General features: G+C 37.8%; 2 protein-coding genes across 3 annotated transcripts; one reads left to right on the plus strand and one right to left on the minus strand.

The window, feature by feature from the left end:
- Window positions 1-11,770: 11,770 nt before the first annotated feature.
- Window positions 11,771-88,050, plus strand: GCFC2 (GC-rich sequence DNA-binding factor 2). Of its 2 annotated transcripts, XM_079941435.1 has the most exons (17): window positions 11,772-12,532; window positions 16,887-17,012; window positions 33,326-33,547; window positions 34,678-34,778; window positions 48,466-48,581; window positions 58,550-58,736; window positions 61,172-61,295; window positions 62,292-62,373; window positions 62,847-62,959; window positions 63,718-63,917; window positions 65,607-65,757; window positions 71,554-71,678; window positions 77,707-77,783; window positions 79,256-79,322; window positions 81,277-81,423; window positions 84,499-84,623; window positions 85,454-88,050. In XM_079941435.1, exons 1-17 carry the CDS (start codon window positions 12,244-12,246, stop codon window positions 85,569-85,571), a joined length of 2,370 nt encoding a protein of 789 aa, XP_079797561.1. In that variant the 5' UTR covers window positions 11,772-12,243; the 3' UTR covers window positions 85,572-88,050. The 2 variants fall into 2 exon arrangements, with proteins under 2 accessions (XP_079797562.1, XP_079797561.1); XM_079941436.1 differs by lacking the exons at window positions 77,707-77,783; window positions 79,256-79,322 and having other exon boundaries at window positions 11,771-12,532.
- A 16,329-nt stretch (window positions 88,051-104,379) lies between these two features.
- On the minus strand, window positions 104,380-115,653 carry MRPL19 (mitochondrial ribosomal protein L19). Its single transcript, XM_079940058.1, has 6 exons — window positions 115,530-115,653; window positions 115,220-115,337; window positions 112,476-112,594; window positions 112,127-112,261; window positions 108,862-109,043; window positions 104,380-108,734 (listed from the first exon to the last, which is right to left on the minus strand). The coding sequence occupies exons 1-6, from the start codon at window positions 115,630-115,632 to the stop codon at window positions 108,513-108,515; spliced, it is 879 nt and encodes a 292-aa protein (XP_079796184.1). The 5' UTR covers window positions 115,633-115,653; the 3' UTR covers window positions 104,380-108,512.
- Between the last annotated feature and the right edge of the window lie 28,526 nt (window positions 115,654-144,179).

The following is a 144,179-nucleotide window of genomic DNA, read 5'->3' on the forward strand; positions in this document are numbered from 1 at the left end:
CTGAACAAAGATATTTGTTACCAGAAGCACCTGCTCCTGGAAGTTAAGACTGTAAGCCAACTAAAAATCTTACTTGTCAAGATTAACAGCTGGCTCAAGAAGATTGAAATCATATAAAGTATCTTTTCTGGCCACAGTGGTATGAAACTAGAAACCAACAAGAGGAAAGCTGGAAAATTTATAAGTGGAAACTAAACAATACACTCCTAAACAACCAATAGTTCAAATAAGAAATAAAAATTTTAAAAAATCTCAAAACAAATGGAAATGGAAATACAACACACCAAAACCTACAGCATGCTGCAAAAGCAGTTAATAGAGGAAATTTTATTGTTATAAACGAATATATTAAGAAAATAGAGAGATCCCAAATAAACTACATATCAAGGAACTAAAAAAAAAGAACAAACTAAACCCCAAAATAAGCAGAAGGAAGGAAATAACAAAAATCAGAGTAAATGAAATAGAGACAGGAAAAAATAGAAAATACTAACAAAACTAAGAGTTGTTTTTTTGAAAAGATAAACAAAATTGACAAACTTTTAGCTAGACTAACCACAGGGTGGGGGAAAGAAGACTCAAATAAATAAAATCAGAAATGAAAGAGGAGACATTACAAAAGGTACCACAAAAATACATAAGATCATAAAAGACTACTATGAACAATTATACACCAGCAAATTGGATAACCTAGAATAAATGGATAAATTCCTAGAAACATATACCTTACCAAGACTGAATCATGAAGAAATAGAAAATATGAACAGACCAATAATAAGTGAGGAGATTGAATCAGTAATCAAAAACCTTCCAACACAGAAGTGTCCAGGATGAGATGGTTTCATTAATGAATTTTATCAAACACTTAGAGACGAATTAAAGCCAATCCTTCTCAAACTATTTCAAAAAAAATGAAGAAGAGGGAACCATACCAAACTCATTTTAAGAGGCCCTAATACCAAATCCAGCGAAGGTCACTACAAGAAAACTATAGACCAATATCCCTGATGGATATAGATACAAAAATTCTCAACAAAATATTAGCAAACTGAATTCAACAACATATTAAAGAGATCATGCACCATGATCAAGTGGGATTTATCCCCAGGATGCAAGGATGAGTCAACATATGCAAATCAAAAATGTGATACAACACATTAAATAGAATAAAAGGTGAAAACAATATGATCCTCTCAGTAGATGCAGAAAAAGCATTTGAAAATACAACATCCTTTCATGATAAAAAAAGTCCTCAACAAATTAGGTATAGAAGGAACATACTTCAACATAATAAAGGCCATGTACAACAAACCCACAGCTAACATCATACTCAATGGTGAAAGAGTGAAAGCTTTTTCTCTAAGATCACAAACAAGACAGATGCCCACTCTCACCTCTTATTCAACACAGTAGTGAAATTCCTAGTTAGAGCAATTAGACAAGATAAAGAAATAAAAGGTATCCAAATCAGAAAGGAAGAAGTAAAATTGTCATTATTTGACCTTATATATAGGAAACCCTAAAAACTATACATGCACACACATACAAACACACACAAATTATTAGAAAGAATACATAAACTCAACAAAATTGCAGAATACAAAATCAACACACAAAAATCAGCTGCATTTATACACGCTAACAATGAACGATCAAAAATGGAAATTTGGAGAACAATCCCATTTACAATAGCATCAAACAGGAAAAAATACTTTGGAATAAATTCAACCAAGGAGGTAAAGACTTCTGCACTGAAAACTACAAAACATTGATGAAAGAAATTAAAGAAAATACCATAAAGGGAAAGACATCCTGTGTTTATGAATTGGAAGACAATATTGTTACAAGGTCCATACTACCTCCAAAGAGTCTACATATTCAAAGCAATCCCTATTAAAATCTCAATTTTTACAGAAATAGGAAAAAAATCCTAAAATTCATCTGGAAGCACAAAACACCCTGAATAGCCAAAACAACTCTATGAAAGAAAACAAAGTTGAAGGCATCACATCTCCTGATTTTTAAACCTATTGCAAAACTACAACGATCAAAAGACTATGGTACTGGACGAGGGGAAGATGGCGGAAGAGTAAGACGCAGAGATCACCTTCCTCCCCACAGATACACCAGAAATACATCTACACGTGGAACAACTCCTACAGAACACCTACTGAACACTGGCAGAAGACCTCAGACCTCCCAAAAGGCAAGAAACTCCCCACGTACCTGGGTAGGGCAAAAGAAAAAAAGAAAAAACAGAGACAAAAGAATGGAGATGGCACCTGCACCAGTGGGAGGGAGCTGTGAAGGAGGAAAGGTTTCCACACACTGGGAAGCCCCTGCGCGGGCGGAGACTGCAGGTGGCGGAGGGGGGGAGCTTCGGAGCCGCAGAGGAGAGTGCAGCCACAGGGATGCGGAGGGCAAAGTGGGAGATTCCCGCACAGAGAATCGGTGTCGACTGGCACCCACCAGCGCAAGAGGCTTGTCTGCTCACCCGCTGGGGCAGGCGGGGCTGCGAGCTGAGGCTCGGGCTTTGGTCGGAGTGCAGGGAGAGGACTGAGGCTGGCAGCGTGAACACAGCCTGAAGGGGGTTAGTGCGCCACGGCTAGACGGGAGGGAGTCCGGGGAAAAGTCTGCACCTGCCGAAGAGGCAAGAGACTTTTTCTTCCCTCTTTGTTTCCTGGTGCGTGAGGAGAGAGGATTAAGAGCGCTGCTTGGAGGAGCTCCAGAGACGGGCATGAGCCGTGGCTAAAAGCGCGGACCCAAGAGACAGGCAGGAGATGATAAGGCTGCTGCTGCCGCCACCAAGAAGCCTGTGTGCAAGCACAGGTCACTATCCACACCTCCCTTCCGGGGAGCCTATGCAGCCCGCCACTGCCAGGTTCCCGGGATCCAGGGACAACTTCCCCGGGAGAACGCATGGTGAGCCTCAGGCTGGTGCAACGTCACGCCGGCTTCTGCCGCCGTAGGCTCATCCCGCAATCCATGCCCCTGGCTCCCCCCGGCCTGAGTGAGCCAGAGCCCCCGAATCAGCGGCTCCTTTAATCCCATCCTGTCTGAGTGAAAAACAGACGCCCTCTGGCGACCTACACTCAGAGGCGGGGCCAAATCCAAAGCTGAGCCCCTGGGAGCTGTGAGAGCAAAGAAGAGAAAGGGAAATCTCTCCCAGCAGCCTAAGAAGCAGCGGATTAAAATTCCACAATCAACTTGATGTACCCTGCCTCTGTGGAATACATGAATAGACAACGAATCATCGCAAATTGAGGAGGTGGACTTTGAGAGCAAGATTTATGATTTTTTCCCCTTTTCCTCTTTTTGTGAGTGTGTATGTGTATGCTTCTGTGTGAGATTTTGTCTGTATAGCTTTGTTTCCACCATTTGGCCTAAGGTTCTATCCATCCATTGTTTTTTTAATTAATTTTTTTCTTAATAATTATTTTTTTAATTTAATAACTTTATTATATTTTACTTTATTTTATTTTACTTTATCTTCTTTCTTTCTTTTTTTCCTTCCTTCCCTACTTCCTTCCTTCCTTCCTTCCTTCCTCCCTCCTTCCCTCCCTCCCTCTCTCCTTTCTTTCTTTCTTTCCTTCTTTTCTCCTTCCTTCCTTCCTTCCTTCCTTCCTTCTTTCTTTCTTTCTTTCTTTCTTTCTTCCTAATTCTACTAATTCTCTCTCTCTACTTTTGCTCCCTTTTTTTCTGAGCCGTGTGGATGAAAGGCACTTGGAACTGCAGGCAGGAGTCAGTGCTGTGCCTCTGAGGTGGGAGAGCCAACTTCAGGACACTGGTCAACAAGACCCAGCTCCACATAATACCAAACGGCAAAAATCTCCCAGAGATATCCATCTCAACGCAAGCACCCAGCTTCACTCAACAACCAGCAAGCTACAGTGCTGGACACCCTATGCCAAAGAACTAGCAAAACAGGAACACAACCCCACCCATTAGCAGAGAGGCTGCCTAAAATCATAATAAGTCCACAGACACCCCAAAACACACAACCATACGTGGACCTGCCCACCAGAAAGACAAGATCCAGCCTCATCCACCAGAACACAGGCACTAATCCCCTCCACCATAAGCCTACACAACCCACTGAACCAACCTTAGCCACTGGGGACAGACACCAAAAACAATGGGAACTATGAACTTGCAGCCTTCAAAGAGGAGACCCCAAACACAGTAAGATAAGCAAAATGAGAAGTCAGAAAAACACACAGCAGATGAAGGAGCAAGACAAAAACCCACCAGGCCTAACAAGTTAAGAGGAAATAGGCAGTCTACCTGAAAAAGAATTCAGAATAATGATAGTAAAGATGATCCAAAATCTTGGAAATAGAATAGACAAAATGCAAGAAATGTTTAACAAGGACCTAGAAGAACTAAAGATGAAACAAACAACGATGAACAACACAATAAATGAAATTAAGAATACTCTAGATGGGATCAATAGCAGAATAACTGAGGCAGAAGAACGGATAAGTGACCTGGAAGATAAAATAGTGGAAATAACTACTGCAGAACAGAATAAAGAAAAAAGAATGAAAAGAACTGAGGACAGTCTCAGAGACCTCTGGGACAACATTTAACACACCAACATTAGAATTATAGGGGTTCCAGAAAAAGAAGAGAAAAAGAAAGGGACTGAGAAAATATTTGAAAAGATTATAGTTGAAAACTTCCCTAATATGGGAAAGGAAATAGTTATTCAAGTCCAGGAAGCACAGAGAGTCCCATACAGGATAAATCCAAGGAGAAATATGACAAGACACATATAAATCAAACTGTCAAAAATTAGATACAAAGAAAGCATATTAAAAGCAGCAAGGGAAAAACAACAAATAACACACAAGGAAATCCCCACAAGGTTAACAGCTGAACTTTCAGCAGAAACTCTGCAAGCCAGAAGGGAGTGGCAGGACATATTTAAAGTGATGAAGAAGAAAAACCTGCAACCAAGATTACTCTACCCAGCAAGGATCTCATTGAGATTTGATGGAGAAATTAAAATCTTTACAGACAAGCAAAAGCTGAGAGAGTTCAGCACCACCAAACGAGCTTTACCACAAATGCTAAAGGAAATTCTCTAGGCAAGAAACACAAGAGAAGGAAAAGACCTACAATAGCGAACCCAAAACAATTTAGAAAATGGGAATAGGAACATACATATGGATAATTATCTTAAATATAAATGGACTAAATGCTCCCACCAAAAGACACAGATTGGCTGAATGGATACAAAAACAAGACCCATATATATGCTGTCTACAAGAGACCCACTTCAGACCTAGAGACACATACAGACTGAAAGTAAGGGGATGGAAAAGATATTTCATGCAAATGAAAACCAAAAGAAAGCTGGAGTAGCAATTCTCATATCAGACAAAATAGACATTAAAATAAAGACTATTCAAAGGGATAAAGAAGGACACTACATAATGATCAAGCGATCGATCCAAGAAGAAGATATAACAATTGTAAATATTTATGCACCCAACATAGGAGCACCTCAATACATAAGGCAAATTCTAACAGCCATAAAAGGGGAAATCGACAGTAACACATTCATAGTAGGGGACGTTAACACCCCTCTTTCACCAATGGACAGATCATCCAAAATGAAAATAAATAAGGAAACACAAGCTTTAAACGATACATTAAACAAGATGGACTTAATTGATATTTATAGGACACTCCACCCAAAAACAACAGAATACACATTTTTCTCAAGTGCTCATGGAACATTCTCCAGGATAGATTATATTTTGGGTCACAAATCAAGCCTTGGTAAATTTAAGAAAATTGAAATTGTATTAAGTATCTTTTCCAACCACAACGCCATGAGACTAGATATCAATTACAGGGAAAGATCTGTAAAAAATACAAACACATCGAGGCTAAATAATACACTACTTAATAACAAAGTGATCACTGAAGAAATCAAAGAGGAAATTAAAAAATACCTTGAAACAAATGACAATGGAGACACGACGACCCAAAACCTATGGGATGCAGCAAAACCGTTCTAAGAGGGAAGTGTATAACAATACAAGCCCACCTTAAGAAACAGGAAACATCTCGAATAAACAACCTAACCTTGCACCTAAAGCAATTAGAGAAAGAAGAACAAAAAAAACCCAAAGTTAGCAGAAGGAAAGAAATCATAAAAATCAGATCAGAAATAAATGAAAAAGAAATGAAGGAAACGATAGCAATGATCAATAAAACTAAAAGCTGGCTCTTTGAGAAGATAAACAAAATTGATAAACCATTAGCCAGACTCATCAATAAAATAAGGTAGAAGACTCAAATCAATAGAATTAGAAACGAAAAAGGAGAAGTAACAACTGACACTGCAGAAATACTAAAGATCATGGGAGATTACTACAAGCAACTCTATGCCAATAAAATGAACAACCTGGAAGAAATGGACAAATTCTTAGAAATACACACCCTGCCAAGACTGAATCCTGAAGAAATAGAAAATATGAAGAGAACAATCACAAGCACTGAAATTGAAACTGTGATTAAAAATCTTCCAACAAACAAAAGCCCGGGACCAGATGGCTTCACAGGCGAATTCTATCAAACATTTAGAGAAGAGCTAACACCTATCCTTCTCAAACTCTTCCAAAATATAGCAGAGGGAGGAACACTCCCAAATTCATTCTATGAGGCCAGCATCACCTTGACACCAAAGCCAGACAAGGATGTCACAAACAAAGAAAACTACAGGCCAATATCACTGATGAACATAGATGCAAAAATCCTAAACAAAATACTAGCAAACAGAATCCAACAGCACATTAAAAGGATCATACACCATGATCAAGTGGGGTTTATTCCAGGAATGCAAGGATTCTTCAATATACGCAAATCAATCAATGTGTTACACCATATTAACAAATTGAAGGAGAAAAACCATATGATCATCTCAATAGATGCAGAGAAAGCTTTTGACAAAATTCAACACCCATTTATGATAAAAACACTACAGAAAGTAGGCATAGAGGGAAGTTTCCTCAACATAATAAAGGCCATCTATGAAAAACCCACAGCCAACATCATCCTCAATGGTGAAAAACTGAAAGCACTTCCACTAAGATCAGGAACAAGACAAGGTTGCCCACTCTCACCACTCTTATTTAACATAGTTTTGGAAGTTTTAGCCACAGGAATCAGAGAAGCAAAGGAAATAAAAGGAATCCAAATCGGAAAAGAAGAAGTAAAGCTGTCACTGTTTGCAGATGACATGATACTATACATAGAGAATTCTAAAGATGCTACCAGAAAACTACTAGAGCTAATCAATGAATTTGGTAAAGTAGCAGGATACAAAATTAACGCACAGAAATCTCTGTCATTCCTATACACTAATGTTGAAAAATCTGAAAGTGAAATCAAGGAAACACTCCCATTTACCATTGCAACACAAAGAATAAAATATCTAGGAATAAACCTACCTAAGGAGACAAAAGACCTATATGCAGAAAATTATAAGACACTGATGAAAGAAATTAAAGATGATACAAATAGATGGAGAGATATACCATGTTCTTGGATTGGAAGAATCAACATTGTGAAAATGACTCTACTACCCAAAGCAATCTACAGATTCAATGCAATCCCTATCAAACTACCACTGGCATTTTTCACAGAACTAGAACAAAAAATTTCACAATTTGTATGGAGACACAAAAGACTCCGAATAGCCAAAGCAATCTTGAGAACGAAAAACGGAGATGGAGGAATCAGGCTCCCTGACTTCAGACTATACTACAAAGCTACAGTAATCAAGACAGTATGGTACTGGCACAAAAACAGAAAGATAGATCAATAGAACAGGTAGAAAGCCTAGAGATAAACCCACGCACATATGGTCATCTTATCTTTGATAAAGGAGGCAGGAATGTACAGTGGAGAAAGGAGAGCCTCTTCAATAAATGGTGCTGGGAAAACTGGTCAGGTACATGTAAAAGTATGGGATTAGATCACTCCCTAACACCATACACCAAAATAAGCTCAAAATGGATTAAAGACCTAAATGTAAGGGCAGAAACTATCAAACTCTTAGAGGAAAACATAGGCAGGACACTCTATGACATAAATCACAGCAAGATCCTTTTTGACCCACCTCCTAGAGAAATGGAAATAAAAACAAAAATAAACAAATGGGACCTAATGAAACTTCACAGCTTTTGCAGAGCAAAGGAAACCATAAACAAGACCAAAAGACAACCCTCAGAATGCGAGAAAATATTTGCAAATGAAACAACTGACAAAGCATTACTCTCCAAAAGTTATAAGCAGCTCATGCAGCTCAATAACAAAAAAACAAACAACCCAATCCAAAAATGGGCAGAAGACCTAAATAGACATTTCTCCAAAGAAGATATACAGACTGCCAACAAACACATGAAAGAATGCTCAACATCACTAATCATTAGAGAAATGCAAATCAAAAGTACAGTGAGATATCATCCCACACCAGTCAGATTGGCCGTCATCAAAAAATCTAGAAACAATAAATGCTGGAGAGGGTGTGGAGAAAAGGGAACCGTCTTGCACTGCTGGTGGGAATGTGAATTGGTACAGCCACTATGGAGAACAGTATGGAGGTTCCTTAAAAAACTACAAATAGAACTACTATATGACCCAGCAATCCCACTACTGGGCATATACCCTGAGAAAACCATAATTCAAAAAGTGTCAGGTACCGAAATGTTCATTGCAGCTCTGTTTACAATAGCCCAGAGATGGAAACAACCTAAGTGTCCATCATCGGATGAATGCATAAAGATGATGTGGCACATATATACAATGGAATATTACTCAGCCATAAAAAGAAACGAAATTGAGCTCTTTGTAATGAGGTGGATAGACCTAGAGTCTGTCATACAGAGTGAAGTACGTCAGAAAGAGAAAGACAATTACCGTTTGCTAACACATATATATGGAATTTAAGAAAAAAAATGTCATGAGGAACCTAGGGGTAAGACAGGAATAAAGACACAGACCTACTATCGAACGGACTTGAGGATATGGGGAGGGGGAAGGGTGAGCTGTGACAAAGCGAGAGAGAGGCATGGACATATATACACTACCAAACGTAAGGTAGATAGCTAGTGGGAAGCAGCCGCATAGCACAGGGAGATCAGCTCAGTGCTTTGTGACCACCTGGAGGGGTGGGATAGGGAGGGTGGGAGGGAGGGAGACGCAAGAGGGAAGAGATATGGGAACATATGTATATGTATAACTGATTCACTTTGTTATAAAGCAGAAACTAACACACCATGTAAAGCAATTATACCCCAATAAAGATGTTAAAAAAAATAAAAGAACACACAGAAGTTTCAAGTAAGATAAAAAAAAAAAAAAGAGTATGGTACTGCCATAAAGACAGACATGTAGAACAATGATACAGAATAGAGAACCCAGAAATAAACACACAATATATGGTCAACTAATCTTTGACAGAAATACCAAGAACACACAATGGGGAAGAATAGTCTCTTCAACAGATGGTGTTGGGGAAACTGGATATCCACATGCAAAAGAACAAAATTGTATGCTTATCTTACACCATATACAAAAATCATTTCAAAATATATTAAACACTTAAACATAAAATCTTAAACTGTAAAATTCTTAAAAGAAAATTTAAGGGAAAATCTTCATGACATTGGTCTTGGCAATGATTTATTGGATATGATGCCAAAAGCACTGGCAACAGAATCAAAAATAGACAAGTAGGATTACATCAAACTAAAAAGCTTCTGCCCAGCAAAGGAAATGATCAACAGACTGAAAAGGCAAACTATGGAAAGGGAGAAAAATATTGACAAACCATATATATGATAAGAGATTAATATCCAAAATATATAAGGTAGTACTACAACTCAATGACAAAACAAAACCAACAACAACAACAAAACCAAATAACCCAATTTTAAAATGGGCAAAGGATTTGAACAGACTTTCTCCAAAGAAGCCAACAGCTATGTGAAAGATGCTGAACATCACTAATCAGGGAAATGCCTATCAAAACCACAATGAGATATCACTTCACATCTGCTAGGATGGCCGGTATCAATCAGTCAATCAATCAATAGTCAACAAGTGTTGGCAAGGTTGTGGAGAAACTGGAATGTTTGCACACAGTTGGTGGGAATGTGAAATGTGCAGTTGTTATGGAAAACAGTAGGGAAGTTCCTCAAAAAATTAAAAATAAAACTACCATATGATCCAGCCATCCCACTTCTGGGTATTTATCCACAAGAATTGAAATCAGGATCTTGAAGACATATTTGCACTCCCACGTTTATTGCAACATTCTTCACAATAGCCAAGGTATGGAAACCACCTAAATGTCTATTGTCCAATGAATGGATAAAGAAAATGTGGTATATAGAGACAATGGAATATCATTCATCATTAAAAAGGAAGGAAATCCCACTATATGTGACAAAATGGATGAGCTTTGAGGACATTATGCTAAGTCACAGAAGGGTAAATACTGCATGATTCCACTTACATGAGGTACCTAAAATAGCCAAACTGATAGAAGCAAAAAGGAGAATGGTGATTGCCAGGGGCAGGGAGGAGGAGGAATGGGGAGTTAAAGTACAACAGGTAAAAAGCTTTGGTTAAAAGGAAAAAGTTCTAGAGATCTGCTGTACAACATTGTGTTTATAATTAACAATACTGTACTGTACACTTAAAAATTTGTTGAGAGTGTAGATCTTACATTAAGTATTTTGAGCATCATTTTTTTTTAAGTAATTTCCAACAAGCCAAACTGTAGGGATAATTTGGCTAATAGCACCTGACCACCGGGAGCATGACCCCCATGTATATCATGACCCTTTGGGCCCAGGACAAGAGACCCTCATAGTAAGTGCTCAAAAATAGATACTGAAAAAATGAAAACAAAGTTAGGTCCATACTTTTGTGGATCTATTTCCACAATAAGTGTTTTTAATTCCCGAAGGAGAGAGTGATAACTTATTAATAAGACTTCTCAATATTTGTTCTCTGAGAAAATCTGATGTAGGTTTGGCTTAAAAATGAAAATATATCTATTACTTATAACAACAGAGAATGAAAAGTAGCTCTATTATGAGAAAGGAGGTAATTTCCAAGATTGACACAATCCTTCTGTAAGTAGCACATTTCTCACTAGAGGGAGCTCAGAACCCACTGATCAATGGCTAGAGAAGCAGAATAAAATGTCACTTCACTAGGGGATAAACGATTTCCAAAAGCTGGAAATATTTCATATGCCAATTTTCTTTCAATTATTAACCTCTGCAATTTTAAATTATATAAAATATGAATAATGCAAAGTTTCCTAATAACCAGTTGATTAATTTAATAAGCTAGTATTGTAAATTAGTATAGTGGGGGCAAATAAGATATATGGCATTATTCATGTCATCTTGGGGGAAGAAATTCCTCGTATTCATAAGAAAGAGCAAATAATATAAAGTAGTGATGATTATGGGTACCTAAAAAGGCTTCTTGCTCTCTTGTTGCTCTTTACCTGTTTCTAAAGGTAATTCTGTGGGGCTGTCCTTGTTATCTCTGTGCATCTTTTTAAATAACATCCCCATTTTTCAAATACATTTTTTTTTCTTATGGACCAACGTATTTAACCAGGTTCTACTGAAGCCTTGATACTTGGAAGCAATCATTTGATTTTTGCTTATTTGTGCACCTATCATTTATGTGCAGATTTTACTGTGTAGATTTTACTGTTTAGCTTTCAGAGACAATCTCAAACACACACACACCTGCGGTTTTTTTGCTTGGTTTTTTTTTTTTTTTTTTTTTTTTTCTGTTTTAATTCTTGGTTGGAGAGAACTTCACTCTCTCCAGAAAGTAGAAGAGCAGATCCAGTCCCAGTCCAGGATGTGGGCATAACGCCTGATTCCCAGATAGGGTTTGCACAAGAGCCTGTGAGTGCAGCTTTCCGTGGAACTCACCTCCGGAAGTCAGCGAGATTCTCTGCGACCATCTGCACAATCTGGCCTTGCAAAGTAAAAACGCTCTACATGCCTCAGCCCTGGGAACCGAACTCGGTCGAACAGATCGAAGGGAACAAAGCACGCATGCGCATGGCGAAGCTGGAGTCGAAGACGCGCCGGTAGGGCGCACGCATGCGGCGGAAAGGCGGGAGGCGGGAGCGCGCGCCTGGGTGACTGTTGTAGGCCTGGGTTAGCCAGAGCAGGAAGTGAACCTGCTATGGCTCACAGGCCGAAAAGGACTTTCCGGCAGCGCCGAGCGGACTCTAGTGACAGCGACAGCACCCAGGAGCCGTTTGCTGAACCCGGCGCGCCGGGGGAGCAGGCAGACCTGGGCCCTGCGGAGGAAGGGCTGCAGTCTGGAGGAGGCCGCGCGGAAGCGGCGGAACTACCCCGCCGGGCCCGGGGTCGGGGCCGGGGCCGGGGCCGGGGCCGCGGCCGGGTCTGGGCCAGTTCCCGGCACGCCGCGAGAGCGGCTTCGCGTTTGGACGGAGGCTCGGACGTCCCAGGTGACGCGGGGCAGCAGGATGGGTGCCTGGGGCAGCAGGGTGGATGCCCGGGGCGGGGTGTGGGGAGGATGGGGAAAGAGGCCACGGGATTCTCTAGAGGTTTCTACAACCCTTTGCCAACCACGAACAACGATGATACCTGCCTGCGATCACTGGCCTGCTGCCTGTATCTCCGTATTGGGCCCCTTGGGGGAGTAGAAAGAATACTGCAAGGTTTGGGCTTGTCCGTATTTGCACTGTCAGATAAACCCTCAATAATTATATATAGCTTTAGTGCTGCACTTTATGCTTATGAAGAACCTAAATCGTCACAGAAGAGTTTAAAAATTCCTAATACTCCTAGGTAGGTGAAGGTACTTTCTGTCCCCAATTCTTTTCCTCGAAAACAAGCAAAACGTTACACTAGAAAAATTTAGGTGACAGGCTTTGGGACATTTTCTTTTGCGTTTTGTTTTTTAAGCGGTTATTTAAAGAAAAGATAAAAATAGCAATATATGCCACTAACAACAGATTGGTGACCCTGTAGAGTACCAATAATGGTGTTAAATACAGTGTAGTAATTTTGAAGTACCTTTGCGTTCTTAAAAATAGAATTCAAGCAGCATAAACTTGTTTACATAAGATGTGTTCTAGTTTGAATTGGAGTTTAATAATAATATAGTTAAAAATAAAACTATATAGTTAGGAAAAGTTAGAAATAAAAACACAGGAACAAGGACTTGGAAGGAACTTGTATAAATAGGGTCTTGAAGTTTAAATACATTAACTTCTGACTCAGACACACATAAAAATATTTAAGATTATGTTTCATTCTAAAAGGAACTTCTAAAAAAATTCAGTAGTGAAGCTCGTAGTAAAGGCCCTAAAAGCAACTAGCTTCTCCAGATAAATGGCACTTTTTACCTACTTTTGTCTGCAAACCATGTTTCTCCAGGATACCTAACACTCAGGTTTAATGAACTGAGGTAATCCCTGGCCTGTTGACATGAGTAGAATCTCCAGTTTGTCACCTGTGGATGATGCCACCAATAGAGTGATGATTCAGTATTTCTGGCTTGTCACAGGATGAAATAACCATGTAGAAAACAAACCTATGTTGCTAATGATATGTTACGTAATTTATTGTTATTTTCAAGACAGTATACATGGTATAATTTCAATAAATAAAAAAGTATCTGTAAAAAAATATATAGTTTTTGGTTAGTCTTGAGGTAAAAAAATTTTCTCCCACTTTTAGTCCAAGTGATTTTGGTGATTTCTTAGTCATTGTTATAATCACCTGTTTATCTGAAGTTCTGATGACTTTTAAAATATTTTTTGCTTTATGTAAGAGTAATCTGGTTAAACTTTAATGGGAGGGGGGGTCCCAGGAGTTGCCTCTTCTCTTGCCTTCTAAAACAGTGAAACAGTGGTTCTCAAACTTCTTGGTCTTAAGAGTACCCTTTTGGTCTTAAAGGTATACATACCCATTATACTCTTAAGAATAATTAAGGATCCCAAAGAGCTTTTGTTTCTGTGGATTATATCTATAATAATTCTGTGGATTATATCTATAATATTTACCATCTTAGGAATTAAGATAAACTTTTATTAATTCTTTTTTAAAATTAACTCATTATATGTACAGATAAACCTTTTTAATGAAAAATAACTGTTTTCTGAAAAATAGAGTGACGTTTTCAATTTGCAAATCTCTTTAATGTCTGGCTTAATGGAAGACAGCTGAATTCTCACAGATATTTCTGCATTCAGTCTATTGAAATATGTTGTTTTGTTTGAATGTATGAAGAAAACCACAGATAGATGATTAGGAGTACTTAAGAGCCTTTTTAGTTCATTGAAGGTGTTCTGCTTTAATGTTACAATGAAGCTCAAAAAGTAATAGGTTCTTAAAGGTTAGTTTGCAATGTGTGTCGACTGAAGAAAATGCACAATGTGAAAGTTTGTGAGTTAAGTTTTATTTGGGGCAAAATGAGAACTATAGCCCAGGAGACAGCGTTTCAGGTAGCTTTGAGAAACTGCTCCACAGAGGTAGGGGAGAGGTCAGTATTACATATGATATTAGTGAAGAGGGGTTTGTGCGGTCAAACACACATTTTGGCAGGCTTGCTGCTAGTCATGAGGAGCAGACATCACCATTAATGATTTTAGTGCTTTTCCAGATATGAGGAGATGTAAGGATTGAGCTCATAAAATCTTCTGAAAATATCTGTCTGAAGGCCTGTTCTGCCAGTTTTTCCCAAAGCACAGAGTACCTCATTCCTCATCTCTGCCCTGAACTCCTTTCAGGGTGTATTGAAAATCAGCAGCTACAGTAGTTTGTGACTTAATCCTTGTAGATGCAGAAGGCAAGTGCCAATTTTTAGTTGGCACGAGGAAGCTGAAACCATATCAGTCAATTTTTTTGTACTCCACTAGATTAAAATCTGTCGGTGTGTTTTGCACTTTGAATGGCTCTTTTACCCATGCATGACTGGTAACATCATGCATTGACTCTTTGGAAAGTAGTAGTTCACCGAGTTGCAGTTCTTGCAAGTGTTGGTACAATTTATTACAATGTCAAAAGAAAAACTCTCTTAATGCTACTACTGACATCATCAGTCTTTAAGTATTGGAAAGCTATCAAGTTCACAGTAGAGGAAAGCTTATCAAGTTCACAGTAGTATAATTCCCAAAATTATAGACTTCACTTGAAACTTCTAATTCTTGAAGTGATAGGCACAACTTTGCTCGTTTTTAAGAAAATGTTTGTCAGATACCCATGTCTGAATAACTAGAGTTTGTCTGTCATTCTTTCAAGTAGAAAGGTTTTCCTCCTCAAAGACAGTGGTTAAGTTCAACTTGCAGCTCATCACACAAGTGCTTTTCCTTGAGGCAACCATTGCATTTCATTATGAGCCAGAAGTGCTTTATGCATGCTTCTATTTTGATCCACAGAATATTAAAAAGATGTGTACTCAGGGCCAAAATTTAATCAAATTATTTTTTTATTGTTTCATTAAGGACAATAAGTGAAACTGACTATTTTTCTTGCTAGTACAAGGTGGAAAAGAATACAGTGGATGCTTCTGCAGATTGGTATCACTGTTATGATTCATACTAAAAGATTTGCAGTTTTACCCACCAACGGAGTAGAAAGGGCAAGTAACAAGTTAATGTTGTGATGAAAGTAGTTTGGCTTTTCCCTCAGACCCGCTGAAAGGGTCTGAGGGACCTCCAAGCGTTGATGGATCATACTCTGAGAACCACTGCTCTGGTGTAACTTTACTTCACTTTAAGAAGATGTAGGAGTTGTTATAAATAGCAGTAGCTAAGGAAGATGTAAGCTACAGCTATATTCCTTGTCTTTTACACTTGATCTTAGCCAAATGGCCAAGAAGCGATATATTACTTTGTCTTTTAATTCTTGATTTTACTCCAGCGTTTTTGAAATTTATATAGGTTTTCTAATTAAGGAACGTTCTTAATATAAGAGTACTTATTTATGTAATCTTAAATCTTAAGGTTATTCACAACTATTACAAAATATTTGTGAACTAACAAGTCCTTTTTTGTCAATAATACCATAAATTCCTTTACACTTTGCTCATTCGATTCTCACAATACCTCTGTGGGTGTTCTCTCTTAATGCTGTCTTTGTTTAATAGATTAATTGACTATGTCCTTTCCAGAATCACACAATGGAAATAGATCCATGATTTGGTTTGAGGCTACAGTACTCATTATAGTACTTCTTACCACCAGCCATTGAAATGTAACTTAGTATTTATATTACAAGAGCCTAAATTCCAGAATTGGATGAAATTTGACTGAAAGCCCAGCTTCTTCATTTAGTAACTTTGTGACATTGGACATGTTATTTAGCCTTTCCAGTCCTTAATATTCTCATCAGTAATAGCATTTACTTTATAGCGTTGTGAATGTTAAATGAAATAAATCTCGTAAACCAGACTTCAGTATGTCTAGCATATAGGAAATGTACGTTAAGTATTCTTTTCTTTTTCTACTTATTCACTATCACTGTTTTTCTTTTTTCATTTAAATATCCTTTCACTTTTTGTCATTTTCTTTTTTCTCTTATGTTCCCTTTCCTCTTTTCGTTTCATTCTTTAATGAAGAGAGTATTTTACTAGTTAAGTAGATAACACAAATAGGATACGTCCTTGTACATTTATTAGACTATCCATTGATTTCAGAAAGAATGGAAATTAGGAAAGATCTGCATATCTACTTTAAATATGTGGAGTAAAATTAAAACACCATATTTTACATATGCCATGTGTTGTTCATAATTTCAATTATTGATTCCAACATCTTGACTCTTTCTTGTTATATTCAAAAAACGTCCTGTTAGAATCCAGAGCGGTTGATCTTTCAACAGATGAAGAGGATGGAACACATCGTTCTTCAGAAAGTAAAGATGATCAGAGTTCATCTTCCAATAGCTCTAGCTCTCTGGAAGAAGAGTTTACATCACTAGGTTGGTAACTTTTGAATTTTGTTTAAGAACTTTATTTCTAATATTAGTATTTTTCTATAGCAGTGATTTTTTTTAATATTTATTTTTTTTATACTGCAGGTTCTTATTAGTTATCTGTTTTATACATATTAGTGTATATATGTCAATCCCAATCTCCCAATTCATCCCACCCACCCCACTTTTCCCCCTTGCGTTTGTTCTCTACATCTGTGTCACTGTTTTCCTTGCAAACCGGTTCATCTGTACCATTTTTCTAGATTCCACATATATGCGTTAATATACGATATTTGTTTTTCTCTTTCTGACTTACGTCGTTCTGTATGACAGTCTCTAGGTCCATCCACGTCTCTACAAATGACACAGTTTCGTTCCTTTTTATAGCTAATGTTCCATTGTATATATGTACCACATCTTCTTTATCCATTCATCTGTCGATGGGCATTTAGGTTGCTTCCATGACCTGACTATTGTAAATAGTGCTGCAGTGAACACTGGGGTGCATGTGCCTTTTTGAATTATGGTTTTCTCTGGGTATATGCCCAGTAGTGGGATTGCTGGGTCATATGGTAATTCTATATTTAGTTTTTGAAGGAACCTCCATATTGTTCTCCATAGTGGCTGCATCAGTTTACATTCCCACCAACAGTACAAGAGCGTTCCCTTTCTCCACACCCTCTCCAGCATGTGTTGTTTGTAGATTTTCTGATGATGCCCATTGTAACTGGCATGAGGTGGTACCTCATTGTAGTTTTGATTTGCATTTCTCTAATAATTAGTGATGTTGAGCAGCTTTTCATGTGCCTCTTGGCCATCTGTATGTCTTCTTTGGAGAAATGTCTGTTTACGTCTTCTACCATTTTTTGATTGGGTTCTTTGTTTTTTTTTAATATTGAGCTGCATGAGCTGTTTATATATTTTGAAGATTAATCCTTTGTCCATTGATTCATCTGCAAATATTTTCTCCCATTCTGAGGGCTGTCTTTTCATCTTGTTTACAGTTTCCTTTGCTATGCAAAAGCTTTTAAGTTTCATTGGGTCCCCTTTGTTTATTTTTGTTTTTATTTCCATTACTCTAGGAGGTGGATCAAAAAAGAACTTGCCGTGATTTATGTCAAAGAGTGTTCTTCCTATGTTTTCCTCTAAGAGTTTCCCGTCTTACATTAGGGCTTTAATCCGTTTTGAGTTTTTTTGTGTGTGTGATGTTAGGGAGTGTTCTAATTTCATTCTTCTACATGTAGCTGTCCAGTTTTCCCAGCACCACTCATTAAAGAGACTGTCTTTTCTCCATTGCATATCCTTGCCTCCTTTGTCATAGATTAGTTGACCATAGGTGCGTGGGTTTATGTCTGGGCTTTCTATCCTGTTCCATTATTCTGTATTTCTGTTTTTGTGCCAGAACCATATTGTCTTAATTAGTGTAGCTTTGTAGTATAATATGAAGTCAGGGAGTCTGAGTCCTCCAGCTCCGTTTTTTTCCCTCAAGATTGCTTTGGCTATTTGGGGTCTTTTGTGTCTCCATACAAATTTTCAGATTTTTTGTTCTAGTTCTATAAAAAATGCTCTTGGTAATTTGATAGGGATTGCATTGAATCTGTAGATTGCTTTGGGTAGTATAGTCATTTTCACAGTATTGGTTCTTCCAATTCAAGAACATGGTATATCTCTCCATCTGTTTGTGTCATCTTTGATTTCTTTCATCAGTGTCTTATGGTCTTCTGAGTACAGACCTTTTACCTCCTTAGGTAGGTTTATTCCTAAGGTATTCTATTCTTTTTGTTGCAATCGTGAATGGGATTATTTCCTTAATTTCTCTTTCTGATCTTTTGTTGTTAGTTTATAGAATGCAAGCGATTTCTCTGCATTCATTTTGTATCCTGCAACTTCACCAAATTCATTGATTAGCTCTAGTAGTTTTCTGGTGGCATCTTTAGGATCCTTTATGTATAGTATCATGTCATCTGCAAACAGTGACAGTTTTACTACTTCTTTTCCAATTTGGATTCCTTTTATTTCTTTTTCTTTTCTGATTGCCGTGGCTAGGATTTACAAAACTATGTTGAATAATAGTGGTGAGAGTGGACATCCTTGTCTTGTTCCTGATCTTAGAGGAAATGCTTTCAGTTTTTCACCATTGAGAATGATGATTGCTGTGGGTTTTTCGTATATGGCCTTTATTATGTTGAGGTAGGTTCCCTCTATGCCCACTTTCTGGAGAGTTTTTATCATAAATGGGTGTTGAATTTTGTCAGAAGCTTTTTCTGCAGCTATTAAGATGATCATATGGTTTTCGTTCTTCAGTTTGTTAATGTGGTGTATCACATTGGTTGATTTGCATGTATTGAAGGATCCTTGCATCCCTGGGATAAATCCCACTTGGTCATGGTGTATGATCCTTTTAATGTGTTTTTGGATTCTGTTTGCTAGTATTTCGTTGAGGAGATTTGCATCTGTATTCATCAGTGATACTGGTCTGTAATTTTCTTTGTTTGTAGTAACTTTGTCTGGTTTTCGTATCAGGGTGATTGTGGCCTCGTAGAATGAGCTTGGGAGTATTCATTCCTCTACAATTTTTTGAAAGAGTTTGAGGAGGATGGGTGTCAGCTCTTGTCTAAATGTTTGATAGAATTCACCTGTAAAGCCTTCTGGTCCTGGACTTTTGTTTGTTGGAAGATTTTTAGTCACAGTTTCCATTTCATTACTTGTGATTGGTGTGTTCATATTTTCTATTTCTTCCTGGTTCAGTCTTGGAACGTTATACCTTTCTAAGAATTTGTCCATTTCTTTCAGGTTGTCCATTTTATTGGCATACTGTGTATTTCTGTGGTGTCCATTGTAACTTCTCCTTTTTCATTTCTATTTTTGATTTGAGTCCTCTCCCTCTTTTTCTTGATGAGTCTAGCTAAAGGTTTATCAATTTTATCTTCTCAAAGAACCACCTTTTACTTTTATTGATCTTTGCTATTGTTTTTTTGTTTCTATTTAATTAATTTTGCTCTGATCTTTATGATTTCTTTCCTTCTGCTAACTTTGGGTTTTGTTTGTTCTTTTCTAGTTCTTTTAAGTGTAAAGTTAGATTGCTTGGGATTTTTTTTTTTCTTGAGGTAGGATTATATTGCTATAAACTTCCCTCCTACAACTGCTTTTGCTGCATTCCAGAGGTTTTGGATCGTCATGTTTTCATTGTCATTCATCTCTAGGTATTTTTGATTTCCCTTTGATTCCTTCAGTGATCCCTTGGTTATTTAATAACGTATTGTTTAGCCTCCATGTGTTTGTGTTTTTTATGTTTTTTTTCCTGTAATTTATTTCTTATCTCATAGCGTTGAGGTCAGAAAAGATGCTTGATATGATTTGTTTTCTTAAATTTACCAAGGCTTGATTTGTGACAAAAGGTGTGATCTATACTGGATAATGTTCAGTGTGCACTTGAGAAGAAAGTGTAATCTGCTGTTTTTGAATGGAATGTCCTATAAATATCAATTAAATCTATCTGGTCTATTGTGTCATTTAAAGCTTGTGTTTCCTCATTAATTTTCTGTCTGGATGATCTGTCCATTGGTGTACATGAGGTGTTAAAAGTCCCCCACTATTATTGTGTTGCTGTCGATCTCCTCTTTTATAGCTGTTAGCTTTTGCATTATGTATTGAGGTGCTCCCATGTGGGTGCATATATGTTTATAATTCTTATGTCTTCTTCTTGGATTGATCCCTTGATCATTATGTAGTGTCCTTCCTTGTGTCTCGTAACATTCTTTATTTTAAAGTCTATTTTATTTGAAATGAGTATTGCTACTCCAGCTTCTTTTGATTTCCATTCACATGGAATATCTTTTTCCATCCCTTCACTTTCAGTCTGTATGTGTCCCAAGGACTGAAGGAGGTCTCTTGTGGACAGCATATATTTGGATCTTGTTTTTGTATCCATGCAGCAAGCCTGTGTCTTTTGGTAGGAGCATTTAATCCATTCACATTTAAGGTAATTATCGATATGTATGTTACTATTACCATTTTCTTATTTGTTTTGGGTTTGTTTTCATAGGTCTTTTTCTTCTCTTGTGTTTCCCACTTAGAGAAGTTCCTTTAGCATTTGTTGTAGAGCTGGTTTGGTGGTGCTGAATTCTTTTAGCTTTTGCTTGTCTGTAAAGCTTTTGATTTCTCCGTTGAATCTGAATGAGATCTTTGCAGGTAGAGTAGTCTTGGTTGTAGGTTCTTCCCTTTCATCACTTTTAAATATATCGTGCCCCTCCCTTCTGGGAGGGTTGTCCATTTTATTGGCATACTTTGTATTTCAGGTTGTCCATTGTCACTGCTCCTTCCCCCTGGATGAGGCTATCTACAGTTTCTGCTGAGAAATCAGCTGTTAACCTTACGGGAGCTCCCTTGTATGTTATTTGTCATTTTTGCCTTGTTGCTTTTAATAATTTTTCTTTGTCTTTAATTTTTTTCAATTTGATTACTATGTGTCTTGGCATGTTTCTCCTTGGGTTTATCCTGCCTGGGACTCTGCACTTCCTGGACTTGGGTGGCTGTTTCCTTTCCCATGTTAGGGAAGTTTTCTACTACTATCTCTTCAAATATTTTCTCAGGTCCTTTCTCTCTCTCTTCTCCTTCTGGGACCTCTATAAGGCAAATGTTGGTGCGTTTAATGTTGTCCCAGAGATCTCTTAGGTTGTCTTCATTTCTTTTCATTCATTTTTCTTTAGTCTGTTCCATGGCAGTGAATTCCACCATTCTGTCTTCCAGGTAACTTACCCATTCTTCTGCCTCAGTTATTCTGCTATTGATTCCTTCTAGTGTATTTTTCATTTCAGTTAGTGTATTGTTCATGTCTGTTTTTTCTTTAATTCTTCTAGGTGTTTGTTCTTTCAGTTCTTCTAGGTCTTTGTTAAACATTTTTTGCATTTTCTTGATCTTTGTCTTCATTCTTTTTCCGAGGCCCTGGATCATCTTCACTATCATTATTCTGAATTCTTTTTCTGGAAGGTTGCCTATCTCCACTTCATTTAGTTGTTTTTCTGGGGTTTTATCTTGATCCTTCATCTGGTACATAGTCCTCTTCCTTTTCATTTTGTCTCTCTGTGAATGTGGTTTTCGTTCCACAGGCAGGATTGTAGTTCTTCTTGCTTCTGCTGTCTGTCCTCTGGTGGATGAGGCTATCTAAGAGGCTTGTGCAAGCTTCCTGATGGGAGGGACTGGTGGTGGGTAGAGCTGGATGTTGCTCTGGTGGGCAGAGCTCAGTAAAACTTTAATCCGCTTGTCTGCTGATGGGTGGGGCTGAGTTCCCTCCCTGTTAGTTGTTTGACCTGAGGTGACCCAGCACTGGAGGCTACAGTCTCTTTGGTGGGGCTAATGGCAGACTCCGGAAGGGCTCATGCCAAGGAGTACTTCCTAGAACTTCTGCTGCCAGTGTCCTTGTCCCCATGGTGAGCCACAGCCACCCTCCACCTCTGCAGGAGACCCTCCAACACTAGCAGGTAGGTCTGGTTCAGTCTCCTATGGGGTCACTGCTCCTTCCCCCTGGGTCCTGATGTGCCTACTACTTTGTGTGTGCCCTCCAAGAGTGGGGTCTCTGTTTCACCCAGTCCTGTTGAAGTCCTACAGTCAAATCCCACTAGCCTTCAAAGTCTGATTCCCTGGGAATTCCTCCTCCCGTTGCCGGGCCCCCAGGTTGGGAAGCCTGACGTGGGGCTCAGAACCTTCACTCCAGTGGGTAGACTTCTGTGGTATAATTGTTCTCCAGTTTGTGAATCACCCACCCAGTGGTTATGGGATTTGATTTTATTGTGATTGCGCCCCACCTCCCGTCTCATTGTGGCTTTTCCTTTGTCTTTTGATGTAGTTTATCATTTTTGGTGAGTTCCAGTGTCTTCCTGCCAATGATTGTTCAGCAGTTAGTTGTGATTCCAGTGCTCTCATAAGAGGGAGTGAGCGCACGTCCTTGTACTCCACCATCTTGAACCAATCTCCTATACCAGTGATACTTATTATTAATAAACTCTAGCGAAGTGTGGGGCAAATAAGTCATTACTAATGATTGTCAGGGGACCAAAATTGGCTGCTCAGTTCCATTACATAACATGCCCACGGTCAGATGGCTTATAAGAGGCAGAGCTAGGATTCCAACCCAGGGAATCTGCTCCAGAGCCTAGGTTCTTAACCACTGTGCTATAATGGGTGATTCATGACAGTATCTAAACATGGTAAGAATTTGTCTGTGAGGATGTTTCAGGTATAGGATGTAGCATATATAAAACTCTAGGGAAGGGCTTCCCTGGTGGCGCAGTGGTTGAGGGTCCGCCTGCCGATGCAGGGGACACGGGTTCGTGCCCCGGTCCGGGAGGACCCCACGTGCCACGGAGCAGCTGGGCCCGTGGGCCATGGCCGCTGAGCCTGCGCGTCCGGAGCCTGTGCATCCGGAGCCTGTGCTCTGAACAAGAGAGGCCACAGCAGTGAGAGGCCCGCGTACCGCAAAAAAAAAAAAAACTCTAGGAAAGATAACATGTGCAGAGAACTAAAAAGTAGTTGTTGGACTGAAAATACTTGGTTTAAGTTTAATAAAGAAGAACAAAAAGAAAGCAGAGGGACTGACTGGAGTCAAATAATACAGGGTTTTAAGGGAACTACTGAAAATTTTATGCAAATAGATGACATGACCATTTTTTTGTTTTAGAAAGATAAATCCAGTTCAGGGGTTGGCAGATTACCACCTGTGGGCCAAATGTGGCCCAGTATCTGCTTTTGTGAATGAAATTTTATTAAAGCCATGCTCATTCAATTATGTATTGTCTTTGGCTGCTTTTGCACTACAATGGCAGAGCTGAGAAGTTGTAACAGAGACTTTATGGCCCAGAAAGCCAGAAATATTTATTGGCCTTCTACCTAGCTCAAGGGTTCTTAACTTGTCTTGTGCTGTGGACTCTTTTCAGTCTCATGAAGCCTAAGACCCCTTCTGAAGAAAACAAAGTAAAATGTATAGCTTTATAAAGGAAACATTAATTTGAAATATAATTGTTAAAATATTTTTTTAAAGATTTGTAGTATAGTAGTAAGTGCTTTATTAACATGTGAAATAACAGGAACCAGAAGCTCTTCTAATTTTTTTCTAAAACAAGTTCATAAGCTACAGAAGTAATTAGTGATGAAGCCAGTATTAAGAATTGAAGCCTAGTAGACAAGTGAAGCTTTGTCTAGACTCTAGGTACAGTGCTGTCCAATAAAACTTTCTGTGAAGGTTCTGTATCTTCACAGTCCAGTACATTAGCCACTAGCCATATGTGTCTATAGAGTTCTTGAAATGTGGCTAGTGTGACTAAGGAACTGGACTTTTAATTTACTTAAATTTAAATAGTCACATATGGCTGGTGGTTACAGTACTGAACAGTGATGCTGTAGAAGATGGCAGATTAGACAGTGTTGGTAGCATTGGGAACCTAAGGAGAAAATGCAGTGTTTGGAAATATGTAGGATAGTTTTAAATTATCATAGTGCCTGAGGTGTTGCTGGCATGTAGTGCCCTGAAGGCAAGAGATGATAAAGATAAAGAATGTGGGACAGTTTACCAAGGTGAAGAATTGTCCCTCCTCTGATGCCCCTTTGAGAAACACTGATTGAAAGATGAAAACTTTTCCTGTAAGGAACACTTCGTGTTTTGTTTTTGTTTTTTTTTCTTTTTTTCTGGAGAGGAAAAGAGGAAGAAGGAATGAGATAAGTGTAAGGACTGGTATGTAGAAGATGGAGTGCATTTATTTTTTTGTTCAGATGATAGAACTATTAGAATGATCCAGTACTGGAATATCGGCCTTGAGATGTGCACTGTTGCAGAGACTGCTTACCAATTGGGCATGATATTAACCTTTATTCTTTTTTTTTAATTGAAGTATAGTTGATTTACAATATTGTATTAGTTTCAGGTGTATAGCAAACTGATTCAGTTATATATATACTTTTCAGATTATTTTCCATTATAGGTTATTATAAGATATTGAATATAGTTCCCTGTGCTCTACAGTAGGTCCTTGTTGTTTATCTATTTTATGTATAGTAGTTTGTATCTATCAATCCCATACTCCTAATTTATCCCTCCCCCACACCCTTTCCCCTCTGGTAAACATAAGTTTTTTCCTATGTCTGTGAGTCTTTTTTTGTTCTGTTCTTGCCTCCTTTGTCATAGATTAATTGACAGTAGTTGTGTGTATTTATTTCTAGGCCCTCTGTTGTTTTCCATTGATCTATATATCTTCTTTTGTGCCAGTACCATGCTGTTTTGATTACTGTAGCTCTATAGGACTGTCTGAAGTCTGGGAGAGTTATGCTTCCAGCTTTCTTCTTTCTCCTCAGGATTGCTTTGGCAATTCTGGGTATTTTGTGGTTCCTTATAAATTTTAGGATTATTTGTTCTAGTTCTGTGAAAAATGTCATGGGCAATTTGATAGGGATTGCATTAAATCTGTAGATTGCCTTGTATGGCCATTTTAACAATATTAATTATTCCAATCCAAGAGCAGGTGATATCTTTCCATTTCTTTGAATCATCATCAATTTCCTGTATCACTGTTTTATATACAGTTCTTACCATATAGGTCTTTCACCTCCTTAGGTTTCTTCCTAGGATATTTTTTTTTTTGGAATTTTTTTTTTGATGTGATTTTAAATGGGTTTGTTTTTTTACTTTCTCATTCTTATATTTCATTGTTAAAGAAGATTTCTGTATATTAATCTTGTATCCTAGCTATCTTGCTGAATTTATTTATTCTAATAGTTTTTATGTGGAAGCTTTATGGTTTTCTGTATAGAGTATCATGTCATCTATGTATAATGATAGTTTTATCTCTTATGTTCGAGTTTGGATACATTTTATTTCTTGTCCAATTGCTGTGGCTAGGACAGCCAAAACTATGTTGAATAGAAGTGGTATGATATTTGTCTTTCTCTGTGTGACTGATTTCACTTAGTATGACAATCTCCAGGTCCATCCATGTTGCTGCAAATGGCATTATTTCATTCTTTTCAATAAGTGTCACAAATATCATATGATATCACTTATATGCAGAATCGAAAAAAATGATACAAATGAACTTATTTACAAAACAGAGTCACAGACTTAGAGAATGAACTTATGGTTACCAGGGGGGAAAGGTGAGAGGGAGGGATAGATTGGGAGTTTGGGATTGACATGTACACACTGCTATATTTAAAATAGATAACCAACAAAGACCTACTGAATAGCACAGGGAACTCTGCTCAATGCTCTGTAATAACCTAAATGGGAAAAAAATTTGAAAAAGAATAGATACATGTATATGTATAACTGAATTATTTTGTTGTATACCTGAAATTAACACAACATTGTTAATCAACTCTACTCCAGTATAAAATAATAAATAAATAGAGACACAATTCTTATTTGCATTCCTTGTAGAAAAATCAAGTACACGTAGCACTGCTGCCTAGAATCATTACATTTCTTTAAAATGTAAGCAGAATTAAATCTTTCATGATTATTTTATGAGATGGTAATATATTTTTCTCCTTTGACCCATGTACTTGGTAATGTATTGGAATAAATTCTGGAATGTATACTGACTAAGAAAAAAAAATGGTAAGAGTGACATCCTTGTTCAGAATTTAGTGGGAAGGCATTCAGCTTTTCACCATTGAGTATTATATAGGCTGTGGGTTTGTCATAAATAGCTTTTATTATGTTGAGATATGTTCCCTCTATACCCACTTTGGTGAGAGTTTTTATAATGAATGGATGTTGAGGTTTGTCAGATGCTTTTTTATGCATCTATTGAGATAGTCATGTGATTTTGGGCTTTCCTTTTGTCAATGTGGTGTATCACATTGATTGATTTGTGTATGTTGAACCATCCTTGTGACCCTGGGATGAATCCAGCCTGATCATGGTATATAATCTTTTTTATGTATTGTTGGATTTGATTTGCTAATATTTTGTTGAGGATTTTTGCATCGATGTTTATCAAAGATATTGGCCTATAATTTTCTTTTTTTTTTGTAGTGTCTTTCTCTGATTTTGGTAGCAGGGTGATGGTGGCTTCATAGAATGAATTTGGGAGTGTTCCCTCGTCTTCAGTCTTTTGGAAGAGTTTGAGAAGAATAAGAATAAGTTCCTCATCGCATGTTTGGTAGAATTCCTCTGTGAAGCCGTCAGGTTCTGGGCTTTTGTTTGTAGGGAGTTTTTTTATTACCAGTTCTATTTCACTTCTAGTGATCAGTCTGTTCAAAGTATCTGTATCTTCTTGATTCAGTTTCGGCAGACTGTATGTTTCTAGAAACTTGTTCATTCCTTCTTGGTTGTCCAATTTGTTGGCATATAATTAATTGTTCATAATATTCTCTTATGATTTTTTGTATTTCTGCGGTATCAGTGTTATTTCTCCTCTTCCATTTCTTATTTTATTTATTTGGTTCCTCTCTCTTTTCTTCTTGGTGAGCCTGGATAGAGGTTTGTCAATTTTGTTTATCTTTTCAAAAAACCGGCTCTTGGTTTTATTGATCTTTTCTATTGTTTTTTTGATCTCTATTTTATTTATGTCCTCTCCGATCTTTATTATTTCCTTCCTTCTGCTGACTTTGGGTTTTGTTTGTTCTTTTTCAGATTCTTTTAAGTGGTAGGTTAGGTTGTTTATTTGAGAAATTTCTTGTTTCTTGAGGAAGGACTGTACCACTATCAACTTCCGTCCTAGAACTGCTTTGCTGTATCCCATAGATTTTATATGGTTGTGTTTTCATTGTCATTTGTCTTGAGGTATTTTCTGACTTCTTTTATTTCATTGTAGATGCATTGGTTTTTTATTAGTGTGTTGTTTAGTCTCCACGTGTTTGTTCTTTTCCCATTTTTCTGTCTGTGGTTGATTTCTACTTTCATAGCAGTATGGTCAGAAATGCTTAAAATACTTTCTATACTATATTTTTTGAGGCTTGTTTTGTGCCCCAGTATGTGGTTAACCCTACTGAATATTCCATGTTCACTTGAAAAGAATGTGTATTCTGCTTTGTTTGGCTGTAGTATCCTGTAGAAATCAATTAAGTCCAACTGGTCTGTTGTGTCATTTAGGTCCTCTGTTGCCTTATTGATTTGCCGTCTGGAACGTCTGTCCATTGATGTCAGTGGGGTATTAAAGTCTCCCACTATTATTGTATTCCTGTCAATTTCTCCCTTTGTGCCTGTTAGTATTTGCTTTATATACTTAGGTGCTCCTATATTGGGTACATATATGTTAATGGGTGTAATACCCTCTTCTTGTATTGATCCCTTTATCATTATATAATGTCCTTCTTTGTCTTTATGGCCTTTGTTTTAAAGTCTGTTTTGTCTGATATGAGTATTGCTACTGCCACTTTCTCGTTGTTTCCATTTGCATGGAATATCTTTTTCCATCCCCTCATTTTCTATCTGTGTGTCTTCCACCCTGATGTGAGTCTCTGGTAGGCATCATATTATGGGTTCTTGTTTTCTTATGCAACCTGCCCCTCTGTGTCTTTTAATCAGAGCATTTAGTCCATTGACATTGAAAGTAATTATTGATAGGTATGTATTTGTTGCCATCTTAAACCTTGTTTCCCGGTTATTTTTGTAGTTCTTTTCTGGTTCTTCTTTTTGTTTTTCCTTTTGTAGTTTGATGGTTTTCTTTTATATTATGCTTGAGTTCCTTTCTTTTTGGTTTTTGTGAATCGACTGTATGTTTTAAATTTGTGATTACCATGGGGTTCAAGTATGTTGACCCATAACTATACTTGCTTTAAAGTGATAGTCATACAAGTTCAAACACATTGTAAAAAAAATCTACATCTTTAGAGTCCCCCCCTCACATTTTTTAATTTTGATGTCATATTTTACATCTTCATGCTTATTCTTTTGCTGTTCATTGTAGTTATAATTGCTTTTACAAAAATATTTGTAATTATTTTTTAATCTATGTACTAGCTTATTTAAGTGGTCTTCAATCCTTTTATATATTGGCTTTCCCATTGTGATTTTCCCTTACCTATAGATTCTTGTTTCTCTTTTATTTAGAGGAGACCTTTCAATATTTCTTCTAGGGTAGGTTTAGTAATACTGAATTTTTTTAGTTTTTGCTTGTCTGAGAAATTCTTTCTCTCTCCTTCTATTCTAAATGATAATCTTGCTGGGTAGAATATCCTAGGTTGCAGGGTTTTCCCTTTCAGGACTTTGAATATATCATGCCACTCCCTTCTGGCCTGCAGAGTTTCTGCAGAGAAATCAATTGATAGCCTTATGGTGGTTCCCTTGTAATTAACTCTTTGTTTTTCTCTTGCTACCTTTAGAATCCTCTCTTTAACTTTTGCCATTTTAATTATGATGTATCTTGGTGTGGGTCGCTTTGGGTTCATCTTGTTTGGGACCCTCTCTGCTTCCTGTGCCTGGATATCTGTTTCCTTCTTCAAGGTTTGGGATGTTTTCAGCCATAATTTCTTCAAATATATTTTAAATCCCCTTTTCTCTCTCTTCTCCTTATGGAACCTCTATTATGCATAGTTTGGCATGCTTTATATTATCGCATAGTTCTTACATGTTATCTTCATATTCTGTTCATTTGTCTTTCTGTCTGCTGTTCTGATTGAGTGATTTCCATTATTCTGTCTTCCAGATCAGTTCCACGTTCTGTGTTATTTAGTCTGCTATTCATTGCTTCTAGATTGGTTTTTATTTCAGCAGTTGAGTTGTCTAATTTTGATTTGGTTCATCTTCATAGTTTCTAGTTCCTTGTTACAGTGCTCTGCATTTCTATTGATAATCTTTCTTAATTCCTTTAGCATTTTTATTACCTTCTTTTTGGACTCAAGGTCTAGTAGACTGGTGAGGTTTGTTTCAGAAATTATTTGTTCTTTCAGGGGATTTCTCTTGTTCTTTTAATTAAGAGTAGTTCCTCTGCTTTTTCATTTTACTTAACTTTCTCTCTCTCTGTGAATTTAGGAGAAACATTTATCTACTGTGGTCTTGAAGGGGTGTTTTTATGTGGGAGCATCCCTGTGTAGACTCCGTGAGTCAAATATTTTTGGTGTGTGGGCTGGTTTTGGTGTGGGTGCCAGCCATGTCTTTCCTTAGCATTTGCTGGCCATTAACCCCTTGATAGGGGGTGTGATTGGTGTTGAAGCGTCTAGAACCTGGGCTCTGTGGTGGGCAGGACCTCCTCTTTGCTCTGTGGCTATCACAGCTCTGTTGGGAGTGGGGTCTGCTCCACAACTGTTGGAGTAGAAGCCCTGAAGTTTGTGTTTGATGAGATTTCATTGCCGTTGAGTGCATGCCCTGCCCCAAAGGAGGCGACTGTTGGTGCAAGTGGGGCCTGTATGGTCACATTGAGCCCATGCACCGTCTAGGCAGGCATCTGCAGTTCCTCTCAGACTCAGTGCAATGTTGTGTCCCTTTCTCTGTTGTGTTTCACTCCAGACCTAGTGGTAGGCTCTTTTGTGGAGTGGGCTGTGGCTGGAGGCTGGGGCGCTGTGGCTGCAGGATCAAGGTTGTTGTGCTGCTGCCTGGGACCTGGGCTGCCTCTGTGGCACACCTCTCCCAGGACCTGTCCACCCCAATTCCAGCTCCAGGCTGAGGTGTGGAGTGGGCAGGGCTGGAGCATTCTCACCGGGAAATGAACCACTGCATGCTGCTGCCCAGGGCCTTTCCACCGAACCTCAATGCCCAGCCACTGTGCATTTCTGTGATACCACCTGGTGTGCTCACTGACAAAGTGTGCCACAGCTGGACTCACCCTTCCCTGTGTACATTGACAGTGGGCTCCATGTTTCAGCCTGGACCACACCCCAGGCCATCAGGGCTGTCTCCACTGTCTCCACACAGGTAAATGGAGTCCTCTCCCACATCCTGTCTGCCCAAAATTCAGCACTTAACGTGTTTGTGGTCCCACTTGGCACATGGTTCGGATTGGTAAGTGAGGTGAGGCTTGGGAAGTGCAGCAAGGCATCAGCCACCAGCACTGGTCCCTTTCCATCCTGATTGTTAGGAAGCCAGCATGCCTGCACTCCTCACAAGTATAGTCTAGGCTTCCGCAGCCCCTCTGTCTGTCCCAGCAGATTTCCCAGCTGGCAGGGGGCTCCCAGGCAAGGGTCTGACCGTGTGGACCTTCTCTCCTTTACAGATCTCTCCCAGGGGCACAGGTCCTGTAGCTTTTTTTTTTTTTTTTCCTGTCCTACCCAGTTACATGGAGATCTTTCTTGCGGCTTTGGTTATGTGGGAGATCTGCCTGTTTCCAGTTGGTTTTCTATGAGAATTGTTCCACATGTAGATGTATTTTTTATGTGTTCGTGGGGAGAGGTGAGCTCCTACTCTGCCATCTTGAGCCCCCTCATAACCTCTACTCCTCAGATAGGATGATCTATGTGAAAATTATTTTTGAGTTATAAATCTACAAAAACATGATGTTTTTATTATTATAAAGCAATGTGCTAACATTAATTCATCTCATGTCTGACCAACATCTGCTATGTGGGAACCCTTGAGCTAGGTGTTAGATATAGACAGGACAGGATAGAATACTCTTCTCTTCCTTGAACTTATATTTCTTTATTGTAGTTTGAGAGAGGATTAGCTTTATGTAACACTAGTATCTCACTAGTGAGCCCATTGCTTGTGATTTATTAATTAAACCCCACCAAATCACTTGCTGGTGAATTGCTTCAAGTATTTCTGTTTCTGTATTTATACACTTGAATATTTGAACCTAAGTGTATCATCTTAACTGGTGACCCATTAAAATCCCCTAGGGGGCTTCCCTGGTGGCGCAGTGGTTGAGAGTCCGCCTGCCGATGCAGGGGACACGGGTTCGTGCCCCGGTCCGGGAGGATCCCACATGTCGCGGAGCGGCTGGGCCCGTGAGCCATGGCCGCTGAGCCTGCGCGTCCGGAGCCTGTGCTCCGCAATGGGAGAGGCCACAGCAGTGAGAGTCCCGCGTACTGCAAAAAAAAAAAAAAAAAAAATCCCCTAGGGGGCTATAAAAACATACTGCTGCTCAACTCCACCTCAGATCAACTGCATTTAGATCCTGTGTTTTGGATGGGAGACTAGTTATCAGATTATCAACCTTCCCAGGTGATTCTAATGCATATAGCCAGGGTCAAGAAATGCTGCCATTATCCTGAGTGTTTTGGGAGGATGAAGAGACACCTTACCTGCATCATTTTCCTGGTACTATTCTACAAGAAATTCTAGTCTATAAAAAGTAAATCACTTATTTAATATTCCTTGTTTTTAATGAGCTTATGTTGCTTTCTAGTGTTCATCACTTACTGCTTCATAATTAATTCAAGTACTACTTGTTTTCCTTAGCTCTGGTGTCAAGTATGTTGATCTATAATTTCTGAAATCTCTCTCTATCTCTTTCAAAAATCAGAGTATTTGTGTATCTCCTGGCATATGGCATCTTTTCTATTTATTTCTCAAAGGATTTGGACCAATTTGTGGGAAAGGATAGAAAATTTTACTCAGTGGCTTGGTATTCCTAATTAATATCTTGAAGTGCTTGAAACAATGATTTCTCTTGCTATTTTGTTTACCTTAGTATTTTGCTTAAGAAACCATTTGTTTCCAGAGTGTAAAGATAAATTGCAGCTTAGATCATGCATGAAGAAACTTGTTTTGAGTTAGAAGAGCGTATATTAATGAAGTTTGTACTGAATAAAATGAAGAAAAAATAAAACAATCCTCTATTAAAAGATGTTGTCCTTAAGTATTTTAAACCTGGTAAATTACCTGATTATTTCTTTTATACTTTTTAACTTATGTTTATTCATGTGAGAATCGCCACAGGACCTTGGAGGCTGATTTGAATGTGTGCTGGGTTTTAGTCTGTTTCTCACTCCCTGTGTGCCTGGATGCCCAAAGGCGAGGGGCAGGTCATAGTAGAATGTCCCTGTTACTTTATAAGGCAGACTGCTCTACCACTTATCATTCTACCCTCCATGCTCCAAGAGTAACTCCATGCTCAGCCCTCTCCACATCCCTACCCTGATAATTTCAGAGCTTCTGGAAATGAGAAGTAGCCCTCAACAAAAAGTCAGCAAAAACACCTGATGAAGAAGGTAGAAAAAAGATAAATTGGAGTCGTTTCAATATTTTCTGATACTTCTAGATTTGTTTCATTTCTTTAATTTATATTTAATCTCTATCAAAATAATTATCTTCTATTGAAACAGATTTTGAGTCATTATATCAAAATAGTGAAAAAATTGGAAAAACGGTGCTCTTTTCCTTTAAATTTGAGGAATATTTCTCTCTGTTAGTATTTTGTTTTCAATGTCCTCCTCTTTGTTTCTTTCAGTAAATATCCCTGATGCAGCTTTTATTCAGGCAGCCTACCGAAAACGTGAATTGGCCAGGGCCCAAGAGGACTATATTTCTTTGGATGTAAAACATGCCTTCACCATCTCTGGTGTGAAGAAAAACACTGAATATCCTGAGAGTGAGCCTGATGATCATGAAAATATAATACCATTTACCCCAAAGCCTCAAACACTTAGACAAAAGATGGCTGAAACAACAGGTACATATTTAATTTATTTATAATAAATGAACATTAAGGCATTTTTCATTAGAATATAATTTATGATAAAAATATCCGTAAAAACATAATGTAGTATCTCCTTTTCTAAAGGTTGTTTATTTTTTAAATACCAATTTACTGACATCATGTCTTCTAAAATACATGTCTGTATCAAAATGTTATCAAAGGGTACATGCAATAATAATGTTTACTGTTATCTGATCTCCACTTGATCTTTCTTGACAGGTTAAAAAATTTGTAGAGTTTCCTATTTTTTTTTTTTTTTTTTTTTTTTTTTTTTTTTTGCGTTATGTGGGCCTCTCACTGTTGTGGCCTCTCCCATTGCGGAGCACAGGCTCTGGACGCGCAGGCTCAGCGGCCATGGCTCACGGGCCCAGCCACTACGCGGCATGTGGGATCTTCCCGGACCAGGGCACGAACCCATGTCCCCTGCATCGGCAGGCGGACTCTCAACCACTGCGCCACCAGGGAAGCCCTCCTATTTTTGATATTGAAAACTTTTATTGTCACCTTTATAAGATTTTTTTTTAACATGGAAACATCGGTAGGATTTTGGTGTCATGTGTTAAAATCTTCCCTGCTCTAGTAAAAAGTTTTCCTCAACCAATAATCCTTAGGTATCAAAGAACTATTTTCACATTTCTCATTTATAAACAATAAGGTTTTACCAAGTTTTTGTCATTTCAAATAATACTATTTCAGAATGAGACTTTTAGTTCCTATTAACCCAGAAATTATTTTTGCATGTTTAGATTCTCAGGTAGAATTGAGAATCTCTGATAAAACCAAATGTTGCATTCCAAGCTTTTTCATATGTGACACCATCATGTTTTGAGTGAGACAGTTTGGTGATAAATGCAGATTCTGAAGTCAGATTGCTAGATTCAGGTCCTAGGTTCAACACAGTCCTTAGATAGAGGACTGTGTTATGTAACATCCTGTTATCTTAGTTTCTTTATTTATAAAGAGAGTGTGAATTATGAATTGTGAAGAAAAGGTTAACACATATAAAGAGCTGCTAAGCCATTTATAAGCTCCCCAATTGCTAATTGCTGCTGCTATTAGAATGGAAAAATATGGAATATTTGTACATGAACTTTTTTTTCAAGCAACCAGAAATGAAGAAACAAGTGAAGATAGTGAAGAAGATAAAAAATATCAAGATATTTGGGAACAGCAGCAGATGAGAAGAGCAGTTAAAATCACAAAGGTAATAATCTTTTATGCCATATGTATTAGTTTCCTGTGGCTACTGTAACAAATTACCACAAACTTGATGGCTAAAACAACAGACATTTATTCTCTCACAGTTGTTGAGGCTAGAAGTCTCAATTCAAGGTGTTGACAGGGCTGTGCTCCTTTTGAAGGCCCTAGGAAAGAATTCTTTTTTTTTTTTTCCTTTTTTTCCCCCCTTTTTCTTTTTTTAATTGAAGTAGAGTTGACATAACAGTATTATGTTAGTTTCAGGTATACAAGATAGTGATTGACTTTTAAATACATTATGAAATAAATCACCATGATAAGTCTAGTAACAGTCTTTCACCATGCAAAATTATTACAGTGTAATTGACTATGTTCTTTATGCTGTATATCATATCCCTGTGACTTATTTTTTTTTTTTTTTAAACATCTTTATTGGAGTATAATTGCTTTACAATGGTATGTTAGTTTCAGCTTCACAACAAAATGAATCAGTTATATATACACATATGTTCCCATATCTCTTCCCGCTTGCGTCTCCCTCCCTCCCACCCTCCCTATCCCACCCCTCCAGGCGGTCACAAAGCACCGAGCTGATCTCCCTGTGCTATGCGGCTGCTTCCCACTAGCTATCTACCTTACGTTTAGTAGTGTATATATGTCCATGCCTCTTTATCGCTTTGTCACCGTTTACCCTTCCCCCTCCCCATAGCCTCAAGTCCATTCTCTAGTAAGTCTGTGTCTTTATTCCATAAAAAGAGATGAAATTGAGCTATTTGTAATGAGGTGGATAGACCTAGAGTCTGTCATACAGAGTGAAGTAAGTCAGAAAGAGAGAGACAAATACCGTATGCTAACACATATATATGGAATTTAAGAAAAAAAAAATGTCATGAAAAACCTAGGGGTGAAACAGGAATAAAGACACAGACCTGTGACTTATTTTATAACTGGAAGTTTGTACCTCTTAATCCCCTTCACTTACTTCACCCTACCCCCATCCGCCTCCCCTCAGGCAACCACCAGTTTCCTCTTTGTGTCGATATTGTCTGTTTCTGTTTTGTTTGTTTCATTTTTTAGATTCCACATATAAGTGAGATCAAAGAGATTGTCCTTCTCTGTCTTGTTAGACTTAGCATAATACCCTCTATGTCCATCCATGTTGTTGCAAATGGCATGATTTCATTCATTTTTATGGCTGAATAATATTCAGTTGTGTATATATACCACATATTCTTTATCTATTTGTATATCAATGGACACTTAAGTTGCTTCCATATCTTGGCAGTTGTGAATAATGCTGCAATGAGCATAGGGTTGCATATAACTTTTCAAATTAACATTTTTGTTTTCTTCAGGTAATTACCCAGAGTGGAATTGCAGGATCATATGGTAGTTCTATTTTTAATATTTTGAGGAATCTCCATGCTGTTTTCTGTGGTGGCTGCACCAATTTACATTCCCACCAACAATGCACGAGGGTTCCCTTTTCTCCACATCCTTGCCAACCCTTGTTGTTTGTTGTCTTTTTGATAATAACCATTCTAATAGGTATGAGGTATCTTATTTTGGTGTTGATTTGCATTTCCCTGATGTTTAGTGATGTTGAGCATCTTTCCATGTTTCTGTTGGCCATTTGTAAATCTTCTTTGAAGAAATGTCTTTTCAGATCCTCTGTGTATTTTTTGATCAGATTGTTTTTTTGATATTGAGGTGTATGAGTTCTTTATATAATTTGAATATTAACAATTTATCAGATATATCATTTGCAGATACCTCCTCCCATTCAGCAGAGTGCCTTTTTGTTTTATTGATGGTTTCCTTTGCTTGTGCAGAAGGTTTTCAATTTGTAGTCTGATGTGATTATCTTTGCTTTTATTGCCCTTGTCTGAGAAGACATATCCAAAAAATATTGCTGAGACTCATGTTGAAGAGCATACTACCTATGTTTTCTTCTAGTTTTATGGTTTCAAAAATGAGTTTTGTATATGGTATAAGAAAGTGGTCCAGTTTCATTCTTTTGCATGTAGCTGTCCAGTTTTCCCAGCACCATTTATTGAAGGGACTATCTTGTCCCGCATCGTATATCCTTGTCACCTTTGTTGTAGATTAATGGACCATATAAGTATGGGTTTATATCTGGGCTCTCTATTCTGTTCCATTGATTTATGTGTCTGTTTTTGTGACAGTAACATACTGTTTTGATTACAATATAGTTTGAAATATATAATGTGAAACCAGGGAGCTTGAAATCTCTAGCTTTGTTCTTTCTTAAGATTGCTTTGGCTGTTTCAGGGTCTTTTATAGTTGCATATAAATGTCAAAATTACTTGTTCTAGTTCCATGAAATATTTCATTGGTATTTTGGTAGGGATTGCATTGAATCTCCCAGCAGAGAATTCTTTCTTGCTTTTTGTAAGTTCTGGTAGCTCCAGGTATTTCTTGCTTTGTGACTACATAACTTCTGTCTCTACCTCCTTCCCCACATGGCCTTCTCTATGCCTCTAATTTGTGTGTCTCTTATGAGGATACTTGTCATTGGATTTAGGGTCTACTTGGATAATCCAGGATGATCTCATCTTGAGATTCTTCACTTAGTTATAACCACAAAGACCCTTTTTCCAAATGAGGTCATATTCAGAGGTTCCAGGGGTTAGGATATAGACCTATCTAGGGAGGCCATCATTCAACCCACTATACCATGTACATTATGTTCTTTTCCCACTAGATTATAAATACTTTCTACATATTGCAAGTCCCTTGAGGCAACCATCTTTTTTACTTTTAATTTTACAGTTATATGGTAGATGCCTAAATGTGAAGTTCAAACAAATAAATAGTGAGGGTTAAAACAAAACTAACAAACAAAAAAAAGTATTATACTTGGGGTAGAAAGTCCTAGATTTGGGTTGTGGCTCTACCACTAAAATACACTCTCCCTGAAGTCAAGAATTATTAACTACGTTTTTCAGTGTTATATCCCATAGTGCCTAATATTGTGAGAGCTCAATAATTATTTGTATGACTTTGAGAAAATAATTTCATTTTTCTAAATCTCAGTTTTCTCATCAATAAATTGGGAATAATAAAGTGGGAATGATAATGTTACCTACCTGAGTAGGTGGCTGTAAGGCTCAAAGTTATAATGGTCTAATCTAAGTCAAAGTGCTTATAAATTGTATAACAAATGCAAGTTTTATTTTTAATCTTTTTAATAGGAGTGCTTTGAAAGATTTTTTGTTCTTTTAAGCAAGAAAGTATTGTACGATCTTCATGTTATTAAAACTAAAAAGCTAAGTAAAAGTAAGCCTTCAGTTACAATTTAGAAGTCTCTGAGCCATTTTTTTTTTTTAGTTATTTGCAATCTGAATTTTTTTGCTATTAGTAAGAACTGGTAAATATTTGCTTGGTTTTTTTCCTTCCTTTTTTTTTTCCTTTCTTTTGTTCCGATGTGTGTTTTTTGAACTTTTCTCTTAGGGTAATGGCCAAGCATGGTATTACTAATAAAGAAGATGAACATTTTTATGGCACTTACTACATTTTTCTCTGTTGTCTTCTAGAGAAAATTTAGATCACTCTGTAATGCCACTGTTATTATGGGAATGTTTTACCATAATCTTGCCAGCTTTAGGTATAAGTTCACTTGGTGAAAATGGAATCTCAAGTTTATTTGATTTGCATTTTTATTACTGTTGTGGGTGCATTTACTGATTTCTTTATTAAAGACTTACTGCATGGCACTGTACTCGTTTCCTGTGACTGCTCTAACAAATTACTACAAACTGAATGACTTGAAACAACCAAATTCTATTTTCTCACACTTTTGGAGGCCAGAAGTCCAAAATCAAGGTGTTGATATGGCTACACTCCTTTCAAAAAGCTCTAGAGGATAATCTGTTCCTTGACTATTTTAGCTTCTGTTGGCTGTTGGCGTTCCTTGGCATATAGCTGTATCTCTCTACTCCATCTTCACATCACCTCCTCTTTTTGCATCCCAAACTCTCTCTCCTTCTTTTCTATGAGGCTACATGTAATTACAGTTAGGACTCATTTAGATAATCCAGGATAAGCTCCTATTCTCCAGAACCTGAACTTAATCACATCTTTTGCCATATAAGGTAATACTCATTCACAGGTTTGGGATTTTAGAACCTGGGCATATCTTTTGGGGATCACCGTGTAGCCTCTATAACTACTTAACAGTGGTAGACAAAAGCATGTACAATCTTTGCAGGGGAGAGACAGCTAAACAAAATAATTATAGTAAAATCTTACAAGGTTCTGTGACAGAATTCTGTACAGGGTTCTGAAATAGCACAAAGGAACAAGTGAGTGGTCAGTTTTGTAGGCGAGAGGGTGGATGGGAAGGTTTGGAAAAGCCTGTAAGTAAATGGTCAAATTTGAATGAGTCTTTGAAAGATGTTTATGATGTAAGGGATTTGAAGCAAAAGAGGATATCAGGGGTGAAGACATGAAGTTTGAAAAGGTCTGGTTAATCTGGGAATTTGTAGGTATGATTCGAACTGGATAGGAGACTTGGTAAGAATTGATATGAGAAATGATGGAGTCTCGTGGAAAATATAAAAAGTATAGTTTAGCCATTGAGTTGACTAATTATCTGGTCCACTTCTTCACATATCCTTTTCTAAAACAGGTTCTTCAGAACCTTTTCAACATTCTAAGCATGATGGTGATGAGTGAGTTACGATGAGCCAGAGGACAGTAATATGAAATGTACTGAGTTACAACATGTATTAGCTAGGAATACATTCCTCTACAATTAACAGAAAACCCAAATAATAGTGGCTTAAAGAAAATTAAAAGCTTTACCTAGAAACCCACCAGCAGACTTCCATTTGCTTTCCTTTCATTAGACTGGAGTTAGGTGGCAACATCTATCATGAAAAACCAGTATTTGGTTTGTTGTTTTAATTTATTTTACTGAAGTATAATTTATTTACAATATTGTGTTAATTTCTACTGTACAGGAAAGTGATTCAGTTATACATATATATACATTCTTTTTCATATTCTTTTCCATTATGATTTATCACAGGATATTGAATAGAGTTCCCTGGGCTATAGAGTAGGACCTTGTTGATTATCCATTCTGTATATAATAGTTTCCATCTGCTAATCCCAAACTCCCAATGTACCTCTCCCCCACTCCCCCTTGGCAACCACAAGTCTGTTCTCTATGTCTGTGAGTGTGTTTCTGTTTTGTAGATACGTTCATTTCTGTCATATTTTAGACTCCACATATAAGTGATATCATATGGTATTTGTCTTTCTCTTTCTGACTTACTTCACTTAGTATGATAATATCTAGGGCCATCCATGTTGCTGCAAATGGCATTATTTCATTCCTTTTTATGGCTGAGCAGTATTCCATTGTATATATGTACCACATCATCTTTATCCATTCATCTTCAGTGGACATTTAGGTTGTTTCCATGTCTTGGCTATTGTAAATAGTGTTGCAATGAACATTGGGGTGCATGTATCTTTTTGAATTACAGTTTTCTCTGGATATATGCCCAGGAGTGGGATTGCAAGATCATATGGCAACTCCATTTTTAGTTTTTTGAGGAACCTCCATACTGTTTTCCACAGTGGCTGCACCAATTAGCCTTCCCAACAACAGTGTAGGAGGGTTCCCTTTTCTCCATACCCTCTCCAGCATTTGTTATTTGTATACTTTTTAATGATGGCCATTCTGACTGGTGTGAGGTGATACCTCATTGTAATTTTGTTTTGCATTTTTCTAATAATTATCAGTATTCAGCATCTTTTCATGTGCCTGTTGGACATCTGTATGTCTTTTTAGAGAAATTTTTATTTAGGTCTTCTGCCCATTTTTCTATTGGGTTGGTTTTTTTTGTTACTGAGTTGTGTGAGCTGTTTGTAGATTTTGGAAATTAAGCCCCTGTCGGTTACATCATTTGCAGATATTTTCTTCCAGTCTGTAGGTTGTCTTTTCATTTTGTTTATGGTTTCCTTTGCTGTGCAAAAGCTTATACGTTTGATTAGGTCCAACTTGTTTATTTTTGCTTCTATTTCTGTTGCCTTGGGAGACTGACCTAAGAAAACATTGGTATGATTTATTTCAGAGAATGTTTTGTCTATGTTCTCTTCTAAGAGTTTTATGGTGTCATGTCTTATATTTAAGTCTGTAAGCCATTTTGAGTTTATTTTTTTGTGTATGGAGTAAGGGTATGTTCTAACTTCATTGATTTACATGTGGCTGTCCAACTTTCCCAACACCACTTCCTGAAGAGACTGTCTTTTCTCCATTGTATATTCTTGCCTCCTTTGTTGAAGATTAATTGACCATAGGTGTGTGAATTTATTTCTGGTCTCTCTTTTCTTTTCCATTGATCCATATGTCTGTTTTTGTGCCGGTACCATGCTGTTTTTATTACTGTGGCTTTCTAGGATTGTCTGAAGTTTGGGAGGGTTATACCTCCAGCTTTGTTCATTTTCTTCAGGATTGCTTTGGCAATTCTGGGTATTTTATGGTTCTATATAAATTTTATGATTATTTGTTGTAGTTCGGTGAAAAATGGTATGGGTAATTTGATAGGGATCAGATTAAATCTGTAGATTGCTTTGGGTAGCATGGCCTTTTTAACAATATTAATTATTCCAGTCCAAGAGCATGGGATATCTCCCATTTCTTTAAATCATTTTCAGTTTCCTTTATTCATGTTTTATATTTATCAGCATATATCTTTCACCTCCTTGGTGAGGTTTATTCCTAAGTATTTTCGTTTTTGATACAATTTTAAAAGGGATTTTTTTTTTCTTTCCCTTTCTGGTATTTCATTATTAGTGTAAAGAAATGCAACCAATTTCCGTGTGTTAATCTTGTATCCTGGCTACCTTGTGAATTCGTTTATCAGTTCTGATAGTTTTTCTGTAGGTCATTAGGGTTTTCTACATATGTCATATAATGACAATTTTACCTCTTCCCTTCCAATTTGGATCCCTTTTATTTCTTTTTCTTGTCTGATTGCTGTGGCTAGGACTTCCAGTACTAGGTTGAATAGAAGAGGTGAGAGTGAGCATCCTTGTGTTGATCTAGATTTTAGCGTGAAGGCTTTCAGTTTTTCACTACTGAGTATTATATTGGCTGTAGGTTTGTCATAGTTTTTATTATGTTGAAATATGTTCTCTCTATACCCAGTTTGGTATGAGTTTTTATCATAAATGAATGTTGAATTTTGTCTGTATCTGTTGAGATGATCATGTAGTTTTTGTCTTTTCTGTGTCAGTGTGGTGTATCACATTGATTGATTTGCACATTTTGAACCATCCTTGTGACCCTGGGATGAATCCAACTTGGTCATAGTGTATGATCTTTCTTATGTGTTGTTGGATTCAGTTTGCTAGTATTTTATTGAGAATTTTTGCATCTGTAATCATCAAAGATACTGGCCTGTAATTTTCTTCTTTTGTAGTGTCTTTGTCTGGTTTTGGTATCAGGGTGATGACGGCTTCATAGAATGTCTTTGGGAGTTTTCCCTCCTCTTCACTCTTTGGGAAGAATTTGAGAAGGATCAATAAATATGAGTCCTTTTTTGTGTGCTTGGTAGGATTCGCCTGTGAAGCCGTCAGGCCCTGGACTTTTGTTTGTACAGAGTTTTTTTATTACAGATTCTGTTTCACTTCCAATGATTGGTCTGTCCAAAGTATCTATTTCTTCTTGATTCAATTTTGATGGGATGTTTCTAGAAACATTCCTAGAAACATTTCCATTTCTTCTGGGTTGTTCAATTTGTTGGCATATGATTGTTCATAGTATTCGCTTATGGGTTTTTGTATTTCTGCAGTATCAGTTGTGATTTCTCCTCTTTCATTTCTCATTTTGTTTATTTGATTCCCCTCTTTTCTTCTTGGTGAGCCTGTCTAGAGGTTTGTCTTGTTTATCCTTTCAAAGAACCAGCTCTTGGTTTTATTGATTTCTTTCTATTGTTTTTTTAATCCCTATTTCATTTATTTCCTCTCTGGTCCTTATTATTTCCTTCCTTCTGCTTACTTTGGGTTTTGTTTGTTCTTTTTCTAATTCTTTTAGGTGTTAGGGTAGGTTTTTATTTGAGATTTTTCTTGTTCTTTGAGGGAGGCCTGTATCACAATGAACTGCCCTCTAAGAACTGCTCTTCTGTAGCCCATGGATTTTTGTATGATTGTATTTTCATTGTCATTTGTCTCAAGGTATTTTTTAATTTCCTCTTTGATTTCATCATTGACCCATTGGGTTTTTTGGTAGCATGTTGTTTAGTCTCCAGGTAATCTTTTTTTTTCTCGTTTCTTTTTTTGTGGTTGATTTCAGTTTCATGCTGCTGTGGTTAGAAAACCTTCTTGAAAAAATTTCTATGCTCTTAAATTTGTTGAGGCTTGTTTTGTGCCTCAGTATGTGGTCAACCCTAGAGAATGTTCCATGTGTACTTGAAAAGACTGTGTATTGGGTTTTTTGGATATAATGTCCTGAAAATATCAATTAAGTCTAAATGCTCTAGTGTATCATTTAGGATCTCTGCTGCGTTATTGATTTTCTGTCTAGAAGATTTGTCCATTGATATGAGTAGGGTGTTTAAGTCTCCTACTATTATTGTACTCCCATCCCTTTTTCCCTTTATGTCTGTTAGTATTTGTTTTATGTTTTTGGGTGCTCCTATATTGGGTGCATATATGTTGACGAATGTAATATCCTTCTCTTGTATTGATCCTTTCATCATTATATAGTGTTCTTTTTCTTTATGGCCTTTGTTTTAAAGTCCATTTTGCCTGATATGAGTAGTGCTACCCCTGCTTTCTTGTCATTTCTGTTTGCATGGTTATCTTTTTCCATCCCCTCACTTTCAGTCTGTGTCCTTCACTCTTAAGTGGGTCTCTTGTAGACAGCATATGGTAGGCTCTTGTTTTTTAATCCAATCTGCCACTCTGTATTTTTTGATTGCAGCATTTAGTCCATTGACATTTAAGGTAATTATTGATAGATATGTATTTATTGCCATTTTTAACCTTGTTTTCCAGTTGATTTTGTATTTTTTCTTTGTTCCTTTCTTTTTCCTTTTGTGGTTTGGTGATTTTCTTTTGTATTATGCTTGTTCTCTTCTTTTTGGTTTTTGTGAATCTGTTGTATGTTTTTTGATTTGTGGTAACCCATATGGTTTTCAAATATGTTAAACCATTACTATATCTACTTGCTTTAGACTGATAGTCATATAGGCTCGAACACATTCTAAAATTTAAAAATCTACATTTTTTTACTCTCCTACCTGGCATTTTATGATTTTGATACCCTCTTTTACATCTTCATGTTCATCCTTTTTCTGTTCATTTTGCTTATCATCCCTTTCACAAAAATGTTTGTTTTTTACTTTAATCTGTATACTGGCTTAAGTGATTTACTTTCCATTTTTGATTTTCTCTTTTATGCAGATTACTTCTTCTTTTCTATTTAGAGAAGGCCTTTAATTATTTCTTTTAGTATAGGTTTAGTATTGCTGTTATTCTTTTAGTTTTTGCTCTTCTGAGAAATTCTGTCTCTCTTCTTCTATTCCAAATGATAATCTTGCTGAGTAGAGTATCCTAGGTTGCATATTTTTTTCTTTCAGAACTTTGACTATATCTTGCCACTCCCTTCTGTCCTGCAATGTTTTCTATAGGAAAATCAGGTAATAGCCTTATGGTGGTTCCCTTGTAATTAACTCTTTTTACTCTCTTCTGGCCTGCAATGTTTTCTATAGGGAAATCAGGTAATAGCCTTATGGTGGTTCCCTTGTAATTAACCCTTTTTCTCTTGGTGCCTTTAGAATCCTCTCTTTATCTTTAACTTTTGCCACTTTAATCATAATATGTCTTGGTGTAGGTCTGCTTGGGTTCATCTTGTTTGGGACCCTCTGTGCTTCCTGTGCCTAGATATCTGTTTCCTTCTTTAGGTTTGGGAAGTTTTCGGCCATAATTTCTTCAAATACATTTTCAATCCCCTTGTCTCTTTCTTCCCCTTCTGAAATTCCTATTATGCATAGATTGGCACGCTTTATATTTAAGAGTTTTAAAACTTTTATTGTGGACATATAATAATATAATGAATCCCCCTCTGTGGACCATGATTCAGCTTCAAAAATTGCCAACTATTGGCTAATTTTGTTTCATCAATGCCCTCATATACTCACCCTGCCCGTATTATTATTTTTTAGTTAATAGACTTTTTTTTTTAGAGAAGTTTTAGGTTCACAAAAAATTAAGCAGATAATATGCAGCATTCCCACCTCTCCCTCTTCACCCAGTTTCTCCCATTATTAACATCTTGCAATAGTGTGGTACATTTGTTGCAATTGATGAACCGATCCTGAGACATTATTATTAACCAAAGTCTATAACTTTTATTACAGTTCACTCTTTGTGTTGTACAGTTCTATGAGCATAAGCTGTTTATTCCACAATTTATAGAGTCAATTATCCCTAAGACCATAAATGTCTGGACTAAATCTAAACTGCCTTCTAAATCTTTAGTCCAGGAACCAGTGAAGTGATTAAAAAAAGCCCTTGGAACTAATTGAAAATTGTAAAGTTGAGAAAACAGCAGACCATACTAAAAGTCACCACTCCTGGTACATAAAAGCAACTGTAGCGCAAGTCATCTTTGCCCAAAGTGTGGGTGGGGCTGTGGGCTGGGGAGGAGCCTGTATCCTGCCCTGGCCCTTGTGGGCCTGGAGGAGACAGAACCCACTCTTCAAGGGACAGTAACTTTAATTGAAGCAACATTGTTGAGGCAGCAGGAGGAGGAAGGAGAGCATAGAACTTTCCACAAGCATGACTGGAGTCAGAACATCCAAGGTCCTTACGGCAGGGAAGAGAAGCCTTTGAGTCAAGTACCGCAGCTCAGTGCTATACATTTCACTTCTGCTCAGACTTCCTTAGCTGCAAGGAGGCATGTGGCTGTGCCCGGCTTCATGGGAGTGCGGAAGTATCCTACCTTAACGGCAGTGTCCATGTACTCCAGTTGCTGGGGCCTCCATGGACTGTGACCCATGGAGACTGCTACTGCCGTTAAGTCCCAGAGGTGGGGATGGGGGAGCGGTTCGGGGCTGCTTCAAGGCCTGGGCCCCACCAGTGGGTGGCCCTGGCGAGGGCTCTGGAGCTCTGCAGGACACAGCCCTCAGCCTGTCCCTGAGCCCCCAGCTCACCCTCCAGCCTGAGGCCAGAGGGCCTGGAGGGCCCCAGGGAGAAGGCTACGATCCTCTTCTCACTGCACTCTCTGCAGCGAGGACCACTGCCAGGCTGATTGTTGGCAGAGCGGGACCTCTAACCACTGGCAAGCTTTATATTATCCCATAGATCTTTTATATTGCTTCCATTTTTTTCATTTCTTTTATATTGCCTTTCTGTCTGCTGTTCTGATTGGGGGATTTACATTATTTTTTCTTTCAGAACACATTCATTCTGCATTATTCAGTCTGCTATTTATTGCCTTTAGCTCAGCTTTCATCTGGGCAACTGAGTTTTCTAATTTTTCTTGGCTCCTCTATATAGTTTCTAGTCCCTTTTTACAGTAATATGTATTTCAATTATAGCCTTTCTTAATTCCTTCAGTATTTTCACTATCTTCTTTTTGAAATAAATCAGTATCTATTAGATGAAGATGTCTATTTCACTGTTCTTTCAGGGCAATTCTCTTGATCTTTTAATTGGGAGTGGTTGTTCTGCTTCTTCATTTTACTTATATTTCTCTTACTCTATGAGTTTAGGAGAAACAGTTAACTACTGTGGTCTTGGAGGGCTATTTTTATGTGGGAGTATCCATGTGTAGCCTGCACGGGTTTAATATATTTGGTGGGAGGGCTGTTTTAGTATGGCTGCCTCTTTCCTCAGTGCGTGCTGGCCGTTATCACCTTTAAAAGGGGGTGTGACTGTGACTGGTGTCGTGGTGACCCGAGCCTGAACTGAATGTTGAGCAGAGCCTCCTCTTTGCTCTGTGGTTGTCACAGCCCTGTTGGCAGCAGCGTCTACCCCCTAGTTGTTAGAGTAGAAACCCTCAGATCTGTTTCTGATGTGCGGTGTGAGATAGGTGGAATTGGAGCACTCCCACTGAGAGAGGAGCCACTGAGTGTTCCTCTACCAGAGCTATCCACTGTGAAGTGCGCTCCATGGTGTCACCTGAAACCCACTGTGCAAGCTCACAAAGTGTACTGTTGGTGGCATGCCCTTGGCCCCACCTCAACTTTGGGAATGCAGGCAGTAGTCCCTGGTGTCCCTCAGGCCCTGTGTTAACAAAGCCACCAGCGCAAATCAACCAGTGCAGATCCACTGAAGTCAGGTACCACGACTGCAGTAGTTGCACACCTGGACCCTCCATGGGAGCTATGGGAGCAACCCAGACCCTGTCCCAGCCTGCATGTGCATGCGCCCACAGAGCCCACAGATGCTAAGGCCAGACGCATCAGAGCTGCAGGAGCACCCGTTGTCCATTCAGATATCATGAAGTCGCTGAGTTTTTACAAAGCCAGTGGCCATGGCATAAATCTGCAGATCACACAGTCGTGGGGAGATGGCTTAGATTTCAGCCCTGCTTCCTAAGTTATGTGACCCCTGGTAATCAACTTGGATTTCAGCCCCGCCTCCACTTGTGGGCAACTCCATGGCACTTGCGTGCTCCCAGAGCTTGTAGAGGTGGTCCCAAGCCAGCTGAAAGAGGCTGCTATGGCGGCCCCGCCCCTCCCTTCACTCACATGCACATTAACAGTGGGGTTTCAGCGGCAGCTCCACTCCCTCTGTGAGCATGCCAAGTGTGAGGCTGCTAATGGCAGGCACCGCCCCTCCCTTCTCACACCCCCTTAACAATGACACTTTGCTTCTATGGCGGGCCCAGGCTTCTTCCATGTATACCTACCAGTTGTCGCTGTACCACACTCCAGCCCCTTCCTGCTGTCTCCACACAGCCAACCCCAGTCCTCCCCTTGGGTCTGTCCTCTAAAGCTGGAGTATCAGCACCCAGCCCTCGTGTGCACCAGCCGATGTGCATCTCAGGCTGGGGAGTGCAGGGCAGTGGCCCAGACCATCTGTTCTGGCCTCTCTGTGCAAACTGGCTGCTGCTGTCTCCTCTGAGCCTCTGAAGCTCCCTTTCTGTCCCACCTGAGGGGCCTTCCAAGATATGGGAACCTTTTCCTCTTTCATGACTCCCTCCCAGGGACACAGGTCCCATCCCGCTTCCCTTTTTTTTCTTTCATCCTACCCGATTACATGGAGATCTTTCTTGCACTTTTAGGTTCTGAGATCTGCCAGGTTCAGTAGGTATTCTGTGAGAATTGTTCCACAGAGACGTATTTTTCATGTATTTGTGGGTGGAGGTGACCTCCATGTCCTTCTATTCTGCCACCTTGATTGGAGCCTCCAGTATGTGGTTTTTTGAGAGTATATTAGATCATAAACAGAACTAGCTATATAAACACTGAGAACAAAGCTTTTGTGAAAAATAAGATTTTGTAGTTTGCCTCTTGCACGTGAATTTAAAGTTCTAAATTTTAAAACTGTGCAAATTTTAAAAACATTTTATTACAACCATAAAAAATGTCAGAGGCATGGAATTTTGAGCTGGTGAGACCTTGGTGTATCCAGTCTGCTTTCATGCTATTAATATTTGCAAGACTAATGAATGTTGAAAACAATATAAACTTTCATATTACTTTTAGGGACAAGACATAGATCTTTCTCATAGCAGTGAATCTCAAACAGTGAAGAAGTTTGATACTTCCATTTCATTTCCACCAGTAAATTTAGAAATTATAAAGAAGCAACTAAATACTAGGTAAGTAATATTAATTTTAAAATTTACATTTGTGATAGACACTTAATAGTGAAAAAAATTAGCACTATAATCTTTTTAACTATTAAATATTAGTATTAAACAGATTTATAGGCAAAAATTAGCATCACCTGTATTAGCACATTAATATAACTGATTTCCTTTTTTATATGTCTTTTAGTGTTTATGATAAGTATATATCATATAGTTACAATCAATAAAATCAAGTTCTGCTTTTTTCACTTACTATTTTTGTTAGCATTTATCTGCATTGTTAAATAGCCTTTAATATTTAAAAATAATATGTCGGGAGTGATGGCAGCAAGATGCCAGAATAAGAAGCCCTAGACCTCGTTGCCTCACAGAGATACCAACTTAACAACAGCATACTGTCCAAAAAGCCTTTATGAGTACTCCAGAAATCAGGAAGTTGTAGTACCCCAGGCAAGCTCAAAGCCCAAAATAGCCACATTGTAATGGGTAAGAAAAACCATTTCATTCCAACTGCATCTAGCCCCTCTCACAAGCCAGCACTGCTTTTGATGGAGAGAAAAAACCCAAGTCATAGTTTTTCCATTGGGAAGGAGAAAGAAGAGTGGAACACTGTCTTTTGGAGGTACTGCCCAAGAGACTTGTTTCTGTCTTGTCTGTCTCAGAGCACTGATGGGGAACCATCATACGTTAGATGCCTGAGGGCCACAGAGGGCAAGGAAGAGCTAAGCAGCCTGTTGCAGAGCCGGAAAGTCTGTAGTACTACAAACACCAGAGGGAACAAGAGACTACAGAATCCTGAAAAAGAAACCCACTAATCTCTATAATTAGGAAATTTCGTATAGAAGCCCAGAGAAGGTGCCTCCCCCAGGAAAGGTTTGAGAAGACACTCTTCCCCACACAACACCACTGGGAATCTCCAGTCAGGCTGATTGCAATGCACTTAAGGGAAACAGCTTCATATGAGGGAGAAACTCCCCTTAAGTGCATTTTCAAATACACAAAACACAACAAAAAGATAACCAGATACATGAATAAACAAGGAAACATGGCCCAATCAAAGGGCCCAAATTAATTCCAGAACTGAAAGAAACAGAGGTCTATGAATTACCTGACAGAGAATTCAGAATAATCTTCTTAAAGAAGCTTAATGTCTTCTTAAAGAAGCTTAATGTGCCATAAGAGATCACAGACAACTAAAGAAATCAGGGAAATGATACATGAACAAGGTTGGAATACCAACGGAGATGGAAACTAAGAAAGAACCAGAGGTTCTAGAGCTGAAAGTGTAATAACTGAACTAAAAAATTTAATGAAGGGGGCTTCCCTTGTGGCACAGTGGTGAGAGTCCACCTGCCAATGCAGGGGACACGAGATCGTGCCCCGGTCCGGGAAGATCCCACATGCCACGGAGTGTCTGGGCCTGTGAGCCATGGCCGCTGAGCCTGCACATCCGGAGCCTGTGCTCCGCAACGGGAGAGACCACAACAGTGAGAGGCCCACGTACCAAAAAAAAAAAAAAAAAAAGGAAATTTACTGAAGGTAGCAGACTATATCAAGCAGAAGAAACAAGCGAGACCTCAAAGAGTGATCATTTGAAATTACCAAGTCAGAGTAGCAAAAAGAAAAAAGAAAAGTGAAGAAAGCCTAAGGGATTTATATGATGCTATCAAGCAGAACAACATATACATTATGGGAATCCAAGAAGGAAAAGAGTAGCAGAATGGGACAGAGAGCTTATCTGAAGATATAATGGCCAAAGACTTACCAGTCTGAGGAAGGAAATGGGCATTCAACTTCAAAAAGTTAAAAGGACTCCAACAAGGATGAACACAAGGAGGCTTACAATGAGACGATTATAATCAAACTTTCTAGATACAAAGAATTTAAAAAGCCACAAGACAAAAGCACCTCATCATGTACAAGAGGGCCCCATAAGATTAACAGGAGACTTCTCAACAGAAACATTACAGGGGCCAGAAGGGAGTAGGATGAAACATTACGGGGGCCAGAAGGGAGTAGGATGAAGGAGAAATAAAAAACTCAGGTAAACAAAGCTGAGGGAGTTCGTCACACTAGACCTGCCTTAACAAAAATTGCTGAAAGATATCCTTCAAGTTGAAATGAAAGGACACTAGACAGTAGCATGAACCATACAAAAATACAAAGTTCTCTGGTAAAGGTAAATATATATATAAATATAGAATCCTGTAATACTGTAAGAGTGGTGTAAAAATCACTTTTAATACAGAATTTTAAAGGTAAAAGCACAAAAATAACATGTTAGTGGATACAAAATTTTTAAGTGTAATTTGTGATATCAATAACAAGAGGTGGAGGGGGAGATATAAAGGAGTAGAGTTTTTGTATGTGATTGAAGTTAAGATGTTGTCAGTTTAAAATAGATTACTAGAATTATAAGATGTTTTTTGGTAATCCCCATGGTAAACATAAAGAAAGTACCTATAGAAGATATGCAGAGGAAAATGAAAACGATCTAGAGCACATCACTACAAAAAAATCAACAAAACGCAAGGCAGCAACAAAGTGAGAGAGTGACGTGAACATATATACACTACCAAACGTAAAATAGTTAGCTAGTGGGAAGCAGCTGCATAGCACAGGGAGATCAGCTCGGTGGTTTGTGACCACCTAGAGGGGTGGGATAGAGAGGGTGGAGGGGAGGGAGACGCAAGAGGGAAGAGATATGGGAACATATGTATATGTATAACTGATTCACTTTGTTATAAAGCAGAAACTAACACACCATTGTAAAGCAATTATACTCCAATAAAGATGTTAAAAAAAAAAAGGGAGAGGGACAAAATAACTACAAGACAGACAAAAAACAATTTAAAAATAACAGTCGTAAGTCCTTCCATATCAGTAATTACTTCAAATGTGAATGGATTATATTCTATAATCAAAAGACATATAGTGGCTGAATAGGTTGGGAAAAATAAAAGAAGCAAGATCTGGGAATTCCCTGGTGGTCCAGTGGTTAGGATTCTGTGCTTTCACTGCCTAGCACCTGGGTTTGATCCCTGGTCAGGGAACTAAGGTCCCACAAGCTGCACAGCCAAAAAATTTTAAAAAGCAAGAGCCAACTATATACTATCTGCAAGAGGCTCACTTAGATTTAAGGATGCATATAGGATGAAAGTGATAGGATTGCAAAAAGATTCCATGAAAACAGTAAACAAAAGAGAGCAGGAGTGGCATTACTTAGAGAAAAGAATTTTAAGTTTAAAACTACAAGAGACAAGGATATTATGTAATATAAAAGGGTCAATTTATTGGGACAATATAGCAACTATTTATATGTATATGTACCCAACAGTGGAGCACCTAACTGTATAAAGCAAATATTGACAGAGCTGAAGGGAGAAATAGCAATATAATAATAGTATGAGACCTCAATATCACACTTTCAAATAATTGATGAAATAGACAGAGAGTCTTAAGGAAACAGTGATCTTGAACAAAGCTAAATGAACCTAACAAATATATGGAATGTTCCACCCAACAGCAGCAGAATATACTTTCTTTTCAACCACACAGACCATACTCTGCAGAATAGATCCCACATTAAGTCACAAACAAGTCTTAACAAATTTAAGGTTGAAATCATACCTTTTCCAAGCACAGTGCAGTGAGACTAGAAATCGGTAACAGAAAGGGAAAGGGAAAATTCACAAATGTGTGGAAACTAAACAGGCTCTTGAACAGCCAATGTACCGAAGAAGAAATCAAAATGGAAACTATAAAGTATCTTGAGGCAAATGAAAACAAAAACACCAAAAGTTATGGGATGCAGCAAAAGCAGTACTAAGAGGAAAGTTTATAGCAATGAACACATTAAAAAAGAAGAAAGGTATCAAATCAACAACCTAACTGTACCTCAAAAAACTTCAAAAAGAACAAACTGAGCCCAGTTATCGGAAGGAAATAGTAAAGATTAGAGCAGAAATAAACATAATAGAGCATAGAAGAACAACTGAAGAAAAATCAAAACTGAATTTTTTTTTTAAGATCAAAAAAATTTGACAAACCCTTAGCCAGGCTAAGTGAAAAAGAGAATAGTTTCAAATAACAAAAGTAAGAAAGAGAAACGTTACAGCTAATGCCACAGAAACAAAAAGGATCATAAGATACTATAAACAATTATACACCAACAAACTAGATAACCAAGAAGAAATGGATCAATTTCAAGAAACATACAACCTACCAAGACTGATTTATAAAGAGATGAAAAATTTGAACAAATCTGTTACTAGTAAGGAGATTGAATTAGTAGTCAAAAACCTACCAACAAAGAAAAGCCCAGGACAGATAACCTCACTGGATAATTCTACCAAACATTTAAAGATGAATTAACACCATTCCTTCTCAAACCCTTCCAAAAAACTGAAGAGGTGATAACATTCCCAAACTCATTCTATGAGGTCAGCATTACCCTGATCCCAAAATCTGAGACAAAGATAGTACAAGAAAAGAAAGTTAATAAGCCAATATCCCTGATGAATATTGATGTAAAAACCCTCAGTAAAATACTAGCAAATGTAATTAACAATACATTAAGAGGATTATACACATGATCAAGTGGGATTTATTCCTGGAATACAAGAATGAGTCATAAGAAAATCAGTGTGGTATACTACATTAACAGAATGAAGGGCAAAAACCACATGATCATCTCAATTGATACAGAAGACACCTTTGACAAAATTAAGCACACTTTCATGATAAAAACCCTCACCCAACTAGGAATAGGAAGAAATTACTTGAACATAATAAAGACCATATATGAGTAGCCCACAGCTAACATCATATTCAGTGGTGGAAAACCAAAAGCTTTCCCTGTAAGATCAGGAACAAGGTAAGGATGCCTATTCTTGTGCCTTCTATTCAAAGTTTTGGGAGTCCTAGCCAGAGAATTCACACAAGAAAAATAAATTGATAAATAAATAAATAAAAGACATCCAAATAGGAAAGGAAGAAGTAAAATTATCTCTGTTCACAGATGATACGATCTCTTATGTAGGAAAGCCTGAAGACTACACTTACATATACACACACACCCTGTAAGAGCTAATAAATCTGGCAAATTGCAGAATGAAATATCAACACATAAAAATCAGTTGTTTTTATGCACTAACAATGAAAAGTCCAAAACTATATATTTAGAAAACACTCATTTACAATAGAATTAAAAAGAATAAAATTTAGGAATTAACTTAGTCAAGGAGACAAAAGATTTGTACATCAAAAATTACAAAACATTGCTGAAAGAAATTGAAGACATAAGTAAATGGAAAGACATCCCATGTTCATGGATTAGAAAACAATACTATTAAAATGTCCATATTACCCAAAGCAATCTATAGATGCAGTGCATTCTCTATCAAAATCCCAATGGCATTTTTTGCAGAGATAGGAAGAAATCCTGAAATTCATATGGAATCTCAAAGGACCCAAGAAAGAAAAAGCACAGGCAACAAAAGCAAAAATAGACAAGTGGGACTACATCAAACTAAAATGTTTTCTGCCTAACAAAGGAAATAATCAACAGAGTGAAAAGGCAACCAACAGAATAGGAGAAAATATTTGTAAACCATATATATGATAAGTGGTTAATACCCAAAATATATAAGTAGCCCATGTAACTCAACAACAGACTATCCAACTGAAAAATGGGTAAAGGACTGGAATAGATATTTCTCAAAGAAGACATACAAGTGGTGAACAAACCTGAAAAGATGCTCAACATCACTAATCAGGGAATTAACAAATCATAACCACACTGAGCTATCACCTCATACCCATTAAGGTGGCCACTATGAAAAATACAGAAATTGACTGGTATTGTCAAAGATATAGAGAAAAGGGAACTCTTATACACTGTTGGTGGGAATGTAAAATGATCAGTTGCTATGGAGAACAATTTCTGAAAAAGTTAAAAATAGAATTACCATATGATCCAGCAATCCAACTTTTGGATATATAGCCAAAAGAATTCAAAAGAAAACAGTTCAAGAGATATTTGCACATTACAGCCTTATTTACAATAGCTTGGAGGTAGAAGCAACTTAAATGTCCATCAGCAGATGAATGGGTAAAGAAAATGTGGTATTTACACACAGTGGAGTATTTATTATCAGTGGTAAAAAAAAAGAAATCCTGTCATGCCACAACATGGATGAACCTTGAGGACTAAGTGAAATAGACCAGTTACAAAAAGATAAATACTGCATGATTCTACTTATATGAGGTATCTAAAGTAGTCATACTCTTAGGAACTGAAAGTAGAATCATGGTTGCCAAGGGTGGGGGGAGATGGGGAGTTGTTGATCAGTGGGTATAGAATTTCAGTTCTGCAAGATGAAAAAGTTCTAAAGATCTGTTATACAACGATGTGCATATCGTTAATACTACTGTAATATACTTTAATGGTTAAGTGTAAATTTTGTTATATGTTTTTGACTACAATAAAAAATAAGTATATTAGTAATATTTTGTTCGTCGATACAGTTAGTATATCATGATTTATTTAAGTATTTGTGTTGGACATTGACATTTTGATTTCTAAATGTGTCTTATTATAAATAATGCTACAGATGTTCATTATGAACGTTTTGTTCCTATAAGTCACTTAAACTGTTATTTTTTTTTTATAAATTTATTTATTTATTTTTGTCTGTGTTGGGTTTTCATTGTGGTGCACGGGCTTCTCATTGTGGTGACTTCTCTTGTTGCGGCGCACAGACTCTAGGCGCATAGGCTCAGTAGTTGTGGCTCACGGGCTCTAGAGTGCAGGCTCAATAGTTGTGGTGCACAGGCTCAGTTGCTCCGCAGTATGTGGGATCTTCCTGGACCAGGGCTCAAACCCATGTCCCCTGCATTGGCAGGCGATTCTTAACCACTGTGCCACCAGGGAAGTCCCAAAATGGTTATATTATTTCTTAAGATAAGTTTCCGGGGAAAGTTAACTGCAGCAAAAGTTAGACATATTTTTATGGTTCTTGATACAAAGCACAGCTTTGTAAAGCACAGCTAACCATTCATTATCTATTGCTATTAATAGTTATCTCTTAAATAGTATTAATCTCACATTTATAAATGGTATTTTTTGTTAAAAATAAGGCAAACCCCGTAATAGGTTGTTTTGTTTTAAATATTTATATATTTTCTGTTTTACTACTTAGGATCTAGTGTGCATCTTTAGATATATGAAAGAATAAATATGACAGTAAAAGTCTAATTAGTCCTTACAACATTTAATACAAGGAGAGAGCTTGGTTCTCCTGCCACCAAAGCAAGTATTCTTAAAGAACATTTTCATTGCTTTTTTTTTTTATACCTGGGAATTTTTTTCTAATACCTTCAAATAGGTTCAGAATTTTCTCCCCCTGTATCTTTTGTATAAATCAGATTTGCAGTAGCTTCATTCCTTGATCACATTGCAACTAAAATATGTTGGTCATGGTTTATTTAAATAGTTTAATGCAGAAAAGGACCTTTTGTAACATTTTATTGTGAAATATATGAAAATTTTAGATGTACCATTTTTTAGATTTCAGGTTATCTCTGTTTTCTAGGAGGTTGGCAAACTACCAGCCTACTGCCCATTTTTCTATATAAGGTTTTATTGAAACATAGCCATGCTTGTGCAGTGTATTATCTGTAGCTGATTTTGTGCTACAACATAAAATTGAGGAGTTACAACAGCAACCATCGAGCTTCCAAAGCCTAAAATGTTTACTATCTGGCCCTTTACCAAAAAAGTTTGCCAGCCTCTGTTCTAGGTCATTGTTTTTCAGTAGTGATGTTAAATGATGAGATTATCTTGATTAAAGATGATTTTTGTAATGTTTTCACTATCATTTACTCTCCTTCTGATACAGAGCTAGAATTATAGATAGATTGCATCTAGAATCACATATAACTCAGAACCTTTTTTTTTGAGATTGTGTTTGAGAGAGTTGTCTTGCATGAGTAATAGAACAGAAAAAAATAGCAGACCACTGATATAGATTAGCATTTCACTTTATCCAGATAAATGTTATTTTTAACTTTAGTGTACTTTATTTTTTTTATTAACGGGGTTCTTTATTTTAAAAGAAAACATATTTTATGGTTTAAAGACAAAAGTCAAAAAACAGTACAAAAGCTTATACAGAGAAAAGGAAGTCATCTTCCCCAGAGGAAACCATTTCTACCAGTTTATGTTTCCTTGCAGAAGTAATATATATGTATGTCTGTATAAGCACATACGTACTTATATATTGCCCCATTTTTAATACAAAATTGAAGCACACTTATATACCCTGTTCCATACCTTGTTTTTCCATATATGTACTTACACATTTACTGCTGTAACTGGTAATACTACACTTAAAGCATCTTGTTAATAATGCTTGCTGTACATTATTATCTTGATTTATTTCTTAACTGCCTCTATTTTTTATATAAAGCAAGGAAAGACTTTCAGAGACAAATGCAGTAGTCATTATTCAAGGGAAACTTGAAAAGAGGACATTTGGCCTAAGCAAGTGCTTACTAATAGTTTTCATTTTAGAGGAGGTTAGCAGAAGTTTAGTTTTTTTTAATTGTTTGATTCAAGTCCAAATACTATGAATTTGTTATTTCATTTAGTTAATTCTCTAATTCTAATGTGCTCACAGTGTCGAATATTAGTGTAAAACACATTCTAGATTTTTTGTGTGTTTCTTATTCCTCCATTGGCATGTATATGTAAGGGGTAAGTGAATTTTAAAAGATAAGCAGATGTTGAATTGTATTTGAGAGTTTTTTTATGTTATATCAGTTGATACATGTGATGTTCACAAGAGCTGAAGGAAACTGGGCTTCCTGAACATCAACAGAGCAGTATAGGGTTTACAGCAACAACAGAGGGAATGAAATGCACCCACCTCACGGAACATCAAATTCTAATGACAAAACAGAAACCATTGTGAGTCACGAAACAGATAAATTATTACCAAAATAATTTATAAATTTTAATATTAAAGTAATATTTAATGTTAATTAATTTATTAATATTTATTAATTTAATATTAATTAATATTTAGATGTTATTGAAATTTTAATTTTTAATATTAGATTTAATATTAAATATTTTGATGTTGATATTAAATATTTCAATTTTAATATTAAATATTTTAATAATTATAATACTTATAATATTATAAATTACCAAATCATAACATGCTCAAATGGTTTTTTTTTTAATGCTTGGCTTATTTATTTATTTATTTATTTTTAGCTGTGTTGGGTCTTTGTTTCTGTGTGAGGGCTTTCTCTAGTTGTGGCAAGCAGGGGCCACTCTTCATCGCAGTGAGCGGGCCTCTCACTATTGCAGCCTCTCTTGTTGCGGAGCACAGGCTCCAGAAGCGCAGACTCAGTAGTTGTGGCTCATGGGCCTAGTTGCTCCGCGGCATGTGGGATCTTCCCAGACCAGGGCCCGAACCCGTGTCCCCTGCATTAGCAGGCAGATTCTCAACCACTGAGCCACCAGGGAAGCCCTCAAATGGTTTTAATACCAGCTCAGATACCCATATTGCAAGGAAGACCACAGACTGATTTAACAGTAACTCCACATGGACTCCTGTGTTTCAAATATAAAACCACTGATTATTGCAGGAACTCACCTTGTTTATAAAATCTGATCAATCCACACTTACTAACTTCTCCTCTAAGACTAACTTATGATTAGCTCCAGCACCTAAAAACCTTTAAGTGTCCTTTCCTACCTTTCCCTTTGAAACCTCTTTTATCCTGGTGTTTTCCTTTGCTCTACAAGTCTTATAAACCCAGGTTTATATGATTGTCAGTTTCCTTGGTGGTCTTTGTAAGGTAGATTTGAAAAATTTTTTCATTAGACCGCTATTTACTATATTAGAAATAAAAGTTTGTAATATAAAACGATTTTTATTTATTTTTATTTTATATTTATTTAGATTAACATTACTACAGGATACTCACCGCTCTCACCTGAGGGAATATGAAAAATACATACAAGATGTCAAGAGCTCAAAGAGTACCATCCAGAACCTAGAGAATTCATCAAATCAAGTTCTAAATTTTAAATTCTATAAAAGCATGAAAGTTTATGTGGAGAATTTAATTGACTGTCTTGATAAAAAGGTACATGTCTATAAATATGTAATCATTTCCTTTTTATGGAGAAATTCCCTTACAATGTGATTTTTTTTAAGTCTAAATCCCATAAATAAATATTTCATCTAGGACTCTTCCTACACATTTTTGACATACTGGAGTATTAAGTATTCCCTCAATGTTGGACAGTTAGGTGTAGTTTGTAATCATTTTGCAACTTATAAATAGCAGTATAAATTTTTAAAATTCCATTTGTTTAAGAATAGTTCCTAGAAAGTAAATTATTAAGTGAAAGGGTCTAAATATTTTTAAGGCTTACGAAACATTGCTAAATTATCCCCCAGAAAGGTTGTATCAGTTTCTAGTTTACTACATTAAAAAATGGTTTTTGTTTTTACATATTTATTTTGATCTCAAACAAACCCTTTGTTTTGTTAATGTAGTTTTTCTTCTTTTGAATTATTTGTGTCCTTTGCACTGCTATCTTCTTGGTTTATATGGAGGTTTTTTGTAGGGTTTTTTTCCTTTTTTCTTTTTCCAGTATATGGTGAACAGTTCTTTATTGCTTAAAAATTTTAGTGCTTTATCCTATTTGATGTAGGTAAACATTCCAATTTGCCTTGTCTTTTGATTTTGTTTGCAATGGTTTTTTCACATTAGATGTGTTTTTTTGTTTTTAATTTTTTTTATTGAAGTATAGTTGATTTACAACGTGTTAGTTTCTGGTATACGGCAAAGTGATTCGGTTATGTATATGTATGTTCTTTTTCATATTCTTCTCCATTATGGTTTATTACAGGATATTGAATATAGTTCCCCGTGATGTACAGTCGGACCTGGTTGTTTATTTTATATATAGTAGTTTGTATCCACTAATCCCAAACTCCTAATTTATCCCTCCCCCACCCCCTTTCTCCTTTCATAACCATAAATTTGTTTTCTGTGTCTATGACACAGAAATATGTTTTCTGTGTCTGTTTCTGTTTTGTAAATAAGTTCATTTGTGTCATATTTTAGATTCTGCATATAAGTGATATCATTTAGTATTTGTCTTTCTCTTTCTGACTTATTTAGTGTGATAATCTCTAGGTCCATCCATGTTGCTGCAAATGGCATTATTTCATTCTTTTTTATGGCTGAGTAGTATCCCATTGTGTGTGTGTGTGTGTGTGTGTGTGTGTGTGCGCGCGCGCGCGCGTGTGCGTGTGTACACCACATCTTCCTTATTATCCATTCATCTGTCAGTGGACATTTAGGTTCTTTCCATGTCTTGGCTATTGTAAATAATGCTGCTGTGAACATTGGTGTGCATGTATCTTTTCGAATTAGAGTTTTCTCCAGATGCATGCCCAGGAGTGGGATTGCAAGATCATACGGCAGCTCTATTTTTAGTTTTTTAAGGAATCCCCATACTGTTTTCCATAATGGCTGCACCAGTTTACATTCCCACCAGCAGTGTAGCAGGGTTCCCTTTTCTCCACACCCTCTCCAGCATTTGTTACATGTAGACTTTTTGATGTTGGCCATTGTGACCAGTGTGAGGTGATACCTCATCGTAGTTTTGATTTGCATTTCTCTAGTAATTAGCAATGACATCAGATGTTTTGAAATTTTTGTGTTAATCAGATTTATGAATCATTCTTTTCCATTATAATTTCTGATTTTGTTTATACATACTAAGTCCTTACACTGGGGTCTTAAGTTGTCCTTTTTTTAAAGTAGACTAATCATTTTAAAAATATACTCTACTTTCTGCATTACTTTTAATTTACTTTTAAAATATTACCAAGTAATTGTATTTTCTCCCCTATTGTTTTAAGTTGACTACCTTTAATATCACTTGGTAGTTACTTTTCTGAAGTATCTATTACAATGTAACTTTCTTCATTCATCCTTGAAGAATTACACTGTCAAAGGCTTGAATCCATAGCATTAGCTATGGAACATCATTGGAGTGGGGGGATTGTTGCCCAAGAAATATAAAAATGCCGGTTTCAACTAATCACTCAATTCTGCTTGACAGCTTTCTTACTTGTCTGGTTAGGTCTCTTCCGTTCTCTGTTTTTTTAAATTTTACCAGTTTCCTCAAGTGTTCCCTACAGTCTGCCTCCCGTCAGTCTGTGAAAAATAGCTGCAGTCATTATTTCCTCCTCCTCTTTTGCTCAAAAAAGAATCCTTCTTATCTATCCACTCTTACCATGTTCCTGACTCCAGCCCATTAGGTTTTATTATTTATGATATTTATAGCTGTTTTAATACAGTAAGTTGATTTTCTAGTTTTATTAGTATTAAAAGTATTGGAAGCTAGGTCTGTTCCTCAGTGTTCTTTTAATTGAGATGAGATGGTATAAAAAATGTTTCTGTATATGAGAATTGAGCATGTAATATGCTTATATATAAATATTATTTTTTATAATTCATTAAGGATGACCCACAAAATGTTACTTATATATGTATTTCAGATTATCAACATCCAAGAAATAGAATCAGCCATGCATGCACTCCTTGTAAAACAAGCCATGATCTTTATGAAACGCAGGCAAGATGAATTAAAACATGAATCAGCGTATTTACAACAGTTATCACGTTAGTGTTTTTCATGTTCAATGTGATTTTTAATTCATTAAGCTAAATTATCAGCTAAAAGATAAAAATATTTTTATTCCTGTATAAAAAATGTTTTTTGAGTATTTTCCCACTAACCTTTCACCTACCCCCTTCCAAAACTCCCAAACCATTTAAGCTAGGGCTTCAAAATGTCTTAAATGCAGTCTAAAACTAAAAAATGAAAATTATAACTTCTAATCACTTAGTATTTGAAACAAAATATTTATAGGACCATTTAATGACTGTTTGGAGATGACTTGAAATAAATATATAGACTGTGTCAGAAATATAACTTTATAAATTTTCCATAGCCCGTCCACAGATTGTTTGTGGAGGTTAAAGAAGTTCTGGTGGGTTCAGCATAGAATCATCTGTAAGATCTCATTATATTAATAAAAGATTTGGATGCTTCCCTTTAGTTCTCACACTGGTTTTGTATTTTCAGAGATGTCTTCCATTGGTTAAGGTGCTGTCAGGGTATAGTGAAAGAAATGGGACCATAGCATCAAGTAGATGATAAAAGCAAAATCAGAATGACTCAAATACATGACATTCAGTTGGTCATAAATTACGGTACATGCTAAAATAGGAAATAATATGAATGACGTATTGGTAATGCAAATGTTTCTAGCATTTGACTATAGGGACAGAAAAAAAACTGGTGAAAACTGCTGAAAAAGAATACTAGGGAAAGAAACTTTATATTAAATTTTGTTACTGTTCTCAAGTGCTGAACTATATTCACCAGACAAGGTATATTTTCTTAGACTAGCAAACTCAATGACTGTTAATATTGTGATAGGGTAACATTGCAATTTCATTGCATGATGAAATATGCAATTTAAGCATATTCTATTTGTGTGTGTTTATATATACAGATATGTATATATACCTAAGATATAACTTGTTTTCAAAGTGTTTCACTGTATTTCTTTTAAGAATTTGCAGTATGAAATTAATTTTATTCATTAACAGGCAAAGCTGAGACGTCAACAAATAGAAGCTTGGCTATAGATGAAAAAACTCAATGGATTTTAGAAGAGATTGAATCTCGAAGGTAACTATATAAAGACTTAAAGCATCATTGAGCAAGTATTTTTTACTGCTTAAATACAGTTAACCATATAGTATAAATAACCATAACCTAGCATATTAATTTGTGAGGATGATATAAAACCAAAATTTATGGTTTAAAGATGCACTGGTATATTTGGATCAGTCAGAAGGAATGGGTAAAATGGCATTTATCAGGCTGGGAATGGCTCATACCTAAGAAGCCGGTCCTAATTACATTGTTACCTGCTCTTCCAAATCTGGGTAGGCTATGGGAATGTCTTACAGGAAAAAAGAGGGAGAACCAATTCAGATTAATGAAGCTAAAATGTCAAAAATATTAACATAAAATTGCATGCAAATGTGATGGTTTATTTCTGGGTATTTTAAGTAAATGATGACTTTTTGTTTTAAAGCATTTCTTTTCAACAGGAGCTATTTGTTTTTTATTTATTTTTGGTTTATTGCAAAATATAGGGCACAAAGAAGACAAGCAAGGGTTCTTTCTGGGAATTGTACTCATCAGGAAGGAACGTCTAGTGATGATGAACTACCTTCAGCAGACATGATGGACTTCCAAAAAAGCCAAGGTCAGTTATCAAGTTTCTAATGTGTCTTGAAGTATTGAAATGATGGAAAATGCTTTGCTGTGATTGCCCTTAATTATTTAAGCTATGTAAAATAGTTGGTAAAATTCAGGAAAAAAGGAATACATTTTTTTTTCCATATAAGACTTGTCCTTTCCTCTGAAAAAATGGATAAAATGGAGGAGCATGATGAGTATTCCTTTTCATCTCCTGTTATAAAGGAACCATGAACATTTTTGGCTTCATTTCTCTACTGCATACTTTCTATATTATAATTTTTAATTTAAAATAATTGAATTTAGTAAAGCCCAGTTTTAGCATTATAAGAAGGTAAAATATGTATAGTTGAGTGTGGGCTTTACAGTCAACCAGATGAGTTCAAAGAGGGGATCTAGTCTGTGTGATCATTGGCAGATTCCTTGACTTCACTATATCTGATATTGTTTGTTTGCTTGTTCTTTGTCTGTAAATAGGTAGGCTAGAAACACCTACCTTATAGGAAACATAGTTATGATGATGAAATGAGGTAATGTATTTATAATGTTTTGGCATATAGCAGGGGCTCAATAAATGGCAGACTTTATTAGTGTCAATTGTTACTAAAGTGTTTTTTTAATAAAACCTAATTTATATGTTAACGTCAAAGGATAGTTTTCAGCTCAGTTGATTACATAAGTTATACATAACTATGTTTATAGGAAACAAACTTCAAGATCACAAACTTAAAATGCATAATATACAGAGACTCATTTTCTTCACAGGTGACATTTTACGGGATCATAAGAAGATTTTTGAAGACGTACACGATGATTTTTGTAATATCCAGAATATTTTATTGAAATTTCAACAATGGCGAGAAAAGTTTCCTGATTCTTATTATGAAGCTTTCATTAGTTTATGCATTCCGAAGCTTTTAAATCCCCTAATACGATTTCAGTTGATTGATTGGAATCCTCTTAAGGTACATAAGCTTAACATGTGAAAAAAATCATCCTGATCACATTTAGTTACTTAAATCCTCTAGTTATCAGGTTAACTATAAAGTACCATTCATTTAGAGTTGGAATTGATAATTTGTGCTTTGGAGTAATAGTCTGCACTCATCTTTTCTTGGTTCTCACTCTGTTTTTAAGGCTGAGTGACACTTAACATCAGTAAAGGAAACACTTTTTCTTTTAAATCTTCTTCTATGATAAGTTTAAGATCACTCAAAAAAGTAAAGGTAGTATTAGACCTTAAGAATTTTAGAGTCTGTTTGAGTGAAATTCAAAATAGGTACCAAGAGTTCTGAAGTTGGAGATGACATAATGGGAATACTTGGCTAGGAAAGCTACAATGAAGATGAGGAATTTAAATGAGGATTTGAAGGATATATAGAATTTAAACAGGAAGACAGAGGAAGGAAAAGGTATTTTATGAAGGTACATAGGGAGAAATATTAGTTTAGTAGAGACTGCATAGATCCTAAATTAAGAGATATGAACTTGTTTTGATAGATAATGGGAGGCGTGACATGATGAAGGTAATGTTTTAGGAAGCCCTGAGCAACAGGCTAACTTGGAGGCTAGGGAGAAAAAGTTGAAGGTCTATACTGAAAGGCTATTGCTGTAGCCCAGGTGCAGGGTGAAGAATTCCTCACGTGGGGTGATAGTGACAAAGGGAAGAGAAAGAAAGTGTTGATTACAAGTGGCGTTATGAAGTAAGAATCAGTAAAATACTGAGAATAAACCTAACACAACATATCAGAAAGATGACCTCAAGATTTGGAGTCTGAGTTATTAGTACAATGGTAGTTCCATTCATAAAAATGGTGACTTTTCAGACAGGAAAACGGTTTTGATGGAAGTTTTACTTTATAGACAATGAAATGATGATGGGACATCCATGTGGATATGCCTGTTACGCAAACAGAAATGAGAAAATGAAACTCTAGGAAGAAAGGAGAGCTGAAAATAAAGATTTAACAAAGTAAAGGATGGATCCTTGTCGTTTTATCTTCCTCGCTCTAGTCATGCATGCCTTTAGGCTCTGTGTTAGGGCCATGCAGTGTTCATAGTTTAGGAGCCAAGCTTATCCCTAAGAAAGTGGTAGATAGTTGGTCGGAAAGCAGCCTAGTTGTTAACCACTCCAGCTGAACTGAGTAGTCTGTTACATCTAGCAAAGATCTGTTCATTCAGTTATTCAACAAATAATAATTGGCCGTCTGCTGTTTGTTTAATAATAAGCTAAACCACCTGCAAAGTATATATTTGTGCCAGTGAGACTCGAGAGAGCCAGAAGTGAATTTTGCGTGAGCTAAGTGTATTTTTATAAATAAATTACGTGGCTATTTTAACTGCTGTTGTTATAAATGTATACTTTGCTCCTAACAGTACCTGCTATGTAGTAGGCTCTGAACACATAGTGGACATTTCTGGATATGAATGAATGCATGAAACGCAGTGTTCTGTCCTACTGCCTAGACATCATGTCTTAGTCATGTCATCCTGCCTAGCCTTGGTGGTCTAGTACTGTATACATTGGGTTAAAATATGGAATTATTCTCCTTTGATCCTTAGAGAAGCTCTGGTAATTACTGAAAAAGTTAACTATTTAAAAATAAACTAATGTTTAAGAATTTATTTATAACTTAGATAATTTTATTTATAAGTTTGATTCCATAGGTTTAAAACAGATGCCATGGTTCACATCTATAGAAGAATTTATAGATAGCAGTATGGAAGATTCAAAGAAGGAAGATAGTTCTGATAAGAAAATCTTGTCTACTGTCATCAGCAAAACAATTATTCCTCGACTTACAGGTACTGTTTTGTAATCTTGATAAAATTAAATTGTTCTTTGGCAAAGTGTAAGATCATTAATTTCTGTTAACAGTCACAAATTTTTTTGGACGTTTTTGAACACAGCAACTGTAATATGCAGTAAAAAGCAATAGATGTTATAATTTAAGCTGATTAAAAAATGCTTGTTTGTGCAAGTGATTGGCTATCAAACTCCTGATACTTTTGGATCTTTAGTATTTGTGACATTAGCGTTACTTTTATTTTTATTTTTTTAATTAATTAATTTTATTTTAGGCTGCGTTGGGTCTTCATTGCTGCACGCAGGCTTTTCTCTAGTTGGTGGCGAGCGGGCTGTAGAGTGCAGACTCAGTAGTTGTGGCACACGGGCTTAGTTGCTCTGCGGCATGTGGGATCTTCCCGGACCAAGGCTCAAACCCATGTCCCCTGCATTGGCAGGTGGATTCTTAACCACTGCACCACCAGGGAAGCCCTAGCATTACTTTCATTAGTTACTTTTTTGTAAGTCATTTATTAGGGGCACACTTTCATCACTACTACATGTATTTCTTTCTTTCTCGTAACTTCTCCCCTATGTTTCTTTTTTTTTTTTAATTTTTATTGGAGTATGGTTGATGTACAATGTTGTGTTAGTTTCAGATGTACAGCAAAGTGAATCAGTTATACATATCCACTCTCTTTTTGGATTCTTTTCCCATATAGGCCATCACAGAGTATTGAGTAGCGTTCCCTGTGCTATACAGTAGGTCCTTATTAGTTATCAATTTTATATATAGTAGTATGTACATGTCAATCCCAATTTCTTGATTTACCCCTCCCCCCATCCCCTGGTAACCATAAGTGTGTTTTCCATATCCATGACTCTACTTCTATTTTATAAATAAATTCATTTGTACCCTTATTTTTAGATTCCACATATAAGCAATAACATGTGATATTTGTCTTTGTCTGACTTACTTCACCCAGTATGGCAGTCTCTGGGTCCGTCCATGTTGCTGCAGATGGCATTATTTGTTCTTCTTTATGGCTGAGTAATATTCTATTGTATATATGTACCACATCTTCTTTATACATTCCTCTGTTATGGACATTCAGGTTGCTTCCATATCCTGGCTATTGAAAACAGTGCTGCAGTGAACATTGGGGTGCATGTATCATTTTGAATTATGGTTTTCTCCAGGTATTTGCCCAGGAGTGAGATTGCTGGGTCTTATGGTAGTTCTATTTTTAGTTTTTTAAGGGACCTCCCATACTGTTCTCCATAGTGGCTGTACCAATTCACATCCCCATCAACGGTGTAGGAGGGTTCCCTTTTCTCCACACCCCCTCCAGCACTTACTGTTTGTGGACTTTTTGTTGATTGCCATTCTGACCGGTGTGAGGTTATACCCCATTGTAGTTTTGATTTGCATTTCTCTAATAATTAGTGATGTTGAGCAGCTTTTCATGTGCTTTTTGGCCATCTGTATGTCTTCTTCTTCGGAGAAATGCCTATGCAGATCTTCTGCCCATTTTTTGATTGGGTTATTTGTTTTTTTGATATTGAGCTGCATGAGCTGTTTGTATGTTTTGGAGATTAATCCCTTGTTGGTTCCTTCATTTGCAAATATCTTCTCCCATTCTGAGCCTTGTCTCTTTGTTTTGTTTATGGTTTCCTTTGCTGTACAAAAGATTTCAAGTTTAGGGAATTCCCTGGCAGTCCAGTGGTTAGGACTCCATGTTCTCACTTCTGATGTCCTGGGTTTGATCCCTGGTTGGGGAACTGAAATCCCACAAGCCATGTGGCGTGGCCCAAAAAAAGATTTTAAGTTTAATTAGATCCCATTTGTTTATTTTTGTTTTTATTTTCACTGGGAGGTGGATCAAAAAAGATCTTGCTGAAATTTATGTTAGAGACTGTTCTGCCTATGTTTTCCTCTAAGAGTTTTATAGTGGCTGGCCTTACATTTAGGTCTTTAACCCATTTTGAGTTTATTTTTGTGTAGTGTGTTTCTTCTTTCTTTAAAAAACATTACTACATTTCCCTCACATCTGCCACCAGCACTCAGAAGCCCTTGGGCATTGATGCTTGTGCTTCAGTCTGAAGACTTGTTTTATCTGAAATTGTACTTGATAAGGCTCTGTTCCACCATGTCACTGAGAATGAATTCTGACAGCAAAGTCTGCAGAACTCTTAAAAGATGAAGCAACTTACTTTATAGTGCTTCTCAGCCAACTTGACTATACTTTAAAGATTTTTTTTCATATAACTTGTAGTGCAATCATGGGTATCTTAGAAAGATAGTACTTTTAACTATTTGCTTTTAGCTATTAAGCACTATTAATGATAGCATAGAATATATGTGCCTCATTTAAGTACTCATCTGGAAACTCCAAATATTTCACTTACAATTAAACAGTTCCTCAAATAAGTAGCATTATGAGAAATTAATACTGTATATTTATTCTCAAGTCCTATCCTGGACCTTCTTCATGAGCTCCCTGGGTAATCCCTGGCATACTCTTCTCTAGTGCCATCTATATCTGTGTTGCTCAGTATGGTAACCACTAGCAATATGTAGCTATTAAAATATAAATTTCAAATTAGTAAAATTAAAATTCAGTTCTCAGTCACACTAGACACATTTTAAATCTTCAGTAGCCATATATCACTCATGGCTATCATATTAAATAGTGCAGATGTAAGATGTTTTTTTCCATCATCACAGAAAGTTCTTTTGGATGGTACTATTCTGCTTCATTTTAAATCAAAAAGAACTGGAAGAACAAGTCCAGATGTCTTCTTAGAGCACCAGATCTCTCTTATCAAAGTATCTTCTGCGTACATCTACTTGACAACTTAAACTCCACATGCAAAATCATACTTGCCATCTTTGCTGCAGACCTGCTCCTCTTATATTCCTTGTCTGGAAAATGGTACCTCCATCTACCCACATATTCAAACCAGAACTTTCAAGTCATCCACTCCTCCCTTTTTCTTACCTCCTTATATAAGCAATTGCCAAGTCTGGTTTTTTTTTCCTTTTTCTAACCCATTTTCTATACAAAAACCATGGTGATCTATCTAAAGTATGTCTGATTCTGTCATACCTCACGTAAAACACTTTAATTATTCTTAACTGTCTTTAGGATGAAGTCTAAACTCTTTAACATGCTTTCTAGGCCTTTCAGGATTTTGTCTCTGTTTAGTAGTGCTTTAGCCCCATCTCCTGCCATGCTCGGTTCCTTCTTCCCCTCATTTCCACCTCTACTGGACTTAAGCTATATTCTTCTTGGCCTTTATACCTTCTGCCATCCATCCACTTGACAAATCCCCTAACTCTACCTCTTTCATCTAGCTAATTTCTCCTCATCTTTCAGAACTCAGTATGGACATTACTTCTAGGAACTGGATTAGGCATACCTTTCAGGGTTCCTGTGGCACTCTGAACTCATACTTAGGGTGGCATCTATGCATTAAATTATAATTGCTTACCTAAATGTTTGTATTTGCCATTAGCCAGAATTGTTCAGAGGCAGTTACCTAGTCTTACTTATTGCTTTGTTTCCTGTCGTTAATGTTAGGCGCATAGTAGGCTCTCAGTATTAGTTGACCAAATATTTCTAAGATTATTACAAGCCTAACCTTCTAGATGCCTGAGAAATCACTGTTTTATATTTGACCTGGGATGTTTCTTTTTAACCTATTTACATTTTTAAAAGTTATTTAGGGCTTCCCTGGTGGCGCAGTGGTTGAGAGTCCGCCTGCCAATGCAGGGGACACGGGTTCGTGCCCCGGTCTGGGAAAGATCCCACATGCCGCGGAGCAGCTGGGCCCGTGAGCCATGGCCGTTGAGCCTGCGCGTCTGGAACCTGTGCTCTGCAACAGGAGAGGCCACAACAGTGAGAGGCCCGCGTACCGCAAAGAAAAATTTAAAAAGTTATTTAACATGTATTTTACAAGGGTCAAGCACAGTTGTTACTTCAGTGTATACAACAATGAACAAAATAATAATCCCTGCTCTCATGGAGCTTACATTCCATGAAGAAGACAAAGGATAATAAGATAAATAAATAAAATCTAGAGTATGTGGGTTAAAAGGGCCAAGGAGAAAAATAAAGTAAGGGAAAGAGATACAAATTATGAAAGAGTAGTGCAATTTAAAATAGGCTGGCCAGGGAAAGCTTTCCTGGGAAGGTCACAAATGAGCAGATTCCAAAAGGAAGTAAAGAAGTGGGCCATGTGAATATCTGAGGTAACAGCATCCAAGGCAGCAGAAACAGCAAGTACAAAGGCCCTGAGGCAGGAGCTAGCCTGATTTGCTTGAAAAACAGCACATAAGCCAGGGTAACTTTAGTAGAGTGAGCAAGGGGGAGACTAAGAAGAGGTGAGCAGGATGACTGGCTGTGTCATATGGGGCCTTATAATCATTTGTAAGGACTTTTACTTAAGTGAAAGAGTGAGAAGCAGTTGGAGAGTTTAGAGCAGAGAAGTGACGAGATCTGCCTTAACATTTTAACAGAATTACTCTGGTTATTGTGTTGAGAATGAACTGTAGGCAGCCCAGTTAGGAAACTTTTGCAGTAATCCAAGCAACAGATGATAGTAGCTTAGGCTTGAGTGTTAAAAGTGGAGGTGGCTGGAAAGTGGTTGAATTCTGTATAAAGTATAAATATAAATAGGAAAGAGAAGGTAAGTGACCAGAGTCCTGAGGTACTCCAGCATTTAGAAAGTCAACAAGATGACAAACAGACAGTAAAGGAGACCAGAGAGGTAGGTGGGAAACGGGAGTAGTATCCTGGAAGCCAAGTAAAGAAAAGTGTTGCAATTGTTGCTGATAAATCAGATGGGGAGTAGAATCAACCATTAGATTTTACAAATGTGAAGGTTATCTGTGACTTAGTAAGAGTAGTTTAGGAGAATAGTTGGAGGTAAGGCCTAACTGAAGTGAATTCAGGAGTTTGAGGAGAGAAAATGGAGATAGGAAGTTTTTTAAGTAATTTTGTTATAAAATGAAGCAAAGAAGTAAAACAGCACTGGAGGGGAAAGTAGGGTCAAGAGAGGGATTATTTTTAATACAAGAGAAATAATTGTAGACTGATAGAAAAGATCCAGTGGAAATGAGAGGGCAGAATTCCGGGAACAGGATCTTCAAGAAAGCCAAAGGGGTTGGGGTCTTTGTACAAATAAAGTGTTGGCCTTGGCAAGGAGTGTAGTGCTTCGTCCATAGGAACAGGAGACAAGTTAGAGTTTATGAGCACAGGTGCTTGTAGTTGTGTACATGCTGTAGGAGGACCTTGTGGAGCTTCTCTTCAGATTGATTCTATTTTTCTCATCAAATGGGGAAGTAATCAGCTGAGAGTGAGAGCAAGTGTGGAGAAAAGAAAACATAAGAAGTAGTCATCTGGAAGAGTCCATTAACTGAGAGCAAGGAGAAAGGATAAGGCAGGAAATAATTGTCTAGGCCAGAGGGAAGGAGAATGGGCCAGGGAAACAGAATGTGATTGCTGGGCAGCAGTAAGGTCTCACTGGAGTTTCATGGTGATCAATTTAAAGTGTATTTTTTTCCAGCCATGTTTTAGCTGCATGGTTGCAGGCACAGATGCTGTGACAAGGTGATTTAACTAGGGTTGCAGTTGAGCCAGACTCTGCAACATCAGAGAGTGTATGCAAACACATAATGGTACTGATTGTCATGGATTTTAAACCATATAAGGAGGGAAGTAGTGTTTGCTGAAGGCCTCAATTGTTTATATGTGACAAGCAAAGCTCAGTCTAGTAACTAAATTGTGCACCACCAAAAATTTTTGTTTCAGACTTTGTAGAATTCATTTGGGATCCCTTGTCAACCTCACAGACAACAAATTTAATAACACAGAGCAGAATGATTTTTGAAGAACATTCCACTTGTGAAAATGAAGTTATTAGTAAAGGCAAACAGGTAATTTCTAGAATTATGAATTTCTTGATATATTTGTAAATCAATAAAATTTATTATAAATCTTTGTTTACGGAAGATGCAGACGTAATTATCAGAAAACTATTTAGGAAAAATATTTAGGATTGACCATTCTTTGCTCTTTATAATTAATAAGATGAAAGAATACACCTTGATATTTCTGAACACTCTTACAGGAATGGTAATGCTTATAAAAGGATACACATACATTCAATAAGATCCAGATTATTACTTTCATTCTTATTAGCTTATTTCTCTCTGTTCAGTGGTCTGATTTGTGTTCTCATGGCCCAGCCAGCTGTCTTTCAGGTTTGTGAATATACATTGGCCCTGCAGAGACGAAAAGGCATAAATATATTAGTGCAAATTCATTCCTTCTAAAAGAAAAAAATACTAATTACCTTTGTTTTTTGGCAAAAGTGTAGTAGTATTATGACCTTACTTTAACAATGATTTTAAAACTAGGCTAACATTCATTATACTAACTAGTTTTCTATAATCTGCCAAAGTTGAGAACAGTAATCTCTTTGAGGATTCAAGCTTCAATAGGATAGATTCTCATCTTAGCATAATTTAGAATTGAGTTTCACTGAACATAAGACATAAAGAGGAAGGAACTTTTTAGAGGCTCTTTTGAGAGTGTTGAATCTTACTCTTATTGTAGTACTCTTTTTTATAATTCTGTTTGTTGATAATATTGTATACTCATGCAGTTAAATAAGTAAACCAATTTTACGTTGAATTTTAAGAGAATTAAGAGAGAGATTGACAGACTGGAGGGTACCCAGAGTGGAATAACCAAGATGGTTGAAAAAGCAAGGAGACGTGTCATATTCATATTCTGAACACCAGTAAGTTTTAGCACTTGAAATTGCTGTCATGAAGGAGGGAAGTTGTAAGAAATAAGAGGGAGAATAGGGATACCAGCATGATTCTGCCTTTAAGAAGCATGTTATCTTAGAGGAAACAAGATGTACATAAACTGTTATTTCAAATAGGAAGTAAGTGGGAGTGACCAGGAGCACTTGTTTATCTAACTCCTGCTATGTACTAGGCACTCTGTTAGGTCTTATTCTTGTATCATCCCACTTAGTCCCAGCAATCCTATTAACAACGGTGATAGCTTAATCTTACAGTTGAAGAATCTGAATCTTGAAAAGTTGTTCACAGTAAAGCCTTGAGTCAGAACTAGGATTTGTACCTTGGTTATTAGTCTTTAAAGCCCAGGCTCATCTCACTGACCACATTGCCTCCCCATGAGTGGCCCAGATAAAGGGCTATGAAACCTTAAAAGAGAGGCAGGAGAGAGAATTTACTTTCTGCAGTGAAAGAATTTTTGTTAGATGTGGCATTTGAGCAGGGACCTGAAGGAAGGAATAGGATTTGAACAGTAGCAACTGATGGAGAAGGCATTTTCCACTTACCCCCAACAGGATAAAAACGTGAAAATCATGCAGGAATTAGAGAGATTCAACTAAAAAGAAGATGTGCATAGAGATAGTGTTTATATTTGAAGAAGGAATAGATTTATTCTGTGTTGTTATAAAGCATAGAACCAAGATTAGTAGGTTAGAGCTACAAGGAAGCAGCTATATAGTCCTGTATTTGCTCTCTATGTGGGATTATTTAACTATGGCCCAAATGTAAATAGTGCTTTGCCATTTTTTAAACACTTTCACATTTTCTCATTTGATCCTCGCAACCTTGTAAAATGTGTTGACTTTAATTGCATTTTACAGGTGAAGGAGCTGGGGCCCAGAGTTCCAAGTCACTTTTAAAAGATTAAAGTGGCAGGCCCAGCACTTTGTAACCACTAAAGTCTTTCAGTGGTATTATGGATTCACTCATGAAGTCTTTATACTGGTAATTTTAATTCTGGAAGCCATCCCACTCTGAATGTTGAAAATGGGGTCTTTGCATTCGTAGGAGACTAGAACTACATCAGGACTTTCAACTTTGGCACTCTTGGCATTTGGAACAGATAGTTCTTTGTGGGAGGCTGTCCTATGCATTAAGATCCCCTGGTCTCTACTCACTAGATGCCAGTAGCACTTCCCCGTCTTGACAACCAAAAATATCTCTAGACTTTAAATATTCTGAGGCATGGCAAAATTATCCCTACTTGAGAGTCAGTGTACTACGTAATATTCCAGGTTAGTAACACAGTTTGCCAGTGATTTGTTTCAGTGATATTTAAGAATTGAAGAGAATGAGAAAGGTTCCAGAAGAACAAGTCAGACAGCATAGTTCCTGATTTTGAAGTGAAAAACAAATGATTCTGTAAACTAATGTCTGGTGAGAATAGTTTTGATTCTGGTTAATGTTCTAAAATAGATTATTACAGAGATGGATTACGAGCACTTAAAATAAGAAAGCAGTGTTTACTGTAATCTTTCATTGATGGGGTTCCTAAATACAAACAACTGTTTATCAAAGCATATTCTTCCATATTATCTCAGTTACTTTCACTGATAAATAAGGTACTGTACAGGTACAGTAGATAATGTATTTAAATATGTTAAGATTTTCTTATGGATCAAATGGGAAAAGATATGGTATAGTCAGATATACAGAAAACTGGTAGAGTATACCTAAAGAATAGTGACCCATAGGGCCAGAATCTTCTCAGCTTTGTCCTGTTCAGTATTTTTATTGAACTGGATGAAGATGTAAAATACATGCTAATAAAATTTCTCAATGGCAGAAAGCTAGGAATTCTGTCATAGATCTATGGATAAAAGAATTAGAATCCAAAAGAATTTCAAAATACTGAGAAAATGGACTGACTCTCAAAACATAAAATGTAAAAGGAATATACATATGTCCTACCATTGTGTTCAAAAATTCAACTGCATAAATACAAGATGGGAGAGGCAAGCTTTGAAGCAACCATAGGTAACAGAGAGGGATTATAATCAACCGTAAACCCAATATGAGTCAACAGTGTCACTTGAGTAGCAGAAAGACTAATGGGAGTTCATCCTACTAGGTGTCTGCTCTTTTGAGTAAAAATGTTGTATGTGCTTTCCTCACAAGTAAGACTTCCCTGGGTATTTTGCATTTAATTTTAGGTTAAAGTATATTAATTGGAGAGTGTCTAAGATGGTATGGGAAAGAGAAAATGTAGAAAAGTGAGATATCAATCTTAAACCTGAAGAGTTTTCATAGGGAAGGATGATTAGACTTGCTCTGCATGATCCTGAGAAGTAACCGGGACCAACGTATGGAAGGTGTAGTAGGGGAGAGAAGTTTGTTTCTCATTAACTGAAATCTAATAGTCAAAAGATGCCCGAAGTTATGCACAGCCTCAGGGGATAGTGCATAGGTTGGTTGACCGGTTAGTGGAAATGTGAAAGTGACATCAGATGAATGCTTAGATAGATTGGTAGTTTTCAAATTTCTTTTTCTATCCACAGAAACTTTTCAAATAAAGTCTTACACATCCCTGTACACAGACACACACAAAAGTAATGCTGCTCTTGCTGTGGTGAGCACCTACTCTCATTCTCCCCTGAGGGCCTCAACATCTGCCCATGCCACCCAGGATTATCACTATGGATATGCAGAGCATCATAAAAACTACTAGCCAGAGCTTTTAAGTGCCTTTTCAGAGCTGTTTTAGAGTCTCTATACAGTGCTCACTTCGGCAACACACATACTAAAATTGGAATGATACACAGATTAGGATGGCCCCTGTGCAAGGGTGACACACAGATTCATGAAGCATCCCATATTTTTATCATGTGTGTGAAACTTTTGAAAATTGTAAAGCATTGTAGAATTTAAAGAACCTTTCAATAAGAAAATAAAAATAATAAAAATAAAGTCTGTGTACAGAAGTGTCTGTAGTTGTTAAAACTTTACGCTTTAGAGAACTTTGTTTTTCCACCAAAGATATTTTACTACTTGGAAAAGTTAATGAGCTCCAAGTTATAAAATATGTGAATTTAAGTTTTCTTTTGTTTTAAACAATTATTTAGAAATAATGGCAAACTTACAGAAAACTCTCATGATTAAAAATAGCATATTCATAGGCCTTTTACCCAGATTGACTTGTCGTTAATATTTTGCCCCATTTGCATTAGTGTTTGCTCTCCCATTAGATATACACACACACACACAATTTTTTTTCTCCTGAACACTTTGAGAGTAAGTTGCATATTTGCTAAGGATAGTCTGTTACATAACCATAGTACAGTTAGCAATTTCAGTAAATTTAACAGTACTTAATCTACCATCCATATTCTACTTCTGTCATTTGACTCAATAAAGTCCTTTATAGCATTTTTTAGAGAACTATTTTTAAGAAACAAAAATTAATATGGAAATATTTATCAAGGCTGAGATTCAAAATCATTTACATTAAATGGAAAAAAATCAAAGCATAATTGTATTTTAAAAGAATTCAAGAGGGCTTCCCTGGTGGCGCAGTGGTTGAGAGTCCGCCTGCCGATGCAGGGGACACAGGTTCGTGCCCCAGTCCGGGAAGATCCCACATACCGCGGAGCGGCTGGGCCCGTGAGCCATGGCCGCTGAGCCTGCACGTCCAGAGCCTGTGCTCCGCAACGGGAGAGGCCACAACAGTGAGAGGCCCACGTACCGCAAAAAAAAAAAAAAAAAAAAAGAATTCAAAATGTTTGAGAGAGTAAAAGAAAATTGAGTTTTTGTTTTTAATGTTAATATTGATATGCAGCCATTTGAGGAATATGTTACAGATATTTAAGTGAAAAGAGAAACAGGACTTCAGTTAGATACACCTTTTATGAAAAAATATATTTGGTTGAATTCTACATTTATGAGTAACTTGCTTAGTATAGGGTATATGACAGCTTAATTTGTGCTACACACATTGTCACTGACTTAAAAAAATAACTTTCCCTCTAATATGTAGTATGCCGTTTCCATTTTTCAAATATGGATTCCTTTTTTAAGTGTAAGACCAGTATCTTATTACAGAAATTTTTATCCTAGTATAAAGACTGATACCGCTGTAGGATATTTTCAGCCTACCTTTTATTTCAGAATTTTAATACTAATGGACATGTACACTTGTATCCTACTTCTTCCACTTAAATATTAAACATTTAAATTTGCATGTTACTACAGTCTTCGTAAACTTTAGCTAAATATTTCATGCACTGGATGGACGTAACATGATGTCCTTAAAAGTTCCCATGATTCAATGTTTTGGTTATGTTCAATTTTTGATATACAAACAATAAAATGAATTTGCCAAAGTGAATATACTATGTCAAAGGATATTGACAAACCAGTGAAGAAACCATATTTATAAAGCATCTACAAATCAATAAGAGATAGAACCTAATTTAAATTAAAAAAAAAAACATATGTAGACAAGCATCTTAATTGGATACTTTGCAAAGGGACATATCCAAATGGTAAATAAGAATATGAGAAGATGCTTAACACCAGATTACTCAATAGGAAAATAAAAATTAAAACATAATAAAATATGACTACATACTCACCAGAATTGCAAGTATTTAAAAACCCTAAAAATACCAGGATTTAGTAAGGGTGTAGAGAAACAGGATTTCTCATACATGGCTAGTGGGAATATAAATGGCATACCACTATTTCAGAAAACAATTTGGCATTCTGTACAAAGTTGAACATATAAACATGAACTGTATTCCAGCAGTTCTATCTCTACATATGCCCATTAGAATTGTATGCCCATGCATACTAAAAGACATGTTCTACAAGAACTTTTATAGCAACATGATTCATAGTAACCCCTAAACTGAAGACCATCTAAATAAATGTTCCATCATGCAACAGAATATTGTGCTGCAGTGAAAAGGCACCAACTACTGCAACATGCAACACCATGGATGAACGAAGTTCTCTTGTACCTAGTTGATAGTTATTTTAACACCTAAGTCTGTGAGTGTGTACAAATTTGCACTATTCTGTTAAAATTGCTTCTTTTGGTAAACACATTTCTACCTATAACTATCAGTGATGCTTTTAAATTTTTTAAAAATAGGATTTACTTAAACCCATTGTTTCAAGAATGAAGAAGGCAATAGATGATGATGTTTTTATTCCTCTATATCCAGAGAGGTAAGAGTTGCTAATTTCTAGATTTTATGAAATAGTTACTCCTGTAATACAGATTCATTTAAGAATGTAATGTAGAAGACACTAAATGTATTAAGTGTTTACAAAACACACATAACCTATTAGGATGCAAATTGAGATTTCAACAAATATTTTTCAGTCACCTTTTATATTGCCGTGTATGATGTCTGGCACTTGGACATAGGTTTTAGGGGGGTTTTTTGGTTGGGGGTGGTGGTTAATGATATTCCTAAGAACATGACAGTTGGCATGGCAGAGTGCTTAGAACCACAGATTCTGGAGCCCAGATTCACCATTACTAGATATTTGACCTTGGGCCTTTCTGTGCATCAGTGTCCTTGTATATAAAATTGGGCATTACATTAATGCCTACCTCACAGGACATTGTGAAGATGAAGAGAGTGCTCAGAACAATGCCTGACATGGAAAGCCCAGCATAAGGCCTGGAACATCACTGAGGGGCCAGAAACTGCATCTTTGAATTCTGTATTTACCTTTAAATGATCAAACAAGTAGTATTTGATGCATATTCTTACATTTGTTAAGAAGGCATCAGTTATAATAATGGATCATGAACTGAAGCTGTAGAGTACTTACAGGATGGAAGAGCTGTATGGAAAGAAAAGAAAGGAACTTCTAAGCTTGCTAGTTAATGTGAATCCTGAAGAGATGCCTGCATGTAAAAATTCCCCCCCAGTAAGGTTTGTAATATTTTAGATAAGTAATATAGTCCCATGGTTAAAAAGTATGAATGTGTATTTTTAAACTTTATGTTTAAAAGGAAAAGTCTTACTCCCTCCCATTCCTGACCTCCATCCACCCAGTTTTTGACCTTCCTTCTCTGTACACATACATGCATGCAAGAATGCCCAATGTTGGTAATTTTTTTTACCTTTTCAGAATTTCTTTATGCAATTAGAATTAAATACTTATAGAATCTTAATACTTATAATGCAATTAGAATTAATCTTATTTTCCTCTCCTTTTTTATATATTTACTTATAAAGTAAGTATATTGTAGTCATAACCATTGTTTTGTACCTTACTTTTTTGACTTAGTACATCTTTGAGATCTTTTTATGACATCACATAAGTTGTTTCCTCAGTCTTTTTTAAGCTGCACAATATGCCATTATATAGATGTACTGTAATTGACGAGAATGTAAGCAGTAAACCAGTACTAACAATGTTGGGAATAATTTTACGGACATATTATTCTGTACATGGGGAAATGTATCTACAGAAGGCATTCTCAGACATGGATTTATTGAGTCAAAGTGTGCATGCATTTGTAATTTTAGTAGATATCACCAGAGCACCTCCTTTTATATTCTGTTAAGGCTTAGTTTGGTTGATTTTAAAAAAACAAAACCATTCAGGTTTTTAAACTCTGTTTCTGAAAGAAGAACAGTCATTTGCATTTTCTTCTTTCTCTTTCTTTTGCTTCAAATTAGTGCTGTAGAAAACAGAATGTCACCACATTCAAAGTTCCAAGAAAGACAGTTCTGGTCAGGTCTAAAGGTAAGCAGAAAACGGCAGAAATAAAAATAATTGTTTTTATTTTTTAAAAAGTTTACTATAGAGTGAAGATCAGCAAAATTCTGTAAAGGACCAGACAGTAAATATTTTAGGCTTTGTAGGTCATATGGTCTCTGTTGAACTGTTCAGCTCCGCCACTGTAGTACAAACAGTCATAGACAATATGTAAACAAATGAGCGCATGTCTTTGGTTCAGTAAGCTTTACTGTCATTTAAAATTATAAAAACCATTCTTGGGACTTCCCTGGCAGTCCAGTGGTTAAGACTCCACGCTCCCAATGCAGGGGCCTGGGGGTTTGATCCCTGGTCAGGGAACTAGATCTCCCATGCTGCAACTAAGAGTCCGCATGCCACAACCTAAAGAGCCCACGTGCCACAGTCCCGCATGCTGCAATGAAGATCCCTCATGCCGCAACTAAGACCTGACACAGCCAAATAAATAAATACTTTAATACATGCATAAATAAATAAATAAACATTCTTAGTTCACCAACTCTACGAAAACAGGCAGTAAGCTGTATTTATATCACAAGCCATAGTTGTCTCACCCCTAGTCTAAATGATACAGGATGAAGTTGGTGCTAAGTCAGTGGCAAAGGAAGGTAAGGAAAAGATGGATTCAAAAGATATTAATTACGTATGAAGAATGTAGGGTGTTAGTCAAGTTTTTGACTTTGGCAACCTGGTAACTTATGATGACATTCTTTGAGGGCTTGGAGGGGTTACAGGAAGAAGAAAAGGTTTGGGAGGAGAGATAAGATCTGTTTTGGACATAGTGAATTTAATATCTATGGGACAAATGGAGGCAATTGGATATATGATTCTGAATTGCAGGGGACAGATCTGAGCTGGAGATTTGGGAGTCAACCACATATAGGCAATATTTGGAGGCATGGTCATGAATGACAACCTCTGAGGAGATTGCGTGAAGCATGAGAAGAAGGCTAAGGATAGACCCTTAGGAGATACTGAGATAAGAGGTGGGCAGAGAAAGTGGAGTCTTCAGAGAGGCCTTAAGAATGAGTTGTGAAACTAAGAATGATCATAAGAGAGTGGCATCAGGGAAACTAAGTGAAGGGCCTTCAAAAACGAAGACAGAGCGTTAATGCCACTGAAGAGAATTAGAAAGAAGACAAATTTTTTTACTGGATTTGATGATGATAAGGTAGTGGGTGACCTCAGCAAGAACAATTTTGATAGGGTGAATCAATACTTGTCATGTGGTTGAGTCAGGGAAAAGGCTTTTCAAGAAGAGGGAGCAACATCAAAAATGACATTGTGAAAAGGCATTGCATATTAGTACAATTGGATGTAGTTTAGCACCTAGCGTGATACATATATTACTGGAAAGAAAGTGGAAGATACCATAAAATTCACAGAAAGATCTGCATTTAGAGGAAGGAAATGCAACCCATGTTACTTTTACTAGATTTTCTAAAAAGTATTTTACCCAAGGTATCTCCAAAGTCACAGGTTATTATTAATCTTATTTTCTATATTAGAGCAGTGAGGTTCTCAGGTTTGATTGATTTCTGAAGGTCACACATTGGTAACAGTAACACAGGCTTTAACAGCAGTGCTTTTATGAATCCTGAGGTCCTGTGGTCTTGTATCTGATGGCCCGAGCCTCCAGGAGAGTATGGATTGAGAAGGAAGATTATTGATCAGGAAAGGCTCCAGCAAGGTAATTTGAAATAGATTTTGAGCGGTTGTCCTAAAAAAATGAAAATAGGATGAACAAATATATGGAGGTTGGAAAGAATCAAGTGTTTATTCAGAAATGTTTTCTGTTGATTCTAAAATTTACAGTTCCAACAGTGCCAATTGTAGTGAGAGTTTAAAAGAGTTTGACCAACTTTTTATGTTTGTTGGATACTATTACAGTTTTCCTTTGGAGAAAAGGTACATAGTCACTTGACATTTTATTGTGTTTTAGCTCTTCCGCAATATTCTTCTTTGGAATGAACTCCTCCCAGAAGACACTTTGCAAGAGCTAGGACTAGGGAAGCTGCTGAATCGTTATCTTATTATAGCTCTTCTCAATGCCATACCTGGGCCAGATGTTGTTAAAAAGTGCAACCAGGTAAGTTGTGTAGAAACTGATTCTAATTTTATCATTTTTAAAATTTAGTTATTAAAATCAATTTTGTAGCAAAATAATTAAAATTATGGTACTCACATTAACAACAAATTAATTTAACAGACTAGAAACCCAGAAGAACCCAGTATTTTAAAAAAGTATACTGGTTAACTGTTTACAAAATGAATGTTAGATCCTCAGCTCTCACTACATACCAATGTAAATTACAGGTGAAGTAAAGAATTAAGTGTAAAAAAATGAAACTATAAAATATTGTACTAAGAAGATAAATGACTATACCTGATGTTAAGGGAGTCCTTTCTGAACTTAAAAGCAAAAATGGTGAGAAAAAATAATAGATTTGACAAAAATATAAAACTTCAGTAAACCAAAAATGTATCAGGATTATTTGATTATTGTTAAAACTGGAAGATGGGTTCATTGGGCTCACTATACTTACTCTTTCTCCTGTTGTTTATGTTTGAAATTTTCTATAACGAAAAGTTAAAAAGAAAGTTGAAAAACAGAAAAATAAGTTACAATGCATAACGAGGATAAATACCCACATTTTTAAAAAGCAGTAAACAATTCAAATATTCTTATTGAAAATGACCCAAAGACATGCAACATGGTGAATTGCCTAATTCACCAAAACAAGAATATGCAAAGATAACTTCTAAACATGTGGAAAATATTAACAATACTAATAATCAGAGAATTGCAAATAATACAGTAAGGATATTGTTTTTACCTGTTATGCTGGCAAATTTTTTGCTGTTATTTCCATTATAACTTCCAGTATTGTCGTAAGCACAGGGAAACAATAGCCCCACATCATTCCAGGGATACCATTCATCTAGAACGTATGGAGTGGCAATTCTGGGAAATAGTTTTTGCACTATGGAAAGAGGAATACAATTCTGGAAACTATTTTGGCATGATTGATATAAAACCTTTAAAGTTTATACCCTTTTACTCAGCAGTTTTACTTCTGGGAAATTATCCTATGTTAAAAAATCAGATGTGCATAAAGGTTTCTACGTACAAAGAATAGTATTGTAGCGTTATTTATAATAGCTGACAGTTGGAAAGAACCTAAATGTCTAAAAACATTAGTGTCTATCCATAAGGTAAAAGTCATGAGGAAAACATTTTAAGAATGTGGGAAAATATTTACATTCTTAAATAAAATTTTTAAAAATATAAATATATATGTAATATTAGATAGCAGTTCCTAGACAACCTCCATTTTTCTAGCTGTGGTTTTATTTCATGTAGTTTTAAACTACATTATCTACCAGAAATTTCAATCATCATCCATCCTATGTGTGTTTCAGGTTTCAGTTTAGTTCTCTTTGACCGTAGGCTCTACTATGCAGAAGTAAGGAAGAGGATATATGACATTCTCTCCACAGCTTGTGGCCAGAAAACCAGACCAAGACAATGTGTTTATAAGTCCCAGGATCATTTATGGAAAAGCTAGATAGTTCCTTCAGAATTTTATTGAGACTTGTGGTACAAAACAAGGGGAAAGCAAGGGCAAATGACATTAAATTCCAAGCCAGTAAGGGCTGGTTTTTAAACTTTAAAAAGATACAGTTTGCATGATAAGACTTACAGGACTTTCTGCCTTAGGCAATCAGTGTGTCTGTATTTTTTCTGGATAATTGATAAAGGTGATTAAAAAATAGGGTAAATCATTTTCCTCAACTGTGTTTTCAGTGTTGACCAGTCAGATTTATTTTAGAAAGAGTGCATTCCAGAACTTTCATTTAACATATTTTATAATATATATATGGTGCAACTTTCTGCTTTCTAGAAGTACGTACTGATCTTGATCTTACCAACTATAGCAAAACCAAGAATTTCTTTAAATAGTATGATCTCAGATTTTTCCTTGCTCCCATTCTCTCTCCTTTTTTAAAAAAATTCTTCCTTCTGCTATGAGGACGTTTTTCTTTTCTTTTTTATTTTGTTAACATTTTTCTTTTTTTCCAAAACTTTTCCCCAAATCATGCATTACCTTTAACATGATGATGGTAAGTGTTGTTTGGGGTTATTTTCCCCCCCAAAAGAAAAAAAATGAATGCAGATACATTGACTCTTTATGCTGCCATGGACATTTAAAGAAATGTATTAAATTACAAGAAAATCAAAACCATAATTAATTTTTTTCACTCAGTGTATCTTAGAATGACCTTGATTTATTTCTTCATGTAGATTATACACAAACTCACCCAATTTCTTACTGTGAAATCATATTAAATGTACCTATTTTGGGCTTCCCTGGTGGCGCAGTGGTTGAGAGTCCGCCTGCCGATGCAGGGGACACGGGTTTGTGCCCCGGTCCGTGAAGATCCCACATGCCACGGAGCGGCTGGGCCCGTGAGCCATGGCCGCTGAGCCTGCGCGTCCGGAGCCTGTGCTCCGCAACGGGAGAGGCCACAGAAGTGAGAGGCCCGCATACCGCAGGAAAAAAAAAAAAAAAAAAGTACCTATTTTATACAGTTGACCCTTGAACAACACAGGTTTGAACTGCATGGGTCCACTTCTACATGGATTGTTTCAATAAATACATACTAGAGTACTACACAATCCACAGTTGGTTGAATCCTTGGATGCCGAACCACAGATATGGAGGGCCGACTGTAAAGTTAATACACTGGTTTTCGACTGCGAATGGGTCACTGCCCGTAACCCCCTGCATTGTTTAAGGGTCAAATGTAGGTATGTTAACTAAAAGTATTTTGTGTCTACACATTTCTGGTGTTTAGTTATAAATGTTTTGTACAATTTAATCGCTCAGGAATACAGAGTATTGAAAGTATTACAAGTACTAGGAAGTATTTATAAAGAGTAGTCTATTTTAAGCTCTTGGTATCAAAATATGATTTTTTTTTAAGTATAAAACCTTGACAGAAAAAGGGGAAATTCTCAAAAGTTATTTAACCATGAACTATAAAATGGAAGAATAATACTCAACCAACATGAGTACTATGAGGATTAAATGAAATTATGTTAGCTAAAGTCCTTAGATAATAACTGTCATTATTAAAAATAATGTGTTTCGATTATCAGATAGCAGCATGTTTACCAGAAAAATGGTTCCAAAATTCTGCCATGAGGACATCTATTCCCCAGCTAGAAAACTTCATCCAGTTTTTACTGCAGTCTGCACGTAAATTATCTACAAGTGAAATCAGGTAATGCATATTTTATTTGTACCTCCATAAGCATAGTTTAGGGTTCCATTCTTAGCAATTTTTAGAAAGATTTGTACTTTACTTTTAAAAATCTAAGACTGTCACTGAAGAGTTAGGAGATATTTTCATGTATGATCTTTAGAATCACTCAATATTTTATATTCACACTTCATGCATATTAGTTCATATTTTTAAATGTAAATCTCTTCCAAAATAAGCACTTCCAGAAAACTGTATCACAGGGGAATTTAAAATTAAAACTATAAATCAAAAGCCTCTTATCAAGCATGTTTTAAATGTCTTCTTAATTTTCCTAGCCATTTCAAAATCTCAACATTTGTTATGTACAGGTCTGCAACCTGGCATTTACCCAGCAGTAGCTAGATCTCTGTTTTGGATATCTCATTCACAGCACTAGATGTTTAAGGATTTACATACAGTGGTATTCTGGTAAACCACCTCTCCAAAAAGAAAAAAAGTTAAAACCTCAAATTGTAGCATTTGATGATATCTGTGGATAAATACTGCTGCCAGGATAGCCCATATAAGCTGCTGGTAGCAGCAAACCACAAGTCAGATTTCTGATAGATTTGATCTATGCTTTTCTCCTTTTTTATAGTCATTCACATTAAAATTTGCCAGAATACATCCACTAATAGTCTGTATTGGAACTTCATGATTATGTGGAGAAGGTAGCATCTAAATATTTTATGCTATCTTAGATATTGGCATAAGGTAAAGTTTTTGTTTCAGATTAACTACTTATGATTCACTGTGCCCTTACACATTGCATTTCTAAAAGGGAAAATGCTTTTTTGTTTTTTTTTCAGGGATGAAGTCAAAGAAATAATTCTTATTCTGGTGAAAATAAAAGCTTTGAATCAAGCAGAATCCTTCATAGAAGAATATCACCTAGACCATCTTAAATCAGTAATTGAAGAAGTTTGAGTGAACTTTATAGGAAAGTACTAAAATGAGGTTTTAATATAGTCACACTTGGCTCTTTTGCTTGGAGCAAGAAGGAAAAAAAGAAAAAATGTTGCCACTTCTTTATTCCCAGTAATGGAGGGGAGGATTTGCAACACCCAAAAAGCAGGACTCTGTCTTTCCATTCCTTCCACCTTCTACCTTCTGGTATCATGAAAGGCTGCCCCTTTTTTTTGCAGTGTTTGCAGGAATTAGACACACAGGAACAGTAAGAGTTCAACATATTTCCATTTCCATTTGATTTTTCCATCGACTTTTCCAGCTTAAGAAAGGAGTTGAAGGAAGCTTGTTATAGCTGTTTTGGCCTTGGATGGTCTTCTGTCCTGAACCATAAAAACCTCTTTTAGTTCTCTTCATTTTAACTATCTCTGTTTACAGATGAGTTTAAATGAAAATCTTAATCGGGATGAATTACTTGTTAAGTATTCTGATTAAGGCATTTTAGGGCTTTTGATAACTAATGCTTGTCAAATTGTTCTTCAGAAATGTGTACCAATGTATTGTACCAACAGAAGTCTAAGAAAGGTCAATGAATCTCTACCAGCAATAGGTATTTTCTTTTTTTTTAACTCACTTGCACTTAATAGGTGAAAAAAATCTTATTTTAATGATTTGTTTTGGCTATTAGAGAGTGACTACTTGTCTTTTGGCCATTTGTAATTCTTTTTGAAATATCTATTCATCTTTTTCTTATGGATTTGTAAGAGCTTTATATTTTAAAGATACTGATGTTCTGGGAATTCCCTGGCATCCAGTGGTTGGGACTCTGCACTTTCACTGCCGAGGTCACAGGTTCGATCCCTGGTCGGGGAACTAAGATCCCGCAAGCCACACAGCATGGCCAAAAATAAAAACAAAAACAAAACAAAGATACCCATGTTTTGAATGTGCTATGTTATAGTTTCCCTCATTTGCCATTTTCTTTAAATTTGTGTATGTTTTTGGTGTACTAAGTTATCGCTTGTTAGGTAGTTACTATTTTTTGTTGTGGTTTTTTTGTCATTGGTGGTAGGCCTAGACAGGAAACAAATTTTTTTTTTTTGACATCTTTATTGGGGTATAATTGCTTTACAATGGTGTGTTAATTTCTGCCTTATAACAAAGTGAATCAGTTATACATATACATATGTTCCCATATCTCTTCCCTCTTGCGTCTCCCTCCCTCCCACCCTCCCTATCCCACCCCTCTAGGTGGTCACAAAGCACCGAGCTGATCTCCCTGTGCTATGCGGCTGCTTCCCACTAGCTATCTACCTTACGTTTGGTAGTGTATATATGTCCATGCCTCTCTCTCGCTTTAGGAAACAAATATTTTAAATTCAGCACAGGGACTTGCCTGGTGGCGCAGTGGTTAAGAATCCACCTGCCAATGCAGGGGACACGGGTTCAATCACTGGTCTGGGAAGATCCCACACACCACCGAGCAACTAAGCCCGTGTGCCGCAACTACTTAAGCCTGCACACCTAGAGCCTGTGCTCCACAACAAGAGAAGCCACCGCAATGAGAAGCCCCCACGCACCACAATGAAGAGTAGTCCCTGCTCACCGCAACTAGAGAAAGCCTGCGTGCAGCAACGAAGACCCAATGCAGCCAAAAATAAAAATAAAATTAATTTATTATAAATAAATAAATATTCAGCACATGTGATTCATTTTCTAATAAAAAATTCGTGCGATTAAGAAAGTGAGGCAAGGTCATTGAATCAAAAAGAAATTGAGGGACTTCCCTGGTGGTCCAGTGGTTAAGAATCCACCTTCCAATGCGGGGGACTCAGGTTCGATCCTGGCTGGGGAACTAAGATCCCACATGCTGTGGGGCAACTAGGCCTGCATGCGGCAACTAGTGAGAGCCCCTAAACAAAGAGCCCCGCGCACTGCAATGAAGACCCAGCGCAGCCAAAAAAAAAAAAAATTCTTTGTGGCACTCTCAATAACTATAAAATAAAAACTTTGAAACATGCTATGTGTATGAGAATTAATTTTAAAAAAAACATTTTTCAAAGAGTTTACTAAAATAATTTTTGTTAAATCTATTTGTTTAAATAACTTGAGGGCCATCCTAAATGTATTATGCAAATTGTTGCCCAAAAGACAATCAGGAAAAAATTGATTACGTGTAGGATTTGAGCATGTGGCCTCTGACATTATCACCCCTAGTTTTGAAGCTGCATGTAATTTATTTTAGCAGATTGGTGTGTGATTTCTACTACAGTGAAGACTCATGATTCACTGGTATGAACAGTGTTTTAAAGTTTATTTTGGTTACACAAATTATGAAGAGTAGAATCTCATCTAGAAAATTCAAGCCATTGCTAAAAAGGATTTAGCATTCTCACACAATTATGTTCCCAGAGGTAACTGCTGTTTTCATTTTGTTATCCTTTCAGACCTTTTCTCTACTTAAAAAGTAGGTATGTGTGTATACACACACAAAGACCTTTGTTTTTTATATAAATGGCAGATACTTTATTGTATATGAAATTTGTAACTTTTTAATTGTTAAAGTGTACATTTGAAATTTCCCTATAATTTTTGCATTTGTAATTAAAGGTGTGTTAGATGATCCCTTACATTTTTAACTTGGGCAGAGAGATTTCTTTTGCTTTTTGTAGAGTGGAAAATATTAGAACTGCTTTTAAAACTAAATTGATTTAAATTCCCAATAGTTTTCAACTAAATTTCATTACGCTTGGAGTTTGAATCTCAGTATTTTTATCCATCATATACTATATCTGAGGATATTCAAAAACATTTGTGAAGCTTGCCTAATCCTCAGTGCAGAGTTCCCTTTTCCAACACCCCCCCCCCCACTTTTTTCCTGTTACTGTGAAATGGATGGAATAAAGGAGAGAAAACAACTAGCAAAAACAAATCTTTGAGTTAGCAGTTTATCTCACATCTCAATTCTCTCCCTGGATTTTTTCAGCTTTTCACTTAAAGGATGTAAATTTTTTACAGAATCAGACAGATGACTTTTTGTTTTTACTTCTTTCATATGGCTTTTAGGAACCTTTCAATGGCCATGAAAACATACCTCAGAACAATTGAGTTTTGGATTTGTTAGGCTTGTGCCGAAATATTTATATAGATGACTCCTAAGAAATACCGTATGTGGTACAAAACCTGAAAAAGGTATTACAAGAAAAGAAAATAGACCAATATTCCTCATGAATATAGAAATAAAAATCCTTAAAATATTAGCAAATTGAACCCGGCAATGTATAAAAAGGAAAATACTAATACATCATGACCAAATAGGGTTTATTCCAGGAAGGCAAGTTTGGGTCAACATTAAAAATTTAATCAGTATAATTCACCTATGAACAGAATAAAAGAGGAAAACCATACAATCATCTTAATGATTACAGAAAAAGCACTGGACAAAATTCAACACCCTCCCACAGTACAAAAACAGGAATATAAATTCTTAAATAAAGAGCATCTGCAAAAGACCATCCACACTTAACATCATACTTAATGGTAAAATATTAAAGCAAGGATGTCTGCTCTCACCATTTCTGTTCATCCTTGTTCTGTAGGTCCTAACCATGCAGTCAGTCAAGAAAAAGGCATAAAGATTAAAACAAAAGAGTCGACATTCACAAATGACAAGATTGTTTACGTAGAAAGTCTTATGCACTCTACAAAAAAAAAAAAAAAATTCAATCAGAACAAATAAGTGAATTTACCAAGATCTTACAAATATCAAAGTCCAGGGGCATGCTAGTGATTTAACTGGAAACAAATTTTTAAAACAACACTTCAGTAGCAGTGAAAAACATCAAATTCTAGGAACAAATCTATAGAAAGACTTGGCACTGAGGAGTACGAAAATTGCTAAGGAAAAAAAAAATGTTTAACCTAAATAAAGGCTTTCCTGGTGGCACAGTGGTTAAGAATCCACCTGCCAATGCAGGGGACACGGATTCAAACCCTGGTCTGGGAAGATCCCACATGCCGTGGAACACTTAAGCCCGTGCACCACAACTACTAAGCCTGAGCTCTAGAGCCCGCAAGCCATGACTACTGAGCCCATGTGCCACAACTACTGAAGCCCGCACACCTAGAGCCCGTGCTCTGCAGCAAGAAGCCACCGCAGTGAGAAGCCTGCACACTGCAATGAAGAGTAGCCCCCACTCACCACAACTAGAGAAAGCCCACGCACAGCAATGAAGACCCAACGCAGCCAAAAATAAACCTAAATAAAAAGACGTATATTCATGAATTGGAAAACTCAGTTATTGTTTAAGGTATCTTCTCCCCATATTGATTAATAGTTATGCAGTCCCTGCCAAAATTCTATCAGGCTTTAAAAAAAAAAGAACAAAGACTGGTTGATTAAAATATATTAAAGTTTATGGGACTTGCCTCGTGGCTCAGTGGTTAAGAATCTGCCTGCCAATGCAGGGGACATGGGATCCATCCCTGGTCCGGGAAGATCCCACATGCCACAGAGCAACTAAGCCCGTGCACCACAACTACTGAGCCTACCCTCTAGAGCCGGCGAGCCGCAACTACTGAAGCCCACGCGCTCTAGGGCCTGCATGCTGCAACTACTGAGCCCACATGCTGGGACTTCCCTGGTGGCACAGTGGTTAAGAATCCGCCTGACAATGCAGGGGACACGGGTTCGAACCCTGTCCAGGAAGATCCCACATGCCACGGAGCAACTAAGCCCATGCACCACAACTACTGAGCCTTCACTCTAGAGCCTGCAAGCCACAACTACTGAGCCCACGTGCCTATAGCCCATGCTCTGCAACAACAGAAGCGACCACAATTAGAAGCCCACGCATCGCAACGAAGAGTAGTCCCCACTTGCCGCAACTAGAGGAAGCCTGTGCACAGCAACCAAAAAATTAAAAAAATAATAAAGTTTATGTAGATGTACAGTGACCTTAAAATAGCCAAACCGATCTTGAAATGGAAGAACAAGTTGGAAGACTTGCTCGTTCTGGTTTCACGACTTACTATAAAGCTACAGTAATCAAAACTATGATGTTAGGATAAGAATAAATTAATACATCAATGGAACAGAATCAAGAGTCCAGAAATAGACCTAAACATATATAATCAATTTTTGACCACAGTGTCAAGTTAATACAGTGGGAAAAAGGAGAGTATAACAGTTATTGGTGGAACAACTGAATAACTATTAAATAAGATGAGCCTCAACCCTTAACTTTCCACACACACACATGCAGGTGAATCATAGATCTAAATGTAAAGCCCAGAAACAAAAGCTGGCAGGGAGAAACATAAACTGTGTTTGACCCTGGAGTAGGTAAAGATTTTTTGGGGGTAGGACACAGAAGGTACCAACAAAGAAAGAAAAAAAGGATAAGTTGGACTTTATCAAAATTTTAAATTTATTCAAAAGTATTCTATATCTTAGGTCAGCTGGGAAGTACAAATTAAAAGCAGAATGATACACCAGTTCACATCCACTAGAATGACTGAAAAAGACTAATATCAACAAATGCTGCTAAGAATATGAAACCATTGGAACACTCCTAGTTTGCTGATGGAAGTGTAAAATGGAACAACCACTTTGGAAAACTGTTCATCAGTTTCTTATTAACGTTAAACATTTACTAACCATACAACTCAGCAATACCACTCCTACATATTTACCTAAGAAAATAAAAATATGTTCACAAGAAAAGCTTGTACAAGAGTGTTGATAGGAGTCTTATTAAAAATAGCCCAAAACTGTAACCAAAATTGATAAAGTGGTGGATTCATACAATGGAAAACTACTCAACATTAGAAATAAACTAATGTATACAATAAGTAAACCTCAAAAGCATCATTAAATGAAAGCAGTTAGGTAAGAATACATTATGACTCAATGTATGTTAAATATAAGAACAGCCATAATTAAAATGATGGAAGAATGAAAAAAGACAAGGTAGCTTTCAGTAGTGATGGAAGTGCTCTATGTCTTGATTTGCATGATGGATACATGGGTATACTCAGTTGTTAAAAATTCAAAGAGAAAACCCAAGATCTGTGTATTTCATTGTACATTAATTATGCATCAATTTTTTAAATACCTTGTTAAGTTAGACAAGTGTCTGGAATAGTGAACTATCTCTGGTTACAGATGGGCTGAGCACCATTGAAGACCTTACTTCATGAGACTGTTTTCAAAGGTCATCAGTGGAAGTTAATGGAGGAAAACTGATAGTGATATTCAGAGACATTTTTGCTTTTAACGTGACACAGTCCATTTGACCAGTGGTTCTTAACCTCTTTTCTGCCCAAACCTAAACCTAACAAGTTTCCATCAAAAATAGTGCTTTAGAATCACTGCCCTGGATATTTCAGTATGATCTGCTAACCAGAAGTGCCCCAGGAAGATTCTGTAAGATAGTCATAAACACAACATTTTTGATGATATTCTCTTAAACTTGAATAAGTTTCATGGAGTTAGTCCAGAGAAATGTGAATTAATGTTTGTTAACACAGGTTTTACAGGCTTCTTACAAAATGTCAAAAGAGCATTAAGGTTGACTATTCATTTGAATATTTTCATGTAGTTGTTGCATGACAGAATTAAATATCTGTGGATCCACAGTTCCCAAACTGTCATCTGAGATGCCCTGTGACACCACTGTGAACTCAAGAGGCATTGTGGGACATTTATTTTTAATTTTTATTTATTTATTTTGGCTGTGTTGGGTCTTCGTTGCTGTGTGTGGGCTTTCTCTAGTTGTGGTGTGTGGGCTTCTCATTGCAGTGACTTCTCTTGTGGAGCATGGGCTCTAGGCATGTGAACTTCAGTAGTTGCAACACGTGGGCTCAGTAGTTGTGGTGCACAGGCTTAGTTGCTCCACAGCATGTGGGATCTTCCCAGACCAGGGATCAAACCCATGTCCCCTGCATTGTCAGGTGGTTTCCTAACCACTGCACCACCAGGGAAGCCCCTGTGGGACATTTTAAATTTTCAAGGAAAACAGCAGTACCTGTCAGAACCACTGGAGATTATAGCCCAAGGTTGTTCAGTTTCAACATTAGATCATGTGACATTACTTTAGAAGATGATATGTATTTATGAAGCTGGGTTTTCAGAAGTTGCTGTGATAAAAAAGCAAATACCACCTGAAATTCTATGTGGAAATGAGTTGGTAGTGTTCAATATGATTCCAAGATTTGGCAAGTTACATAGTGGCCAGCAGATGAACACAACCCCAATTAGTAATTATGATTTAAGGATGCAATAAAATTAATTTACATGTTTTAAAAAAAGAAAATATTTGGATCTAAATGGCTAAAAAGGGGCACTAAGTATCTTTTGGCAGGGGGTGTGGGGAGAGATAAGGGATGGGGCACCCTTTTAAAATTTCTGCAAAACTAAGGGCTCTGTGAAGTGAGAATGTGAGAACACTGATACCTTGTTCATTGGAAAGCAAATAATGTTCCTGGACATATTTGGGTTTCTTATGCAAAATCATAAAGGAATACATAGGAATACCACCTCCCTACTGTGCTTTAATTTTCAGGAACACATGTAGGATTTTTAAATTATAAAAGGCTATTACAGGGACTTCCCTGGCAGTCCAGTGGTTAAGACTCCATGCTTCCAGTGCAGGGGGCAAAGGTTTGAAACCTGGTCGGGAAACTGAGATCCTGCATGCTGCATGGAGCAGCCAAAAAAAAAAAAAAAAAAAAAAGGCTATTACAGATAATTAAATTCCATAAATATGTGGCTGGTAGGATGACCAGCCATCTTGGTTTGCTGGGACTAAGACATTTCCCAAGATGCAGGACCTTCAATACTAAAATTGGGGAGTCCCCAGCAAACGAGGACAAGTTAGCCACTCTACTCCCTTCACTGAAAATAGTATGTGGACATTTTGGTTAGCTGCCTAATTTAGAACAAAATGACCTGCCTTGAATTTCACCTGCATTCTGCTGTTCCTTAGGAGCAAGACATTAAGGGCAGTGGTTCTCAAAACTAGCTGTACATTAGAGTCACAATGAGAGATTTTTAAAAAATGAATATCCATCCCTCACCTTGCCCATCATAATCTAATATAGTCTGGAGATTTTTTTTTTTAACTGAGTTTAAAACAGTTTTGAAAACTCAGACATTTCTGTGTTTTAACATTAGCCTCATCACCTATCTCCTGAACCACTTTAGACAAGCTACTTTCCTCTCCCAAGCTACCTCATTTGTAAAAATAGACACCTATCTCACCAGGTTTTTGTGAATGTTAGAGACAGGAAATGCCTTGCACAGTGTCTGAAACATAGGAACCCTTCTACTGGGACACAGACTAGCCTGTCCTTGAACACTGAATTTATAAATCATTTTTCTATGTATAATAGGAAAACCTAACTTTTTGAACTCCGAGTTATACAAAAGACTCAGGGGATTATTTCTTTTAAGATAATAATTGTCCTACCACAGTGCTAAAGGGAGGTTTAAAAATAGCACACAATTGAGAAAAACGATGGACTGGGCACATCCAAGATCTTGATGTCCCAGAGAAACATCGAAAAAATGAGGAACATTCACAACCAGCTTTTCCAGAACTCTGGAAAACAGTCAAAACTTTATAGCAGCCAAGAAAATACTGAATCCAAAAAAAAAAAAGACAACTTTTAAATGGTAGGAAGTCATCAAGATAGCAACATAGGACATGCCAGGCTTTGCTCCTGACTTCACTCCTCTTCACAAGTTAAACTAACAGCTATTCATAGACCAGACACCACTGAGAAAATCTTAGAACATGGAGGTGAGGCTGAAGCACTGAAGCTTCTATCTCTGAAGCACCACAGAGGCTGAGACAGACTGCGTATGAAGGGTAAGAGAAGCAACTGCATTCGGAGCACGTTGCCCCTCCCCCAGGCAAGGGCAACACCACACCAAGAGGGTTCCACTGAGCCTACAATTCCTCCAATGGGAACAAAGAGCGCAGGGTGGACATCCAGCTCCGCCAGCATTGTTGGCTGCTTTTTGGGAGTTCCACTCTGGCCTCACCTCACAGGGAAAGCATGGTTGGAACACCTGGAAAGCTGTGTAACCCAACAATTCTCGAGCAGAGATGACAGTAGGCAGAGCTGATCATCCACAGAGCAAAGCCAGGGACACCACCCAGCCAGGGAATTGCGAGTGAGGGTTAGCTTGATTCAAGACCACAAACAGAGCGTTTCCAGAGTTGGAGCTGGTTCCCTCTCTGCCCAGGCAGAGGAGCTAATTCATAGCCTCACCCACTGCTGAGTATAGCTCCCAGCCCCTCTGAACCACAAATCCTGGCTGGAACACCTGGAAAACTGTAGCCCAGCAATAGACTCTGACAGGCACAGATGATCATCTGCAAATCCAGTGGCCCCATTTGGCCAGGGAACTTGGCACAGGGGTAGGCCTGAGTCAAGACCACAAATATCCTTGCCAACCTTGGATCTGATTATTCCACTCTGCCTGACAGGAAAATTAATTTGTAGCCTCGCCTACCCAACCAGGGAACTTGGGAAGCTGCATAGCTTATCCAACAGCTCTGCTTACAGTGGCACTTGAACACAGAGCCAGCCTGTGGTTTCCCTGTCTGCAGAACAAAAGGAGTGGCCCCATCTGGCCAGGGAATTCAGTTTACAGTCTTGCCTGATTCAGGTCCCCAAACAATAAACCATGCAGGACCTGGGACCTGTTCTATGGCCCTGCCAGATCAGGCAAGCTAACTGCTGAGTATAGCACCCAGTCCTGATCATCTAGTAACCCTAACCAGAGAACCTATACAGCCTTGCTTGGGCAGGGGACTAAGCCAGCAGTCCTTTCCAACTGTTCTCAGCCACCAGCACTCCCCCAACCTCAGATCTCAGGCTGTGACCTCACCACAAAATAGACCCTGATAGCAAGACCCACCTGCCCTAAGATGTTACCAGTTGACAGGTCCAAAAACCCAAATGGAGCTGACTGCCAAGGCAAACCTAAAAAGTCTGGAACAGGAGATTGCTAACTCAGATGCACAGATACCAATGTAAGGAGTCCAGGATCACAATCAGGTAAACAGGACAGCACCAAAGGAACTAATAAAGTTCTAATAACTGACCCTAAAGAAATGGAGATCTATAAACTGTCAGAAAAAAAAATTTTAGAATAATGCTCTTAAAGAAATTTAGTGAACTACAAGAACTAAAGGAAATTAGGGGGGGAAATACATGAAAAAGAAGTACAAGAAAGAAATAGAAACTATCAAAAAACAAAGCCAAAGAAAATCCCCAGAAATCCTAGAGCTGAAAAATACAATGACTGAAGAAGTCAACAGAGAACTTCAAAAGCAAACTCAACCATGCAGAAGAATCAATGACTTATAAGACACTTGAAATTATCTAATCAGAGGAACAGAAAGAAAAAAAGAGTGAGAAAAGAACCTATGGGACTTATGTACACAATCAAAAGAAACAATATCTGCATTATAGGAACTCCAGAAGGAAAAGAGAAAGGGGAAAAGTATATTTAAAGCAACAATGGCTGAAAATTTTCATAACCTTGGGAGAGAAATGAGATTCATATCTATTCAGAGCCATCAGCCCCAAAGGACAACAACACTGAGATAAATTATAATTAAATTGTCAAATCAAAGACAAAGAATTTTGAAAGTAGAAAAAAAAAAAGGTAACGTACAAGGGAACGCCGTAATAGTCTCGGTGGATTTCTCACAGAAACGTTATCAAGCCAGGAGAGAATGAGATAATATTTTTAAAGTATCAAACAAAAAAACTGTCAACCAGGAATTCTATACCTGGAAAAGCTGTCCTTCAGAAATGAAGGAGAGATAACTTTCTCAAACAAACAAAAGCTTAAGGACTTCATCAGCATTACCCTGCCTTACAAGAGAAGCTAAAGGGAGTACTTTGAATAGAACTAAAAGAACACAAAACAAAGTAGTGTAAAACTCACTGGTGATGATATATAGTTAGATTCTGTAATATGGTATGGCGGTATGTAATTCACTTACAGCTCTAGTTTAAATGTTAAAAAAATAAACATAGTGAAAATAACCATAACTACAATAACCTGTTGTTGGCTGTTCAATATAAAAAAATATATAGAAACTATAACATCAATAACCTAAAATATGAGGGGGAAAAGTCAAAATGTAAATTGTAGGGATGCTATCAAAGTTGTTATCAGTTTAAAATAGGGTGTTATAAAAAAATAAAATAAAATAAAATAGGGTGTTATAATTCTAAGATTTTTATGTAGGCCTCATGATAACTACAAGGGGGAAAACCTGTAGTGATTACACAAAAGAACAAGATAAAGAAGTCAAAAACTCTGATACCAAAAGACATTAAACAAGAAAAACAAACAAACAAACACCACAAAACCAAAAAAAAACAGGAAAAGAATCAAGGAACAATGTATCTACAAAACAGCCAGCCAGCCAGAACACAAACAATGAAAAGTCCATTGTAAGTCCCACCTATCAATAATTACTTTAAACAAAAATAGATTACTTCTTCTGTCAAAAGACAATGAATTGCTGGAAGGATAAACAAAAAGACCCATTGATATGCTGCCTATAAGATACACATAGATGGAGCATGATGGGATGTAAAAGGATATTTCAAGTAAATAATAATAATAAAAAAAGGCAGTAGCTGCTATACTTATTTCAGACCAAATAGATTTTAAACTAAAAATGGTAAAAGAGACAAAGAACGTCATTTATATAATTATAAAGAGGTCAATCCATCAAGATATATAACAATTCTAAATATTTATGCACCCAACATCAGAGCAACTAAATATATAAAATAAAAACTAACAGAGCTAAAAGGAGAAGTAAACAGCAATACAATAATAGTTGGGAATTTTAATACCTGACTCAATAATAGATAGATCATCCAAACAAAGAATCAAAGAGAAAAGAGTGAATTTGAACAACAGAGACCAAATGAACCTAACAGACATATATAGAACATTCTATCCAAAACAGCATATTCTTCTCAAGCACACAGGAACATTCTCTAGGATAGGCCATATATTAGGCCACAAAACAAGTCTAAGCAAATTCAAGAAGATGGAAGTCATACCAAGTACTTTCTCTGACCACAGTGGTATGAAACTAGAAATAAATAACAGGAGGAAACTGGAAAACTCACAAATACAGGGAAGTTAAACAACACTCTCCTGAACAACCAATGGATCAAAGAAATTAAAGGAGAAATAAAAAAATTATCTTCAGACAAAAGAAAATGGAAACACAATATGCCAAAAGTTATAGGCAACAAAAGAAGTTATAAGAGGGAAGTTCACAGAAAAAACACCTACATTGAGAAACAAGTAAGATCTCAAATAAACAAACTAACTCTACACCTCAAGGAACTAGACAAAGAAGAACAAACTGAGCCCAAAATTAGCAGAAGGAATGAAATAATAAAGATCAGAGCAGAAATAAATGAAATAGAGAACAGAAAAACAACAGAAAATATTAACAAAAGAGTTGATTCTTTGAAAAGATAAACAAAATTGACAAAACTTTAGCTAGCCAACCAAGGAAAAAAGAGAGAGGACTCAAACAACAAAATTATAAATGAAAAAGGAGACATTTAAAACTGATATAACAGAAATACAAAGGATCATAATAAGCTACTATGAACAATTATATGCCAACAAACTGAAAAACCTTGAAATGGAAACATTCTTAGAAACATGCAGCCTAACAAGACTGAATCAGGAAGAAATAGAAAATCTGAACAGACCAATTATTAGTAAGGAGATTGAATAAATAATCAAAAATCTCCCAAAGAAGAAAAGCCCAGGACCAGATGGCTTCCCTCATGAATTTTACCAAGCATTTAAACAGGAATTAATACTAATCCTTCTCCAGTTCTTCCCAAAATTGAAGAGGAGGCAATACTCTCAAGATTATTTTATGAGGCCAAGATTACCCTGATACCAAAGCCAGGAAAGGACACTGCAAGTAAACTACAGGCCAATATCCCTGATGAATATGGATGCAAAAATTCTCAATAAAATACTAGCAAACTGAATTCAATAGCACATTATAAGGATCATTCACCATGATCAAGTGGGATTTATCCTTGTAAGGATGGCTCAACATCCACAAAGGGATAAATGTGATATATCACATTAATAGAATTAAAGAAAAAAATCACCTAAAGAGACACAGAAGAAGGATTTGAGAAAATTCAACATTTGTTGATGATAAAAACTTTTAGGAAATTAAGTACAGAAGAACCAAATAGCAACATAATATAGGCCATATAGGACAAGACCACAGCTAACATCATACTCAGTGGTGAAAGATTGAAAGCTTTTCCTCTAAGACCAGGAACAAGGCAACGTTGCCCACTCTCATCATTCCTCTTCAATAAAGTACTGGAAGTCCTAGCCAGAGGAATCAGGCAAGAAAAAGAAATAAAAGGCATCAGAATTGGAAAGAAAGAAGTAAAATTGACTATATTTGCAGATGATGTGATTTTATAATCCTAAAGATGCCACCCCCCCCAAAAAAAATGTATTAGAACTAATCAATAAATTTAGTGAAGTTGCAGGATACAAAATTAACAAACAAAAATCTGTGGTGTTTTTGTACACTAACAACTATTATCTGAAAAAGAAATAAAGAAAACAATCCCCTTTACAATAGCATCAAAAACAATTAGAAAATCTTTAGAATAAACTTAAGGAGGTAAAAGATCTCTCACTTAAGATGCTGATGAAAGAAACTGGAGAAGACGTAAGTAAATGGAAAGGTATCCCATGTTCATGGATTGGAAGAATGAATACTGTTAAAATGCCCATACTACCCAAAGCCATCTATCAATTCAGTGTAATACCTATTAAGCTTCCAATGGCATTTTTTACAGGAGGCAAAGCAATCCGGAGAAAGGAGAAGCAGGAAGCATCACACTTCCTGATTTCAAGCTATATTAAAAAGCTTAGTAACCAAAATGGTATGGTCCTGGCATAAAAGCAAACACCAAGACTAATGCAACAGAACTGAGAACCCAGAAATATATCCATGCATATATGTCAACTAATATTTGACAAGGCAGCCAAGAACACTCAACAGAGAAAAGACAGTCTCTTCAGTAAATAGTGCTGGGAAAATTGGATATTCATATGTAAAAGAATGAAATTAGACCCCTGTATTTCACCACTCACAAAAATTAACATGAAATGGATTAAAGACTTAAATGTAAGACTGGAAACCTTAAAACAGAAAAAATCCTCCTTTACATGAGTTGTGGTGATGAATTTTTGGATATGACACCTAAAGCTCAAGCAACAAAATAAAAAATAAACAACTGAGACATCAAACTAAAAAACTTCTACAGAGCAAAAGAAATGATCAACATATGAAAAAACAGTCTACGCAACGGGAAAGAATATTTGCAAACCACTAGTCTGATAAGGGGTTAATATCCAAAATATATAAAGAACTCATACAACGCAACAGCAAAACAAATAATCCAATTTAAAATGGGCAAAGCACCTGAACTGATATTTTTCCGAAGAAGATATATGCCAACAGGTGCATGAAAATGTGCTCAATATCACTAATCATTAGGGAAATGCAAATCAAAACCACAATGAGATATCACCTCACACTTACTAGAATGACTACCATCAAAAAGGCACATGGTAACAAATGCTGAGGAGGATGTGGAGAAAAGTGAACACTTGTGCAGTGTTTGTGGAAATATATATTGGTGCAGCCACTATGGAAAATAGTATGCAGATTTCTCAAAAAATTAAAAATATAACTGCCATATGATCCAGAACTTCTACTCCTGGGTATATAGCCAAAGAAACGAGAACACTATGTCAAAGAATTATCTACACCCTCAAGTTCATACTAGCATTATTTACAATAGCCAAGGCATGGGAACAACCTAAGTGTCCATTGCCAGATAAATAGATAAGTTATGGTATATTATTCTGCCATAAAAAAGAAGGAAATCCTGCCATTCGCAACAACAAGAATGGATTTGAAGAGCATTATGCTAAGTGAGATAAGTCAGAGAAAGTGTATGATCTCACTTATATGTAAAACTGAAACAAACACTCAAAAATAGATCAGATTCATGGTTGCTATAGGCAGGGGGCAGGAGGTGGAGGAACTGGATGAAGGTGACCAAAAAGTACAACCTTCCAGTTATGAGATAAATAAGTACTGGGGATGAAATATACAACTCGATGACTATAGTTAACACTGCTGTATAGCACACTATAAAGTTGTTAAGAGAGTAGATTCTAAGTTCTCATCACAAGGAAATAATTCTTTTTCTTTTTGTATAAATATGAGATGATATTAACTAAATTTATTGTGATAATCATTTCATAATATATGAAAGTAAAACCATTAAGCTATATACCTTAAACTTACACAGTGCTCAATGATATCTCAATAAAACTAGAAAAAAATTTAACAAAAACAAATGTTAGGAAAACTTTGACATTTTTACTTGCCCTTCCCCCACCCCTCCTTGATGTGGCAGCTGTCTTGAAAATGACAGCTTCATTCTCAGTGTTGAACCTCAGTCCCTGTCTCTGGATGGTGCAGAGCAGATCTCATTCACAAATTATTGTATATGTCTATATTCTAGCCTCTCTGGGGGTTCCTTAAGGACTGAAGCAAAGCACTCATTTCTGTTTTGCCTAACTCGAAACTCAGGCCAGAATGTAAGGCAAACCAACAATCCACAAATGCCTGGGTCAAAAGATTACAGTTGAGATACATGATAGACCACCTAAGAACTGGGAGAAAAAGCTAGGGGTGGGGAGTTACTTTGGGCAATTAGGATATTCAAAAACATATATAGGGAAATTTAGAAAGCCACAAATGTACAGGGCAAGAAGCAAGCTTTAAAAAGACCCAAAAGATCCTAAGCCTTCAATTCAGGCTAACTGTTAGGCTTAGTGCAAGCCTGGTTTAGTGTTGAGGGAGTACCCTAGAAAAGTGACAACCTGCAAAAACTGGGAGTGGGGTGTTTGTTTTAGCTCCTGAATTTTAAGGAAACCTATCAAAACACTATCTAAAGACAAGGTAAGAAACAGATTTCAGTGATCACACACAAGGAATATGTTCTTTGCAAAAATAATTTGAAAACATCATTAACCAAATGGACGACTACAGTCCAATAATCAAAATGAAGAAAACCCTAGGGAAAGAGGGCACATCTGATTTCCAGAATCACATTAGAATATTTAAATGTCCAATTTTCAACAAAAATAATCACAATACATTCAAAGACACAGAAATGCATGGCCATCCAAAGGAACGAATTAAATAGAAACAATTGCTGCAGAAGTAGAGACATCAGAATTAACAAAGACTTTAAATAACTGTCTTGAACATGCTCAAAGAGCTAAAGGAAAACATGGACAAAGAACAAAAGGAAATTTGAAAAGGGATATATGAACAAAATGAGAATATCAATAAAGACATAGAAATTATAAAAGGGAAACAAATTCTGAGGATGAAAAGTATAATAACTGACATTAAAAGAAAGCACTAGAGGAGTTCAACAACCTGTATAAGCAGGCAAAAAAAAGAATCAGCAAACTTAAAACCAAGACAATTATAATGATCATGCCTGTGGAGCAAAAAGAAAAAAAGAATGAAGAAAAGTGAACACTGTCTACAAAACTGATGGGACACCATCCAAAAGACCAACATGTGCATTATGAATGTCCCAGAAGAAAGAAAGGAGCAGAAAGAATATTTGAAGAAAGAATGGCCAAACACATCCAAAATTTGATGAAAGACACGAATCTGAAAATCCAAGAATCTCAATGTCCAAGCAGGATAAATTCAGAGGTGCACACCAAAACATATTATAATCAAACTGGCAAAAGACAAGGTCAGAGAGAATCCTGAAAGCAGCAAAGGAGGAGAAACCCCTCATGATCAAAAGATTCTCAAAAAATTTAACAGACAATTCTCATCAGAAACCATGGAGGCCAGAAAGCAGTGGGATGAGATATTTAACTTGCTGAAAGAAAAGTAGTGTCAACCAAGAATTCCCTATTAGCAAAACTGGCCTTCAAAAATTAGGGAGAAATAAAGACATTCCCAGATAAACAAAACCTGAGGCAGTTCATTGCTATTAGACTGTCCTACAAGAAATGCTAAAGGGAGTCATTCAGGCAGAAGTGAAAGGACTCTAGGAAGTAACTTGAATCTACATCTATTTTGTGATGAAATAAAGACCTCCAGTAAAGATAAATACATGGGAAAATATAGCTATTATTGTTGTAATTTTGTCTTGTAACTCTACTTTTTATCTCCTACAAGACTTAAAAGACAAATGCATACAAAACAATTATAAATCTATAATGCATACAAAATAATTATAAACCTATATTGTCAGGCACACAATATATGAAGATATAATTTGTGACATCAATAAAGGGAGAACAAAATTTTATAGGAGTAGCAATTTTGTATGCTATTGAATTCAAACTGGTATCAATTCAAATTAGACTGTATAATGTTGACTATAATCCCCACAGTAACCACAAAAAGAACATTTAACAATTATGCATAAAAGGAAATGGGAAGGGAATCATAATCATTCACCACAAAAAATCAACACAGAAGGAAACAGTAATGGAGAAAATGAGAAACAAAAAAGGCATAAGACATAAAGACAACAAATAAAATGGCAGAAGTTCTTCCTTATACTAATTATTTTTTTTTTAAGATTTTTTTTGACGTGGACAATTTTTTTTTTTTAAGTCTTTATTGAATTGGTTACAATATTCCTTCTGTTTTATGTTTTGGTTTTTTGGCCACAAGGCATGTTGGATCCTAGCTCCCCAGCCAGGAATTGAACCTGCACCCTCTGCATTGGAAGGTGAATTATTAACCACTGGACTTCCAGGGAAGTCCCATACTAATTACTTTAAACGTAAATGGATTAAACTCTCCAAACAGAAGGCAAAGATTGGCAAAATGGATAAAAGAGAAATAAAAATAAATGATCCAGCTATATGCTGTCTATAAAAGACTCACTTTAGCTCTAAAGACACAGATATGTTGAAAGTGAAAGGATAGAAAAAGACATTCTGTGCAAATAGTAACCAAAAGAGAATTGGAGTGGGTATTAGATTAGTATTAGATAAAATAGATTGTAAGCCAAAAATTGTTTTAAGAAACAAAAATGTATATTACATATTGATAAAAAAAGTCACTTCATCAAGAAGATATAATTTATGCACCAACAGAGCCCCCCACAAAATATATGAAGCAAACATTGATAGAATTAAAAACTGGATAGATCTATAAGAATTGTTAGAAACTTCAATATTTCACTGTCAAAAAATGGATAAAACCTTTAGACAGAAGATCAATGAGGAAACAGAAGACTTGAATAACACTATAAACAAACTAGACCTAATGGACATATATAAAACACTCCACCCAACAACAATAAAATATACGTTTCTCAAGGGCGCAAGGCACATTCTCCAGAATAGACCATATGTTAGGCCACAAAACAATTTTCAGTACATTTTAAAAGACTGAAATCATACTAAGTATCTTCTCTGACCACAATGGAATGAAGCTAGAAATCAATAACAAACGGAAAAGTGGAAAATTCACTTGTGGCATATTAAATGTGGCAATTAAACAACACACTCTTTAAAAACCAATAGGTCAAAGAAGAAAGTATAAGGAAAATTTCAAAATATATGATCCAGCAATTCTACTCCAAGGTATGTATATATCTGGAGTATATATTTTCAAAATATTAAAAAAGCAACTCAAAGAGAAACTTGTATATCAGTGTTTATTGCAGCATATTCATAATAACCAAAAGGTGGAAATAGCTCAAGTGTTCATCAACAGATGAATGGATAACAAAAATATGGCATACATATACAATAGAATATTATTTAGACATAAAAAGGAATGAAATTCTGATACATGCTATAACATGGATGAATCCTGAAAGCATATTAAACAAAATAAGTCAGGCACAAAAGAACAAATATTGCATGATTCCACTTATAAGAAGCAGAATAGGTAAATTCATATCGAAATTGAGTAGATAAGAGCTTACCAGGAGCTGATGGGGAGAGAGGAATAGGGAGTTATTACTTACTGGTTAGAGTTCCTCTCTGGAGTGATGAAAAAGTTTTGAAGATAATGGTGATGGCTGCGCAACATGAATGTAATTAATGACACTGAAGCTGTACATTTAAAAATGGTTAAAATGATAAATTTTATGTTATATATATTATTTAAACATTTTTAATAACAATTTTATTATGGTAAAATATACATATATATTACCACAATAAAAAATTTAATGTATTAAGATTTGTTTTTTCTGAGGGAAAATTCACAAGAATTTTAAAGAGAATCTTACAGAGTAAAAACATGACTTGCTTTGTTGTTATGAGCACATGTACTTATGAGCCAATCATACATTTGCACAGCTTTAGATCTCGAAATGTACCATTCATCTGCCCTTCTACCAAGAAGACTGCAGCGTGTTTATCAAGGTAAAAAAATGAACAAGCTTTAATGATTCTCTTCTGACAAGTTAAACAGAAGAAAAATATAGGATATAGGCTGTTAAAATTTTACTTTGAGAGGCTATCTCAGCAAGTAATCTAAATAAGTGTATGATGGTATATTCATTGCTTTTTGAAAATAGTTAGATGGCTGTGTAATTTTTAGTGAAAGAGCAAGGTAGCACTGAATGTTAAGAATCCCAAGCGTTAATATCTGAATATTTCTCTCAAAAGAAATCTATTACTGGGGAAAGTGGCTAAATAGGTTAATTTGTCAGATGAATTATTCAAATAACCACTAGAATATACCACAGGGAAAAAGACAAACCCTCAAGGAAGGAGAAAACAGGACAAGATGAAAGTAGTACAAAATGTTGAGAAACATATGGATGAGATATAAAACCACAACAGAGAACAGAACAAGAAACAAGCAGAACAAAATTTTGAAAGCTGAAAAAGCATATGCATGGACTGGCAGACTCAAGAAAGGCAAATCAAGCCAGCAGTGGAGAAAGATGAGAATCAACCCAATTCACCTCTCACAATTGCCAGTCGGCAGATGCAGTACCTCAGGGGGTACTGGACAGTGGCTAAAATAATGAGAACCTGATGAAAACTATTTGGAGGTTATATTCCTGATATCCCTTTCCCAACTCCCCACCACTGCTTGTCTGGCCCTCCCCCACACCAGCTAAAGTCCAGAGGTTTATTCTCTAGAGCAGTTAAAGCAGTTTTCTGGACTGCAGGCACTGGGTACTAAGCCAAAAGTGTATGTGTGGGAGGGGATGGACAGGATGGCCATAAAAATGTAGAGTGCCAGAAAGCCTGTTCTTCTCCAATATGGCAACTGGAACACTAGCAGACAGACCCTTAGCCTCCAGGAAGGAAACTGGAAACCTCTACTCTGGAGAATCTGACCAAAGCAAGATATTCATGTGGAGGAGCCCACCCAAAAAAAGCCCACCCAGATAACCCTAAAGCAAACCCCTTCCACAAGTCCAAGGCTTCTAATCAGCTTTATAGTCCACTGTATGTCTACCATAAGTAGACAGCCAAGGATTGCCAGATGTCCTAGAAAAGCCTAAAACATAGAAAAAGAAATAAATACATGAGAAGAAATTTGGAGTTAACAGATTCTACAGAAAAACAATTTCAAAAGAAAGAACATAGGGACTTCCCTGGTGGTCCAGTGGTAAAGAATCCACCTTCCAATGCAGGGGACGTGGGTTCAATCCCTGCTCAGGGAACTAAGATCCCAAATGCCATGGGGCAACTAAGCCCGTGCTCCACAACTACTGAGCTCGTGTGCCTTAATGAGAGAGTCCACGTGCCACAAACTACAGAGCCCACGCACCACAACTACGGAGTCCACAGGCCCTGGACCCTGTGCCACAACTAGAGAGAAGCCCGCACACTGCCAACGAAAGATCCGCATGTCTCAACGAAGATCCTGTGTGCTACAACTAAGACCCAACACAGCCAAAAAAAATAAAGGTAAATAAATACTAAAAACAAACACAAACACTATCACGAACATCCTCAATGGTAACAGAACAAATCCATAGACAAGAATATAAAATAAGAACTGAGTACTATATAAGAAAAGGAACTTTCAGAAATCATAAAGGGATCTTGAGATCTAAAAATATAGCAAAGAGTTGGAAGACTGAATCAAAGAGCTAAAGAAGAGATGGAGAGAGGGTAGGAAAACAGAGATCCAATCCAACATCAAAATATCAGTTCCAGAAAGAGAGAAGCAGAGGAGAGGAAATCAATGAACACTGAAAGTTTCCCAGAACTGAAAGATATGAGCTATCGCATGGAAAGAGTTCATCAAACACCTAAGATAATGAATAAAAATAGACCCACACCAAGGCACATCGCTGCGAAATTGCACTACCCTGAGAACCAAGGTATTCTACAAAGCTTTCAAGTCACATTCAAAGAGCAGAAATCAAAATGGTTTTGGATTTCTCAACACAACTGGAAATAAGACAATGAAGCAATACCTTCAAAATTCTGAAGGAAAATTATCTCCCACCCAGAATTTTATAAAATATTAATCAAATATGATAGATATGCAAGGTCAAAAAATTTACCTATATATTGATACTTTCTCTAGAAGCTAACAAAGGGTGTGCTTCACCAAAATGGAAAACAATAAAGCCAATAAAATGGAAAACAAAAAAATCCAGAAAACAGATCAGCACAGGAGAAGAGTAAATGCAAATCCCAAAAGCTTAGGCACAAGAACATAGATTTAAGCAGAATGATTCAAGAGACAGGTTAATGGTTACACTCATCAAGATCAGTGCTAGTACTGTACTCTTAAACTTGAGGAACAGCATGCCCAGGTGAAACTGGTCCTAATTATCTGTAGGTTGGTCTTTACCATGTATGATTACATGCCAGCTTTCCATTCCATCTCAGCTACAAGGATCAGCAAAGACACTCACATCACCCTACGGAAGTACTGTCTTGACCTACTCCTTTGAGCTAGAATTTAATTCCTCATGGACTGAGAACCAGTAAATACAAAGAAGTCTACTCCCTCTGACCACATTTTTGTCAGACCATCAATTAGGCAGTGCACACTATAGGCCCTTCCAGATACCCTCTGGTGAGCCTTCTATTTAGCAGGACTCACTCATGACCTTAGCCACGAACTTCCTCAAAAGTGACTTTTGTAAACTCTCATGGAAGCTGAAGCCAGACTATGACCCCAAGACTTCATTATGCTCTCCCTGAAGCTTTCATGTAATAATGACAATGTTGCCCTTTAATACCTGCCAACAGATTTTTCAGAAGTAAATATATTGTTTAAGAGTGTATGTATATGTAATAAAATAAAAGAAATGCAAAGGAATGATTAACACAAAGTCAGGATAGTGCCTACATCTGTAAGAGGGGAGGGATGCAATTACAACACACAAGAGTCTTCTTAGATTCTAGTAAATGCTCTATTTCTTGACCTTCTTAGATACTACAAATGTTTCACTTCTTAACCTGATGGTGGGTATATGAATGCTCATTTTATTATTACTCTTTAAATCATATGCTTTTTGAATTTATAATTTACTTCACAAATGTAAAAAATCATCCTATCCACTTCCTTGCTCAGATTCCAAGCTCAATAAAGACCATTCTGGTAACAGTTTGACTCTATTGTAGCTTTGCCTCCATTAAGAGAATGGACATCAGACCACTTGGCATGTACATTTTTCTTTTTAAAGTAATAAACTGGTGTGCTAATTTTTAAAATAATATTCATAAAATAATGAATGTTTGGTTGATTTAATGACTATGTCCTTATATATGAGATTAAATTCGTTTCTAAATAAATCCTCTGAGAGTCAGTATATCCTCTGCAAGTAACCAAACTCATTCTCAGATCAGGAATTTTTCGATGCTTCAATTTCATCCCATATTGCAGCTTCAATTTTTGAAGTGTCATATTCCCTCATCATATCAAACTCAAGCCATGGCTGACTCCACTTCTGGGCCTCCTTCATTTGCTCTTCAGTTAAACAAAGGTCAAATCTGATCCCCTTAATATTAAATTTTGGACGTTCCCAGCGTTTGGACCACGGCTTGGGCTTCATTTTTACTTTCAGCTAAGGAAGATATAAGGAAAGGAACAAATTAGGCTGACAGTTGCAAGCAAAAATTCTTCTAAAAGTTTTCTTTAAGATGATTCTTAGTTTATACTTGAACTTCCAGTTCCAAATGTACAACTTATACCTGATTAACAGGAACTTCTTGGCTAGGTTCTTGTGCTATTGGCTGCATATTCATATCAAAAGTGCTGTATTCAGGAAGGGCGTCTCGCAAGTATAGCAAGCTATCATCCAGCCGTTTCTGTAATTTGACTACTTGGATCTCCTGGATTCGAGGATTATAAAGTTCAAAGCAAATCTCAACACCTAAAAGAGAAGAAAACATATTCTTATAATCTAAATTCAGATTCCTGCATACACCTCATACTATAAAAAAGCTATTTCATGAAGGAATTAGCTCAGGGTTTTGCATGTAGGAAATGTGACATAAATTTGTAATCTTTAAAATGAAGATTATTGAAAGAAATAGAAATGAACAAATCCATGTAGATTAAAAAATGAGAAAACCTGAATTAGAATGATAAAGTCTAAAGAAAACTGTCTTCTATAAATATATTGAGCCATTTATCTCCTCGATTTTGATAGTATTAAATTAGTTGGAAGTTTGAACAATTCTTCACTTTGCTATGTTCTTGTTTATTTCCCAATTACTTAAATAAAACTCTATCTTCGACAAAATTTTGACTCTTATCTTCTACATTTTGAGCAACAGAATTAATGATGCAAAAAGACTAAGTACATTTTTAAATTCTAACTTTGATTTAGAAGTCCTCTTAAGATGGCCTAGGTTTGTTAACACTCTGGAGCCCTCCACAGGAGAAACAGCTTTGAGTGTTTCCAAGATGCTGACATAAAAGGTTAATATATATCATCTGTATCATCAAACATTTAAAAGGAAGAGTGTATTCTGAGGTTTCCTGGAATAATCCCAAGAGAAATAGAAATAGTAAAACATATGATCAACGTTAACATCAAGTGTTTAATATCAGGATTTAATCCAGTATCCACTGTACATCTATTCTGTTATAGGCACTGATTTAGGAGCTGTGCCTATAGCAAAATCAAAATAGGTAAAATCCTTCTCTTCTCATAAAGCCTACATTCTAGTGGATGACAAATGATAAATAAACCAACAAGGTACTTTCATATAGTGAAGACAATACAGGGTGATGACACTGTGACTGGGGAGGGGGCAAATTTATGTATGTATGTATGTATGCATGCATGCCACACCGCATGGCTTGAGGGATCTTAGTTCCTTGACTAGGAATCGAACTTGGGCCCCTGGCAGTGAGAGCACTGGGTCCTAACCAGTGGACCACCAGGGAATTCCCAGGGGCAACTTTAAATAGTATAGTCAGGGAAAGCCTCTCAGAAAAGATAACATTTAAGTTGATACTGTAAAGAGCCAAGAATGCTCCAGTCAGAAAGAACAGCAAATGCAGAGGCTCTGGGGTCTTAACAAACCTGCCATGTTGGAAAAACTAGAAAAAGGTCCATTTGGCTGGAGCAAAGTAACTTGGTGGGCCAGGAAAGTAAGCCAGAGATACTGCACAGCTGCAGGCAGGAGATGATGGTGGCATGGACAAGAGTGGTAGCAATGGAGATGGAGAAACGGGCAAAATTGGGATAAAAGTTTTGGAAATTAAGCCATGAAAACTTGCTGATTGACTGGATGTGTGAAAGAGAATAACTAAAAATAGCTCCTAAGTTTTGGGTTTAAATAAATGGGTGTGGAGTGGTACAACTTATGGAAATAGAAAAAACTGTTAAAAGAACACATTGTGAAGGAAACAAAGAGTTCTGTTTTGAACTTGTTTTATGCTTATAAGGTGCCCAAATGCAGATGTCAAATAGGTAGTTGTATGTGCAAATTTGGAACAAGGAAAGGGTCAGTCCCTGACACATAAATCTGGGAAGTTAATACCACATGGATGGTATTTAAAGCCAATGGACTAGAAAGAATCATCAAAGTAGGAAGTATCAATGGGGAAGGTACAGGCAGGCCACAAACAGTCAAAATGTTAATGGTAGAAAATAGCAAGAGAGAACTAATACTTTTGAGTATTCTGTGTCCAGTACTTCATATAGAACATCACAATAAACTGACCACAACCCTGGGAGGTAGAAGCTATTATCTCAATTTTAAAGAAAAAAAATCATCTCAGGTCTACCACACCTTTGCTCCTGCCTTTCTATTACAAGATTTCTCCAAGTACACAACCTGATTGTTGGCCCAAGTTTCTGCAATCAAGTTCTGCTGAGTTCCTACATGCACAGCACCACAGGTCATTATAGGATAAGGAAGACAGCAACGATTCTCACATGTTCAATTTCTTTCAATATACTACTTCACTGTTGGGGACCATGAAGCACACAACTTTAAGTATGAAAAATGTACTGTTCCTGCCAATTTTTTTGTCTTTATTTCTTAAAAAAAGTTTTTTTTAGTTTTATTCATGTTTATTTTATTGAAGTATAGTTGCTATACAATATTATATGTTACAAGTATATAATATAGTGATTCACAATTTTTAAAAGTTATACTCCATTTATAGTTACTATAAAATATTGGCTATATTCCCCATGCTGTATAATATATCCTTGTAGCTTATTTTATACATAACAGTTTGTACCTCTTAATCCCCTATCCCTATATCATCACTCTCCTCTTCCCACTCCCCACTGGCAACCACTGGTTTGTTCTCTATACCTGTGAGTCTGCTTCTTTTTTGTTATATTCACTAGTTTGTTGTATTCTTAGGTTCCACATAGAAGTGATAACATACAGTACTGGTCTTTCTCCATCTGACTTATTTCACTTAGCATAATACCCTCCAAGTCCATCCATGTTCCTGCCATTTTGATTCATAATTTTTCTAGAATTTTACCACCCCTATCTTATTGACATAGCAAATGTAATTCTGCGTTTTAAAAAATTCCTCCAATTCTTATAAAACTAACAATTGTGGTGACTGTTGTAATATAAAGCAAAATGGGGGCCATTCATTTTAGGAGAAAGTTAACTTGCAAGGACATCATTATGCTTATCTTAATGTTTTCAAGGGTTATTTGCTCCTAAAATGAATGCCCCCATACTGCTTTATAGTCACTTGTCTCCTCCTTTGATGTTGCCATGATTTGGAAAGTCTACTTCTAATGGTTGTTGTCCCTGTAACAAAAGAAGCCTTCAGGAGAAAGCAAAGCACCAACTGTATGTACTCAGCAACCTCAATTCTCATACCATTCTTAGGCCACAGGCTCCCTGTCATCCCTCCAAGCTCCCTTTCACTTTCAAGTTCCAGATGTCTTCACCCAGGATGCAGAAAATAAAAAAGACTCCTGAGATAACATTTTCCAGAAAATCAAAATAATGAAATGAAGCCTACCTTGTCCTTCAATAGTATTCCTAAGGATAAAAGTAGCTCCAAGTCCTGTTCCTGATCTCTGGATGCAAATTCCCAGAAACTGGCTGGTTTTTCCATTGGCATATGGGTCAGCAGTAGTAACACGAAGAATGCTTCCTCCAAATTCAAAAGAAAAGTGAACTTTTACATGAGACGCAGAATCAAACAACAGCATTTCCAGATAACTTCAAAGTTCCTAAATATTTTAATATAATATTAGGAATAAGTACCTCATATGGGCAAAACACAGATAGGTGAAAAACAATTTTCTCTTTGTCGAGAAAACTAACCCTCCAACCACTAATAATAAAAGCATCCAGCTCTTACTGACCAACATAGAACTCTGGAATGTGGAGTATTTTTCTCCTTTCTAACATATCTTTTCTTTCTATTTGAAATTTCAGAGGATTTGTTCTTCCCCTTGGAGGAATGAATTCAGGACTCAAGAACCTGTGAAAAATATAGAGTAAAATAAATTAAAAGCAAACTTAAAAGACCACTAAAAAAGAAACCATTGCTTTACCAAAAAAAGTGAAAGATTAGGATGCTGACATGTTTTATTCTTCCTTCTCTAAATAAGAAAAGTCCATCTTATTTCTAAAACTGTTGTCAATTCTCATGAAAATAGCTAACAATTTCTGAGTACTCACCCGGCATTGTGTTAAAAGCTTTATTAAACATCTATAGCATAACTTAATCCCTACAACAACAAGGTGAGTTTGGTGTCATCATCTCCTTATTACAGATGAAGAAAATGAAGCTTGGAGACAGTAAACAACGGACCTACTACTACATTAGCTATAAACTTATCAAGCCAAGATTAACAGACTTATTACTACATTAGCTATAAACTTATCATGTCTGTCAGATTCCAAAGCCTGTGACCCACAGGCCTCACGCTGAGTTGTACATGTTATAGTAAATTATGTTGGAAAAGATATAAACATATAAATCATCAATTGTAAACTAGCTTTAAAAATAATCTCCCTATTAGCCAACTGATTTTAAAGTCATTATGAAATATCTAATCTGTAGAAAAGTATAAATGATATTACAATGAAAATATATGTCCCTGTCACCCACCTCAAGGAATAAATTAACAATGCAGTTGAAGCCCCTGTGCACCCCTCCCTACCCCCATAGTTAATTACTGTGGGGTAATTAACTAAATTTTGTGTGATGATTATTCCTATGAATTTCTTCCTTTTCCTCAATTTCCTACTTTAAAACGTTTCAAACCTACCAAAAAGATGAAATAGTAATACAATGAACACCCATATATACTTCACCTAATTTCACCTACTGCCAACATTTTGCCGTATTTGCTTTACATGTACATATAATTTTTTTCCAGAACCATTTGAAAATGTCAAACAGCAAGCCATTTCATCCCTCAAACTTTAGAAGGCTTCTGCTAAGAATAAGGACTTTCTCTTACATTTATCACAATACTTTTATGACACCTAAGAACTTCAGCATTAATTCAGTAGTATAATCTAATACAGTTCATATTTAAATGTACCTAATTCGTCCTGGAAAAGGTCTTTTATAGCTGTTTGTTGTTCAATCCAAGCTACAATCAAGCTTCACATATTATGTCTGGTTGTTAGTCTCTTAAACTAGTACTCTTCCCCATATTTGCATTTTTGTAACATTGACTTTTTTGAAGAGTCAAAGCTGATCATCTTATAAACCATCCCTGGATCTGAATTTGTTTACTGTTTCCACATACCTAGACCAAGGATATACATTTTTGGTAAAAATATTACAGAGGTGATGATGTGATCTTCTTATTCCAACACATCAGGAGACACATAATGTCAGCTTGAATGGCTACTGGGAAAACTAGGTTTGACTGCTCGTGAAAGTAGAGAATTTCCCCTGTATATTTTTTTATACTTTACATATGTATGTATGTCTGGGCAATACAAAAATGCTACCATACTTGTCAATTCTTCTGCAGGTTGCTTTTTTCACACATCATAGTTGAAGTTCATCCATGTTAACTCTAGTTCATTCATGTTTCACTGCTGTATAATAGTCCATTATGAGAATGTATTTGCTCATTCACCTACTGAAGGATATCTAGGCTGCTTCTAAACTTTTATTACAAACATTACTTTTGTGTTCATTTTTGTACATCTCTCCTTGTACATATTACTTTCCTTAAGTTGTATACTGTCTGGGTGGGAAGGTACAGACAACCTCAAACTTACAAAATTTTGTCAAATTGTTTCCCAAAGTAGTTACTCCCATTTAACTGAATTATATTGTGTTGCCATTTAAGAGAAATATTCCTTTTCCACCTTAAAAAAAAAAGTTGTACTGAGAAATCTTTTCTGAATCTCTAGGTTCCATAAATTCAAGTTTATTTCAACTTAGAACCACAGGATATTTTAAACATTAAACACAAATACATATGCAGAGAAAATCGAATCGACAATATAGAGCCCTTTCATAAAGCCTAAGTCACACCAATTTTCCCCCCTAAAATTCGCTTTTTAATAAGGTTATACAATTCTACAGAAACAGTTTCTGCAAATTCTAGATCATCTAAATTTACACGTACCTACAAAGTTACCACTGCCTGCTTAAGTGAACCAGGCTTTTAAGCACACTGTTTTGAAGAGCAAATTTCAGAAACAAATTGGTAGAAATTTTTACCACCGTATCGCTTTTACAGGGACACTAAAACACAGTTAGTTAGGAAACTAAAACAGGGTGAGTTCTGGCCAATCCATTTCACCTAGGGAGAAAAGATCCGTTCCTTAACGTCAACAGGTAAAATACAATGTATTTCACAGAAAAATTCTCGATACGGGCCAAAGAGCCTCAAATCTGGGGAATCTCTACTTGAAATTCTAATATGACTGCAGAGAAAGTTCAATGCCGACTTGGGAGAAGCGAGGAAGTCAAACCTGAGTTGGGTGCGCTTCACGCATACATCAATCCTGCACACAAGTTCTTATCTGGGAGACCCCAGAATAAGACCCGTTTCAGACCTCGGAAGCAACTACAGGTTCTAGAGCGCACAGACCCAAAAGGCAGGAATCGCGTCCAGGTCGGGGCTCTCACCTGCTTTCCCGGCGCTGGGGACGGCGCTTGTCCACGATAATCGGTTTCGGCGGTGGCTGGAACGCGCCGGGCTCAGAAGGTCCAGTGATCTGCCGCCGGCTCGGCCCCACGAGGGCCTCTGCGGAAGCGCACCACAGAGGTCAAGACTGCTCGCGCCAGCCCAGAGCTCCCGCGAAACCTTTAAATCGCCCCCAATGCGCGGTCCCACGAAAGGCCTCCTCCCATGTCGCCCCTGACTTCCAGAATCGCCTCCCCCTAGCCTGACCCTAAGCTCCTTCTGTCGCCGGCTAGCAAGCCCCGCTGCACTTACGGCAGGCGACAGAGACTGGCGCAGGGCGCAGAGCCCAGGCGCATCGAAAGGTCCAGCCCAGGGCCATTGCAGCCCGGCAACCCCTGGCAATGGAGGCCGCCATGCTTGCTCCCTCAGTCGAGACTACAACTCCCAGTAATCAGTGCGACAAGGTCGCGGTCACCTGAGCCAGATGGCGCCTGCTAAGGGACAAAATAGCCAAGTCTTTCTCCACCCACCCCACCCCCACTCCCCACAAGGGCCCGGATGTCTTAGGGAAAGTGCACTGTATTTCTCTAGTTCTCTTCATGTGCCAAGTTATATCACTCTACGGGAGTGTTCTCTCAGCCTAGAAAGATTTCCTCCCTCTTTGAATCAACTCTACCTTCAATTTCTCAGGCAAGACTTCAGTATGTCAAAATTCTCATTATAGGCTCTCATTCTGCCATTAGCAGCTCTGATGTCATTTGCAATTTTAATTTTTAGTTTAACTTAATTTTTAATTACTTGTGTAATTATTGGATTAGCGTCTAACTCCGCCATTATACTGTAAGCTCCTGAGGGCATGGAGTTTGTCTTTTGCTCACCATTTTCTCTCAGCATCTAGCTGGTCCTCACTCTTTGTTGAATGCAAAGAAAGGAAAAGAAAATGGTTCCTGACAGAAGGGGTGGCAAAGTCCCTGAGACTACAGAGAGCATTACTCCCTTGAGGAGCTAAACTTGAGTTTGGGCTGAGCAACTGTAGGTAGGGATTATATTACCCTGAAAACTGGGTTCACCTTTTGTTCGGTGTTGAGACGAGACACAACCAAGCCAATATCAGAAGGAAGGATGTATTACTTACAGCAAGTAAGGGGAACACCTGGGATCTTTCCCAAAGCAGTGTCTCCCTGCACAGCAAATTTGAAGAAATCTTAAGCTAAGGGAACATGCATATTCATGAAGGGGTTGGGCCATATATGCATATTCATGAAGGGGCTTGAAAAGGAGAATCCAGCATAGAATGTTGCAGCTGAAAGCTAGCTAAAGCAGTTTTAGTCTCCATTATTTTATGTTCTACTCACTTCCTTTCACTTGCCTCCCACAAGTGATTTCTTTTCCTAGTTAATTGCTTTTACAAATGATTACTTATTAGTTAGTGTTATATTGTGCACCTGGTATTTTTCTTCCTTTGAAACACTCCCGAACACTCCCTTCCATTGTGAGCATTCTTCTGTTGTGGAAGGGGGACCCCTTCCAGGGCTCTTGTCTAACACTCAGAAATGAATTGTGGAGGAGACAGGTGCTGACAAAGCAAGAAACTTTATTGAGAAGGGGCACCTGGGCAGAGAGCAGCAGAGTAAGGGAACCCAGGAGAGTGCTTTGCCACGTCTTGCAGTCTCAGGTTTTGTGGTAATGGGGTTAATTTCTGGGTTGTCTCTGGCCAATCAGTGTAACTCAGGGTCCTTCTTGGTGGCACATGCATCATTCAGCCAAGATGGATTCAGTGAGGATTCTGGGAGGTTGGCAGGACATATGGACTGGAGTCTCCTCTCTCCTTTTGACCTTTCCCAAATCCTTTCAGTTGGTGGTAGCTTGTTAGTTCCGCATTCCTTACCAGGACCTCCTGTTGTAAGATAACGTATGCAAGTGGTTACTATTGTGCCTGGCCAGGGTGGGTAGTTTTGGTCAGTGGTTCCCCTAACAACTCCCCACTGAGAGACTTCATACTCAAGATACTTCTTGGGAATTGGGGCAGTGGTTTCTTTCTTCTGTAACTACTTCCTGCTGAGAGTGGGCGTAGTCCTGCCTAGTAGAGTAGAAGTCTCTCTCTACCTGATCTAAATCAAGTTATCCCATGTCTGAAACCAGCTTCCACCCTTGTAGTAACAACAATTTATCCTGAAACTGTTGGACCCTGTAGGAGATAAACCTTGTAAGCAGTTGAAACACACAGGGGCCAAACAGGATTGTCATCACTGGGCCTAGAAAAGGAAGGCAAAATTTGGGGTGAGGGCTGCAGGGTGTGTGACTTTCTTCTGATTGGTTGGTGGTGAGGTAACAGGGTGATGCTCCAGGAATCTTGCACTCAGCCTGAAGTTACCATCCTCCACTTGGTTGGGGGCCCCAGTTCTGCAGAAGAACTCAAAGATATTGTTATGTATACTACTTGAGGAGGAACCAGGACCCTGCCCCAAGGCTGCATTTTTGTTTCTTGACTGCTCCTCCTTTCTGCATTCCCTCCCTTCCCTGTAGTAATGGTTTGAATCTGCCCTTTGGAACGCACGGAAGGTCAAGGAAGCTGAATGAAGCCTATTTCCTAAAAACAAGAAACAAGGGACACAGAAAGGTTTTTGTATCCAAGGGGGACCCACAGGGTCCTGCTCAGTTTCAAGATCACAAAATGGCTTAAGCCCAAAATGTCTTCTCTTATGTCAAAAAGCTGTAACTGGTTCTTTTTCTCTGGGGACCCCCTACCCTATCTGCTTCCAATAGGTGGCAAAACTAAAAAGGTAAATTGTAAGTCTTGTTAAGAAATTTGAAATTTGTACTCTCAGCAATGGTGTGCCACTGGAAGGATTTCACACTCAGAGTTGTCATGGTCCGAATGCAGGTTGGAAAAGAATTTCTAGACACAAGGAAGAATGGAAAGAAGATAGAATTTATTAGAGGGAAGGGTCACTGCCAGAACAGCAGGCCAACTTCCTGATAGCCAGGGGGAGTTGACCCTGAGCAAGGGTTTCTGGTCTGTTTTTATAGCCAGGGAAAAAGAGAACCTGGGAATCATCTGCTGATTGGGCAGGTATGTATACTTACAATGTGCAGAGCGTGAGAAGAATGGGACAAATACCTTTCCTTATTTGGGATGGGAAAGGGACAGGGCATGCTGCTTGGGAGGGCTTTGGGACATTGTAATGGTCGCAATGTGACATAGTGATAAGAGTCCTGTAACTCTTTGTTCCAGCAATATTGGCCCTTTGACTTTATCTTGTTCTTTGTCCTTGGAGCATCACAAGAGTGAGATGATTACTTAGTTACTTATTGGTCATTCCAGTTGAATTAATGTCCCAAAGTACCTCAAACTCAATGTGTCCATATTGAATACACTATGTTCACCTCCAAACTTCCTCCCCAGTGTTAGCTATCTCAAGGAATGGCTTCAAAATCCAATCTGTTGCTTAAAGCCAAAAATCTCATTGTCATTTCTGATTCCTTTATGTCTCTCCCTAGGAAAAGTTCCTAAAACTACACCTGGCACCATCAACTATCTCAAATATCTTAAACTTTCTCATCCTCCCATCCATATTGCTAATCCAGGTTACCATCCTTTCTCCTCAGGATCACTGCAAACCACTGCAACTGTCTTCTCATTGGTCTTCCTGCCTCCAGTTCCCTTCAGTCGTTCTCCACATAAAAACCAAAAAGATGGCTCAGAAATGCATACCTAGTCCTTGTTTTTTCCCAGTTTAAAGCCATCCACAGTTTTCAGTTGACAGATAAAAAGTCAAATTCTCAAAGAAAGTGAGCCATGTTCTGAGGACAGAATTCAAATTACTGCGAGGAGGGACAAAGTCTTCTTTTAACTCCAGCTTCCTTGATTAGAACAGAATTTAACTTATAATAGCAAGGAATTACACAATCAAAGTTTCAGATTAGCTAATTTTAGTCTCTCTCTGCCCACCCAAAAAGGATACTTCAAACTTTTAAGAGAAGTAAAAAGGGAGGAGAGACAAAGATAATTGTGACTGGTAGCCATGTTCAGAGATCAGGCTTGTCTTATTCACTTGCATTTTACCTCAGAAGATAAAGATGGAGAGATGGGCTAGGGCCACTGGTCCTAGAGAGATTAGCAGATTGAGCTGCTACAGAAGAACGGGAGGGTGGGAGTTGGAGGAATACATGATGTGTGAGCAGAATCCCATGCCTACTGTTAGGTATATGAGAAGATAAATAGGGAAATCACTGTAGCATACCAACTATGGAAAGAGATGGCTGCAGGGATCAGTCCTAGACTACCCAGTATTATTTTTTACTAGAAAACTGAATTTCACTAAGATTTGAGGAATACTAGCTTGAGAAGTATGTTTTATCTGAAAGAAAATATTCATAAAATGTAATGACTTAGACTTCTACTTTCTTTCTAGGTATTTGTTTATAGACACATATCAATGCATTTTAATCAACGTTACCTAGAGAATCATGGAAGGAAAATAACAATTTGCTAGAGACGAATTATTTCTAACTGTATAATAATGTTGATTGGTTTGTTATCACAGAAGTAACACATACTTGAAGGAACTGGGATTTGATTTCCCCCTGCCTACAAGTGAATAAGTTGTTTTTGTCTCATAAACATTGGTAGAAGACATGAGACTCCTGAGACAAAGGACTTTATTACTGATGGCACAAAAAGTAAGCAGCATGAGCATCAGCATGTTTGCAAACATCTCCTTTGCCCTCAAACCCCACATGTTGACACCATGGGCACAGATGCAGTGGGTTTCCTTCACAGCTGAGGAACACTGAACTTAGTAAATCCTTTGCTTTTATAGCAAGCAGTAAACAAGCCTGTGCTTTGTCCTGGTGAGACATGGACATTAACCCCTCAAGGTTGCTCATTGTAAACTCAATCTTGAGAAATGGTCTGGATAGCATACCCACTAAGACACGTAGGAGCTCAAGAGACCCATGGAAAACTCTCTCCCAATAATACTTCATCTAGGAAATGTGAAAAAAAAATAACAAGGAAAATCTACCTCCTAAACTTTGAGAAGGGTTTATGGACGGCCACGGGAATCACACTTAAAGTTCAGGTGATAAAAGTTTTGAAACTGGGACACAAATACTCCTGTTAGGTACACCTAAAACCTCTCACACATTCTCGACCTCACGGTTTGGGATTGGGATTACTCTCTCAGGGGGGTCACTGAGGGGCCCCCATTTCCCAAATTCTCAAAGACAATCCTTCAGGTGTCCCAGAGATGGTGCTAATGTCCTCCATCTTTGAACATGGTGAGAGTTTCCTCACAGAGCCTGTCCACTTCTAAGCCCTAGCCTCTTCCCCGGTATGCTGTAAAACCTGAGCAAGTCACAGAAGAGGCTTGGAATGCAGAGCCTGTAGACTATCAGTGTGCTGGATCCTCAAGGCCACAGGCAGCCTTGGCTGGAGAAGCATGTAACACAGCGGTCTGTATGGATTAGTGGGATGTTTCCCACAGAGGCTACTAATCCATATGGATATACGCTAGGAGTGGTTTCCAAACCTGGCTGTTCCCTCCCAGTCTCTTGTATTGGATTTTTATCTGTACCTGTTTCCTGGCTTGCTGGGTATTCCCGTACAATCTCCCACAGGGATCTCAAATTCAATGTGTTCCTAATTGACTTAATCATTTCCTACCTATCCAGATCTGCTCCTGCTCCTGCATTTCTATCTTGATGGATGAAATACTAAGCCACCCCACTGCCCAAGGTACAACCTTGGGAATCTTGATTGACTCCTCCATCTTGCTTATCCTGGATCATCCATCTAAGACCAACTCTTGTTGATTTTACTACATAAATATTCCTTATACCTATTCTTTCCCCTGAATTATTTGCCACTTCTCTGGCTCAGCTCTCCATCATTTCTCCAGTAGATTTGCAATATCTTCCTTACTAATCTCTCTTCCAGGGATTCTCAAAGGAGATGCTATTGGCATTTTGAGAAAGACAGTTGTGCATTTGTGCAAGATGTTTCCAGCATCCAATGATTGCATGCATGAAATGTCAGTAGTGCCCCCTAGTTGTAAGAACCAACCTCTCCTCCCACAAGTGGTGCTAGAAAGGAGTTAATGCTGATCAGAGACCCAGGGATATCAAGGGGCAAAGTAGAGTCACAGGAACCATCAGGGCTGACCTGAGCCTAATCTGAAGGCAGGAACCTGTGTCCCTGATGGGGCTCCTAGGGTAGAAATGTGGTTCCCCGTGGGGTGTAGATCCAGCAGGCACTGAATCTCTACTCCATACCTCGTCCTTCTTTAATTGTCTTCTCTTTCAAATTTTCCTCTTCTTACTCTACACATTAACCTCAGGATTGTTTTCACTTGCAAGATCCAAATGTCATGTAAATGCCAATTTCTACCAAACTTGAATCTCTAGCCAAGGTATCTCTTTTGACCTTGAAATTTTGTATATATTGAAATTTAGTATATAAAAAGGGTGGCTATTCAAATCAGTTCAGAAAAGTAAATTATTCAAAAAGTTGTCTCCATACATACAGAGAAAAGTTTAGATCCTTAACCAATTATAGAAGTATGTTCCTGATGGTTAAAGAAATTGATAGAAAAATTATAAAGTCATAGAAGAAATATTAAAGGAATGTATGTTTGAAGATTCCAGTTTGATGGTGACATAGGAAGATCCTGAATTCACCTCTTCCCACATACGCACTGAGGCTATAGCTACATATGGAACAATTTCCTCTGGAAAAAACATAAAGGCTGGTTAAGCAACAACTACACACTGGTAAATCAGAAGAAAACCACATTGAAGTGGGTAGGAGAGGCTGGGATACAATCTCATTATAAACTTCATCCCCAGTTTATAACTCACAATCAAGAGGGAATTCAAAACCTGGAGCTTCTCTCTGAAGAGGGAAGGATTTGAACCCTATATTGGGCGCCCCAAATTTTAAGACCTGCACCAGAGAGATGAGCCCCCAAAACATCTAGCTTTGAAAAACAGTAGGACTCGCTTCCACAAGACTGTAGTGATCTGAGAAACGGGTCTTCAAGAACTCACCTGCTCCAAGGGCCCAGGGCAGAAGCAGCCTATCCCACCCAAACTAAGAGTCTACTAGAACATTCTACCAGGATGCTGGGTTGGAGACTGGTGGGCACTATCTTCGCTGTCTCCCTCTATCTTGCTATAGCTGGGTGGGTGGTTGGGAGAAAGGGGTGACGTTGGTCAAAGATCACAAACTTTCAGTCACAAAATTAAAAGAAAAAAAAAACAGGCATGTAAAATTCACATAAAAGAAAAATGAAAAACTATGAGAGAGATCGATAAACCCAATCACAGGTGTACCTCATTTTACTGTGCTTTGCTTCACTGTGCTTCACAGATACTGCAGTTTTTACAGATTGAAGGGTTGTAGCAACCCTGCACTGAGCAAGTCTATCAATGCCATTTTTCTAACATCATTTGCGCACTTTGTGTCTCCGTGTCACATTTTGGTAATTCTCGCAATATTTCAAACCTTCCACCAGCAAAAGAATTATGACTTGCTGAAGGATCAGATGATGGTTAGCATTTTTTGTCTACAAAGTATTTCTTAATTAAGGCATGTACATTGTTTTCTTAGACATAATGCTATTGCACACTTAATAGACTACAGTATACTGTAAACATAACTTTTATATGCACTGGGAAACCAAAATATTCGTGTGACTCACTTTATTGCAATATTCACTATTCTGTGATGGTCTGGAGCCAAATTTGTAGTATCTATGAGGTACGCCTTTATATCAATACTGATATGAATAACAGAAGTAATCATAAACAAAAGTAAAGAATTAGTAGTTATAACCAAGGACTAATATCCAGAATATACAAAGAAATCATACATATAAAATAACACACATACTTCATTATTGAACTGTAGAGAATATATTAATAAGCATTCACAGAAGAAAATAATATAAATGACCATGAAATATGAAAACAATTTCCATCTAGTTTGTAATCAGGGGAATTAAAATTAGAGCAACAGTTAAGATTATTTCTTCAGAGAGAGAATATAAATGGAGACAGGTATTACTCCACACATTGTTTTTGTTTTTGTTTTGCGGTACGCGGGCCTCTCACTGCTGTGGCCTCTCCCTTTGCGGAGCACAGGCTCCGGATGCGCACGCTCAGCGGCCATGGCTCACGGGCCCAGCCGCTCCGCGGCATGTGGGATTCTCCCGGACGGGGGCACGAACCCCCATCCCCTGCATCGGCAGGCGGACTCTCAACCACTGCGCCACCAGGGAAGCCCTACACACATTGTTAACAGGGTTTAAGATTTCAGTACTGAGGTAACAGGAAATTTGGCAGTATCTTGGAACTTAAAGTATACATACTCTTTGACTCAATAATTCCACATCTTATCTACTCCTAAGGAAAACTCACATATGCACAACACACACAAGAATGTTCATTGCAGAAATGCTTGTTATAACAAAGAATGGAAAGAAACTTGATGGTTAAGTATAGTGTGACAAATCAACAGCTAAATATACTGTGGTTTGTTCTATCCTAAGACATTACACAACAGATTTAAAAATCACTTACACTACTGGGCATATATCCTGAGAAAACCATAATTCAAAAAGAGTCATGTACCAAAATGTTCATTGCAGCTCAATTTACAATAGCCCGGAGATGGAAACAACCTAAGTGTCCATCATCGGATGAATGGATAAAGAAGATGTGGCACATATATACAATGGAATATTACTCAGCCATAAAAAGAAACGAAATTGAGCTATTTGTAATGAGGTGGATAGACCTAGAGTCTGTCATACAGAGTGAAGTAAGTTAGAAAGAGAAAGACAAATACTGTATGTTAACACATATATATGGAATTTAAGAAAAAAATAGTCATGAAGAACCTAGGGGTAAGACAGGAATAAAGACACAGACCTACTAGAGAATGGACTTGAGGATATGGGGAGGGGGAAGGGTAAGCTGTGACAAAGCGAGAGAGATGCATGGACATATATACACTACCAAACATAAGGTAGATAGCTAGTGGGAAGCAGCCGCATAGCACAGGGAGATCAGCTTGGTGCTTTGTGACCACCTGGAAGGGTGGGAGGGAGGGAGATGCAAGAGGGAAGAGATATGGGAACATATGTATATATATAACTGATTCCCTTTGTTATAAAGCAGAAACTAACACACCATTGTAAAGCAATTATACTCCAATAAAGATGTAAAAAAAAAAAAAAGTAAAGCAATATTGAGAACTCCCTGGTGGTCCAGTGGTTAGGACTCTGCCCTTTCACTGCTGAGCGCTGGGGTTCAATCCCTGGTCAGGGAACTAAGATCTCCCCCAAAAAAGAAAAAAAAGCAAAGCAGTGTCATGCAGTTATATAAAAAATAAGCAGAGTGAAAAGAACTGCTTGCCTTATAACGGAAAGGAAATATTTGGTAACATTTAGTAAAGAGTGAGTAGCCATGAAGGAGTTAAACTGTTAACCTTTTTTTTTTTTTGAAAGCAAGGAGTCCTAACCACTGAACTGCCAGGGAATTCCCACCTTTAACGTTCTGAGAGTTTTCTTACAATACACACCCATAATATTACCATAAGAAAATTAAAAGAATATACCCGATGTCACCCCTCCCCTTTCCTCTTCAGTAAAGGAAACAAACCATGAGGATGAAGAACAAAACATAAGCAATTACATCAGAAATGAATCCTTCAGCTTGAGTTTTCTCCCTTTTATCCTTCCCAAAGGAAAAAAAGAACAATCAAGAGCAAGCAGTAGGCCCACCAGGTGGCACTACTGGCCAGCTTCACACTCAGAAAAAAGCACTACAGCTCATTAGGATTTTTGAAGCCTGACGCTATTTAGAAACACTTCTCTGGTAACATACAATAGAAATGGTCCCTGAAAGTGTAGTCTTAAGATTCTGCCATTTGCCTTTGTTGAGATTAGGAAGTTTATTCCTATTTTGTTGATGGACAGATTTCTCCCACTCCCCACCCAACAGTCGTTCAGAAGAATATATTTCTTATAATAATTACATTCCGCAAATTTAACAAAGCACTTTGAAATCCATTAAGTAATATTTCTCAAAGAAAGCATAATTCACAAAGTTCTTAATTAGCTAGTACCATACAACTACCCAATAAGAAGTGATTATCATCCAACGGATAATGGCCTCTAACCCTGTAACTATTCAACACACAAGAACCAGCTTCCCAGTTGGTGCGGGGCTCCTCTCTGTGATGAGGATACTAGAAAGTTGATGCTACCTATACTGGAATAAACCAGATATGGCTTAAGTGTAGATTTGAGGTTATTTTTAATCCTGCTTTGTGTCAGGGGTTCAGTGTCAATGGAGATTTTTAATGCTCAAAACAGCAATAATTATGTTGTATCATTGTGCTTCTTAGATATCTAAGTGGAAGTGGTGAGTTGGCAGTTTATATAAGTGCCAGGTACAATAAAATCATCTGAGCTAGAGGTAGGGTCCTTGTATGGCTATTAGCATAAATGATGCCATCTTGGGCCATAGAGTTCCTCCTGTCCTTCCACTGACCCTACCCAGGACTGTACTATGTGGCAAATCACTTCTCTGTTATTAAGGGCTTTGTAGTTAATACATATTATTTAATAATCATTAGGACTAGGTTGCCTCTATGCTCTGTTAGTCCCCAAACAATGATGAAGACCTTTGCTGATGTAATCCTGGCACCCATGAGACTAGTTACCCATTCATAAATGTTGACTTAGGAATTCATATCCTGTTTCCAAGCATGTACCCCCATACACTAGGTTAACTATAAAATTGTCCCAATGGCCCTTTGGTGGTGCAGAGTGCATTTGTTAAGGCTTTCAGATCGTCATCTGCCTGATCCCACCCGGTGAGTACGTTACCCTATAGTAAACTGATCCATTGATTATACGGAGCTGCTTGCCTCGTTTTTCAATCTCGAGATGCCTTCTCAGTTTTGTGGGCACTTTTTGTTCCCTCCCTCCACCAGCCCTCTTCTGAGGAAGTACAAATAAATACAAGCATTAGAGTAATATTAATTGAGATATTAATTGATGTTTTTCTCCTCTGTGTATTGTCCTTTATTTTTTTTTCTGAACTTTCCCTCAACCATCTCCATCCCAGAAGTTGGTCCAGTTTAATTGTCTCAGGGAAGAAGAGCAATAGCAGAAAACACCCTGCTAGTCTCTGGCTAAAGCTCATATTCACTAAGGAGATTAAGTGAGATGTAAACACCACAATAGAGGGAGTGCCTTTAAACCTAAAACCATAATTAAGACTTCCTTTGGGTGGGGTGGGGCTGGGAGGAAGTTGGGAGTAGGAAGATTCCAGAAAGGAATGGTTATAGCCTCCCAGTGGTGGTTCCCAATTCTGAAGCCCAGAGCATTGGATGGGTCCTGAAGAGAGGGTCTATGCATGATGCTAACTGGGCAGAGTTCTTGGGTAAGTGGGGAGAGCAAAGGGCATTCAGACTCCAGAGAGATCTTAGAGGACCCAAGGCCAGTGAACAAGCAGTGATATCAGAGAGATGGAACAGAGCTGTGGGGTGTGGAGGGATGAACCAAAATATATTGGAATTAAATTTCTACTCTTCCTATGGAAAGTGGCATTCCTGGTGGTCGTGAGGCTCCAAATAGAAACTGAAGTAAATCTAGATGAAGTTATATTTCATTTATATGAGTCTGAGGACAGAGATTCCTCCCTGAAACACAGATTCATCTTGTTTTCTTATCAATACTACGCAGTAATGCAGAAATTAATACTAGACAGTAATACAGCAGAAATGAAGAGTAGGAGAAAGAATCTTGAGACAGTGATGAGAGAGAACAGATAGCCGTAATGACCAGTTTGATGTGGGGGCTAAAGGAGAAGGAGGCAGCATCTGCAATGAGCCCCAGGTTTCTTGCTTGAGGCCTTGGGGTTAGAAGTTGAGGCCATTTACTAGGACATGGAAGACATGAGCAAGGGAGTCGTTGTGAGCCTGGGAGACTTGGGGAAGTCACGTAATTCTCTCTCCTACTCTGTGGCCTCATCTCTAAAATGGGGGCAGTGCTGCATACCATAGGGTCCCACTCATTTCACAAAGACCTGTTAGAGTGCTGTGGGCTAGAGTTGATAACTGAGATGCTAACAGTTGAAAAATACAACAGTTGATGGGGAACATTAGACTGGAAGGAAACTTAAAGAACGAAATGTTCCCCATCTCTCTAAGTGAATAGATCAGAGCCAGAGACATCCCTTCTAGTTTGACACTGCTACTTAGTATCCACATCATGGCCCACCTTTACTGGGCCTCTGTCCCCTGTAAAATGAGGACCACATGTGGTCCCACCTCTAACTTAAGCAGGGGCAGGACGTGAGGAGGAAAGGAAGAGGGACTTCAGATGATAGTTACTACTGATTGATCTGTCTTCAGAAGCATCGCAGCAGCATGCAGGATGAGTATGGAGCTAGGTCAGTGCCCAGAGAAGACTGGATGCTGAAGAAGGACAGAAGCAGGAGGGACATGAGATGTGGGGGAGGAGTTGGTGCCTTGTAGATGGCTGGGGAATTGTTGTGGGGGAAGGAGAGCAGAGAACATCTGTGACCTAGGAGAATCAGGGTGGTTCAGGCCTGGGACTGCCACATCAGCCCCCTACCTGGGCCCTGGAGAGCATTACCAGGCTTAAGGTAGCCCCAGGATGGCAGTATCCTTTGAGAACTGGGCAGAGGACTCATAAGGCAGGTCCTCACCACAGGGTCCTCAGTGTAGAGAGGAAAAGAGAAAGAGAGATCATTGGCTTCAACGATCTCTGAACTCAACAACACCCATTCTCGTCCTGAACTACTTCCTCTTCTGGCTAAATGTCACAGTGGAGGCACTAGACTTTTCTCCCAAACAACTGGCAGGCCCTTGAGGGTAGGGACTCTTGTTTCTCCTCCTCCTCTAGCTTCCAAAGCCCCAGCAAAGCATGGCAAAGAGAGAGTACCATGTAAAGATTCAAGTCTCACTCAAATAGTTAGAAAGGCTAGTTTGTGTAATAATAAAAATTCAGGAGGGAGGGGCAGTCACAGAAAGTGGAAAAAAAAGTAGTGGTTTTCTCATATAATGCGCGTCCTTGAGGAAAAGGGCTGACCTCAATCCTGAGACACTGCTGCACCTTCGTAATGATTCATGGAAGGAAAACAGCTATCAAAAATGCTGTATAGAAGGAGGTCAAGATTGCGGAGGAGTAGGAAGAGGTGGAGTTTATCTCTCCCCACAAATGCATCAAGAATACATCTACGAAGTGAATGATTCTCACAGAGCACCAGCTGAACACTAGCAGGGGACCTCGAACACCTAAAATGACATGAAAGATCACTGTATAACTGGGTGGGATGAAAGAAAGAAGAAGGGAAAAAGAAGAGAAGAGGAAGCAGGACAGGACCTGTTCCCAGGGGTAGGGGTAGCTGAAGGAGAGGAGAGGTCCCTCCAACCGTGGAAGTCCCCTCACTGGTGGCGAAATCAATTGGGACAGAAGGGGAGGTTTGGGGGCTATCAGAGGAGAGTGAAGCAACTGGGCTGTGGGTGCAGGCAGGACAGACTGAGACTTACACAGACAGTCCGTGCCACAGCCCTGCACCTCCCAGCCTGAAACGTGTGTCTGTCAGTGAAGATGGGGGCTGGGTGCTGGAACCTGGGGTTTGGAGAGCAAACCCGGGAAGGGGGCTGTTATTGGATGCAAGGAAAAGGCCTGAGGGGATGGGAGTGAGGAAGTCTGCAACCGGGAATGCTTGTGGAGGAAACCTGGACTGCCATAGAAACAAAGCACCATTGTTAAGTGACACACAAGGGGAGAGGCTGCCATTGCAGCCTCTCTCCCTATACTGGCCCTGTCTCCCTGGGCACTGGGAGGGACCCCCACTGGGGCTGGCTCTCGTGCGCCTGCAACCTCTGGCTCCCTTACACAACTTGTCGCCACCAGGGCGACATGCCTCTCTCATGCCTGTGGCCAGGAACAAGGAAGGGCCGCTGCTGGGGCCGACTCTCTTTTACCTGGGGCTCCCAGCTCTCATGTGCACCCATTGCTGCCTGGGATCCCATGACCCTGTCCACTATGCCACCTCCACACACCCTCTTCACCAGGGCACTCTTGTGTGTTCCAGAGCAGCTTGGGAGCAGACTCTGTCGGTGGCCCACATGTAAAGATGGAGCTGAAACAACAGCTGAGCCACAGGGGGCCATACAACTAAGGAAAAAAAGCTCAAATATCTCCTTGCAGCTGTGCAAACCATGAATTGACACCCCTGCAACTGGCTTTGTAAACTCAGTGCCTACAGACATCTGAATGAACAAAAAGTGCTCCTGAAGCCAAGACGGTTCTGGCTTTAGCAGCTGTAGACTTTGTGGGCATATACACATGGGGGTTGGGCCAGGCTAGAGTCTGAGCTGCCCCAATAGCACCCACAGTGGGTCCAGATCCATGATTACTGCAATCCTGGGATGAACTTCAGTGAATCTGTGCTGGTGGACTGGTGAAAACACCTGAGAGACACCAGGGCCAACTGCTAACATACTCAGAGTTAAGGTATAGCCGAGATCAGTGTCAACAACAGTGTAATCTGAGAGCTCACACAAAGGGTGAAAGGTGACAAAACAGAGAATACCTACAGATGAACAGCTCCAGAAGAGGAATACTCAGTCACTTCCCTCCTAGTGTGAGTGATTAATCCTGCCTAGCTTGCATCACAGATCAGAAACACAGTGAAGAAACAGACTGGGGGGCCTCAACTCCAACAACTAGGGGGCAGAACATACCCCTGAAGGGCAATGAGAACCATACGACAAACGGGAGGCCCTGCTCAATATCCAGGGCAGGCTCTGGTCACCACACAAGTCAAACCCCCTACCAAGGGGATAATGGCACAAGCCTCTGAACTAACCTCACCCACCAAGGGGAAGACACCAGGAGCAAGAGTAACTATGATCCTGCCACCTGTGCAAAGGAGACCACAAACACCATAAGTTAGACAAAATGAGATGACAGAGAAGTATGTTGCAGATGAAGGAACAAGATAAAAACCTACAAGAGCAACTAAATGAAGAGAAGATAGGCAATCTACCTGAAAAAGAATTCAGAGTAATGAGAGTAAAGGTGATCCAAGATCTCAGAAAAATAATGAAGGTATGGATCAAGAAGATACAAGCAATGTTTAACAAAGACCTAGAAGAACTAAGGAACAAAGAGAGAGGAACAATACAATAACTAAAATGAAAAATATACTGGAAGAAATCAATAGCAGAATGACTGAGGCAGAAGAAAGGATAAGTGAGCTGGAAGACAGAATGGTGGAAATCACTGCCATGGAACAGAATAAAGAAAAAAGAATGAAAAGAAATGAGGACTGTCTCAGAGACCTCGGGGGCAACATTAAACACACCAACATTCCAATTATAGGGGTCCCAGAAGAAGAAGAGAAAAAGAAAGGCCTGAGAAAATGTTTGAAGAGATTATAGTTGAAAACTTCCCTAACATGGGAAAGGAAATATCCACCCAAGTCCAGGAAGCACAGAGAGTCCCATACAGGATAAACCCAAGGATAAACATGCTGAGACACATAGTAATCAAACTAACAAAAATTAAGTACAAAGACAAAACAGTAAAAGCAACAAGGCAAAAGCAACAAATAACATATAAGGGAATCCCCATAAGGTTATCAGCTGATTTTTCAGCAGAAACTCTACAGACCAGAAGGGAGTGGCATGGTATATTTAAAGTGATGAAAGGGAAAAAAATACAACCAAGAATAGTCTACCCAGAAAGCCTCTCATTCAGATTCAACAGAGAAATCAAAAGTTTTACAGACAAGTAAAAGCTAAGAGACTTCAGGACCACCAAACCAGCTTTACTATGAATGAAACAGTAACTTCTCTAGGCAGAGAAACAAAAAGAGGCCACAACTAGAAACAATAAAATCACAAATGGGAAAGCTCACTGGTAAAAGCAAACATACAGTGAAAGCAGGAAATCATCCATACACAAATATGATATGAAAACCAGCAAAAGTAAGAAGACAAGAGTACAAATGCAGGAAATGGTAACTGCATTTGAAATTAAGAGGCCAGCAACTTAAAACAACCTTGTATACATATAGACTGCTATATCAAAACCTCATGGGAAATGCAAACCAAAAAACTACAATAGATACACACAAGAAAAAGCAACCCAAACACAACACTAAAGACGGTCATCAAACCAAAAGAGAAGAGAACAAAGAACAAAAGAAGGGAAGAAAAAAGACCTACAAAAACAAACCCCAAACAACTAAGAATATGGCAATAGGAACATACATATTGATAATTACCTTAAATGTAAATTGATTAAATGCTCCAACCAAAAGACATAGACTGGCTGAATGGATACAAAAACAAGACCCATATACATGCTGTCTACAAGAGACCCACTTCAGACCTAGGGACACATACAGACTGAAAGTGAGGGTATGGAAAAATATATTCCACACAAATGGAAATCAAAAGAAAGCTGGAGTAGCAATACTCATATCAGATAAAATAGACTTTAAAATAAAGACTATTACAAGAGACAAAGCAGGACACTACATAATGATCAAGTAATCAATCCAAGAAGAAGATATAACAATTGTAAATATTTATGCACCCAATATAGGAGCACCTCAATACATAAGGCAAATGCTAACAGCCATAAAAGGGGAAATTGAGAGTAACACAATAATAATAAGAGACTTTAACACCCCACTTTCACCAATGGACAGATCATCCAAAATGAGAATAAATAAGGAAACATAATTTCTAAATGACACATTAGACCAGATGGACCTAATTGATATTTATAGGACGTTCCATCCAAAAACAACAGAATACACTTTCTTCTCAAGTGCACATGAAATATTCTCCAGGATAGATCACATGTTGGGTCAAAAATCAAGCCTTGGTAAATTTAAGAAAATTGAAATCATATCAAGCATCTTTTCTGACCACAATGCTATGAGATTAGAAATCAATTACAGGCAAAAAAAAAAAAAAAACCCTGTAAGAAACAGAAACACACAGAAGCTAAACAATATGTTACTAAATAACCACTGGATCACTGAAGAAATCAAAGAGGAAATCAAAAAATACCTAGAGACGGGCTTCCCTGGTGGCGCAGTGGTTGAGAGTCTGCCTGCTGATGCAGGGGACATGGGTTTGTGCCCCGGTCCGGGAGGATCCCACATGCCACGGAGCAGCTTGGCCCGTGAGCCACGGCCACTGAGCCTGCGCATCTGGAGCCTGTGCTCCACAACGGGAGCAGCCACAACAGTGAGAGGCCCGCGTACTGCAAAAAACAAACAAACAAACAAAAAACCTAGAGACAAGTGACAATGAAAACACGACCATCCAAAACCTATGGGATGCAGCAAAAGCAGTTCTAGGAGGGACGTTTATAGCAATACAAGCCTACCTCAGGAAACAAGAAAAGTCTCAAATAAACAATCTAACCTTACACCTAAAGGAACTAGAGAAAGAAGAACAAACAAAACCCAAAGTTGGTAGAAGGAAAGAAATCATAAATATCAGAGCAGAAATAAATGAAACAGAAATGAAAAAAAAAAAAGCAAAGATCAATAAAACTAAAAGCTGGTTCTTTGAGAAGATAAACAAAATTGATAAACCTTTATCCAGATTCAACATGAAAAGAAGAGGGGACTCAAATCAATAAAATTCGAAATGAAAAAGGAGAAGTTTCGACTGACACCACAAAAATATGAAGGATCATAAGAGACTACTACAAGCAACTATATGCCAATAAAATGAGCAACCTAGAAGAAATGGACAAATTCTTAGAAAAGTACAACCTTCCAAGACTGAACCAGTAGAAAATAGAAAACAAGAACAGACTAATCACAAGTATTGAAATTGAAGCTGTTATCAAAAAACTTCCAACAAACAAAAGTCCAGGACTGGATGGCTTCACATGCAAATTCTATCAAACATTTAGAGAAGAGGTAACAACTATCCTTCTGAAACTATTCCAAAAAATTGCAGACGAAGGAACACACCCAAGCTCATTCGATGAGGTCACCATCGCCCTGATACCAAAACCAGACGAAGATATCACACAAAAAAGAAAATTACATGCCAACATCACTGATGAATATAGATGCAAAAATCCTCAACAAAACATTAGCAAACTGAATCCAACAACACATTAAAAGGATCATACACCATGATCAAGTGGGATTTATCCCAGGGATGCAAGGATTCTTCAACATTTGTAAATCAATGTGATACACCACATTAACAAACTGAAGAATAAATACCATACGATCATTTCAACAGGTACAAAAAAGCTTTTGACAAATTTCCACACCCATTTATGATAAAAACTATCCAGGAAGTGGGCATAGAGGAAGCCTACCTCACCATAATAAAGGCCATATATGACAAACCCACAGCAAACATCATTCTTAACAGTGAAGAACAATGGGGATCTTAGTCCTCTAAGATCAGGAACAAAACAAGGATGTCCACACTTGACACTTTTATTCAACATCATTTTCGAAGTCCTATCCAGAGCAATCAGAAAATAAATAAAATGAACCCATATTGGAAAAGAAGAAATAAAACTGTCACTGTTTGCAGATGATATGATATTGGGTTGACCAAAAAGTTCGTCCATAAGATGTTATAGAGAAACCCAAATGAACTTTTTGGCTAACCCAATGCTATACATAGAAAATCCTAATAATGCTACCAGAAAACTACTAGAGCTCATCAGTAAATTCAGTAAAGTCACAGGATACAAAATTAATACACAGAAATCTCTTGCATTCCTATACACTAACAACAAAAGATCAAAAAGAGAAATTAAGGAAATAATCCCATTTATCATTGCATCAAAATAATAAAATACCTAGGAGTAAACCTACCTAAGGAGGCAAAAGACCGGTACTCAGAAAACTATAAGATACTGATGAAAGAAATCAAAGATGATGCAAACAGATGGAGAGATATGCCATGTTCTTGGACTGGAAGAATCAATATTGCAAAAATGACTATACTACCCAAAGCAATCTACAGATTCAATGCAATCCCTATCAAACTACCAATAGCATTTTTCACAGAACTAGAACAAAAAATTTCACAATTTGTATGGAAACACAAAAGACCCCAAAGAACCAAAGTAATCTTGAGAAAGAAAAACAGAGCTGGAGGAATCAGGCTCTGTGACTTCAGACTATACTACAAAGCTACAGTCATCAAAACAGTATGGTATTGGCACAAAAACAGAAATATAGATCAATGGAACAGGTTAGAAAGTCCAGAGAGAGACCCACGCATCTATGGTCACCTGATCTATGACAAAAGAGGCAAGCGTACATGATGGAGAAAAGACAGTCTCTTCAATAAGTGATGCTGGGAAAACTGGGCAGCTACATGGAAAAGAATGAAATTAAAACATTCTCTAACCCCATACACAAAAATCAACTCAAAATGGATTAAAGACCTAAATGTAAGATCAGATACTATAAAATTCTTAGAGGAAAACATAGGCAGAACACTCTCTGACATAAATTGCAGAAAGATCTTTTTTGATTCACCTCCTAGGTAATGAAAATAAAAACAAAAATAAACAAATGGAACCTAATTAAACTTAAAAGCTTTTGCACAGCAAAGGAAAGAAAAAACTTAACGAAAATAAAACCCACAGAATGGGAGAAAATATTTGCAAATGAATCAACTGATAAGGAATTAATCTCCAAAATATACAAACAGCTCATGCAGCTCAATATCAAAAAACAAACAACTCAATTAAAAAATGGGTGGAAGATCTAAATAGACATTTCTCCAAAAAAGACATACAGCTGGCCAAGAGGCACATGAAAAGATGTTCAACATCACTCATTATTCTAGAAATGCAAATCAAGACTACAGTAATGTATCACCTCACACCAGTTAGAATGGCCATCATCAAAATCTACAAACAATAAACGCTGGAGAGGGTGTGGAGAAAAGGGAACCTTCCTACACTGTTGGTGAGAATGTAAACTGGTACAGCCACTATGGAGAACAGTATGGAGATTCCTTATAAAACTAAAAATAGAGCTACTATATGATCCAGCAATCCCCCTCCTGGGCATATATCTGAAGGAAACCATAATTCTAAAGGATACTTGCCTCCCAATGTTCATTGCAGCACTCGTTACAATAGCCAGGACATGGAAGCAACTTAAATGTTCATCAACAGAGGAATGGATAAAGAAGATGTGGTACATATATACCATGGAATATTACTTAGCAATAAAAAAACAACAAAATAATGTCATTTGCAGCAACATGGATTGACATAGAGAATGTCATACTGGGTGAAGTAAGTCAGACAGAGAAAGACAAATATCTTATGATATCGCTTATATGTGAAATCTAAAAAAATCATACAAGTGAGCTTATTTACAAAACAGAAATTTGAGTCACAGATGTAGAAAACAAACTTATGCTTACCAAGGAGGCAAGGAGGTGGAGGGATAAATTGGGAGATTGGGATTGACATATACACACTACTATATATAAAAGATATTATAAGAACCTACTGTATAGCACAGAGAATTCTATTTGGTGTTCTGTAATGACCTATATGGAAATGGAGATGGAGTCTAGAAGAGAGTGGAGATATATATATATATATATATATATATATATATATATATATATATATATATATATACACATATATATATATAAAACTAATTCACTTTGCTGTACAGCAGAAACCAACATAACATTGTAAATCAACTATACTCCAATAAAAAAATTAATTAAAAAATTCAGAAATGAAATTAGCATTCAATCTTGTCCCATCTTCCTACCTGCAGCAGAGGGTAGGTGAAAAAAACCTGCTGTCTTATAGCCCCAGATTGTCAGCTTCTTGTGCTCTCAGCTCATGTTCCCCCAACCCCCTATAGAAGGTTGGCAAGTGGACTGGACACCAGTAATAAGGAGACAAGGACAGGGTCTCCTGCCATGGGACCTGTGCCTAACATAGCATCCGCGAGAAGCAGATATCTGAAGCTGAGTCTTTCCCTTGTGGTACATTTATGGTCTCTTCAGACACCCCCTGCCAGTCCCTCTGACCATAGGCCTTGTGACGTGGGCAGTGCCTTCTGTCCCTTTGGGTATCATTCCCCCGAGTCCCTGGTTTGCTCATGGCCCATTCTTCATTGAATCTCACTGAAGAGAGACTCAACCTCCAAGACTCAACCTCCAAGACTCTGCTCTCAGGCAGGGCTTAAAACATCTTCAGTCAGGTTCTTCTGCCTTTTCACAGTCTGTGAAACACTCACACATCCTTACTCTGACAAATTCTGGGAGAACATTCCAGTTCTGAGGCAGCATCTTTTATCCTGCTGCCCAGGCTGCCTTAGCTATATCAACATTTCCTGTACCTTCCCCTCCCTGCCTTTGGGAACACAGTGCAAGATCTTCTATTGCAACCACAGAAGCCCCCTTCAATAAGTTTGAGGGGAAAAGGCTGCCTCTGGACACTCCTCAAAAGGGAGTAGGGACTTGGCAACAGCACCCTACAAATAAATTTTTGTGAAACTCCCCGCTCCCCTCCTCTCTAGATACAGACTCTTCTATATTCTCAAGTAGGGGACAGTGCTGGAGAATCATAGAATCAGATCTTGGAAATTTCCTTTGTGAATTCTGCACATTGTGAGCTGGCCCACCCTCAACCTTGCTCAGGCTTCAGTTGAGACTGAGGCAGGAAAAGTCCCATCTAACAAGTCTGTGACATAAAGCTCTAGTAGGATGAGGTGTCAATTCAGAGATTCTCAATTCACTCACTCATTCACTCACTCCCTCATCACTCACACAGCACCTGTTCTTTGAGTCAGGAAGCTGGAAACAGTCCAGGGACTGTCAACCTTAACTGGACAGTCAAGCAGCCCTTATTGCATTCAATTTGGATTGTCTCTAAGTCAACAGTTTTTAGTGAGGCTAATGACTGGGACTAAATTCAGCAGCATATGGAAGTGGTCAAAACTGATCCACAAACTTGGGGTGAAAATGTGGGCATATCTCTCTCATTTTTCCAGTTGCATAGCAAGTAAGCTCCATCTACACAGCCGAAAATCCGCCTTTCCTCGAGGTCGCCCCTCTCACCTGTCCGAGATGATCTAAGAAGGTCCAGGATGTATGATGGAGAGAGCACTGGGATCTGCTGTGTCCTCTGCTGCCGCTGCTCAATGCTGCCACACGGTGGCGCCATTGAAAGTCCTTCAGCCTTCCACAAAGGGGCTTTTGTCCTTGTCCCCGCACAGCGGCTCAGGTTCTCTGAAGGAGAATGACCCCATTCCCTCAAGCGGTAACTTCAGCCAGGGGTGGCCCCCACACACCAACTAGAGCTCACGAGGTTGCAGCTTAGCTGAGATCTACTGCCAGTTTTTTTTCATAGCCCCCCTCAAGGTGCCAACTGGTTCATGGATCCCCAGGGCAGCACAGGCTCCCAGGAATCTCTGTGAGCCTTTGTTTTCAACTCAAAACACAAAGTGTCCTGTTATCACCTCCTCTTCCTGAACAACTGGGCTAATTGCCAGTCATCTAGAGTTCTGAAAAAAAGTACTCTCAATAAATTGCTAGGGAATTCCAGGATGCCCTTGTAACAGGGAAGAGGCAAATCTGACTTCATGTTGGATCTGTTTCTTTTATTTTAACCTTTGCTTCCTGTTGCTTTTGTTCACTAAAAGGATATTGTCTATACAAAATGGCCTGCCTCAGGGAACACTGCCCCTCTGCCTGAATGTTAAACCAAAGTGCCTTTGTTCAGGGAAACATCCTGACCCAGTCCACCTGTGGATGGATGCAAGGAAGAAGAAATTAACACATCCCCTCCCCAAGGCTGGCCATTCCAGGGGACATTTGCAAATCTTATGGCCTTTTTACTTTACTTCCTCATCTCCTCCCCGTCTCTGTTCTATAAAAGAAACTGGCATCCGAACTCAATAAATGGTTTTTTGCAGACATTAGTCTGCCATCTTTTGGGTCTGCCAACTTTCCAAATAAAGTCATATTCCTTGCCTCAACACCTCGTCTCCTGATTTATTGGCTTGTTGTGCAGAAAGCAGAGCGAACTTGGACTTGGTAACACCCTATGTCTTCCCTTCCCCTTCCCTCCACCTCATGTTAGCAGCCCATGGAGGCCAAATTGGTTTTCTGTCAGAATCTACAGGCCAAGAAGAAGTTGGCACTATTCTCACTTAATAAAGGGGCTACAAATATAATCTTTTAATCTTCCTTAGGCATCCCTCAAACTAAGGGGTGCCTCAAAGTCACTCTGCCTCAAAGTAAAAGCATGTCTCACATGTTTTAAGATTTGGAACTGTCCATGGCCCTCACCTTCAGAGCAGACCTCTGGGAGTGCATTTGAAAATAGTGCCACAGTCTGACCCCTCTGACTTAAGGAAGTGATTTTAGATTCCAAGGGCTTGTTCATGCAAGTTTAGAAACTTTTAAAGTTTCTAAGAACAAAGGTTAGTCTCCATGGAGATGCAGAGTGGGGAACCCAGTGTTTCTGTTGCAGGGATGGAGGTCATGGAGTGCTGGATGTCACACTAGTGACTAGGCCACATCTCACCTTTAGTGAGTAGGAGTCAGGCACTGAAGGGAGCAGATGTGAGAGGGTGAGGCAGTACATCCCACAATCTGGGATAACAACAGTTAACATCTTTGAACATGGGCTATATGCAAAGCATTTTGGGGGTTACTTTGCATATATTAATTATAATCTTCATGATCACTCTATTTGGTAGATATTTATTACCCCCATTTTACAGATGAGGAAAGTGTGACTCAGAGAAATAACCAGTCCAGTGTCACACAGCTAGTTGTGGAGTTGGGATTCAAACCCAATTCTTAGGACTCTACCACTCATTCTCTTCCCATTATCCTATGTTGGCTCTCAAGAATAGTGTCCAACTTGGAAGATGGATGGCAAGGAGAAGGTGGCTGGGAATGGATCTTGCCATATTGAAGGGTTCCTTGTGAGATTTAAAGTTTAGAAAAATGATAGTTTTGCCTGTGAGTCAACGATGAAAATTATTTTGACCCACAGTCCCTGGCAGAAAGAGTGGTGGAAGCCAAGGGCACAGAACAAATGTGACCACTTCTTTTCCTTGGTAGTGGGTGGGCTTCTTGTTAATCTGGCATCCTCTTTAATGTCTCTGTGCCTTTGCCCTCACTGCTCCTCTGCCTGGAGTCACCTTCAACCCCTGCCTTGCTCAGCTTGGGGAAAGTCTGACAATCTCCTCTGCAGAAGAAGGTTTTCTTTTCCTGATGCATCCCCCAATACACAGGTAGAATTAGGCACTCTCTCATCTGTGTCCCCATTGTTCTTGTGCAGGCACTAGTACAGCATGCATTATTCAAAGCACAGTCATTGTTTAGGCCTAGGGCTAAACATGATGGCAGGGGAGTTATTTTTTACACAAGACAAAAACAGATGCCAGGAATGCTCAGAGCCCCAACCATTCAAGAACAGGGAGATATGAAGGGAGGCTGCATAGCCCAAAGGCAGACATGGTTAGGGGCTGAAGCTGGAACCAGGAACCAGGAACCTGGAGAGGGTGACAGATACAAGTGCTAGCAAGTCAAGCCGGAAGGTGCAGTATCTAGTGACGGGCCTGCATGTAGATGGTTTGTCCTCAGTGAGCAGGTGATGAATCAGAGGAACCAGTAACGATGAACAGCCTTTCTTAAGCCAAATCTGAGGCTGTATTTGTCACAGGCAGTTGCTGCAATCAGGAATGAAATCATAATTCTCCCAAGAACTCATCATGCTCCTGGAACTTCCCTCTGTTTCCCGGTTGACTTCCCCACAGGTTTGACCAAAGACCTGGACCACTTGAATTGGTAAACAACACCACCCATCCTGGCCAGCCACACTCTGAGCAGCACTTCCCTCTCTAGGTGTCTGTTTGCAGAACTGTAAATACCTGAGCCCCACATGACAGTTCAGGATAACTCAACCCCTTCATTTGGGAGCCAGCCCTTACTCCTGGCCATGAATCTACTTGTGCCCAACACCTCTTTGTTTTCCTGGGAGTTGGGACTATCCTTGATTAAACCTCCAGGTCTTCCCTATTTCTGCATTTAATGAGCTCATTTCTTTTTCACTTAGCAGGTTTTAGGGCTGGTTAATGAGTGGTGGAGTTCTCTTTAACAGCCAAGTTGGGCCAAGCTCAGGGCACTTTTCTTGCTATTTCCAGCTCTTAAGTCCCCAGCGTCTCTTGCAGTCTCTCCCCACCTCGGGCAATCACCCTCCTCAGTACAGATCCAATCTGTGGAAGTTTCTGGAGTACAATGACTTATAGGCCTTGGGGTTTTGTTTTGTTTTGTTTTCTTTATTCACATATCTTCCCTGGGACAGTTGTTTCAAGATGAGCTTTTACTTTTTTTTTTTTTTTACATCTTTATTGGAGTATAATTGCTTTACAATGGTGTGTTAGTTTCTGCTTTATAACAAAGTGAATCAGTTATACATATACATATGTTCCCATATCTCTTCCCTCTTGCGTCTCCCTCCCTCCCAAAGAAGAAGCTGTTGAAGCATCAGGGAAAGAGATTTTTTTAAAAAGTAATTAATTAATTTTTTGAGAGTTATGTTTTATTCGGTGGGAATTTTTAGGACTTCAAGCCCGGGAGGCGGCATCTCAAGTAACCCAGAGAGAATTTCTCTGAGGAGGGGAGGTGGGGAGCCAGGTTATATAGAAGTTTTGCACCAAAGGCAGATATTCAGAACATCAAAAGATTACTGTTAATTAAAGAAAACCAGATATCCCAAGTTAAGGAAAGAATGTGTGTTTTTAGTAAAGAAGGTATACGGAATGTAATTACGTTTTATTGAGGAAAAACAAATTTATGCATTTTCAGGATTAACTAATTTTAGATTGAAGTTAATTAAGTAAATGGATTTTGTCATTTAGTAAGCTAATACAAGACTGGAATTTGACTTCTCTCTGTTAGTGTGCTCCTTTTTGATAATCGATTATGTGAGTTTCTGTGCCTTAAGCAATCTGTATTTAATTTTTAAAATATTTTTGTGACTTTGGTTAAATGAATAAGTATTGTTTCATAGAGACATATGATCCTGTTGTGTTTTAAAACCTTTTTGATATTTTTAACAAACTTCCCAAATATCAAAAATTAACTAAACTTCTTTGAGATTTGTTTTTAAATACAGAGTTTCTTCTTTGGGTTTTGTCTGAAGCTTTTGGTAGATTTTGGGGTGGGGGCTGCTTGTGAATTCCAGTGAGACTTGCCAGAGGCTGTTTCCACTTCCTTTGTGTGAAGCTATTGTAAAGAGCTGCCAGAAAAGAGCACTAATGAAAGGGAACTTGGACGCCTTACTGTGGTGATTGGCACCTGGGAAATTTTCAGCCCAGAGACAATGAGTGTAGGATCTGTGTGGCAAGAACAGGAATCTACAGTGACTCAACAGCTGACTCAGTTCCTAGTAGCTCCTCATGGTAATGACATCGCAGCTGCTTTGTTGAATCATGTACCACAGGAAGTTTAGCCCAAAGAATCTCCTTATACCTTTGCCCCTCCATCCATCAATCTTCCATCCATCGATCTTCTACCTGTCTATCCATTTATCCATGCAATAATTGAAGATTGAGCACTTACTGTGAGGTAGGCACTGGGCTAGGTACTGGGACAGCAGGAGGAATGATTGCACACAACCATAATGAATAACCACAGGTCATCTCCACACATTTCAGAGTGAGGACTCTTGTGTGGTGGAGGCCAAAATACAGTGGGGAGGGACTAGAGAATAATTCACAGAAACCTCAGCATGCCATGCTTGGGTAGTTCACAGAATGATTTTTAACTACTTGTCTCCTTCTAAACCTCTGAAGTTGGGGCACAACACTCCTCCCCCTGAGCTCTGCTTGCTCTCCCTGTGAAGTCTTGGTTTTCAGCCTGCTTCTGCATGGGGTCTAGGCTGTGGGTGGCGGGCATTAGGGAGTTTGAGGTGTTTCCATCCCAGGTGAGAGCAGAGAGAGGAGCTCAGGTGGAAGGCAGTCTGCCTTCATCTCTGTTGGGCTGCATATGTATTTTTGTTCGCTAAGGCTGCTGTAACAAAACACTACAATCTGGGTGTATTAAACAACAGAAATTTATTCTCTCACAGTTCTGGAGGCTAGAAGTCCAAGGTCAAAGTGACAGGGAACTTGGAAGCCACACTACTTCCTTCTGAGAGCTGTGTTGGTTCCTTCTGAGAGCTGTGAGGGAGAATCTGTTTCAGGCTTTTCATCAGGCTTCTTGTGGTTTGCTAACAATCTTTGGCTGTCCTTGGCTTTTAGAGTCACCGCCCCAATCTCTGCCTTCATTTTCACATGGCATTCTTATGTGTGTGTCTCTGGGTCTAAATTTTTCTTTTTAATAAGGATATCAGTCATATGGGATAAAGGCCCACTCTAATGACTTAACTAATTATATCTACAATGACCCTATTTCCAAATAAGGTCACATTCTAAGGTACTGGGAGTTAGAATTTAGTGTATGAATATTAAGGGGACAAAGTTCTACCCATAACATCATGTTTCTGACTTTATCCTCTTCTTCCTGCCATCAGCAGTGTCTAAGAAAAAGAGGTCAGAGTGATTTGTGCTGGAGAGCAGCATGGCCCGTGGAAGTCTCAGGGACAGCTGCAGAAATGAGGAGCAGCAGGTAGCGGGTGCCAGGCATTTTTGTCTTCTATGCTTTTGTGCTCAGAGATAGCAGGAACCTGAAGGGGAAGAAAACCCCAAGCATGCAGCCCTTTAGCCTGGGATACAGTTACCAGAGGAGAGCCGGGGGCAGATTGCCCCTAGGATATGGGTGAGGCAATCCCTTGGGTATGAGGGAAAGGCGAGAATAGGGATCAGAGCCCAGAGTTCTGAGACTTTTGGGTAGTATTATGGGCAGGAATTGGAGTATGAAAGTGCTCACGAGGGCACCTGGGGTGACTGAGGCTGTGTGAATGACCTGGTGTTCATGTGTGCAGCCATCCGAGATTCGCTGAGATTCTCTTAATCACATCCTCTTTGAAACATAGATGCATTTAATTAAAAAGCATAATTAAAGTGGGACATTGTAATAGAGTACTTGTAGAGTCTGACAGATAATTTTAAAAAAGAAAATAAGGGATATTTACCTTACCAAATATTAAAATTTAAGATAAATTATTGTCATCAAAAAATATGTTTTGGTACATGATTGAATTTCTCAAAGGAATAGGCTAGATGTCAGGAATGGACACAGTATGTTTACATACTTAAAAAAATTTTTTAAATTTTATTTTTGTAAGCACTATCTTTTTTTTTGAATTTTATATTTTTTATACAATAGGTTTTCATTAGTCATCAATTTTATACACATCAGTGTATACATGTCAATCCCAATCACCCAATTCATCACACCACCCGCCCCACCCCCACACCACTTTCCCCCCTTGGTGTCCATACATTTGTACTCTACATCTGTGTCTCAATTTCTGCCCTGCAAACCAGTTCATCTGTACCATTTTTCTAGGTTCCACATATATGCATTAATATACGATATTTGTTTCCTCTTTCTGACTTACTTCACTCTGCATGACAGTCTCTAGATCCATCCAGATCTCAACAAATGAACAATTTCTTTCCTTTTTATGGCTGAGTAATATTCCATTGTATATACATAACACATCTTTTTTTTAAACATCTTTATTGGAGTATAATTGCTTTACAATGGTGTGTTAGTTTCTGCTTTACAACAAAATGAATCAGTTATATGTATATACATATGTTCCCATATCTCTTCTCTCTTGCGTCTCCCTCCCTCCCACCCTCCCTATCCCACCCCTCCAGGCGGTCAAAAAGCACAGAGCTGATCTCCCTGGGCTATGCGGCTGCTTCCCACTAGCTATCTACCTTACGTTT

Source organism: Stenella coeruleoalba (assembly GCF_951394435.1).
Source record: "Stenella coeruleoalba genome assembly, chromosome: 13".
Lineage (NCBI taxonomy): Eukaryota > Metazoa > Chordata > Mammalia > Artiodactyla > Delphinidae > Stenella > Stenella coeruleoalba.

Excerpts from the sequence above, each read along its gene's own strand:
- GCFC2 (XM_079941435.1), top strand. The coding sequence starts at position 12,244 with ATGGCTCACAGGCCGAAAAGGACTTTCCGGCAGCGCCGAGCGGACTCT. Across the intron at positions 61,296-62,291 it reads GTATTTACAACAGTTATCAC|GCAAAGCTGAGACGTCAACA; the intron begins GTTAGTGTTTTT and ends ATTCATTAACAG. Across the intron at positions 79,323-81,276 it reads AGTTCTGGTCAGGTCTAAAG|CTCTTCCGCAATATTCTTCT; the intron begins GTAAGCAGAAAA and ends ATTGTGTTTTAG.
- MRPL19 (XM_079940058.1), bottom strand. The coding sequence starts at position 115,632 with ATGGCGGCCTCCATTGCCAGGGGTTGCCGGGCTGCAATGGCCCTGGGC. Across the intron at positions 115,338-115,529 it reads GCCAGTCTCTGTCGCCTGCC|AGGCCCTCGTGGGGCCGAGC; the intron begins GTAAGTGCAGCG and ends GCGCTTCCGCAG. Across the intron at positions 112,262-112,475 it reads CATTCCAGAGTTCTATGTTG|GAAGCATTCTTCGTGTTACT; the intron begins GTCAGTAAGAGC and ends TTGAATTTGGAG.